The sequence below is a fragment of the Perca flavescens genome, chromosome 7 (assembly GCF_004354835.1).
Source record: "Perca flavescens isolate YP-PL-M2 chromosome 7, PFLA_1.0, whole genome shotgun sequence".
NCBI lineage: Eukaryota > Metazoa > Chordata > Actinopteri > Perciformes > Percidae > Perca > Perca flavescens.
In genome coordinates this window covers 11,704,523-11,848,104 of record NC_041337.1, presented here as the reverse complement: position 1 = coordinate 11,848,104, position 143,582 = coordinate 11,704,523, and the positions used below count along the sequence as shown (strand labels likewise).

General features: G+C 39.8%; 9 protein-coding genes and 1 long non-coding RNA gene across 22 annotated transcripts in view; 5 read left to right on the top strand and 5 right to left on the bottom strand.

Moving 5' to 3' along the window:
* The window catches only part of zgc:66479 (neurofilament medium polypeptide), a 4,514-nt gene extending 2,069 nt beyond the window's left edge, over positions 1-2,445 (top strand). Inside the window, exons 2-5 of the mRNA XM_028582563.1 lie at positions 1-471; positions 961-1,027; positions 1,579-1,761; positions 1,861-2,445. The exon at positions 1-471 is cut by the window's left edge and continues 17 nt beyond it. Of these exons, the coding sequence (XP_028438364.1) occupies positions 1-471; positions 961-1,027; positions 1,579-1,761; positions 1,861-2,445 (1,306 nt within the window). The remainder of the gene's footprint in view (positions 472-960; positions 1,028-1,578; positions 1,762-1,860) is intronic.
* A 9,463-nt stretch (positions 2,446-11,908) lies between these two features.
* On the top strand, positions 11,909-26,422 carry ppp1r12b (protein phosphatase 1, regulatory subunit 12B). Of its 4 annotated transcripts, none has more exons than XM_028582048.1 (7): positions 11,909-12,543; positions 17,611-17,627; positions 17,750-17,879; positions 19,431-19,535; positions 19,685-19,735; positions 19,950-20,000; positions 22,589-22,840. In XM_028582048.1, exons 1-7 carry the CDS (start codon positions 12,442-12,444, stop codon positions 22,721-22,723), a joined length of 591 nt encoding a protein of 196 aa, XP_028437849.1. In that variant the 5' UTR covers positions 11,909-12,441; the 3' UTR covers positions 22,724-22,840. The 4 variants fall into 4 exon arrangements, with proteins under 4 accessions (XP_028437849.1, XP_028437852.1, XP_028437850.1 ...); XM_028582051.1 differs by lacking the exon at positions 22,589-22,840 and adding an exon at positions 20,806-20,872 and having other exon boundaries at positions 11,912-12,543; XM_028582049.1 differs by lacking the exon at positions 22,589-22,840 and adding an exon at positions 23,979-26,422 and having other exon boundaries at positions 11,913-12,543.
* A 5,959-nt stretch (positions 26,423-32,381) lies between these two features.
* Positions 32,382-90,943, bottom strand: LOC114558874 (synaptotagmin-2). Of its 3 annotated transcripts, none has more exons than XM_028583152.1 (10): positions 90,888-90,943; positions 63,635-63,707; positions 41,532-41,747; positions 41,026-41,186; positions 36,812-36,949; positions 36,239-36,406; positions 35,565-35,732; positions 34,173-34,290; positions 33,666-33,799; positions 32,382-32,703 (listed from the first exon to the last, which is right to left on the bottom strand). In XM_028583152.1, the coding sequence occupies exons 3-10, from the start codon at positions 41,725-41,727 to the stop codon at positions 32,488-32,490; spliced, it is 1,299 nt and encodes a 432-aa protein (XP_028438953.1). In that variant the 5' UTR covers positions 41,728-41,747; positions 63,635-63,707; positions 90,888-90,943; the 3' UTR covers positions 32,382-32,487. The 3 variants fall into 3 exon arrangements, with proteins under 3 accessions (XP_028438953.1, XP_028438954.1, XP_028438955.1); XM_028583153.1 differs by lacking the exon at positions 90,888-90,943 and adding an exon at positions 83,359-83,423; XM_028583154.1 differs by lacking the exons at positions 63,635-63,707; positions 90,888-90,943 and adding an exon at positions 56,313-56,369.
* Positions 90,944-92,576: 1,633 nt separating this feature from the next.
* oard1 (O-acyl-ADP-ribose deacylase 1) lies at positions 92,577-94,448 on the bottom strand. 2 transcript variants are annotated; one of them, XM_028583943.1, is made up of 5 exons: positions 94,067-94,448; positions 93,748-93,913; positions 93,208-93,266; positions 92,985-93,097; positions 92,577-92,869 (listed from the first exon to the last, which is right to left on the bottom strand). In XM_028583943.1, the coding sequence occupies exons 1-5, from the start codon at positions 94,109-94,111 to the stop codon at positions 92,722-92,724; spliced, it is 531 nt and encodes a 176-aa protein (XP_028439744.1). In that variant the 5' UTR covers positions 94,112-94,448; the 3' UTR covers positions 92,577-92,721. The 2 variants fall into 2 exon arrangements, with proteins under 2 accessions (XP_028439744.1, XP_028439743.1); XM_028583942.1 differs by having other exon boundaries at positions 94,257-94,448.
* A 1,509-nt stretch (positions 94,449-95,957) lies between these two features.
* Positions 95,958-97,720, bottom strand: guca1b (guanylate cyclase activator 1B). Its single transcript, XM_028583944.1, has 4 exons — positions 97,493-97,720; positions 96,718-96,867; positions 96,471-96,585; positions 95,958-96,275 (listed from the first exon to the last, which is right to left on the bottom strand). The coding sequence occupies exons 1-4, from the start codon at positions 97,694-97,696 to the stop codon at positions 96,151-96,153; spliced, it is 594 nt and encodes a 197-aa protein (XP_028439745.1). The 5' UTR covers positions 97,697-97,720; the 3' UTR covers positions 95,958-96,150.
* Positions 97,721-100,325: 2,605 nt separating this feature from the next.
* LOC114558956 (serine/threonine-protein phosphatase 4 regulatory subunit 2-A) lies at positions 100,326-107,446 on the bottom strand. 3 transcript variants are annotated; one of them, XM_028583282.1, is made up of 9 exons: positions 107,139-107,445; positions 106,334-106,415; positions 105,965-106,135; positions 105,673-105,766; positions 105,507-105,544; positions 105,259-105,333; positions 104,492-104,641; positions 103,980-104,257; positions 100,326-101,585 (listed from the first exon to the last, which is right to left on the bottom strand). In XM_028583282.1, exons 1-9 carry the CDS (start codon positions 107,170-107,172, stop codon positions 101,269-101,271), a joined length of 1,239 nt encoding a protein of 412 aa, XP_028439083.1. In that variant the 5' UTR covers positions 107,173-107,445; the 3' UTR covers positions 100,326-101,268. The 3 variants fall into 3 exon arrangements, with proteins under 3 accessions (XP_028439083.1, XP_028439085.1, XP_028439084.1); XM_028583284.1 differs by lacking the exon at positions 107,139-107,445 and adding an exon at positions 106,497-107,108; XM_028583283.1 differs by lacking the exon at positions 105,259-105,333 and having other exon boundaries at positions 107,139-107,446.
* LOC114558957 (eukaryotic translation initiation factor 4E type 3) lies at positions 107,290-112,124 on the top strand. 2 transcript variants are annotated; one of them, XM_028583285.1, is made up of 7 exons: positions 107,290-107,837; positions 108,796-108,868; positions 109,584-109,678; positions 109,777-109,837; positions 109,925-109,991; positions 110,127-110,282; positions 110,708-112,124. In XM_028583285.1, the coding sequence occupies exons 1-7, from the start codon at positions 107,677-107,679 to the stop codon at positions 110,749-110,751; spliced, it is 657 nt and encodes a 218-aa protein (XP_028439086.1). In that variant the 5' UTR covers positions 107,290-107,676; the 3' UTR covers positions 110,752-112,124. The 2 variants fall into 2 exon arrangements, with proteins under 2 accessions (XP_028439086.1, XP_028439087.1); XM_028583286.1 differs by lacking the exon at positions 107,290-107,837 and having other exon boundaries at positions 108,797-108,868; positions 109,581-109,678.
* A 2,833-nt stretch (positions 112,125-114,957) lies between these two features.
* Positions 114,958-130,564, top strand: LOC114558680 (forkhead box protein P1-B). 2 transcript variants are annotated; one of them, XM_028582809.1, is made up of 16 exons: positions 114,958-115,071; positions 117,715-117,852; positions 121,958-122,095; positions 122,198-122,287; positions 124,023-124,143; positions 124,993-125,104; positions 125,237-125,344; positions 125,697-125,784; positions 125,954-126,031; positions 126,132-126,327; positions 126,929-127,005; positions 127,175-127,276; positions 127,458-127,585; positions 129,019-129,073; positions 129,448-129,614; positions 129,741-130,564. In XM_028582809.1, exons 2-16 carry the CDS (start codon positions 117,730-117,732, stop codon positions 129,901-129,903), a joined length of 1,746 nt encoding a protein of 581 aa, XP_028438610.1. In that variant the 5' UTR covers positions 114,958-115,071; positions 117,715-117,729; the 3' UTR covers positions 129,904-130,564. The 2 variants fall into 2 exon arrangements, with proteins under 2 accessions (XP_028438610.1, XP_028438608.1); XM_028582807.1 differs by having other exon boundaries at positions 126,132-126,333.
* A 5,119-nt stretch (positions 130,565-135,683) lies between these two features.
* The window catches only part of LOC114558093 (uncharacterized), a 13,890-nt gene continuing 5,991 nt past the window's right edge, over positions 135,684-143,582 (top strand). Inside the window, exons 1-2 of the long non-coding RNA XR_003692904.1 lie at positions 135,684-136,260; positions 136,344-136,485. This is a non-coding gene — a long non-coding RNA (uncharacterized LOC114558093). The remainder of the gene's footprint in view (positions 136,261-136,343; positions 136,486-143,582) is intronic.
* The window catches only part of LOC114558092 (microphthalmia-associated transcription factor), a 38,714-nt gene continuing 37,536 nt past the window's right edge, over positions 142,405-143,582 (bottom strand). For all 3 annotated transcript variants that reach the window (XM_028581829.1, XM_028581830.1, XM_028581831.1), the window contains exon 10: positions 142,405-143,582. This exon is cut by the window's right edge and continues 39 nt beyond it. In XM_028581829.1, coding sequence (XP_028437630.1) covers positions 143,226-143,582 — 357 coding nt within the window. In that variant the 3' untranslated portion in view covers positions 142,405-143,225.

The following is a 143,582-nucleotide window of genomic DNA, read 5'->3' as shown; positions in this document are numbered from 1 at the left end:
CCTGGAGACCCGCCTGAATGCCCTGGAGGACTCTTATGCTTTGGCCCAGAAACAGGTGGGCATGGCCTTGGCTACAGCTGAACAGCTCAAGACGTCTGACCTGCCTGCTCAGGTGCTGTCTCTCCACACGGAGATGAAAGCCCGCCTGGCAGAGATGCAGCAGGCCACGGTGTCTCTGGAGCAGCTGAGCCAGCTGCAGACCATGCTGAAGGGGAAGAGTGAGGAGTTTGAGGGTGTCAGGATTCACGTGGAGGACCTGGCCACACTGAGCGCTGAGCTTTCCCAGAAGGTTGAGGTCTTGACAGGGAGCGTGGGAGAAGTGGAATCAAAGCTGGAGGACCGAGTTGGACAGGTTGCCACGCTGAGTGCCACCCTGGACGGACAGGCCGCCGAGGTGCTCCGACTGAAGGAGCAGCTGGACACCTACCAGGCTCAGCTTGAGGCCAGCACACTGGAGATGGCTACCGTCAGGTAGGTTGTGGAAAAAGCAGCAGCTTTTTGGAGCTGTGGAGAAAATAGCTCACCTCCTCTGACCCGTAACTTTATGTTGGCTTTGTCAAAGCCCTGTTGGCTGCCACTGTCTCTGTGTTGTTCTAGGCCAGTGTCGGTAGGGCTCATATTCACATTGTAAGATTGCCCTGATCTGTTTGAAAAGTTTCTATTGATTTTTGGAGCTGAATGGTTTGCATAAAATGTCCTTTTTGTATGTAAAATGAGCGCTCTTTGAAGCTTATGTAAACATTATGTACATGTTCCATTCTTGCACATGTCACATTAGAAGAAAGCAACGTAATGGAAGGCATTTGTGTCTTCCTCTTACAACAATAAATGTTCAGGCTTCAAATAATACTTTTATTATTATTATTATTATTATTATTATTATTATATGGCAATCTGTTCCCACAGTTAATAACTGCAAATACATTGTCTGAAACAGAGATTTCCCTTCTTGTCTTTCAGAGGGCTGCTTGAGAGTGAACAGTCCCAGCGGCTCCAGCAGGCCAGTGTGGAGGAGCAGCTCAATACGGTACGTCCGAGTCTGCAGGATCAGAACTCGGCAGCCCAAAGTCTGCACTCTGAACTCGGGGCTCAACTTTACCCAGGTTACCCAGGAAATAGTCTATATTCTTGACGTTCCACTTCCGGGATTGCTCGGGTGCCACAGGAAATTCCGCCGGATGCATGTATTTTCAGTTTCCTTCTGCTTTCTTTGTGTTGGAATTTTAAACTCCAGTGGATTTTTCAGTTTTAGAAGTAATTGTGTATCATTAGTTTATACTCAAACTGTAATGGTATGTGCTGTCAGCACACATGGTCTCTTTACTATTTCTGTTTACTGTGTTCCCATTAATTTCAAGGAGCTAATTGCCTGGCATGGAGTCTCTGGTGTATTCCCATCTCCACTTACATTCGTGCAGTATAGATTCTTGTTTTGTTTGTCATTTTTCTCTCATCACATTTGCAGAGACACCTTGGTGGTCCAGATAGCAGACCTGTAAATGTTTTTCTGTCCAGTCTGCAGCCTACTACTACTGTATGAACTAATATGCATTATTCTATTGCGTTCTATTGTTGTAGCCAGTGGGACAGACAGAGAAAGAGACAGCTTCCGCAGCCGAAGAAGAGGAAGCCCCTGCAGCTGAGGAAAAGGAAGCCCCTGCAGCTGAGGAAGAGGAAGCCCCTGCAGCTGAAGAAGAAGCTGCAGCAGCAGCAGCAGACGAAGAGGAAGTTCCTGCAGCAGAAGAACAAGAAGAAGAAGCTGCAGCAGCAGCAGCAGCAGCAGCAGCAGCAGAAGAAGAAGAGGAAGCTGCAGCAGCAGCAGCAGCAGAAGAAGAGGAAGTTCCTGCAGCCGAAGAAGAGGAAGCTCCTGCAGCCGAAGAAGAGGAAGCTCCTGCAGCCGAAGACGAGGAAGCTGCAGCAGGGGAAGAAGAGGAAGCCCCTGCAGCTGAAGAAGAGGCAGCTACAACAGCTAAAGAAGAGGCAGCTCCTGCAGATGTAGAACAAGAGGCATCCAACCCAGAAGAAGAGGCAGAGGCAGATGAAGGAGCAGAGGCCAGTGAAGGAGAGGCAGCTGCGGAGGATGAAGCTGGTGTGGAGCAGGAGGACTCTGTGACAGAGGAAGGGGAGGCAGGAGAGGAGGACCAGACAGAGCAGGATGAGTCTGTTGCTTTATCAGAAAAGACAGCAGAGGGGGAACAAAGTGAAGAAGAGCCTGAAGAGGAGAACCAGGAAGCACATGAAGAGGAGAGTCACAAAGCAGAGGAAGAGGAAGAAGAAGAGGAGGAGGAGGAGGAGGCAGTGTCTGAAGGAGAGAATGGACTGGGAGGGGAGGAAGTGTCAGAAGAGGAACAGCAGCAGCAGGATATAGCAGCTGAAGAGGAGGCTGATGAAGAAGGAGAGGAGCCATTAGAAAATGATGCTTTACCAGAGGATGAATGTAAGTAAGAAGAAGGAAAAAAAAAGTGACAGTGACTTCAATAAAGCCATTTTAAATGGAAAAAAATATATACATCAGACACATTAGATATACACACATTTATATATATATATATATATATATATATACATATACATTTATATAAAAATGTATGTATATATATATATATATATATATATATATATATATATATATTTATATAAAATATATATATATATATATATATATATATATATATATATATATATATATATATATATATATATATATATATATATATATATATATATATATATACACATACATACATACATTTATATAAAAATGTATATATTGATGTCACTGCATTGGATCAAACTAAATCAAATATTTTCTTGTTTTGTTTTGCAGAGTGACCAGAAAGGGATTCTTTTCCACACCGGACATATCCACCAAGGAGAATTGAAACTTTCTCAGTCTAAAATCACAGTCTTCAATGACAAATACCGTATGAAAGCATTATTGATTGCTGTTGTTTAGGTGCAGTATTCATTATGTGGTTGCTCTTTTGAAAGGCAGACGTCAGTTAGAAGAAATCAGTCGCTACATGCTGGAGTCCAAGCTGAATCCTGTGCCTCAAAATATGACATGGCTGTTAAGTTATGTAGGAGATGAGAAATTCAGGGTTTACCTGCCAATAACAACCTCAAAAGCCTTAAGAGAACTGTCTTTCTACGGAGCATTTTCCACTCTTCATAACTCGCCCCTTTAAAAAAAAAATATATATATATATATATCAAGGTTAGGCTGTTAATGACATAACAGCAAGCAAATGCAAAACATTTTCATTAATGCACTTGAAGCCATAAGTAATGCCTGTATTGGTGACATTAAATGTCTTTTTGTCACTGCCTGAAATGTATCCTGAGAATTTTAGAAGGGAAAGAAAACTGTTGCAATAACTTGATGTATCCCAGTTGTTTACACAGCCAACTAAAGTGCTAGCAAAAAAAAGCATCTTTGATTCCTGAATGTTTTTTAAAGTATAGGACAAACTGTAGTTGATAGTTGTTGTTTTTTTTTTACTTTTAAAAGTACATACAGTATGTGTTTCAGTTCTTTAAAATTTTTTTAACTGATTACAATTCCACTCAAACCTACAGTAAACACCTGTAGCATTGTAAGATACAGTGGTCTAAAAGTCCTCTACCAAGAACTGCTTGAGCAATATCATTCTACTGCTTTAATACTTTTAATTTGATCATTTTAATTTGAATGTACACAATGTCAATGTCAGTTCAGACTTTGGATCATTTAGTGCTGCTGTGGGTCTTTAACAAATAACTATGCATATTCTATGCAATATTTAAAAATAAGTTGTTTGTAACTATCAGAAGAGTTTAGTGAAGCACCTCAGGGACAAATTGCTCTCCAGATGGATGGAAAACTATTACACTACTACAGCTAAATCATTAAAATGCCACCCTGGGAACTGATTACATCTTTAATGACAAAACCTGTCCTTTTAACTAAACCGTACCAATAATTCACTGTTGATAATCAGAAGTCTTGAATCAAAGTGCAGGTCAGTGCAAGAGTTCATAAAGGCAGTCGAACAGTAGCTGAAATACACGGGTTCAGGCTCGGCTAGGAACCAAACGGAAGGACTACTTTACACCGCAGAGTCATGTTAGGCGTTTTAGCTTTAGGGTGCGCAAAAAAGGAGTTTCCCAGCAGGACACTAACCCTAAACATGGATCGAAACTATGCCAGGACTGAAGGAGGAGCGAGGAGTGCCTGTGTTAATGGCTCCACAGTCACCTGATCTCAACCCTGCTGTACAGTACCTGCACATGTCTGGGAATATTCGAAAAGAAAGTGCAAAACATCCCAAAAATGCTCTGAAGACAACTGGAATAATGTGAAATCTCAAATAATGCAGAAACAATGTGCAAGCTGTGATTAGGGCAAATAGTAGACATAGCAGTTATTAATAATATCAAATATATTATTGTGAAAACGACCTCTTTGGAGACATGACAAATGTTTGTGTATTCATGGTGTACAGATGGCTAAATAAGTTTCTGATAAGTGGATTCAACAGAGTTCTTGGTAGTATAGTAATACTTTGGCACCACTGTTCATTTTACTAAGACTTTTCACTTGTACAAAATGCACTGTTTTTGCCAATACATTGGTTACTGTCAGTATGACATACTCACGTTGTCATGTTTTTAAAATAAACCCTGGTTCTTTCACTTTTGTATACTTGATTCTGTGCTGTTTTATATTTAATTCATATAGATCATATTACATGACCAGTGCTTGGAGCCCCCCACTGTCCCAACACAACAAAATTTCTCTCTCATCCTCTGCCATACTACAACAATCAAAAAGCAAATTATGTGACAGTATCACAGTAGCAGCTCCCCTACATCTTCTTCTTTTACAAACCGGTCAAATGGCCTCCAGATTTTCTCATACACACAATTTGCCTCTCAATATATACTGTATGTCAGTCCCTCCATGGACATACATTTCGCCATATTCTTGATCCAAGCACCACCTCCGTTTTTCTTCCATGAGAGCTGTAGTCCATTTTGCCTGTAGTATAGCACAAACAAAAAAATCTATATTCTTGGGGTTTCAGATTTGTTGGATACAGGTGTGGCAAAAATCATCGTAGGGTCAAGTGGAATGTTCACAGACAAGATGAACATAGTTTTATTGATCACCTCCCTCCAGAATGTTGTCATTTTGTCACACTCCCAGACATACATACATGTTCCTTTAGACTCACTACCAAACGGAATGTCTTAAGTGAAGTGTGTATAGACTCGCTTGCATTAGACCTTTGGTAGACAGAAAGTCTAAATTGATTGTGTGTGCATCATTAAGATAGGCCGGAAGTGACTCTCTCTCTCTCTCTCTCTCTCTCTCTCTCTCTCTCTCTCTGCATTCTAGCCTGTTAGAGTCATTTTGTTCAGCCTCTCCCACACATCACTGCTGCAGTGTCTCAGTGCCTCAGTCTCTGACCTTCCACGGGGACCATGCAAGCATTTGTTCCCAGGTAAGTTTCAGAGAGACTGACTGATGCTGTTCTATTCCTGGATTCTTATTTCACCAATTACATTTTCAGCCTGACAAGCTGTTTTGGCAAAGCTCCCAGTCCTCCTGTTTGTCATCTTAATTTGGAGTAACGATGCTCTGTACAGGTGCTGCAGGCCTCTTTGAGAACTGCTATAATTTGAGTTTGTAGTTTCTTACTTTAGGGGCTGGAAATCAGTCCCTTTCTTTGATCTACTTGATTCGCTTGTTTATGTACATTAGTAATTATTAGCTGAGGGATATTATTCTTAGCAACTATTTTAACGTATTCATTATTAACATTATTCATTATGTACCTTAAGAGGAGCATTTTTGTAAATATAGGTTGCACATTTGGGTGGATAAAACCTAAACATGATTGTAATTGTTACAGTTAATGAATATGTAAACATCTTCAGCTGGGGTAGCTGCAACTTGTTTTGTGGTTGATTATTTTACTGTGTCATTTCTCGTCTATAGTCCATAAGATCCTATGCTTTGTACATTATACAGTGTGCGGCGACCAGCCCGCTGACTCTCAGTCAGGGTTCAGGGTGACTTCACAACTGAGAGATCAATACCAGTAAAAGCGTAGCAGAGGAGGGGCAGGCAGCTCTCTGGGTAAAACATGAGCCTCTCCACTGATGCTTGCTCAGCTCTTTCTGCTGTCTGTTAAGCCTCTTGCAGAAAGAAATCGAGCTGAGGTCTTAAAGCACAATGAAAATGCATTTTCAGAGCATCTTGCCTCCTTAATCTGATGTATTTCCTGTTAAAATCATAATGGTGTAAATCAATGGGATGTTACACCTGCTGATGCAGCATGAGGCACATGCATATATACACTGCATTTACTATTAGAGACATTTTAAATGTGTCTAATTCTTCTCATTAAATCATTGCATTTCATTAATTTGCTACTGGGTATTTAGGAAAATAGCATTTGGGGGTGGGGGGGCATTAATAAGGACCTAACAGGTTGATTGAGCCATGCTGTCCACACACCAACAAAACAAGACACATCACATTCTAAACAGTGCAAATATGCATCACTTAAACTTGTTGTTGTGCTATTTAAAATATATAAAAGGCCAAAGTTCTTTCTGTATGTCTAAAAGTCAAAACACAAAAGGTTGAAGAAAAAGTTCAACACTGATACTACTCTATGCTGCTTCACACCTTTTTGGAGCACTATGTTATAATATACACAATTTACAGTATACTATGTTGGTTGGAAGGTGTTGTTGCTGTTGACCTATATTATTGATTTTGTTACTTATAATTCGACTTATAATTATGGACACATCTCCAACACAGCTGTGGATCATCATGTAATCATCACATAGTATTTGTATTTAAGTATACACTATACACCGTGTCACTTTATTACTACGTGTCTTGAGAAAGGTCCATGTGACCGAAACTTCGACCGACCAAATAAACCAAATGCAGATGTGACAAGTGTGGGCAGGAATTTTCTTTCTATTTATTACATATAATTGCCCCATTTGATTTGATTTCATATTTGATGTCATAATCAACTGAGATTTAAAAAAGTGCTCCATAGAAAAAGATTTTTCTTCTTCTTCTTCTTCTTCTTCTTCTTCTTCTTCTTCTTCTTCTTCTTCTTCTTCTTCTTTTTTTCTTCTTCTTCTTCTTCTTCTTCTTCTTATTATTATTATTATTATTATTATATAATTGCCCTGATCAGAAAGTGTATCCTTTGATGTACATATCTCTATTGTACATTTCTGGGACAGTGCCATGTAGAAGTCTTATTACTTTAAATCTTTATGTTTACTGTTTTCTTTTTCACTGACCCAGGGCGTATCTGACCCCTGTCAGGGATGAAGAAGCGGAGTCTCAGAGGAAAGCGAAGTCTCGTCATGCCAGACAGACCCGCAGGTCAACACAGGTAAAAAACAAATGGCTTACAGAAGCTGAGGTTTTATTATATTGTTTTTGACTGTTGACAGTGATAAAGCCGTATGAATGTCCTGCAGGGCGTGACTCTAACAGACCTGAAAGAGGCTCAGAAGACCAACAGCCAGCCTCCTCCAGACAGACAGACGCAGGAAGGAGGCACTCTGGATGAAAGGACCTGTCTGAGGAAAGGCATGATGGATGACAGACGAGTCAAAATCGGCCTGACAGAGTCCACGGAAACAACGGAGATCAGTCCGAAATGGAGCAAAATGGACGAGGTTAGCAGGAGAAATGTATGCAGAAAAGTGGTTTTGGCTTTCTGCTGCAGAAGTGGTTGGTTTGTAACTTTGGAGGATGTTTGTGATTTAACTGTAACTTTGGATTTTTTTTTTATTTTATGGATGTACAGCAGGGGAACATTGAACCCAGGTTAGAAACCCTCGCTGAGTCTCCGATACCAAACCTTTCACATTCATCTATTGCTGGATCCTGTGGCCTGCTTTACTGCAACAACTCCTTCAGAGGTCAGAAACGCTGTGTGTGTGTGTGTGTGTGTGTGTGTGTGTGTGTGTGTGTCACCCACATATCCCACTGCTGTATTGTTTTTCTTTTCTTGTGACCTAATTAAAATCCATAAGTAGAAAAGTATTGAAGTGGTAACCCTTCACTTTGTCTCAAACTGGGCCCTGAAGTTACACCAAATAAGTAAATATGTTTTATGCATGTACAGAATATGCCAAAAAGCCATTCACAGACAAAGAAATGTACAGTATGGTGTCATCATATTGACGTTACTTATGCTTGGGTTTTATTAGACACCAGAGAGGCCTCTACTTACTTTTTGTTTTATAAAACTCCAATGCCAGAAATCCTAATAGTCTAATCTAAAGTTTGGGAGGGGCAGTGCTGTGTAAAAACACCAATCAACACTAATCTCAGCTGGAAATTCATTGTTGTTTTTTCAGCTTTTAAGATGCCAAAACAGAAATAATGCATCACTGTCTGCAGTGGACTTTTGAATCATGTCACCAGTTCATTAGATGTGTCTAAGCCATTTTTATAATATAAGGAAAAGTAATTAATAACAAAAGGGATAAAACAATGTTGAGCTAAGAAAGAAGGCCCGGGTTCTTCCAGGACCCAAACAGAACATTCGTGTTAAATTTGTCAAAAAGTGTTTGTGTCATTGTTCATTTTCAGCAGTGATTATTAGAGAAGTATACAATCGAAATACTTGCTTTATATGTGCAGCTGGTGAGAAATGGTGGAGAGATGAAAATCAGAACCCTGTTGGAGATGCAGCACAGCTGAGCCTTTCAACAAAGCAGCAACAGAGACGACTCTGCAGTGACATCGATGGTTCAGACTTCAACACTGCAACGGTATGTGGGGAACCTTTTTACAGTCACAGAAAAAAAAAAAAAACTTGATTCGAGCTGCTCTGCTTAGTGGCTATTGAATATCATCCCAGTTGTGTTCCCTCAGTACCAACAGATGGAGCCAAAGGATTTTCATATTTTATTTTTCATGCTTAGTTTTTCTGAGGAGTATTTACAGTTCACTTGATACAAACTGTCTAATACATTGAGATCCCTTGAGAATAGGTTTCAGTGTGCTCATGACATACTTTGGCCATCCTCAACAAAGTAAAAATGATGTCTTATATTTTTAAAAGGCATCTAGATGTTTAATACTTTATAGCCGAGAATCTCACGCCAAAATAATTTTATTGTTCAATATTCATTAGTGACATCGTTTCATATTCACGTCCTGTTTCTCGCCTGAAAGTATGCCTCAAAGGCAGCCAAACTCTGGTCTCTGATGCAATATATTCAGATGTACCGCAATCGTAGATGCGAAGCATGCATTCAGAGATTGTTTTTACTAGAATTGCTGGTTAATATCTTATAGAACGACAGGGGGATCAAACACCCCCCCCCCCCCACCCACACACACACACACACACACTCCTCCTGCTCCCTCTAAGTCGCTTTGCTTCCTCACATCACATGGCTAAAGTGTCTCAGCATACCATACCATATTGGGCCAACTGAGACGCTCTCTGCTTAGTCTTAGCCTAGGATTCAAAGGGATTGACTTTCTTTTCTCTTTCACCCTCTAAACTGATACCGTGTGCCCCTCCACATGAGTGCTGCATGTGAAAAACCCTGAACCACATAACTAATTCCTCCTACTGGGTGCAAACTGGAAATCCACTTGAGTTTCAGCGAGGCTATTCTATTAATCTGTGTTTTTCTAAAAAGAGGATAGATACCAACGTGAACGGGAAGGAGAGGAGACACAGAGATGATAAGGATATAGATTATAGATGATACAGTTCCCCTGTGAGCTGACTCCAGGTCAGCGGCTCAGCTGTCCCCCTCGGTGGAATCTGAAACAGAGATCAGTTAGTAACATGAGAGTCTCGTAGCTTTACGGAGAGGACTATATCTGTCTGTGATAATCATATCGGGAGCATGACAGGCTGCCCATCACCAGAGCCGACCTCTGCATGACTCCATGATGATCCGAGCAGATTTTCCACCGTGACTTTCAGCAGCAGAGAGAAAGACAGGTGTTAGAGCAAGTCTGCGAAGAGATTCTGCTACATGTAAGATCGGTGGCGATCGTGGCTATTATGATAGAAGGAATTAGCAAGAGATAAAGCAAGCAAGACTATCTTTGCAGCCAATTATTTTACAGCACCACTTTTGGGATTGAGTAATTAGATCCCGGCTGGTAGAACATCCTGCTCTTCCACATTTACTCCAAAAATCATGTAAACTCTGGAAGCAGCCTCTGTGGCTATTTTCTGTACTCCTAAAATGCATGCGAATAATATCCCATATAAGTCCTGAAACTAAGGGTAAGGAGGATCAGACTGGGGGAACTCCAGCTGGGATTGACCCTTACAGTAATACAACTCTCCAACATCAGTGCCAGTGTAGTTCATTGCCACTATGTCATATTCTCTACAGATGGTCTCTGAAGGGAGAACATGTACTATATACCAATATACTGTACAAGATGGTTACTGTTGCCAATTTCAGTTTTTGGGTCGTATCTCAAACCATCCGTCACAAAAGCCTACACAGTGAACCCACAATGATACAATGCAGAATAGTTTAGGAACTGAAGCTTCAGCCTTTTAGGAAGAGCTTAAAGGCAAGTAAGGATACGTGGGGGTAAATTAGTACCTCTATGTTAATCTTATTTGTGTGGTTGGTTATTCACATCACATAATCACAGTCTTTTTATTAAATAATCACGTTTTTCACTTTTTTTCCTTCTCTTTCATATTCTCTCTGCCTTTCTATTTTTAATCCTTCTATGTTTTTTTGTCCTTATCTTTCCTTTGATCTATTCGCCCTGAGTATGAGGGAGGTGAGGAACAGCGAGGTGCTGCTAACCTCACTATAAAAGGAAGATAGCATGAGCCTGCTAGTGCAGAAGACTATGGGAAGAAAGTAAGGGGGGGTTGCGGCCAGGTTGTTTAAAGGAACAGTCTGACATTTTGGGAAATAAGCTTATTAGCTTTCTTGCTGAGAGTTAGATGAGAAGATTGATACCATTCTCTCATGTCTGTTTGGTAAATATGAAGTTACAGCCAGCTGCCGGTTAGCTTAGCTTAGCATAAAGACTGGAAACAGGGGGAAACAGCTAGCCTGGCTTTGTCCAAAGGTAACACAATCTGCCTTCCAGAACCCGTGAAGCTCACTAATTAACATGTTATATATTGTCTGTTTAATTCATACAAAAACCAAAGTGTAAAGAAATGTTAAAATGTTTGCACCTGACTAGCTGTTTCCATGTTTCTAGTTTTTCTAGTGCATTTTACAGACATGAGAGAAGCATACATCTCCCCATCTAACTCTGGGCAAGGAAGCGAAAAAATCCATTCCCCAAAACTATTCCTTTAATAAGATTGTAACTTTGAAGAAAGATGGAACAGTCTTGATATTTTTACAAACCTCATAAGGCCACAGGATGAAAAAAAAAAATCATCACAGCTGTAGGACAAAATCACCAATGTCATGGTAATATCACAGGGCTAAAATGAGAAATACAATAAAAGACAGATTTTGGCCACAAGTGCTCCGTGTTAACACTGTGTGACACTCACACTAACAGCATCTCACAACTGTGGGTGTAGTACAGAGTTACTTGACACTTCACGGTTGTTGATGGCTCCTGAGGTAATGCTGTGTGTTGACCTTGCAGCACACAAATGGCTGCAGCCCCCCCCCCCGCCCCTCGAACTCTGGCTTTGTGCTCCACCTCCCCTTTATCCCTCCACATCAGTGGACAATTTTAGCCCTGAGTGCAGAGTCCGGTCATAGCAGAGCCTCTGGCAGATTGCCAAAGCCGAAGAGAGAAGTAGGGGGGATGTGGTGGTGGTAGTGTTTGTGTGTGTGTGTGTGTGTGTGTGGGGGGGGACTGGGAGGGCGACCAAGCAGTGAAAGGAGAAGGAGAGAGAGAAAGCAAGGGAGGGAGGGAAATGGAGAGAGAGAGAGTGTGTGTGTATAACTTTGGGAAACATAAGAAGAGGCAGCAAAGGGAACAAACTTTTCTCTCTTGGCTGCTTCCTTTTGGACTTTTTCACATTTCATCAAAGACCTCGGTGTTGACAGAGCGGAAACATGGGAGGATAATTTGTTTGCTTTACAAGTTAAAGAGTAATTTCATGTTTTTGTGATCAGCAGAGGTTAATTTGTTTCGTTGTTCTTTGCATTTTTATCAAATTATTGCTTCACTGAGCTTTGAAGAAGGCGTGACCACCTGAAATCCCTACAAATTCAGCTCTCCCTCTCACACACACACACACACACACACACATACACATACACAAATATACATGCACACCTGTTTTTGAGGATTCCCCGGGAGCGCGGTCATGGGCATCTGCGTCACTGTTGCTTGAGGGAATCTGTGCGTCTGTGAGGCTGTTATCTGGTGGTGGTCCCGGTGAATGTTACAGTAGAAGTTGACCTGCCAGTCCAGAGAAGAGGGGGGAGATGTCAACCTACTACCCACGCACCAAGGACCTGACTCGCACCAGGAAGTCAGTGACAGATTCACCACCGTCCTCTCCGTCCCCCACAGACAAAAACTACAGAGTAAGACCAGAAACCTTTCTTATAGAGAAATGCACCTTTTGGAATTCAAACTTTATCATTTCACTAATGTAGCAGGGTGGATGTGTCAAATGTCATATCTCTGTATGTGTAACTTCTTTAATGAAGCTGTTAAAAGTATTGATATTATTGTTTATTTACCCACCATTAAGTGACTTTGTATTATATTAATCCAAAGTCGAAGAAACTTAAACAAAGTACACATGACAGCCCACGTTCTGTGTAGAGTAGATAGAAAGAAAGAAAGAAAGAAAGAAGATAGATAGATAGATAGATAGATAGATAGATAGATAGATAGATAGATAGATAGATAGACTGAACAAGGATATTGCAAGGAATTCTATCAAATTTCAAAAACACCATCAAAACACAAGAACTAATATAACAGTAAAAAGTAAACAATGGAGATATAAGGTAAATGGAAATAATTGTTAGTTGCAGTTCTTTTAAAGTATGTATGTGTTTGTTGGACATGTGCCGTTGTGATTGGTTCAGTTAAAAAAGCAACTACTTCATCATTTCATTAATAGGATAGGAGTTATTTCTTAATTTCTACAGGATTATGTTCATTTGCATGAATAATCTGCCACTCCTGATTCACCAAATGAGTTTATTCAATGATGAAATAACTTGTGAACCACTCAGCATCGCAGCATATTTGATGCCCTGTGAAAGAGACGCGAGTATTTGCTCTCAGAGTCCGACCACATTTTCTGGAAAAGACCTTTGGATTGAAACATTCCTTCTGTAATTTCCTGTTTTTTTTCTCATGGCTAAGTAGCTTATTCTCATGGGCGTTGTTTGACTGCTGTGTTTATGTCAGTGCAGCGGGCTGAGCTGTACTCTGCGTGACAGCCACATTTAAAGAGACAGGTAGAAATGCAGAAATGTGAAGCGACGTGATTCTGTCTCTTTAGAGATGCACACATTTGCTCATCTAATGTTATGTGACACTACAGACACTCTCGTTACAGCACAGTTGCTAGCAGTGAATGCTACCAGTGAATGCTGTCATTTTTCAGTCTCTGTGCTGTATCCATGGTGAAACTCAGCCATTCATTTTCCATAATGTCAGCTCAATCAGAATTGGTTTGAGTTTTCATGGGAAAGAAAATGCAATGCGGGGCTGGGATGGAATCAGATTGACGCAGTATTTTTAGCACTTGCCCAGTGTTTTTCATGAGAATTGGGTCCTATTTAGTAAAATACAATGTGTGCTGATTTCAAGCTGTGAGGGGCAGGAAGAAGTATAAACAGGGAAGAAGTACATTCACTCAAGCACTGTGAACAAATTAGTTACAAACTTAAATATTTACATTTAATTAGATTTGCTCTGGGGGAAATATTGTACTTTTTACTCTACTACATTTATTTGACAGCTATAGTTATAGTTTCTTTTCACATTAACTTTTACATTAAAGAAAACATCCAATAAGGATATGAACTATAGCACATGATTACCAGTTGTTCCAAACCCCCATTCTACAAAAAAACAGTTCAGATGGCCATGAGTTGTTGGCAGTTCCAATATTTCAACTTCTTAAATGGTTTAATATAAATAACTGTTCCGAGGACTAAAGAGGTAAAATCTTCCAATATTTTATAAAAGGCATTAGAGAAAAGGCACAACCACCCACATTTATCTTGTGACCCTTTCTACATACAGTACAGGACTTGTACTTGTATTTGAGCATTTATACTTAGGTAAAGGAACTGAGTACTTCTTCCACCACTGGATGTGAGGCATTTTGTGTCAGTGATCTTGAAAAAGAAAAAGAGGAAGATGCTCTGGTCAGACAGGCTCAGAGGTATTGTAAAGAGTTAATAGAGAAGGAAAAAAAGGTGAGTGAATATGGGAGAAACGTCTTTTATGGTTGTGTGTGCAGTGTCAGTTCCAGTGGTGGGGGTGAAGAAAGAGAGAAAGAGAGAGAGAGAGAGAGAGAGAGAGAGAGAGAGAGAGAGAGAGAGAGAGAGAGTGTGTGTGTGTGTGTGTTGCTCAGATTTTCCTACTGCAAAATCCAGTCAGCTCTGAAGGAGTGATGCTGTGACAGAATGAGGGGAAGAGGTGAGAGTGAAGAGTCTCCTGATGATGATTTCACTGATTCTTGCAAACTGCTGCTCCCATTATTGTTTATATGCTAGCCTACTGTTTCACTCTCTACGTTTCCATGCACATAATAGGCCTATTCCGGCTTTTGCCGATATCCAAGTCTTTCATTAATGTTTAAAAGTAACTGTGTTTCTTTTCTTTTGAGCATGCATCTCTACCGCAGCCAGACTCACTTAAACTGTTGTCTGCTTGGTTTTGTGTACAACAACCATAGCAATGTCACTATCCGATGTGAGTCGACTGCAGATGTGAGTTGCGCATGCGTCACTTTGCGACAGCCCCACACAGGTATTCCAGCAGATTTGTTTTGCTGTTAGCCACAGAATAATGAGATGACATAGCAGTAATTTATTATTTAGAGTAAGGCATCACATTTTCACGGCATGATCCCTGATGTCAGTTCTAGATTAGAGGCTGAAGTAGCCTACAAGAACCTGCTAACGAGAGACTTTTGTAATGTCAATACAATAAAAATGGACATACATAACGAAGTTTGTTCACTGCTGGCTACAAGTTAGCAATCAAACACAACAAAGGCTGTCACTTGAATGGCGTTTTGAGCTAACGTTAGCAATCAAACAATCATAGATAGCTAAAACGTTTGCCGGATCCGGATCCCTTGGCGTTATGCCGTAAACCGTTTAAATCTGAGCATGCGCAACTCACATCTGCACTCAACTCACATTGGGTAGTGACAGCAACACACAGAGCTGACCGTAAGCCATAAACAGGGTGTAAACTGTTGCAAACTGCGGTAAAAAACCCGATTGAGACCTAATACATCCATGATTGAGACACATATTCCGGATGCACCGTATAGGCCTACATGTCCAAAGAATGCTAAATTCAGGAAAAGGCCTGATTCGGAATATCCAACCTGAATATTCTGTTTACATGACCTGAATCAAATTCTGAATATTGCCATATTCAGAATAATAGTGGAATATTTAGTGTGCATGTAAATGTAGCCTACTCAGTGAGCTTGCGCAGGAAGCCTGCATCTGTTGGTCATGGAAAACCATAACACACAAGGCAGTTGTGTTTACAGAACACCCGTTTGGAGGCCATCAGTCTGTTGTTTTTCTCCCCCCAGTTGATTGTCTCTGCTACATCTGCTCTGCCTCACATAGTTTGCTGAGCTAGGCCTACATGTGCCACTTCTGACTCCCTCTGTTTCTCCTAACAAGGGAATCACATCGGTGCAGCTGCTATCAGAAGTAGAATTTCAAAGTATGATTGTCTGGCTCAGTTTTGACAAAAAAGTTTCATGATGCAGCTACATGTAAGAGTATGTATTATTCCTGTAAATATGCCCTCTTTTACTTAGAATCTGGCCCTGTAAACCCAACTTGGCTCACTTAAGACTTCACTGGAATTAGGTTTTTAAAAATCTCATTTCACCAATTTGCTAATCCTTTAGTGTGAAATAGGTTTGCGTACAGGAACTCATACTTTTTAAAGAGATTGGCGAAGGTCTGTATAACAGATCATGTCCCGAAAAGCAGACTTCATGATGATTTATTCATAAAACCAGGGGGCTTATCTTCCCGGTTGATTAATGAATGTTCACCAAATCTGAATGAGAAATCTCCTAAGCATTGCACGAAGAGATCGGAGTGAATGAGAGCTCTTCATGGCTCCATCCTTGGCCCTTTTTCATCTAAGGTCACGGAGGTCTGTTTTTCTCCTGGATAACTCTGCTTAAGCACATGACCACATAAGGATAGGCAGCGCTGGCTCAGTTATGTAAACACTTGCTGAGGAATAGCTCCTTTGACACTGCGTGAAATATCCCCCAACTCTGCAAATGTGAGAGCAGAATGTTCCTTTTGACATGAATTGTCCTCTTAAGCGTATGCTTTTATTGCAGTCTACATCTGCTTCTTATCTCAAACAGCCTGGACCCCCCACACAAGATGTTTATTGCAGTTAATTTCTAAACAGAGGTGTTTAAAGCCCTTTTTCCCTGACGAGAAAGAAACTCCTTTGAATTTGATTTAAGAGTAAAGTTTACAAAACTGCTTTGGATATTGTAAAGACATCATGGATCAGTCTGGACTTATATTAGGGCCTCCGCTCTCTCCCTCTCTGTCTCTCTTTTCCAGTCGCTGACTGATAGTAAACACATCCAGTCATCATCCTCTCATGTGTAATGTTTGTAAGCTGATGAGTTATCTATTTGTTCCGTTTGGGTCGGTGCAGAAACAGGTCTGGCTGAAAGTCTGGATGGATACAAATTGTGATATTGGAAAGTTATGTGCAACAGACACATAAACTACAAAACACTTTTGTGCTAACTAATTATAGGCGCATCTTTGACGTAATGTGAGTTCTGAGTGAAATTGAGCTTGAGAAAACATACAAATCCTCCGAATGCAGCACAATATCCAGACTCCTTGGTGAAGTGGAAAGAAATTCAGTATGTGATCTCATCAGGCAACTTGGCAGCCATGTGGACTGGACTAGTGTTAGCAAAACCCTGCCAGGACAGCCTGCTATCAGTCTGTTGTCTTAGGTCAGACGTCCACCCATCACACAGGAGATACTTAGCTTCTGATGTCATGATGTCATCTTTATGCTGCAGGCATTTGCGTGGCAGCCGCCTGTTCTAAAAGATTAACTGGGCTCACCAGGGAGGTTTGACCTGTACGAACCCTGTCGGTGCTGTGTTTGGGTGAATTATATCTCACTTCTGCATGCATTTCTTCCCCCTGGGACTTTGGGTCTCTGAACACGTTGTAATAATTCACTTAGAAGTTTTGTTTTTGTTCTCTGTTGTCTCAGAATGGAAAATATTTCACTGCCAAGCCTCTGTTTGGTCTTATCAAACAAATAAATCTGGATCTAACCACAACGGAACATTTTTTTTTACAATGTGTTGTTCCCATGCTGAGGTGCTGTAGTGATCCAACTAACACGGTTTGTTCTTTGTTTTTCAGCATGAAAGATTGTCAAGGTGAGGATTTATCATTGTTTTAGTTTTTTACTTCATGTAATATAGAACTGTATTTTCTGAGAAAAATCCAAAATAAATGGCCTAAATAAAGTGGCAGTGTGAACTGAATGTGTTACTTTTAGATATGACTCCAGTGGGGAGAGTGTGACAGACAAACCATTGGGCCGCACCAGCTCTTACACTCGGAGAGAGACAAGGCTGGCTGCTCTGAACAGACAGGATCAAGACTCCACTACCAAAGACTATAAGAAGGTAGTAACTTGTACCTCAGTTTAAACAAGCACAGTCTCTCCTGAATGATTCATGTGGTGCCAAAAGCTGTTGGATCTCCAGGCAGATTTATCTACCCTTCCAATAAGGAAAAGCAGATGGAGATTTAATTGAAAAAAGTAATTAAATATATCTTGTCTTAAAAATCTTTAAATAAAAATTCATAGGTAGGCTATTTTTAAATGTTGACATTACAAAATGGCTATTTATATTTTAATAAACTGACATAGAAACACAATAATGTCACCTAGCTATATATAGGCTAGGGTAACATATGAAACATGTTAACATTATACGTTCATTTTATTGATAGTACATTCTTATAGTTCCAGTCATATTCAGTTATTGTATATCATATTTAGACATTGGTCTGTTATTGATAAAAATGGATGCTCATAGAAATAACTTAAGGAAGGGAGAATATCAGGTTTTGGATAGATCGCTTTGCCAGACGCTCTTCCAAAGCGGTTTTGGATAATGTTCAAGATTTTGACATTGCATTTATTTCTTCATTATTATATTTGTTTGGCACCAAAAGTGTTCAATATTAAATAAATAAATAGCCATTTAATTGTGAAATCATGAATAAATGGAGTAGATATTTAAATGAACTAATTTAGCTTAACAAGGCTGCGGCTAGCTGGCTAACTAGTTAGTTTGGAAAAACAATGCTAACGGCAGAAGTTCACTTCTGCAGCGTTTTGATTCTGAAGAAGTTCCTCAGAGAAAGACACAACTCTGAAGAGCGTAAAGACAGGCAGTCTTTCTTGGGGACACTCTAGACAGCATGAGCTAGCTAACACTGCTAACACTGGGTCTTCATTTTGATGCAGAGTGATCGCAATTCAGCCTAGCAAGTTAACTGGCTAGCTAGATAGCTATACTGTTGAGCAGTTTTCACTGTAGCCTAAGTGCACAGATGTTCTCATTGGTTGGTTTTCATACATCAATCTTGGTAGAATATAAATCTTGGCCATGGTAGAAATCAAAACAGTGCTTTACAGATGTTAGCCCCAAGTTAGGATCAACAAAAAATACTTAGAACTTGCTTAGCTATTGCTCTAAGCTAGCTAGCAGCGGCTAGCTGGGTAAATCGGATAGCAGTTGTTGAGGTTGCTTGCTAAAAGAGGCAGCTGGCTTAAAAAAAGTGTCATTGGGAATAATAAAATTACCACATAAAAATAATTTGAAGTAAAGGAATTATATAATGAAATAAAAACAATTTCTAAAAAAAATTATATTATGGAAACAAGAACCTGAAATTACACAAGGGGCTTCTTTTTTAATTATTTCAGATTTTACGTTCATTCATATATTTTAAACACCTTATTCATTACTTATTATTACAAAATGTTGTTTTTGTTTATTTAATATGGAAAACATTGTGGTTCCATTTGTTTACTTGTTAACATGTCCTTGTTAGACTGACTAATGTGTTATTTAATAATTTAAAAAAAGGAATTGATGCATTAAAAGACCAGAATTTCTGGAATAAAGCTGGTAATCATTTATCCTCATTTTGTTCATGTTTAGATGTATGCAGAAGCTTTGCATGAGAATGAGAAGCTCAAGTCCAGGTTGCAGGACAGCAAACAGGAACTGGTCAAGATACGTTCCCAGCTGGATAAAGTCACTCAGGTACAGGAAAACTGTAACTTCAGTCGTCTTTTCTAATACCACGGGTGTACGGAAGGAAGGTCGTGGCTGATTATTTAATGAAATCATGCTCAAACTTACATATAATTCTCCCAGTACTTCACAATAACAGCCCCATTCTAACTTTCCAGAGGCACGACAGAATATCGGAGAGATCTACAGTACTTGAATCAGAGAAAAGGGTAAGTGTCTTGGCAACCTTTTGGCATTTTGGTATTTTATACGATCATGCTCTTCTGCACTATCAAGATGGATGAATGTCCATATCCTTTCTTGGCCATTTCCCCTCTAATTTTCCTGTTTACTTCAAATCATAGTCAAATGGCTTTTCACTCTTTTTTTTCCTGAGGGACCATAGGAGTATATTTATTTCAGTTGTTTCTTCTTTATTTACAGGAAAAACAAGCTCTTGAGAAAAGAGTGTCAAACATGGAAGATGAGTTAAAGGTCAGTGCATGCAAAAATAAACTGTGCATACTCACTCTGGGTTTAAATAGCAAATTTTGTCTCCAAGTTGAGTTTCATTTATATGTTTTCCCCCCAACACTATCATAACACTAACAGTACTTGAAGGTACACACCTCCAGCCAAGCCCCTCATGCTAAATCAAGCACGCTTAAGGTGTTTCTACAGAGCAAAACACACACATATAGCACACTCCAGGGTTGTTGTTAGCCAGGTGGGTTTGAAGGCAAGGGGAAGGAAGGTTAATGCTTCAGGCTCATTACCCACAGTGTTCTGCTGGGCCACTTCCTGCCAGGCTAAGGAGGAGTCTGTGCTGCTCCCCTGCTCCACTCATCCCGCTGTTGGGGTGAACATTGTGACCTAGTTCCAGCTGAATACCAAACCCCGTCCAAGAGCAAAAGACCTGCTTTTGTGAGACATTCCTGCACTGCACTGTGTGTATTCTGCTTCATTTAGAAATACAGGGCAGAGCAACAGAGAGATTTCGAGTCTAAGTAGACGTGGTCTGCACAGTATGTGTGTATTGTAGTTTGTGCAAGCAGTAACAAATGACACGAGATTATAATTTGATTGATATGGCGAATTACAGCAACATTGTTATATTTCTCAAGAGAGATAAAATAACAGCTCCGGTCTGAGAAAGTATAATATGCAGACAGTGGAGGAAGGTCTGGCAAAGTGAGGCTATGCAGACAGTGACGAGGACATTATAAATAGGACACATACAGCAGTGTGGTATGTCAGCAGTAGATGTTTGACCCCCGTGTTGTCGTGGTTCCCTCAGCAGGACGCCCCACTGCGGTTCCGCTGTGGGTACCAGCCCTGAGAGCAGGTTGTCTCAGGGGAGAGGGGATGGTGAGTGGTTGCTATGACGCAGAGGAGTCACTGACACCTGCCTGTCACCTCACACGATTCTATTCTGTCAGAGATTCGGGCATGTTTACACGTGTGGACATACATGTACATCAGTACATTAGACTGTAAATACTACAGGGGCACAGGCACACAATCTTTTTCTTTTTCTTTAGATGCAAAGCACGCCAGGGAGCTGACTTGTCACTCACTCACAAAGTCACTTGTTCACGTTTAGCAGGCTACAGATTGCTGTCAGTGTCAGATTAGTGCCAACCTGTGCCACCTACTGGAAAGGGGAGATAGCAGCAACACTTAAGACCTCAGATGCAAAAATGCCAATGTTGGCCTCGAACAACTGCTGTATTTTTAACTCTCACACCACTGTGTGCGAGTGTTACAACTGCTGCTGCTGTTTTGTTTGTAGCTATTCAAAAAACTGCAGTTGTGACACTCTCCATGTGACAGAAGCGTCAACGCTGCAAAAGATATTACACTCCTTGGCTCACATAAGCACAGCTTCATCTCCAGTAGAGGGGCGCAGGTTGGATTGGGACTACCTCCTTAGGTCTGAACCTGCTGGCAGTTGACTGGGCCTGGGATCAGGTGCTTCACATCTACAGCACTGTGTGTCCTTGTTTTCCCTCATGAAATATCAGTGTCCAATTACTTTGTGGGGTCTTACATTTAATACAGAAAAGCTGAATTGTTCTCGACAACCTCTGAAACATAATTAATAGAAAGTGCGTTAAATTATCTGCAGGATTTGAGAGTTTAGTCAGATCTAATTTAATATCAAAGAGCTCAATATTAAGAGAGTGTAATAGAGGATATTGGTCATTACGCATTCTCGCCTCACTCTGTCCTTTTTCTTCTCTCTTGCCAAGGGCGCCTCTCCAGAAATTGCGCCGTTTTATTCTAATAAAAGAACATTATATGCATGAACTGTTCAGTCCCAAACACAGGCAAGCTTCAAATTGCTTTAATAAATGTATTTTGGTGTTTTAAAAAGCAGCTGGATGTCCTCCTTAAACCTCATCCTTGGCCATATTCACTTCTACACACTTGTGTTTGGGTTGCCTGAATCACTACCAGTACCCTGTGTGTGTGTGTGTGTGTGTGTGTGTGTGTGTGTGTGTGTGTGTGTGTGTGTGTGTGTGTGTGTTACGTGGTTTGCCCTCAAGAATCGCGGCAAACCACAGATGTTTCTGTCGAACCACACTGAGGTTTACCTCAAAAAGGCAGGCCAAGAAGAAAGGGCAATGAATCATTTCTTTTCCTTTTCCTTTTGACTTGTAACTGACTAGGCTGTTGCACAAAGTGTGAAATAGCAGAATTTTAGATTATGTCAGTTAAAAAAAAAAAGAATTTCTATTCCCTCTCCTTTGCAAAGCATATACCACTTTAGCACCTCACCGCTCTCCACATACAGCACAGGTTTGATGAGCACGCACCCAAAGACAACTGGCTGCATAATTTCCTTTGCTTGTCGCAGCTTTTGCTATTTCTTCTTCAAATCTCCCTGTTGTGTGAATACATGTTCATATAAGTTTTGATGATGAGTCCCTTCAGATCTGTTGTTCTTTCCCCCCTGTCTGTGTAGGTGTGTGGCCACATGCCTGTATGAGTGGATATGTGTACAGTCTCTATATGAGTCTTTCTCTTTGCATATGCCCTGCCCTCCCTGCATGCTTTCTCTGCTGTCCTCCTCTGTGCAGGCTTTCCCTGCTCTGGCTCAGGTCCAGACCTTGCGGAGGGTGAACGAGTGTCTCCTGGCTGAGAACAGAGCCATGCTGCGCGTCCTCACCCGCCTCTCTGAGACGGCCTCCATGCCGGAGACAGAGGACCTCTGACACCATCTGTCATCCTTTCTCCCCCTCCTCTCCCTTCCTCAGCCACATAACTTCTACTCTCCCCTCTTCTTCTGGTGCCTCTACAGCCCCCCTCGTCCTCTGCTGTGTTCCTTTCAGGCAGGTCCTGCACCCTCCCGATGCTCACTCCCCCAACCCCCACACTGCAATGCATCTTCCGCCTCACTCCTTTTAACCCAATCTCCTTTATGGCCGTCAGAGGTCAACCCTGCCAACCCCTCCCCCCCAAAACATTTCTCATAAGCTTCCTTTGAAGTGTATATTTTGCTACATCCATGTTGCATGGGGCTTCACATGACACGCACACTGCATTTGTTCTTCTTTCATTATCACCTAAATTAAAGATTGACAGCAGAGGTCTGCACCATGAAGAATAAACACGTTTATAGCAGTTATTGATCGTGCAACAGTCTAATATATGGGGCTCCTGTGTAATGTGCTGTGTAATCAATGCAAAATTAGTTTGCCAAGGAAACAGCCATTGTAGCCAATCTTCCATAGGAAATGAAAGGTGTGAGATCCTCACTCTTCAAAATGAGTCCTGTGCCACTGGGTAAGACATGGGGTTTGGTCTGTATTTCCCAAAAATGTTGAACTATTGCTTTAAATACATTTAGAGCAGGACATTGCCACGATGAAGGGATTTATATACTGGAATTTTGATTATTATTCAGTATTATGAAAAACCGAGCAATTAAAACAGAAAAGGGGCTCCAACCGTGATTTGCCACACGTCATGAACATGTCGATGCCATGGGCTTTTGCCCATTCACCAGTGTCCGGTAATATGTCACAGCTTGAGAGCAGAGGGTTATTTTTTGTCTCTAATAGAGGGGAAATACTTTGGCAAAGAAGGTGGTTATTTTTAGTCATTGCTCCCTTATGAGATACATGACCTAGATTTGGGAAATGGACCCTCTCTTCGTTTCTCTCTCTTTGACTTTGTTCTCTTTTACTTTTCACATGCCGAACATATTGTCAAAGTCACTCCTCACTTGCATGATTAAGTACCGCAAAGCATGTCTTTATTGTTTGGCCTCAAACTTTACTGAAGGACAACTTTCAGTCCACTTGTTGTTAATGGTGAATGCAGAAGATGGTAACACTGGAGTCCAATGTCATCGTGCACCTGAAGCTTTAAATGACAAACTTCACAGTATCCACAAACCATTTAACATATATTCATATGATAATGATATCATTTTCTAATACCATTTATTTCCTTCTGCTGTTCCAGAGCTTAACAGAGCTCAAGTCAGACAACCAAAGGCTTAAGGATGAGAATGGGGCTCTCATCAGAGTCATCAGCAAACTGTCCAAATGAAAAGATGTCTGAAGCTCCTGTTCTGTGTCTGTGGATGCTCCAACCCTGTTATTATGGTAGTTTAAATATCCACAATGTCCCAAGTTGTGACTCCTCTGAGTTAGGTGATGGCTGCTTTGCACAAATAAATTCCTGTTGGGACTTGTGACGATCCAAAGAGAAGTGTTAAGAAGTTTCACTCAAATTTCACTGTGTGATGATAGAGTTACAAAAATTGTTTCTACGTGATTAGTAATCATAATTTTGTAATATCCAGTGATGTACATTAATAAAATAGGGACCAGCTGTACTGTTTGATAACCTTAAAAAGCCCAGTTTGAACAAATCCAGAGGTTTGCATGAAGGTACTGTTTCTAATAATATAACCACACATCATATGGAGACATCACGTTTGTTTGCTACGTCACGCACCGCAGAAAAGTATAATAATGTTGTCTTGATTGTGAAAAAAGAGAGAAGTGAAGGGCCCCAAAGGCCATTTTGGCATGGAGATATACTGTATTTTAAAAAAACGTTGTCATTTCAATGAGAATATATGACCACACGGGTAAAATAAGGCCCAGCCAAGCGACAAACAGGTGCTCTGGTTCCAGAAGCAAAAACTAGATATTAATATAAATCCACCAAGGCATCTGAGTAGCAACAACCATTGAAGCCATCTCAGAAGTGCTGTCAGATGCAGTTCTTCTAATGGCAAGTAGATGTTTGCTCCAGACCAAGAATGTATTGCAATGAAGGAGAAAATGCTTTTGATGATTTGTTTTATACAAGATCATATATAAAACAAATAATTGTGAACATTTTTACTCTAGTATAAAGACATTTAGGCTTATTAAGACACATTGTTTAGGTTTGTGTTTGAGATCAGTTTCTATTTCCAACTGGTTAGATATATTTTTTGTGACAGTGAAATCTCTATCATTTCAAAAATTCCATTTTTGTTAACCTAGCGTATGATAATGTCCCCACTGTATTTGGTATTTGAAGGGGGCTGTATGCTAGTTCTGAATAATGGATATAATGCACTTTGAGTATTTGGGCATCACAGCACTGTATTATCTTCAGACTGGTTTCACTTTCCATGATAACATAATTCAGTGTTTTCCAGATTCTGTTCATCAGTTCTTTGTGTGGTTTTAGTCGCCATTCTTCATTTTTTTACAGAGAATTTTTTATTCAATGGCTCAGCTTCAAAACAGCAGAATGGCTACACAGAGGAGACAGTCTGAGTGTGTGTAAAAGAAAGTGTCCTATGTTCTGTAATAGAGATATATTTATTTATTTATGCACTTTCTTAGTTCTAATCTTCATGCTTTGTTTACTCCATTTTCATTCAAAGAAAACACACCAATTGTTTTGGTTGACTTCTTGGCCATCCTTCTGTTAGGTGATGAAAAAACGCAAATGCCAAAATCTTGGTAGATGCGCCGTAAATCACAGCTGACATTTTAGCCTCCACAATATTGTGTGATTAATAATAATAAATAAATCTCCAAAATCCAACTTTGGAGGAACTGTTGCTTGCACTTTTCATTATATGTTGTGTAGATTACATATATTTTAAACGTTGTTGTGTGTGTTGATATTTTTTTCACGATAAATTATGTTAAATTAATTGTTGCCTAACTACACTGAGTTGCCAGTTTATAAAGTACACCTACCTGGCTACATCTAGTGCAATCACATACTACAACCTGGCAATAAATCCTGGTCATCTGGTTATGGAGGCCGAATTTACTGATGTTACTCCATTGCATTGCATTATACTAAAATGTTCTTCAATATTTGGGTTCCACAAAGTGTGTGACTTTTTTTTGAATGTTAACTAGATGGTCTACTTAACATGAGAAATACAAATAGAACTAGAAAGAGGCTGCTGCCTTGTAGTGGTTTTTAATGTGGCTTATGGGGTGCCATCACCTCATATATTCTGAAAAGAGTGAAGGTAGATAAATGTCATCTTATCATATTTAATGTATGATACTGCCAGACTCCGCTTGCATTTAATATTCTTAAGCTGTAGAGTTGCTACAAGTGATGAATGGTGTGCTGGAGACAAAAAAATGGTTTTGGTATCTGTCTTCTGTTCACTTTAATGGATGAGTTGACCAAAATCCCCAGGGTCTGATGTATTCCTCTAACAATACAATGGTTTTGGAGTCCAGTGTTATATTTGGTCACATCCGGTACTCGTGTACTCAAAACTACAAATAAGATACAGCTATTTCTACACACGCTGTACCTTTATTGAACTATGCAGTTGAACTATGTATTGAAAATGTCTGTAATGTGTTGATAGCTTAATATACGCACATTGGTTTACTCACTTTGCTTAATAAACTGTAAAGGAATGGAAATGCTTCTCTGTGTGACATTATTATATTATGCATCAGAGGCAGAGAGATTATTAGGAAGCAGCTGAGCTGAACGCTTTGCATATTAAAGACAAACAAGTCATGGTAATTAAAAGGCCTTTATTTCCTATTTGTTTTTTACAGAACTGGTAACACATATGATAAATTTGTAATAAGTTATTTGGTTCCCTTGATAACTTTATAAGGATCCCCAATGTTTTTCCACATAAGGGTCAAGAGGAGTTTGTGAGCAACGTTTGTGTCCAGTCAAGGGCTAAAGCATGCGATCCACAGTAGGCACAAGTACTGACATGAACACGCGCACCACGACACTAGACACGAAGAAACACAGCTAGAGGACACAACCTGACTGTCCTCCGACGCTTCAAAAGATGACGGAGAAGAGAAAGAGGTGAAAAAAGAAAAGAGAGTCTTGAGAACCCAGTTGCATCAGGGATGAGAGGTCGAGGACTAAGCGCTCAAGAGGGGAGTTTGGTACGGTCCTGCATGTTTGGCAGTATACGGTATGTCCATGTTGTAAACATAAAGGCCGGCATTCTTTACGCTCAGCAAAATGCAGATTCTGTGGAGAAATCAACGAGCCTGCTTCCTATTTAGCATAATGATACTGATGGTACATAGCTGGTTACACATAAACAGGACAAAGACACAAACAAAAAGCAAATGTGAGTCTGGCATTGATTCAAATACAGTCCTACACTCTACATTCTACATCACGAAAACAAATAAAGACAGAAGGTGTGATTACACATATGCACAAGAATACAAAGAAGAAATACAGCGAGTAATAGAGGAGACAAGACAACATGTTTCAAAGTGGCGTCTTTACCCGCTGAGAGGCTTTTCAACACATTTTGACAGGGTGGTAAATGATCTACTGAACTTTGGATGTTTTCCCTTTTTAAATCCCAGCGTTTGTTCAAAAACAAAAAAAGGAAAATAAAAAGACCAACTAGTTGTGTGAACGGTGCTCTAAAACTGTCTTTGCACAGCTGAAACAGCCCACAGTTTCAGATACAGTTGTGCATAAGGTATTTTACATCTACACGGCTATCAACAGAACAGAATAACCTCTATATTTCAAATAGAACTAAGGTTGTTTGAGTATTACGGTCATACACACACACACACACACACACACACACACACACACACACAAAAAGATGTACATTTAAGAATGAGTTATGTGTCCCAGGCATGCAGACCTGTACTGTATACGGTATTTATATATTGTAGTGCTGTATTTTTGCACCATGTCTGCTGAAGGGCCTACACATCCATTTATCCCACATACACAAGCACACACAGCTCCCAGTCTCTGTCCCCCATAGAACTTCGATATAATGTAACTGTGGTGACCCAAGCAGAAAAAGGAAATATATAAATAAATAAATAAATCTTTCAAATGTGCTATAAATTAACCTGTACTCACATTTGCCTCATCATCTGATGTGTTCTGTTTGCCTCTGCAAGAATTGTTATTTTGGCTTTGTAGATGCAAACAGTGTTGACGAACGCAGGCAAGGGTAGCCAGGTAATGGCAGTATTTTGTGAAACACACTGAAATCCTGTATTTGAATTGTTCTTAGTGCATCATTTGGTCACAGTCAGTAACAGTAAAGGGACAGCGAAGAAATATAATATTGCATTAGGCAAAGTGTGGGCGTTGCTCAGCACATTGAAGATTGTTGCCAGGATATAGATAAATGGCAGTTTACCGTTTACTTCAGAGAATTTTTCTGACTGAGGTAAACTTAAAAAGAACTATTTTTTTTTTGGGAAATAGGCATATTCGCTTTCTTGCCAAGAATTAGATGAGAAGACCGATGCCACTCTTATCCCCCTGTTTCCAGTCTTTATGCTAAGCTAACCGTCTCCTGGCTCCAGCACAGATATAAGATTCTTGGCAAGAAAGCCACATTTGGATATTGTGCATGACATATGTATTTCTATATTATTTTCATATACTTTCTGCCATGTGTATTGTGAAAATCATAACTCTATGCATAGTTCTATGGGAGGGATTCAGGTCTACAACGTGGATGCCACACACAAGTTTCTCTCTTTTTGCTTTCAAATGGTTAGATCTCTAACTATATTCTTTTGTTGCTCGAGCAACATGCTAAACAAACCAACAAAAACCATCAGCATGAGCCGCACATCACCAGCAGTGTGTTATTGATTGTACATGTGGTCATGAGTACATTCTGCTGCTAAACCGGAAGAAGAGAAACTGTAGAAGTGACCCAGTTAGGTTCATAAATTGCACTCAGCCCAAGACAAGAACACACTCTCATGTATATATATATATATATATATATATATATATATATATATATATATATATATGTATATATATTTATATAATTTTAGCATATAATTTTATGGAGAACCTATTGTGATATTATATCTACCGGTATTATTTATACTATCAAAACAAGGCATATACATTACTAATCACAATACTGTAAAATCAGCTACCTCTATGAAACAAGGACATCAACAGCTCTGAAAGTAGAAAAAGACACACTCACTCTACTAAACTCACAAGTGTTCTCAAAGCTCACATGTACAGAAAAGTGGATTTTGCCCTCCTGATGAACAAAGACCTCTGAACGGAATGTAAAAGAGAGAAACACTGGCCGAGGAAAATGAAGACATGTCGGATTTTTTTTTCTTCATAAATACACTCTACTCAGCTGAGCTCTAAAGAGTTAGTGCTTGAGTTTTATGGCTTTAGTTTTATCTTATTCACTTATCTTGTATACACATACTGTATTGTATAATAAACACAGTAAAAGAGACACAGCCGTGAAGGGTTTCAGGTCATTTAAGTACTGTAGAAGTGAAAAATAAAAACTTCCAAGAAGAAAGAAGGAGAGAAGAAGGGATTCCAAGTCATTGGTGTACACTGGAATGGGATTATTCATCTTTTGGCTCCTGGAAATGCATTTCATACAAAGACATGATCCAACAGACTTCCCTACTGGCACAAATAACAACTCCTACAATCCACCTACAGATTTGCAGAATGATTGGATCTTCCTCTAATGAGTTATTTCAGAATAACACAGTGCCAAATCTGTTATTAGAAAATATTCATCTTATAGACTTGGAGACCCCCCCCCCATCCCAAACATTAAACAATTGAAACATAATTTGTTTTGTTAAAAAAAAAAAGAAAAAAAAAAGAAGCAATAAGAAATAGCAATAAAATCCAGAAATGTATCAAACATTGGCCTTCAGATAAGTGCTGAAACAAAATGTATGGCAGATAAATTATATCAAATCAAATTTTGATCACAAGGAATTATATAGCAAGCATGCGGATACATTTTCATCCTACATGAACTCACACACAGTACTGGACGACACACTTGCTTAAGAGTTTCAGGCGTGGAAAGGTTCTTATTAGTAATGGTACTCTAATATTTGTATGACATTCTCTCCAATGACCCTCATGGAAAATAAATACACATTTGTTTCATTTAGAAAATATACAGTGCATCTTTTTTTTCCCCTTCGTTTGTGTTATTAAAATGACAAATGACACCCACTTACGTACACGAGATATTTTTGCTTCGTCTCTAAAACATGCTCCTATGTACAGTATTTTGTATAAACATGCAGTATCAACGTGAACTATGTATATAGGCAAAACTACACACCAATGGGTTGCTTGATTGCTTCCATGTTGCCTTTTCTTTAGCGTTGCTTCATCAACAGAGGAAAAAGATTATGTGAGATGAAAAACTGAAAACTGAACATGGTCTATGTTGGTTATAAAAAAAGAAATAAAGCGCATTTCCAACAGGGAAAGATAAAAGAGCATTCATTAAATCAAATCCCCAGAATGCTGTGGTCCTGTCTACAGCTGATTTACATTGACTTTGCATTTTATTTTTTTTTGCACACAGTCAATGGGTAGTTTTTGCTGTTGGTGCAGACAGCACTGATTTGAACTACTAACTAGACCTGCAAGCAAGTGTACCTGGGCCCAAATACCCGATGTGTATCAGGATTTGAATTAACAATTAAGCATTCACCAATTTATTCAGGGCAGAAGAGTGTTGGTCAGACAACAACAGTTTGGATTTTGTCAAAGTTCGTCCTCAAAATTCCTCTTCAACAGAATAGTAATCTACACTGAACCAGTTACATTCTGTGAAGGAGCCAGGGAGCAGCATTAGATTGTAATGTGTCTCTTTTCTTTTTAGAGGAGTCCATTTATATAAGGAGACCTGTCTGGCATGCCACATGTGCCACAGAAAAATTCAATCTCACAACATTTTATCATAAAAGAGAAAAAAAAAAAACTACACAGATCAAAGAACAGTGTCAAATCACCAGACAGCAGAACAATACCCAGTAGTGCAATTAAATTCAACAGTTTGGTAAGCTGTGTATAAAATACACACGGATCGGTGCCTTCTTCCAGACCATATCCTTGCAATCAAGTGAGAAACCTAATATTCAAACAATAAAAACACATACACAAAAAGCTGAGCGGAAACAAAGCAACGACAAATAAACTGCATACACAATGCACTCCTTTGCACCTTTTTTTTTCGTCTTAAAACCAGCAGTCATTACTAGCATAAATCATTAAAGCTCTGGTTTTCTGAGGGTACTTAAACATAACATTTGGATTTAAAGTGCTTGAGGAATAAAAGTATTTTAAGTTAAATCAAATAAATACAACTGGATAAATCAAAGTAAAAAGAGATAGAAAAAAATAATAATAAAGAAATGAAGAGAACAACACCGCTAACTGGAAGGCGTCCCTGGTAGTTGAAAATTGCTTATTTTGTTACTTTGAAGGCTTGTCTCCTTTATGACTGTAAGACGGTTATAGGGATTCCTTTGAAGTAAAACCCTTGTGTCAAGTCCATGACTAATGGCAGTAGCACTGAACAAGTGAGATACAGAATCAGAGGCGTTGGGAGGGGAGGTGGTGGACTGCAGGCAGTAATCGACACCTTGTAAATATCATGTCATTGGTGGTTGGAATCAGTCTCTGTTGTACCCACTCTGATATTTCCTTGCCTTTTGTTATTCAAATGAAAGACACGGCCCTTTTTGCACAGTCAAAAATAGACACATACCCTTTTTTTTTTTTTTTTGTTACTAAAAAATCCACCACTCCCTGTTTCCTAACTTACCATTTCATGGATAAACGAAACTATCGCTAGTCGCGAGCCTTACGTCACCGAAAAAAACAAGCGCTCAAGCTTCTGAATCCAACATTTCATTCTCATCGAGTGGAGCAATTGAATAATAAGAACCCGTTTAGAAAAAAAGGCATGGAGTTTCAGTTTCCTCTCAGTTTTCCTGAGACGATGGGTGAAAGGTTAACTAATCAAAAAAAAGGCAGTGTGTTTGTGGGCAACTGGATATGTGCCTATCCCTACTTGCTACCCAACTCTAGGAATGTACATCAAACTAACAGAATCATCTAGTATGATAACTGGCAGGTGTGGAACATGGTGCACAATACACCTAAGGAATGGACCTGCTTGTGTTATTTCTCTATCATATGGCAGTATAAAGCATTTTATTATTAAGCACTATTCTAAGCAAACTGTGTCACTAAAGGGAAGGGGTGAGAAGTACAATATGAGAGAATGTATGTTTTATATCCTCTATCACCAGATTCCCAAATAGCACTCTTACTGTTCTTCGCAGTCTACTGTGTATTCTTATTAATGGAACCACAACCCCAATACAAAAATAGATCTAAAGGAAATCAACGGAGTATCTGTCCATCCAGTAACGTGTCTTCTTTTTTCAATGACATGATTTTCATATAACATGATGCTTGCTTTTCAACTATATTTCCCATCATGTTGAATGGTATCTATGGATCTTTTGAAAGGTGGCAGCGGGAGAGGAGGAGGAGGGGGTGGGGTGTTTTTTTTTTTTTTTTTTTGAAAGGGAGCAGATGTACAGTTGGGGTGTTCTTCTGGAATATACACTGATATGTGGGACCTGGGGGGAAAGGATGGGTAATGCATGGGTAGGTATGGTGGAGGTGGGTGACGATGTGTTTACTTCTTGGCATTCAGGGCTGCGAGGGCGGCATCCACCTCCTCTTCTGGCTGCAGTGGATGCCACTGGGCGATAGGGCGGCGGGGGTTGGCCAGCATGTCGGACCAGTGTTTCAGCCCAGCCCCCGTGGACTTGCTTCCCACCAAGATCTTCCCAATGGCATCGTTCTTGCCAATCTTGTCATAATCCAGCACTGTGATCACAGCTACGATTTTCTGGGAGAGAAAGCATTACGACAAGGTTCAGAATGCCAGGATGATTACATGGATATGAGGGCTGGGAAGTGCAGAATTTTATTAAATACTTTTAAAGGGGCAAGTATTGCATTTGATGGTGATCCCATTGGTTGGCAGGTGTCAGGGGTGAGTCTGGTTGGGTGGTGGGGAATGGGACTACCATCTGTGTGGAGTCTAAAAATGTCCAGTGTCCTGCTTACTTCTATTTTCATAAACATTAAAGATGTGATTTGTTTAGGTGTTTCTTCTTGTAAAGTACACTTACTTGAATATTTTTGATAAAATATGTTTATTGCTTGTTTTGATGCGGATTTCCAACAGTGTAGGAAATCAATCAGCATAGCACAGCATTCTCCAAAGAAATGACAGTGACAGTGTTTCTCGTTTGTATGTGCTGTATGCATGGTCATGAACACAACAGTGCCAATTACTGGATGCTACAGCCATAGTTTGACATTGCTTTCTTTCCGAGAGTTAGATGAGAAGACTGAAATTATTTCATATTTCTTTTTTAATGTGTACAATAGGTCATGTGTTAGATTATCTCTTTGACTTCCTGGAGTCTCCTCTGATCTAACTCTTAGCAACAGAGTGAATAAGCATATTTCCCTAAAATGTCAAACTATTGTGTCAACAACTACACAACAATATCTATCTAAAGTTCCTTAACATTAGTCACTGTAATCTACTGGTTATACCAGACCAAATGAGGCTGTAGCAGTTGTCAGTCATGTTCAGTGTACTGGTATTGTATGTGTCCATATAATTGCTTCCCAGCAATTACTGGATTTTTCTTTGCCTGCCTGTTTGCTTGGTTGGGCACACTGATACACATTTGCCTTTAAACGATTCTTTTTTTTTTAACACCACTACTTCCTTCGGGACAGCACTTTTATTCCTGTAGGATTCGATGCTAGTCTTTCCGGAGTCCATGTCCTTACCTGCATTTGCTCGAGAGGAATCTCAAAGCTGAAGGACTCATTGTAGTACGGATTCAAAGTGTTCTTCTTCACTGTCGTCTTCTTCTTCTTCAGCCTCTTTCCATTCTGCAGCAGGTTAATTTTCACATAAGGATCTGAAAACAGAAAGAAGGCGAAATCGTGATGTAGCTGACTTAAAAAAAAAAGAAAAAAAAAAAAAGAAGCCTTGCACATTCATGTTTGGGTTGCAGTGCTGTAATGCACCAACAGATGGGGCCAATGCTGAAGCCAGGGGGAGCGAGAGCTGGTGCATGGTAAGCACTGCAGCGTCAGCACGTGAGCAGAGCAGGGCCGACCTAATGGCTGTGCACGCAGGCACGTTCCTGTATACCCCGCAGTCCCACTGCAAGCATCCAAATGTCACATTAAGATGATGTATTTTTGTCAAATTGTGAACACTTAAATAGTGTCAAGTGTGATGATGTGACAACGCAATGCAATATCTGATGCTCAGCTCTGTGAATATACCTGACAGTCCACCCACGTCCATTTTCTTCAGGTTCTTGGCCTCCAGAATACAGATGGTAAGTTTGCCAGCAGTGGGGACGTAACGCAGAGAGATGCAAATGTCACCCAGCTTCTCCGGCTGTGAGGAGGAGGGATGGGGGGAGAGAACGTTAAAGGAGGTCTGATGCAGAATGTGTGTCTTTTCTCTGAGGTACAATACACAAATACACAAACTGTTCCTTTGTTATCACATTTAAAATATACACCGTCAAATAATAATTCCTGCTGTCATTACTTTTGTTTTAGCAGCAGGAATTACAGGCATTGGTCTTCTCAGTTAATACAATATATGAGACAGCAAGCAACTGTAAAGTGATTATTTTATCTTAAGGTGGCTCTGGGGAGGTTTCATGGATTAACAGCTGTTTTTCATATTCTGGTGCAGCATAATGGTGAAGAGCACATTACAGGCTGCATGGCTACAGAGGAAGCAGTGCAGTTGCTTAGAAAAACAAGTGTGTCTTTGTCAATGTCAAAATTAATGTTGCAACCTTGTGCCTGTGGTTATTTTTGTATTATGTCATAGCTGAGTTAGCTGTTCAGGTTGCTCTACATGTAAAAAAATAAGTGTTTTGGCTGAGAGTCTAAAGAAATGTATTTCAGTATGTATGTATGTATGTATGTATGTTTGTATGTATGTATGTATGTATGTATGTATGTATGTTTTTTATGTACCTGTATGTATGCATGTATGTATGTGTGTATCTTTTACAGTTTGCAAAGAAAATTAGAAGACGTCTGTTGCAGAATATCAGCTGATATCATTGTTATTATGTACACGTCTAGCAGTTACAGGTCAACATTATCATTCATTTTGTGTCTTGTTTCTGGTGACTTGGTGAAGTCCAATGTTTACTCTCTTTTAGCTCTGTTTTGGTCTCTATCAACTCCTGAGGGAAATATCTGTCTCCTTAGCTGCTAAATGCTCCACTATGTCCCCCAGCTGGTCTCTAACTGTGTCTCTCTGCCGTTTGGTGTAGACCAGGTAGTGTACAGTGGTTTTAAAAAAATAATATTTTCTGCTTAAACATCTGGCTGAAACCCCCAATATGAGAGCGGTGTGAGTGAACCAAAACAGTGTAGTTTTTCTCCCGACAGCTAAACAATGAGCTGAAACTCACTATAAAGCTCCGGGAGCTGCAGATTCAGGTGATAATTCTCTGTAGGTTCATCACTACGAGCGAGCCCTTTTACAATGTAAAAATTCCTCTCTAAGGGATCCTTATTAACGTTAATTTTGGTATTGGGCTTAACAAATCTAGTAAAACATGCATCTCTACAACATACATCAGTGGAAGTAACGGACATAAACAGCAGCATGGTAAAAGTAATACAACGCTGCATGACTCCTACCTCTTCCTGATCTGCGCTGTCCAGGTCTCTCCACTCTTCAATTGGCTTTGCCAGGTCAAGGGTGTTCATGGGTATTTTAATCTCTCCAATGACATCATGTTTAGAGAAGCGATCAAAGTCATAGACTGACATTACCAGAGACTTCCCTCCCATCTCTTGGAATGGAATCTGGAAGACAGAAAGTAAATCCCATTTCATGTGTGTTTTTGAAAAATGCTACACTTACTGTGTAGAGCGCAAGTCAGATCAGAACTATAAGGCAATATGGAGTTGTGACTTTGGCCTGGGGCTCAAAATGGCCTGACTTAATAACATGCAGCTTCAGCAGAACTAGCCTGACTTTGACAAGGAAAAGGTGTTGGAGAATTTTTTTTTAGAGCTGTGTCAGCAGGCGAGACACACCAGAGGTGGCCCTCTCCTTTAATTTGATTCTCTACCACATTCTCCTTGTCAGACACCTCCAATATGTCTGCTGGGTTTCTTTTATCACTGCTGGCCAGAGGTGTTTGAGGAAAAGAAATCAGATTCTAAGCAGCTCTTAAGCGCTGCATGACACAGAGAAAGACAGCAGGGGCATTTTACCTCTAACAGGACCTGTCTACAAATCAAACAGCTTAGCATACACGTCGTTCTTGTTAATAAGTAAAGGGTGACCACGAGGTGTTTGAGCTCACCTTGAACGTGAAGGTCTCGTTGAAGACAGGATTGAGCGTTTTCTTGTGAACCTTTGTGTCATACTTCTTCTTCTTGTCAGGTAGGACGAAGACTTTGACGTAAGGGTCAGAGGTGCCACCGCTGTCCATGGAGAGGAGATCAGCTGCTTGCAGGATTCCCACAGTCAGCTGGGAAAGGGAGGAAGTATGGGATTAAAAGTCAGTCAGATTTTCTCCAGCTCACGCTGGACCTTCACTATTGATCCTGTTTTTCTTTTTTTGATAAAAACAGGCCAGAGATTTTTCTGCTTTGGCTGTGCAGCTGTGGCTTGGAGGTAGAGAGGTTGCCCCTCAACCACAAGATTAGCGGTTCGATCCCAGGCTTCTCCAGCCACATGTCAAACTGTCCCTGAGCAAGACACTGAACAAGAAGTTGATGCTGTATGTACAGCTGTCTACTGCTCCTAATACTTATACAGGATGGGTTAAAATGCAGTAATAGAATTTCACTACATTGCAATGTGTGTATGTGACAAATTAAGAACAAAGTTTTATTTTTAAAATACACTAACTAAAAAACACTCAGGTGCTTGCCTTGTTCTCCTGGAAGTCATAATCAATGGAGTACTGCAACTTCCCGAGCTTTTCTTTCTCCTTCACTTCTTCCTCCTTCTCGTCTCCAGTCAGTCCAGGTTCGACATCATCTTCTTCATCGTCATCATCCTGTTGTTTCTGCACAGACAGAAGGGTGGGGGCAGGCGGCAGAAGAAGAAGAGTGAGAAGGCGTTTCGGAAGGTGGCGGCCGTGCTGAACACTAAACCTCGGGCATCAGCAGTCTGGTTAGCCACAGCACCTACCTGCCACTTACCCCCGCTCACCCTGGTGTTACAAGTGCAATCTGCTCATCGATGACCACGGTTGCAACCTGACTTGATTTCACTATTTCTTGGGTGACACCATTTGCTGTTTTATTTTTTCACGAGCATTAAAGGTATGTTCAAATCTGCTAAGATCCAATGTAGGGTAATTTCTGTTCCGATTAGAAAATGTTGTAGAAATGCCATTTCAATAGAACTCTGTGTTATTGTGTGAGAGTGGCGAGAGATAGAGAGAGAAAGAGTGAGAAAAAGAGAGAAACAACAGAATAAAAACAGTAAATATACAGGGGGTGGACAAACAAAACGGGAACACCTTACAATATACTACAACCTAGCGCAAAAGCCATGCAAAAACCTGTGGAAGTTCTCCTTTTTCACCGGAAAAACCATGATCGTCGAACCTTTTCAAATCAATATAACTCACTTGTGTAGCTGCCTATAATTGTGATATCACAGAGGGTGGACAAAAAATGGGAATGTGACATGAAAAAGGACTTTAAGGGACTGCATTGCGGTTACATAGGGAGCTACACAGGCAGCTACACAAATCCCAAATATGACTCATCCTAAGTTAGTCATATTAACTTGTTAAAAAAGTATTTTAAAATTGTGACGGCATATCCTATACAGCAGAAAGCTGCATTAGCAAAGATGAGCCAGTCACAAGGAAACAGACTCAAGGACAACATGTGATATTTTCTTTAAAAAACACCACAAAGTTCAGTCTTCAGTCTACAACTCGTATTTATTACACAGCTACTGCACTGCATTGCACTAAAGTGAGAGAGGCGTTCTTGTTATATTGTCCACCCCATGTACAGCATTTCAAACACAAGCTGTCACAAGAAGCAGAGCATCCTTCCTGAGAGGAAGCCAAGGACAGAGCTATGAGGAAAAGATGTGATTTGATCTAACTCCTGACGCAGTGATTCCTGACACCTTCCTTGAAAAGCAAACTTGCTAACAGTGTAGGCGAAAATATCCTGCAACTGATAGTGTAAGCTGTTTGACAAACAGGTTAATTTCAAGCCAGACAATATTAATGTTTGCTCCTGACATGTTTAATTGAGTCTCAATGTGTTTACACTGGTATTGCTGATAGGATTTTCCTGCTATTATTGTACACTGACCTAATTATTGTAGTTAACTGAATTGCTGATATATTTCACAATTTATTCCAAACAGAGTCCAGATCCTTCCAGCTGATACTCGGTGAATTATTGTGACGCTTAATCATGTGCTAGAACAAAAATCAGCGCTTTAATTGATGAAGAAGATTAATCAATCTTGCCTCTACATCACACGCAGTGACTCTTCAGTCTTTCATCTCTTTAGAGGCAGCCGTGACTAATCGAGTTAAAGCAATTTGCTCTGACATGAATATTAAAGTAAACTTTCATTTCCGATACTGTATGAAGCTTGATAATATCTCAGTATGGCCTACTTTCCTATGGCTGTCTTCTTGAAAAAACACTGATGTCTTCGTAAGACTGGAGGGTCCAGCTACTCACTGATGAGCTGGAAGAGGAACAGGGCACACACACACACACACACACACACACACACACACACACACACACACACACACACACACACACACACACACACCAGTTGCTTACATGCAGGCTCTCATGCATGTTTAAAAACTAATTTACTCTCAAACACACACACACACACACACACACACACACACACACACACACACACACACACACACTCTCACAATATCCTTATATGTCCTTATATGTGGCATTCTCTTTCTTTATTGTGTTAAATGCTTTTCATTCACGCATGCCAGGCCACACAATGCAGGATCCGAGTTACTTTCTGATGGCAAATGTAAAATGAATTACCTTATTAATTTCTGAAGACAGATAAATGTAATGCTTTGATGTTTTTTTTTCTGTGTGTAAAACCTCTGCAACAAATTATCGTCGGGCCCAAAAATGTCTGTACATGTGTTCTGAGTGAAATGTACACATCCATGGAGGGATCATGCTACATTGAGAATTTCCAGTTGTTCTCAAACTTCCAGTGGGGGTACAAAGATAAAGACATGGTTTGTCTGAATGTATGCCCTTTGGTCAACTCAATGGGGTGAATTGCTAGCTCAGTGCGGAGGTTTTCACGAAAGATAATATGTGTTCAAACAGCTGGTTTATTGTAGCTTTAACTTTGGATCGAGTGATATCAGGCCAAGTCAGGCGCGGGCAAACATTCTGGCCCACCATTTCTCCTCGGTGAGACCCAAGTGGTTCAGGGAGAGGGGGGTCAATGACTGTCACCTAGTATGTCAGCAGCATGGGTCATCCAGGAAAGTTACTCTCAAGTCAAGTTGTGGCCATTCAATGATACCTACTGCAAGGGAATATGCTGGTCTTTGTCAAGAGATACATAACAGCTTTATCCGTCGTGGAACTCGGAGCATGTTTGCACAAGTGAGGCACAGCATGTGAATTACAGACACACTGTGATGTCAGTGTATCTCTGGAGAGAAATTGTTTGCGATATGTCAGTTTTTGGGTTGTGTTGCGCAATCAAAGGCCTGTCATGGTGGAAACATGCTCAAAGCTCTCAGTTAGGTAAAGTTCCAGCTTATTATTTGACAAATACTCAGCTTACCCCTTGCACATGCATGTTAGTGATCTCTAGTGAGTTGCTGAGTGCACTCGTCATTCAAAGGCTCAACCATAGGATGAGTTTCATGTTCATTTCAAACCATAGACACTTAAACACGTCTTTGCTCTGTTGTTTTTGCCAAAACATTGCAATCTCTGGATACTCAAGACATAGCAATTGGTGCGGCATATCAGTTCAGTGGATTTTGCGAAGCAGCTTAATTGCTCCCATAGATTCCTCAAGCACCCGCAGCACCTAAGCTTGCAAAAAACTAAGGAAGCCATAGCACTCATTGTCATCATCACTGCAATCCAACCCCTCCAAGCCCAGCCCACCCCCACCACCACTTCCCCCCACTCCCCCCCTGCCCTGGTCTGCGCTTACTCAGAGCCGCCAGAGAGGGGCGCCGCGTGCTATCAGACCTACCGTAGGCAGAGAAGTCCACCACAGTCAAGATACACGGAGCACACATGAGACACAAAGCAGGAAGGAGGAGAGCAGAGACAAAGGAAGAGATTGAACTCACAGCAGACACCAAAGATGTGTAATCACAGCAAATGTAGTCAGCTACACTGTGGGGAGCGAGGAAAATGACAGACAGAGAAGCCTCCAAATTAGCACAATCATATCTTGTGCAGCAGGGCCGTTGGGCTTTTTAAACAACTCTCTACTTTTAGATGTATTCTTATTGTACTGTGTCAAATCATCAATCATGTATGTGGAAAAATAACAATTATAGGCCCACAAACAACTGCATTGTGCTAACTACTAATTTCCATAATTACTCTTTAATGACTGGGGAAACAATGGTTGGGCTGAGTAGATAAGAGTCCTGTCATTTTCCACTCCACTCCCCAAAGCACAAGTGAGAGAAAGAGCAACAGTAACATCAATGACATCAATGACAAATACATTAAATACAGAAAAGAAAGAAAGAGAAAAATGAAAAATAATCATGGTGGATAAAGAATGTTATTAACACCTGCGGAGAATACACCGACTGGGTTAGAAGGCAATCAAAGCGTTAAAACAGCCGCTAGAAATGATATGTAATCTAATAAATTTCAAACGTGTTACTAGAATAAAATGTGTAACAAGAGACTAAGTAAGAGGACTACTGTTTGTTATATAATTAGCTGAGTCAAACTACATGCATGTTTTCACTCTATTCCAGTGCAAAGCTACACTGTAATCCCCACAGCTGTTACATAACAGGCTCATATACAGGTCGGCCGTGGTTCGCCTTGCTTCGTATACAGTGTGGGTGTAAATCCCCTCGGCCGCGATGCGACCTCCCGCGTAAGAACATACCTCTCCCCCTTTCAGGTTCTTCATTCCCATGTCACCCTTCCCCTTCTTGCCCTTCTTGTTCTTCTTCTTCTTGCAACAGCATTTCTTGATGATGCAGAAGCAGCACGTTAGAATGAGTAAAGCAGCGACCACGGCAATGGCAATGATGGCCCAGGACGGCACTGAGGAGAATATACAGACCGATGTAATGATCACACATCCACACCCAGAAAGAGAAGAAAGAAGCAAATACTTTGACATTTGACCAACCAATCATTTAGTCTACTCCATGTCATGTCCTGGGCCAAATATATTTAGTAAGAGGTGCTAGGTTAGCAACTAGATTGGGTGAAAATTAGATTTCTCAGCCATTAGGAAGGGCAGCCAGTGATCAATACTGAATAAAGACATTATGAGGCTGCCAATGCCTGCAGCTAAATAAAATAAAAATCTAATTCCAAAATCATTGCTTAGAGTCACATCAATACAAGTTGGTTGATCAGGCTTGGGTTTTGTCTGGCACTCACGTGGGATCTTGTCGATTTCATTTAGGAATTTGTTTTTGATCTCGTCAAAGGCATCGTTCTTGTTGACCGGTTCGGTGGAGTTGTCAGTAGAGACTAATGCGACAGGGGCTGGAGTCACAGTCAAGGCACTAGCCCCCGTTGGGTTAGCAGCGACCATGGGCGTTGTCTGATCCCTGAACAAGTTCCACTTCGTCATTTAGGCTGCACACACAGTCCCTGAAAAACAGCATGAAAACATTGTCATTAAGAGAAGCCAGAGTATCCGATCTTTAGATTCCACTTGGGTGTCAAAATTTGCGTGTAGATATTGACGGTTGCTCAGTGAAAGATGGAGTCATTCAGCAAATTTCGACATTTTCGAACCATTTGAAATAGAAAAATTCTAAGTTCTGAAGTTCATAATAATGTTTTAAGCCACAAGAAAACAATCAAAAGAGGGAATTATTTATGGTCTACTTCCAAAATGCCACCTGTCATAGTTTGTTTAACTTAAGTGCCTGAATAGATGAATAAGGTGTGGTGAGTTACATGTTAATAGAGCTGTTTTAAGACTCAATTAAACACCAAGCAGAGCCACTTCACTCTCAGTCTTCTGAAAATTCTCTAAATAACGAAAAAGGACCAAAAGGTGGCAGCAGCTCAGGTCTAAGAATGGGTAAGATGTTATACAATTGGCAGTTAGATCCCTGGACCTGTCTACATGTAAAAGTGTTCTTTAGCAAAACACTGAACCCCACATTACTTCTTATACTGTAAGTGTGTATGCATGAGGAAGAAATGTAGGTAACTTTTGAAACATGTGCTACTTAAATGTAATGAATTGAGACTTGGGAGCACTGGCATAACAAACAGATCTATTTTTCCTGCATCTGCTGATAGTATTGAGAGAGTATATATCTTCAAAAGGTCCACGCCTGAGCCACTAATCTTTTCTTCTACATCTGCCCCAAGAGCAAACACAGTCAGACAAACACACCAAAAATGGCTTTGCTAGATTTGCCACTGATGTTATCTCCAGTTCCATTGATGCAAATGCTGGGGACATTATCAGTCATACTGTTAGTTAGTTAAACTCCATTTATTCAGGAGGTCTAATTGAGCTCAATATATTTTCTTAAATAAGGTAAATAATAATAAAGGTAGACAATATCAAGGACAATTAATTCACACAAAGCAGTCATCACACGGTGCAGGCACACTAGTGACACACTACTTAAAATATTAAAAACATTATTAAGGATATAAAAAAGCTGCACTTGTTTATACTTGAGTACCCCAGAGGAATGAGTGTCCTAACTTCAGTTTGTTCTGCAGTCCATTCCTGTAGTGAGGTGCATAGTAAAAAAGAAAAATTATTTGTTGATCCACAAGTTCTGCTGTTACAACCAAAAAACGTTATTCAAATAACTTACATTTCAAGTTAAAATGTTTTTGTGACAGTGTAAACACACCCCTTGGTGGTCATCCAGTCCGTTAGTTAAGTACAGTATGACCAAAACAGTGTATTGTTTAAGATATCCAGATCAAATCATTTATTTGCCAAGGGCCTCTTTGTTCACCAGCTTATGTAGCCATGTCAAAAACAGAGACACAACTAAGATTAGTGCTGGGTGATTGGGAGAAAATCAGATATCACGATATTCTATTCAAATACCTCGATATCGATATTGCGGCGATATTCTAGGGTTGACAATTGGTGCTTTAACAAAATATCTTCACACTTAGATTTTAGATCAGTAATGTGGACACAATGTCTAAGTGGGGAAGAGGCAAATAATAGAACAGTCTGGTAAGTTCAGAAAGTACATCACTTTACTGTAATGCAGCCTTTAAAACCAGGAAAAGACAACACTTATGTCATATCACGATCTAATACGATATCTAGTCTCATATCACGATATCGATATATAATATCGATATATTGCCCAGCCCTAACAAAGATAGCTGGAAGCACATGGCTTGCAAAGAAATTACAGTATCCATTAAAGCTCCTGATAGACACACATCACCCTACAGTCCACTGTACTGCATACTTTAGCAAAAGTTGAACAAAAGCGAACATGCAGAAAGGCAATCACAAAGAAAAATTCCAGATTTTATCTTCAAACCACGTATAAATAAATTCCTTTTATGTTCCATGCAAAACTCATGTTGCTCAAACTTGTTGCAGGTAGCAGCATTTTGACAGAAATATAATTCTTCAATAATAATATATGTAATGATTCATATAGGAAGAAATATTATGACAGATCACAACAAGCGACAAATACACTAAAAACCGTAAGTTGATACATTGGCCATATATTCTACAGTGATAAAGTGTTACATCGATTATTCAACTCTTAATACATGACAGTACGGGAAGTGCCAAACAACTGCGTCACTTTTTTGGAAACCTATGACTCAGCCAAAGTCTGAAACCTTTGGCTTTGCAACACTTAATCAATTTCCACTGAGAAGGTTCACAAAAATGTATTTCATAAAATGATTGATGATGTCAATCTACAGCACAGTCTACAGTGTTTCTACCATACTTCACAAAGTTGTCATTGTCAGAGGAAAATTATTTGTCAGTTACTGACAGTATTTATGAGAAATAACTATCAATTCTCAATTTATCGGGCCTTTGTTTTTGTCTGGACGCTGCCCTGTACTCAAGCCAACGGTGCCTGACCAGGAAAAGTGTTTAACCGTAGCAACAACCAGAATGAACAACTACAAGTCATTGTCCAGTTTCCACGGGCCAAACAAATGTTCAATCAGAGCTCTTTTCAGTTCCAGAAATCATAGTGTGACAAGTGCAGCTGAAAGCAGCCTGGCGACAGAGTGATGAGTGATCGGGCAAGACCTCCATTCAGAAAGCAAAGAAAGATGACAAGCATAACAAGAGCAGACTTCTGCTGTTGCTTTTATTAAAGTCATGGTAATACGGGCAAAAAAGGGAGGACTTTCCTATTTCTCAAGTGCCAATTCTCCAAGTTGGTGCAGGAGATTCTGCCGCTATTTATTGCCACCTATGAATTATTTAAATAGAGGCTGACAGCGGGAAGGATGAGCTTATATTATTCAGGGGCCAGTACCAGTTTATACATCTTTAAATATATAGCTCTAAAATAACTTGTGCTGCTGTAACACTATGTAAGCAGATGTTACAAACAACCAACATCTTGCCATAGTACTGACATTAAAACTGAACTATTATACATACACTGGTTTGAGTTGTTGAGAAAATTGGGAAAATGACTCACTTTAACCCATCACACATTTGACAATGAGTGTGTTGCTCAATAAAACAGCAATCAGAAGCCTAACTGTCTCCGCTCTCTATTAAACTTTACATTACTGTAGATATTGTGACGATTTTAAAAGCATCCAATTACATCTGAGGTTTATGTGCATTTTATCCTGTTTGTCCCTCACATCAGACCAAGCCAGACCAATTAAATTAACATTCATGGATACCTGCTCTAGCATTTTATCTCATCCGCTCTGAGGACCACTCTGAGGACGGACTGAGATGACACAGACGTACGCTATTGTTTTATGACAGCCATTAGTCCTGCTTCACAGCCAGCTCTTAGTACTCACTCCAGACAAATCGACTATATAAGCTGTTTTTTTATTTAAAGAAGGAAGTCTTTTACTTTACTAGTCTTTATTTTGTGATGAATTATCTGCTCACTGAGGCTGCCGAAATTCACAGGACTTCTAGCTCCTCAAACTAAGTAGGTCACAACTGAATAGCTCAATCCTGAGATATGCATATAAACAGAGGCAAACATGCTTAATAATATATTTAGCTGTTTTAATAATTTAAATATTACAGAAACAAAATTAAGAGTCTACAGCTGTGAGACTGCACAGCTGCTATTTGAGCTAAAGGCTAATATTAGCATGCTAACATGCTCACAGTGACAATGCTAACATGCTGAGGTTTAGCAGAAATAATGTTTACCATCTTATAGCGTGTTTAAATGCTAACATTTGCTAATTAGCAGTAAACACAAAGTAGAGCTGAGGCTGATGGGAATGTCATTACAGTAGTTCTGCAGGTATTTGGGCATACACTAAAGTGTTTGACACTGACCTGATTAAATGAAAAGTTAAGGGATACCTAAATGATTACAATTAATCCTGAATCCATCAAACAATTGTTGACACATTTTACTTAAAACCATAAACGTCCACCTCATGGTGGCCCTTAAGGAAACGTCAAAGAAGTTATATGATGAATCCTCTGAGATTTCTGTATAAAATTGTGTGCCAATCCCTATAGTAGTTGTTGATATATTTCACTGGATAAGTGAAAACAGTTCACCTGCTGGTGATGCTAGAATTTATGCTAGGATTTATCCTCTGAGGAGCATGGATGTCTGTACCACATTGCTGGGCAATCCATAGTTGTTACGATATTTCAGTCTGGACCAAAGCAGTGGCTAAAAATCAGAGGGACCTGAACTATGCATAATATGAATAACAAGATATACGATAGATGAATAGATAGATAGATAGATAGATGCAACTGTTTTCACACTTCCACAACCTTGTAAAACATACTTATTACTTACATTGTATTACTTACTTATATTGTATTATTATAATTTGGAAAGTCGGTGGTTCAATGCCTAAACACAGAGATTAAATCTTGGAAAGGAAGTAATAGAGCACTGCTTGCCATTCGCTCGTTACCACTACTGAGATGCCCTTAAGCAAGGCTCTGAACCTCCACCTGCTCCAGTTGAGCTGCACGGTGACCACATCAGACTGTAGTTGTACTGGGAAGCTTCCAGGTGTAATGTGTCTAAATGTATCTAAATGTGTGTAACTGTGCGAGTGTGGAGCAGGGCGATCCCGAAGCAAGAGCATTCATGCTCAGGAAATGTTCCCTGTGATGAATAATAGTTAAAAATAGATCTTTAATCCAATATGCATTCCATATAATACTCAGTTACTGAAATGGGTGGGTGTTTTGAGCTCCGATCTCCCAACGTGCGTCTCACTCGGTGAGCGTTTGAGTCATCAGAATTTGTTAAAACAAAATGGCTCGGCTCTCCGGCCCAGAGCAGGGCAGCTACGGGCATGATCTGGCCGTTATCACTAAACACACTGCTCCGAGTTGGATGGGGATCAAGCACTTTTATCTTTGGTGCACAAACAAACAGTGTGTAGCAACGACACGTACTAACACAGTAGTTTTACTGAATAATTACTGTAACTGTGATGCATAAAGGTTTAATGTTTCCTTTGAAGTCTATCAGCCGAGACACATGAAGGTGAAGGAAGATGGCGTCAATGTTTATAAAAAAAAAATCGTAGACTTAGAGGAGAAATCAGTTGAAACTGGGAGAGGCTGTACTGTGTGCTGCTTCTTTCATTTCAAAAGAAGTGAACAACAGTTTTGCTGTTCTGGTAACATACAATAAATCTGTGCTGTTCCCAAGGAAAAACACTGAAGGTATATAACCAGAATCAGAAGTACTTTCCCCATCACAAGGTATTGGAAATTAGTCTTTGACATGGCTCACGCAGTACTCTGAGTAAAAACGCAGAGCGGTAAATTGATGCAGTAGACAAATCAAGTTTACATTAGTATTAATTACTAAAAATCATACTTTTTTTTTCTTCTGGAGTCATGTTGTCTAAAAAAAGCATGTTAAGTTAAAGCTATAGTGCGTAGTTTCTGTCTCCCCCATGAGGAATTCTAAGTAATGACAATAAAACTGTTATTGCGCGTCCACATGACACAAGCCTTCCGTGATCGCACACCCCCCCCCCACACCCCACACCCCTCCTCCACACAGTTACTAGTAGCCAAGGAGGACACAGAGGATAAAAAAAATATGATGGACTCTGCAGAAGAGGTAATTATCTTCACTCGATTTTCTGCGCACGAAAGTCACCGGACGCCACCAGTTTGTGAACATAGCCATTCTGAGAAACACAGAGAGAGTTGTGTGGAGCTGATAGTCATAATTAGCTTTGTAGCAACTCATTTGGCAACGGCTTGACTGTAACGGACGTTCATTAATATCAAAAAGTTACGCACTAAAGCTTTAACAAAGAAACATTAATTTGCTACTTGGGCGGAGTGATATTACTCCAACTCTGAGCGAACTCCGGGCGAACTCTCTGCTCCTCACCACGGGGCTTCTCAGGTGCTGCGAGCAAATCACTCCGCCCAAGTAGCAGAAGTAGCAGTGCTTCGCCTTTCTGAGAATATAGTTCCCAGTATGTATACAGTTAGAAGATGGCTGTGTCTCATGTGATCTTGTTATTTGTAGATGCTGTGACTATACAAATCACAACATGTAAATAGGAACATGTTGGCGTTATTTTGTCACTTATTGGGAGCAGTAGGCTAGATGGAACCTGTTACCTCCAGGATAAGAAGGACTTATCTAACTCTGGGGGATATGGTGAATAAGCTAAAGTCCCAATAAGTCGGCGTGTTTCTTTAACATCCCTATTTATCTCTGCTTAATATGATCTGTGGTACATGTATAGATTTAATAACAGAAATCAGTATTAGATGATGAGTATGAACATATTTTCCCTGCTCTGACGTTATTTCATTTATCTTGTAGCATTATTGAAAGTATTATTCCTGGTATTTGTGTGCTTTTACTACTGACAGTGGAGAGATGACAGGAGGGATTCAAGCCAGACTCGAATCAGGGTGTTGTGGTTTGTGGCCAGCGACTTAACCCTGACACTACAGGGATGCACCCTGCAGTATATCCTATGGGCTGAGCTGTATATATTTTATGCAATAAATAAGAGTATACGAGATATATAAGATTAGCAGGATATGTTTTAATCATTCTCATGCACACTAATGGAATAACACGTCACATGTTGTCTTCATCATCATTAGAAAAAAATATGAGTCACTTTGAAACACTCAAATATGCCTGCAGGCTAAGTGCTCTTACTTAATTACCTCCCACCTCGTCAAACTCTAACTGTAAAAACTACCGGTACATCTCCTGGATGTCCCATATAAACACATGACTAAGAAATGCTGCTACCTCATCTGATGTCATGCGTGATGGCCTACTGACCACATAGTGTGACATCCTCCCCAGTGGCAGGAAACCACAGATAGGCTAACTCCTTGTAAAGGGGGGGATGGGGTTTATGAAGGGCTTATTAGCACCCAGGTCAGATACAAGAGAAAACAACCTAAGGAGAGTGAGCTAAAGTCATGCAGCTGTTTCATTACACGACAACAAGTACCTTGAACAGCAATTAATTAAAGCCAGACATCTTTTCCCCCGGCCCTTACAACTTGCCTATACAACTTCACACAGCTGTCTGCCAGTGGCCAATCTATATGCGTATGTGTAGCTTTTTAGATTCATAAAAGAGTTTGTGTGGTTCTGTTGAATTTCATTAAAAATGCAGTGCATAGTTCAAAACCTACAAACGTGTGAGCACACACTTTCAAAATGGCTTCTGTAAAAGGAGAGAACAGCGGTCATGGGGTCATGTACAGTGAGGAAAATAAATATTTGAACAGCCTGCTATTTTGCAAGTTCTCCAACTTAGAAATCATGGAAGGGTCTGAAATTGTCATCGTAGATGCATGTCCACTGTGAGAGACTTAATCTAAAAAAAAAAAATCCAGAAATCACAATATATGATTTTTTAACTATTTATTTGTATGATGCAGCTGCAAATAAGTATTTGAACACCTGAGAAAATCAATGTTAATATTTGGTACAGTAGCTTTTGTTTGCAAGTACAGAGGTCAAACGTTTCCTGTAGTTTTTCACCAGGTTTGCACACAATGCAGGAGGGATTTTGGCCCACTCCTCCACACAGATCTTCTCTAGATCAGTTCTGGGCAGTTTCTGTCGCTGAGAAACAGAGTTTGAGCTCCCTCCAAAGATTCTCTATTGGGTTTAGGTCTGGAGACTGGCTAGGCCACGCCAGAACTTTGATATGCTTCTTACAGAACCACTCCTTGGTTATCCTGGCTCTGTGCTTCGGCTCATTGTCATGTTGGAAGACCCAGCCTCGACCCATCTTCAATGCTTTAACTGAGGGAAGGAGGTTGTTCCCCAAAATCTCGCAATACATGGCCCCGGTCATCCTCTCCTTAATACAGTGCAGTCGCCCTGTCCCATGTGCAGAAAAACACCCCCAAAGCATGATGCTACCACCCCCATGCTTCACAGTAGGGATGGTGTTCTTGGGATGGTACTCATCATTCTTCTACCTCCAAACAGTTAGTGGAATTATGACCAAAAAGTTCTATTTTGGTCTCATCTGACCACATGACTTTCTCCCATGACTCCTCTGGATCATCCAAATGGTCATTGGCAAACTTAAGACGGGCCTTGACATGTGCTGGTTTAAGCAGGGGAACCTTCCGTGCCATGCATGATTTCAAAACATGACGTCTTAGTGTATTACCAACAGTAACCTTGGAAACGGTGGTCCCAGCTCTTTTCAGGTCATTGACCAGCTCCTCCCGTGTAGTTCTGGGCTGATTTCTCACCTTTCTTAGGATCATTGAGACCCCACGAGGTGAGATCTTGCATGGAGCCCCAGTCCGAGGGAGATTGACAGTCATGTTTAGCTTCTTCCATTTTCTAATGATTGCTCCAACAGTGGACCTTTTTTCACCAAGCTGCTTGGCAATTTCCCCGTAGCCCTTTGCAGCCTCGTGGAGGTGTACAATTTTGCCTCTAGTGTCTTTGGACAGCTCTTTGGTCTTGGCCATGTTAGTAGTTGGATTCTTACTGATTGTATGGGGTGGACAGATGTCTTTATGCAGCTAACGACCTCAAACAGGTGCATCTAATTTAGGATAATAAATGGAGTGGAGGTGGACATTTTAAAGGCAGACTAACAGGTCTTTGAGGGTCAGAATTCTAGCTGATAGACAGGTGTTCAAATACTTATTTGCAGCTGTATCATACAAATAAATAGTTAAAAAATCTTATATTGTGATTTCGGGATTTTTTTTTAGATTATGTCTCTCACAGTGGACATGCACCTACGATGACAATTTCAGACCCCTCCATGATTTCCAAGTGGGAGAACTTGCACAATAGCAGGGTGTTCAAATACTTATTTTCCTCACTGTAACTGCAGCTCGGGGCAACAGTCAGGAGCAGTGGGGCGGAAAATTAAGTATTGAATATTCGTCACTGTGAAAGGTTATTGTATTCAAAGAGAAACGGCAGCAGCAATGGCTTCTCTGTTCTCGACCAGACAACCAGGATCCTCGAAATATATAAAGTAGTCTGAATAATGTGACCCCAATGAAATCATCCAGCCCCCACTGAGGCCCCTGCCATCTGTGACATTACGGGTTATGTGTGGGTGGGTGGAGTACTTGGCCTCCAGCTGTAGTAGCTGCGCAGCATCATTTCCTCCAAGTCTCACTAATGTGATTGCTACAGTAAACTGGGTTGGATTATTTTAAAATATGTACAAGAAGTTAGCAGCTCTTAATTTGATAATTTTAGATTTAGGCAAATACAACTTTAATGCAAAGAGGTTTGTCTTTTCCAGCAGGGCAGATTATCTCTTTCTGAGAAGCTATGTGTGTCTGTGCTCTTTGTATTTGCTATATATTTGCCTTTTCATCTGAATTCCACTGAGCTATTTTAGGTGCCAGCCAAGTTGTGCAAGACATCGAGGATCTCATTTAGAAAGTAATTGTTCAAAGGTGTCACGCGCATCTTGAATTTATGATAAACACACTTGAAGAAACTGGAAGAGAATATTGGCTTGACTACCGCTGAGTCACAGCTGACCTTTGGTCTGTCTGGACTCGTTTTCAGCTGAAAATGTGCATTGGAACATTTAGAGAACAGGGGGCATAGTGTATTTTATTAGATCCATCAGACAGAGCATTACTATAGTCGGAAAGCCGAGTTGAGATGGTGGAGTTGTTTCAATTAGAGAGAATGTGCAGCTTTGTTACTGAACTCTTGCTACTCTATGGTAATTCACCCCTGCTGAGATGGACTTGGGACTCCCATAGTCATAATGGTCTCATTTTGACCGAGTTTTAATAGGATTACAGGGGGGATACTGATTGCTGCATTGCTTGTTATTTACCACTGAAGGATTAGATATTGTGTGGAACTTGGCCTGAGCCGAACCTAAGTATATATGTCTAAGTATATTCAGTTGTATGAACAGAAAATTCATTTTAATGATAGAATTGCAGCAATTGTTATTTCTACCGTTGTACATTAAATGAACTCATTACTTTTACAAAACGCTCTGCATTCTTTACCTCAACGTAAATCCAAATATTGAGCTGAGTGGTGCCACTGACTCTACAGCATCAGTCCATTCACGTTTTAGTCTTCATAGCTGCTGCTAGTTGCATCTTTCTATGCTTTTTCATTTGCTGTTTTGAACCACGCTGCATAAAAGATATCTCTTCTACATATCTTGTGCACATAATGTCAGTGTACATTCCTGTACAGATCTCAGCTGGCAATGCACAGTCAGATAAACGCCAAGTGTGTGGCAGAGAAAGATCCCTGCAAGGTAGCCTACTGAAGTTGCACAATACTCCTTCCTCTGTCATTTCATGGTAGAGGGCCAAGAGACTGACAAAAGAACTGGCAAATCCAAAAACACAGCATGCAGTGCACAACATGTGCCAGAGCCAGATTCTGAAACTCTTGACCAAGAGCCTTCAAGTCTCCTGCAACAACGCATCGATGGGAAAGTGCCAAGCATCTGTCCGGATGCTGTAATGTGACAGTAACTAAGTCATTCAATTCAGCTAACAAAGCACTGACTTCAATGTTCAGCAAAATCCTGCCAGCCATCTCCCTTTTTACGGTGTGTATGTCCCCTCATTTAGGTTAATGAGGGACATATAGCCTAATGCTATAAAAAGTAGCCTATAGCTTTGACAAACCTTAACATTTTAAAGGCTTATTTCACTGGTGCCACTTGCATTCTGATTTTCAAAAACAAACCACCATCTGTTCTTGTTAAGATGAACTGAATTTTTTTGTTTTTTTTGGGCCAACACTGTGGCAATAAACTTTTTAGTAATCTCTGTGCCACATACAACAACAGACATTTGCAGACATTGGCATTTACAAATTCACTCAGCAACCGATCTGCAACACAGTCGGCCGAACTGCTCATTTAGCCGTCCAGGACAGGGCATTTACAGAGGAATCAGACCCCTGTGTTAAGCCTCAGGGCTGCACAAATGCTCAGAATGAAACCAACACAAGCATTTACAAGAACAGACCGTGACCATCAATCAGAGATGTCAACATGGCAATTTCACCTTCGTCTCAACAAAATGCAAGTGGTTTAGGAAATCCTGCCGGTGTCACTGCTGATCTGAGGGCAGCATCAGAGATAAGGATGTCAAAAAGGTGCCTTGCGCCTAATCTCACTAAAAAGAATGAGAGAAAGCCTCTCCCTCTTTATATCTCATTGTGTGCTGGCCCAAAGGGCGGTCCAGAGAGGCTCATTTACAAACCTGCTTTATGTAGATAAAACAATGCTTATTCTCACCTGCAGCTGAATGTGACTCAGCTATTATCAGGAGGGATCGTTGAGAAGGAGGTGGGAGGCGCCAGGGTTTGAATGCTGAGGACCGGCAGGGATCATTTACAGCCAGTTGCTATACATCCTCCCTCTCCCTCTCCCCCTCAGCACAACCCCTTTCCCTGTCCCCTGATAGGTCGATTAATCATTCTGTCACAGAGACAGTGACCCAATCTGCATGTAAGGCTGTGTGGAGAAAAGAGGAGAGGGCTTCTGCAGCACTACAGATAGGCCACATGTACTGACTCTCTTGTTTTGAGAAGAAACAATATGTAGACGGCGAGACTGCAAGTAAAACATCCTTTTTCAAGTTAAAGGAACATCTTGGCATTTTGGCAAATTCGCTTTCTTGTTGAGAGTTAGATAAGAAGATCAATATCACTCTCATGTCTGTCCATCAAATATCAAGCTACAACCAGCAACCAGTTTGCTTAGCTTAGTTTAGGAAACATCTAGACTGGCTCTGTACCAAGGTCAAATAATATCCACCTACCAGCGCATCTAAAGCTCATTAATTAACACTTGAAATCTTGTTTGTTTTGATGTTTAGCACAAAAATTGCATAAATGATAATTCTCCATGTTATTGGGGGTTATGTACTGGACTATTTAGCTATGAGCAGTTGCCAGACAACCAGCACACTCCAGGAAGTTGCTGGTCCCAATCAGGAAATAATCTGGCACAAAACCACTATAAAACGCATATTTGTTGTTTTAGTACCAGTTAAAGAAACTAAGAAGAGAAACTTTAAGGAAGGTAAAACTTAGTTAATAGTGAGGAATTTGTCATCATTAAACAGTGCCACGCTAACTATTTCCCCCTGCTTCCAGTCTTTGTGCTTAGCTAAGCTAACAGCTGCTGGTTGTACAGAAAAGAGTGGTATTGATCTTCTCATATACTTCTCTCTCAGAAAGCAAAAAAGCGTATTTCCCAAATGTGTCAAACTATTCCTTTAAACTAACTACTGAATATACCGTATGTGCAACTATCCATACAGAAAATCTCAGCGTAAATTCAAAGGCTTTTGCTGTAAGATTGTGTGATGTGTGATGTAGGCGTTACACAAAACATCTCCAGTATGATGAAACACACTGAAAACATTCTCACTCATTCTCTACTGCAAAGTGTTACCCTGCTCTGTAATTTGCTCCCTCTGACCATCACATATCCTATCTTCCAAGAGAGCAAGATGGTGAGAAAAAAAATGCTACTAGAGGTCTCGCAAAAAAAAAAAAAACTGCCATGTTTTTCTCCCTCTGAAGATTAAATAGTGATGAAAATGCCCCATCAGCACAGCCGGATGCTGTGAATGGTGACAGCATCTGACCATTTAACACTGAAGCTCTCTGCCATCGTCTGCCAGAAACACACCATTAAATGGGCTGGAGCCAGGACTGGGAAGGCTCAGCTCTCACCTGGAGTGAGAAGCTGACAGCGGCTGAGCAATCCCAATCATAGTTGTGCTAATGTGTCAGAGAGAAAATCACATACTCATTCTCAGAGTTCAATATGGGTGGCTTTGTCAATTTGAACATATTAATGCTTGTGGAATACTAACAAAAAATTAGTAGATGAAGAAGTATTTTAACCTAATGAAGCAGGAAGTAGGAAAACAAAGGTGATGTGGGTGAAAGAGGGCACACCCACGCAAGCAAGACACTCTAGGAGGCTGCACAGTTAGAATAAGCCTCTTTTATTTCTCTCTTCTTCTTTCAGCAGTTCTCAGCAATCGGGCACCAGCTGCCTTCTTGGAGGGAGCCAAAAGAAAAAAAAGAAATGCGATTGGTGAACTTCAAAGCATCCTCTCATTTTTCTGGTTATGTATGAGGGATTCTGAGAGTATTTCTCAGCGTGAGAGCCAATGGAAGCGGCAGGCTGAGGTACGGACTTAATGAGCCTGCCTGAATGTTTTAGAGCCTGACAAAAAAAAAAAAGAACCTGCAGAGCATGCTCAGTATCAAATAGTCTCTTGCACTCCGGATACAGGAGAAGTAAACGTGTACGCAGGTACAGTATGTACCCAGCTGCATGTATATACATATAATATGATCTCTCACATCCTCCACACTGTGTTTGTTTACTATACTCCTGAAACCTCAGTGTTCCACATACAAGCAATTGGCTGAATCTGAATTACAACGCGAAAGACTCTGGTGAGAGAATAAACCTGATTTATATTTATTTTAAGATGTTATTTCAGGATGCAAAGCACAAAATAAATTATTATTTTTGTGCATAATGTGGAAATTGTTTTATGTTTGGATTTGTTATGAAACTGCAGAGCTAAAAAAAAAAAAACACCCAATCTATTCATAGTCAGTTTGTTATAATGAATATGAATTTAATTGGATTAAATGAAAACTCTGTTGTGCTAATGATGAGCCTGATGCAGTCCTGCAAGAGTCAGCATTAGGTGGTAAGAGAAATAGCAGCCCAATATAGGTTTTGTCCTTGGTACTGTCACCTCAGTGCTGCCTGTGCTATATGTCCCATGAGAGACAGCAGAAAAAAAGAGCATCCTGCAGCACTTTATAAAATCCCCACCCTCTACTCTCTATACTCCTCAGCACAACTGCCAGCCTCTTTTTACGTCTGACCACTCACTCTCAAAAAATAAAGAGCACTGCGGCTTGGGTCTGCTTTGTTACATGGCGGATACAATACAGTAGACCTCAGGTATTTTGGTGTACTGTGCCATTTTGGCTCCAGTTGTTTGTTTCTGTATGTTCAGGGAGGTTGGGAGAGACGCCGGTGTGGCTGCAGGGATAAACAGAGCATCTGTCAGTAGGGCAGCCTCTTGGCCACTCTCCAGGAAAGAAGTACTACACCGGCCAGGCAAGCTAAATGAGGCATGATCAATGAGAATAATCTAAATCCAGAGCTACACCCCTCTATCCCTTTTCTAAAATGTGCCAGTGCCTGCACACAAAATGGGTGAAGACAAGGTCCATAGCTAGATCCTGGGGCAGATCAGGATCCAGAGGATGTTCAGTAATCCCTTAACAAAGCTTATAAATTAGCTTTGAGTAAAGTTTGGACCACATGCACCAGGAAGTAACATGCACACAGCGCCTGCGTTATGGTGAAACCAAAGAAAAGGAAACTCTAAGTTACATACAGCCTGTAAAAACTACAACAGCAACCCCCAGCCTTAAATGCCACATAACTCTATTCCAGATTCCTCAAAGGAAGTGTTCAAGCAATGTTGAGAAGAGAGTTGAAATACGCCCTTACCAGCACTACCGTAATTCCGTAATCCTGTTCTCCACAAAAGGCTAACCCATTCACCAAAGAGGCACTTAGGGTTAATGTTACAATGCCTTAATACCGTCCCTCGACCGCTCTCCCATCAGTACCAGAAACTGCAGTCTTCTTCGCACTGTTTCCACTGCAGCACTACTTGTTCTCCCATACACACACGCGCGCACACACACACACACACACGCTCACTCATTCTCTCTGTGACTACCCCCACCTCTGCTTCTCTCAATCCCCTCCTCCTCTACCTCACTCCACTCTTTCTATCTCTGTCACTGAAAGGATCCCCCTCCCCTTTCCCCTCTCCCGCTTTCTCTCCATCTTCCATCTCTCCATCCACTCCAGCTCTCACTATTCGGCCGGCTGATTTGTGATGCTGCTCACAAGGTGCTGTATGCAGCAATATGTGCCCTGGTCCAATGCATGAGGGCAATCCAAAAGCATCCACATGCTCTACTGTCCGACCCGGCATCCACACCCTCGTTCATACAGCACAACAGCTCGGGGACTCCACAGATATGTTCCTGAGCTGCAACTTCGTGAAAAGAAGAGTGGATGAAAATAAGTAAACGGGCATACTGTAGATGAGACCTCTAGATAAAAACACAAAGACAAGAAGAAGCCCGTCATTTGCTTGTGCTTACCCCAGCAATAGTCTGCTGCTGAGTCTCTTTCTGCCTTGCCATCTCTATCCATTTATCTGAATTATGTCTTTGGACTTGCTCCACTCCCACTGTCATCAAGGAAGATTTTAATCCTATGACAGCGGCACAAAGACTAGCAGGGTATGGCATATATAAGCTTATATATATATACGAAGAGTCCTTGGTATGATTTCAAAACCTTTTGCTGACATCACACTGCTTTATATAAGCAAGGGAGCTCATTAAACAGGGTTTTTAGTATGTTCCTGTGATAATAATGGCTGTGATAACAAGGCTGAAAAATGAAATAAATCATAGTGTAAATGCTGCAAAATTGTCAGCAATGCACTCTCAGACCCCTTAGCTCACACTGCTTTTTCCCCTTTACAGTGGATACTGTGTAAATCTGCTTATTTAATGACAAGATGTGACGCACCCTTTCGTTTAACACCAACGCTGAACCAGACAGTTTGGAGCCTTTCGGGCATTACTGTGTGTCACCGAGGATTATCATCGTCCCCCAGTGAATCACCCTCCTTACTGACCAGCAATGAGCATTTGAACAAGAAATCAATAAAGTTTCAATCAGAGAAAATGGAAGGTATAGAGAGAGAGACAGAGAGAGATATGCCTTTTTTAATTTCAAAACATACAAGTGGAGAGAGAGAGAGAGAGAGAGAGAGGGGAATGTAATTTATTTCCTGTCTGTGGGAATACCATTTCTCAGCGTAGGGTCTGGGCAGCAATGCATGGTTGCTGTTTTTTTTTTATTTATTAGAAGTGATGTGGTAAATATAGGGGAGGTGAAGCAGTCCCAATAAAATGCACATAGAGAAAAATGACACACGCACAGCTCTTTACATCTTGATATCTTCACCTTTGGATGTAGGTTGCTAAAGTGTACAAACTCAAAGCAGTGAGGCTGGCGTTACTCTATATTTTTCTTGTTGTCAACAAATCCCATGAAAACATGTGGCAGTCCGCCTCTCAATACTTTCCCACTCCCCTGCCCTGTGTGTTAACACTGTAGACCTAAATCTTTAAAGCAAAACTGGTCACAAATATATATTTTGCTTCATTTTTCAAAAGGCTAAATAATTTCCTGAAAAAGCTGAGCATTGTAGTTTTTGGCAAATGTTACTCAAATAGGATTTAATAGTGCATTTGTTGGGGACTATTTTCAGCTGCGGATTGATACACATTTGGTTTGTAGCAAGTGTTTCACTGCACCAGGGTGGTGTATGCAGGATTGACTCAAAATAACAGTTCATTGTAATGAAGGAACATGTCACCCAGTGCAACCGCGTGGCTCATTGATGTGTTTGGAATAGTTTTTGGACAACAATGGAGCTCTTCTAAGCTAAATCAGGCTTTGGCTACACAGACAATACTTGCTAGCATGATTCATTGCTGGTCGACAAAATAAGAAGAAATACAGAATATCGCCTTTCAGGATCACAGAAGTAAAAGAATCCTGGAGGGTGGCTGCTTCAGCTCTTCCTGCAGCTCTCCACCTCCATATTGTTTTGTGAAGGGTGAAAGTAAAATGGCAGCCTTCCAATGCGATTTGGTCTAAATAAAGCCCAACGGTTTATATTCCCTCCTCATCAACAATATGATATGACATTTAGGCCTTGCTATCGAACCTATGAAAGCTAATCAAGCCTGTATTCCTTTGTGCACTCTTTTCCACAATGTGAGAGATATCTTACAGCCCAGTGCCCTGAAACCCAGGCAGGTCTGATTCAGTGTCTGAGTGGGAGCAGGATATTGATCCAACCAAGATTCATAGCATGCTGGGTAAACCCATGGTGAGCAACACAGGCATCTGCCCCATGAGACATGACAGACATATGCATAGTGATTTTTAGTGACGGATGACAAATGCGAATACTCTCCTCGTGTTTTTTTACTGCTGACTACTGCTGCTACAGTAGACACATTAAATACAGTAACAATCTAGTAATTTCATTGAGTAAGTAGTAAGAGAGAAAAAACTCCATCAGACCTTACTTTGAACTAAACAGGCCAAGTCTCCAGAGTGATTCAGTGCAACCTTGAATACATATTTAATAAGGTATGCGTGTTGTGGAGACTAACTGCAATGAGCTTGCAGCCACGTATTAACATCGCTCAGTCAATGACTATGGGAAGCGTTTAAAATGCATCACCCTACCTAGCCTTTTGTAACAAAATCACATGTAATGCCATGTGTTTTCCTGAGCAATGAGTAAAGGCACATGGCTGTGTTTTAACAAGGTGACTTTATTTCAGAGATGTGCTCGGAGATATTCGACAGAACCTTGACAGGAAGTAGGAAAATAGGAAAGTAGGAAGGATGACGAAGAAAAAAGACTGTGATGCTTCTTTTCTATGCAGGGGATATGACAACAAAAAACAACAACAACAAAGATGTCCCGATACTGCTTAAACAACACACATGCACAAGTGATTACATCTAGTGCTTCTTTTTTATCAAGTGAAGATGATTTATGTCTCCGGCGGTCCCCCGATCTCCAAATATTTAAGTGAATGCTGCTTTCACATATGTGTGGTAAATGTACAATGCTGTGGCTGGCAGTCAGGGATTAGAATCTGGTTCTGTGTCTGTGCTGGGATGTGGTGCTGCAGATGTGAGAAGGTGCAAAAATGCAATACTGAGTGTTTCATTGGGTTGGCCCGTTTTAGATCTTGCAGAATGAGAGGGAAACCCTTCTGCTATAGCCATGTCTCCACACGGCTGTTCTGAAATTGCTACAATGTGTGTTATTGCAACTCGAGATGGCACTGGGACTGCAGGTGACAATGCCAATTTAGGAATGAAGGCACATTTTGGGATTATATCTGTTTCAATAACAACTGTAGTTTCATAGATTGCACAAATCAATACTCACAACTACTCATGGTCAAAATGATATCACCAGGTGCATGCAATCATTTTAAAAATATGAGCCTTGTGTAGAGCTGAAAGTTTCTTCCCCTCGGCAGGCAGCCTCATCAACAAGGCCCCAACCCCCACTGACAATGACTTAATCCCCCTCCCCCTCTCTCCCCAGTCACTTCACTTTGCAATAACCTTCATCCTGGACTATACATCTGCCCATTGCACATACTATATATTTTTTGCATTCTGCACTCAACCAAATCAGCCTCCTTTTTTTTTTTTTTTTAATACTAAACAGCTATTTTGAATATATTTGTTACTATTTCTGTATTTATTGTTTATTTCTTATTAATGTTTTATATGTTTGGTTTGTGCTTGTATTAGAGAGCTGATCGGGCCGCATTTTTCTGTCCGAGCCCGGCCCGCGTCTGACAGAGCAGTAACCAAACCCGACCCGAGCCCAACAGGCATTAAGATATTTATGTCCGACCCCGACCCGAGCCCGACACAGTTAAAATCAAATAGTTTTTCTCTTACTAATGACACATGTACGTTTGTTTGTGTGGAAAGCCCACTATTATTAAGCAACTGTAGGAATGCATTCACAAATTTCAACAGATGAGCGCATCAGCGCACACGGGGCAACAAGCGCACGTTAATAAGCTGTTTAATTTAAAATGTTCAACGTGTCCTGATTGTGTCGTTTCCGACCGTGGTCAGAAAACCAGGGGAGAGTCGTTAACTCCAGGGCCCACATTATAACATGAATAACGACAGGGTTAAAATTCCGTTTCTGGTGAGCAAATGAATGAACGTGGCTTTCAGTCTGGGGTTTATTTCGGACACTGCACACACTGTGTACAAAACTTAAACTTATTCCACCAACTCTGCTCCGGTTGCATCTTACACGTCTGCTTCCTCTTTCTCTATCTCTCTTCTGCCCACTTTCCACACACACACACACACACACACACACACACACACTGACCTCTCTTAAGGCTCTGACACACCAACTTGACGGCCGACCTTCGGCAGAAAAGGCAGTCGGACTGACTGCCTCCCCGAGTTGGTCAAAAACGTGCCTTGGAACACACCGCAGAGACACCCTCTTGAGCGTACGTAACAGCAGGCGGCGCTAATCTGTATTGTCGCCCAAAAAATGAAAACCGGCAGCTGATTGGACAAACGCGTCACCTGGGTCTGGCTTCTCCGGAATTTCAAAGCCAGACCATCACGGCTCGTTTGGAATACGATCTCATATTTTACAAAAATAGTTCACCGAAACGTGTTTCTGAAAACATTTTAAGTGAAAAATAGGCCATGTAGTTGCTGAGTCTGTCTTCATTTCAGATTGACAAAGGTCAGTTTAAAAGATTTTCACCAATCAGATTGGTCGTTGAGTCCGACTGCCCGCCTTCCGATCAACATGTCAAATTGGCCCAAATGAAGGCCGACGGCTCCTCCGACTGACGACGGCACGGAACACACTGAACACACCGAACAGACTCGAGTCTGAGACTGTCCGACGGCCGATAATCGGGTTGGTGTGTCAGGGCCTTTAAGGAGCCGCAGCACCATTTTACAACAAATAGGTGTAACTTACTGTGTCAATAAAGTCCTTTCTGATTCTGAAACATTTAATGGATTAATCAACCAAAATAAAGTAGTTGATAATCCATTAATTGTTTCTGTAATTCTTTCGCTTTTCAACATACCAGTTCCAGCTTTTAAAATGTGGCAATTTGCTGCTTTCCCCTGTGTTATGTTAGAGTAAAGTCTATTTTACAAGAAGTTGCAAGACGTCACCTTGGGCTCTAAGGAATTGTGATGGATGATTTTCACTATTTTGGTTGCAGAGTAAACCGTTTATTGAGGAAATAATTGGCAGATTAATTTGGCGATTTATGTCCCTACTTGGGAGCAAACCATTTTTTTTTTTTTACTTTAGTTGTGTAAAGCCATTTTTTAAACAAAATGATTTTACTGTAAAATATGTTACATAATGCAGTAATGTGCTATTTTGAGTACATTTTTCATCTTCTGGAATATCACAATATGTAAAGCTGCTATGACCAATATTTTTATGTTAACAATGGATCACTTGACAACTCAGTGACATACTGATGTACTCATAGTGACGAACCCACCAAAAATTATCACTTGACTCTGCAGCCCCACTAAGCTCTGTCAGTTTATTGTTTTTCCACCCCGCAACTTTTGGTTCACTCTTCCCGCTCATGGCGTTTTCAGCAAAAAAAGCTCTAAAGACCCACTGTACACTACATGTTCAGCACCAAATAGCAGACAGATACAGTCAGTGACTAGCTGGTAAACATAGTCAAATATTTAGCAGCTAAAGAGATATTACAGATATTTCCCTCAGGAGTTGGTGGAGACCGAAACAGAGCTAAAATAAGGGTGAATGTTAGACTTTGATTTGGTGGCCAGAAACAGGACAGCAAATGAAAGATAATTTTCAAGTGGCCAAAAAAAACAGTTGACCAGTTGAGGTTCATTAAGTTCTAATTTTAAAATCTTTGTGTTTGAGATCTTATTAATTATGTAATATTAATTATTACTGTGCTGCCTCATTCAAAACCAGAGATAAGGATGAAAATATGCGCTACTACAGTTGCTCTGTGAAAAAGAGAGAGTATCAATATGCATTTAGTAAAAGATACAACCGCTAATGGTGCTGCATTTTCAAACAATTGCGCACCACCACTTCCCGAGGTAGGAATTCTCATTCACTAGATGTTGATCAATGTTAACAGCGATGAGGCTAACACAGGGCAGTGAGGGCTGAATAATGGCAGATGGCCATGGTAACAGAGTTGGTATAAAAGCAGTGGCCAGTAACTCGTCCTTCGAGGCGTGGCTATTGTCTGATAGGGTTTATTGGCTTTCTGTAGCTTTTGAGACACCGGAGCTTCCATCACTCATGGAGATGACTCTGATTAATCAGCTGAGTGCTGGAGTGCCAACCAATCCAACAGTAAATCATGCTTGTTCACAGCGGGCTGCACCTTCATCCTCACCATGCATTGCCTGCCCACTACACACTGCAGTGGGCTCAGTCCTCCCAGGCACAAGCAGAGCTTTTCTAAGAACAGATGGTAGAGTGGGGAAAACCCAACTCACGTTTCATGCTGACATCTAGTGTCTAGAGTCCAAAACATGTGATTACGCAAGTCTATTTACATTTATTGTTGTAGTCTGGACTGGTTTCATTTTTGGATTCCATGCTTAATAATAATACAATGATTTTATATGAAGTATAAATAATTCCATTCTTCAGCAGGAAATTAATATCTACCAAGCAATTTATGATAATCGACAGCATTTTCCTTTCTGGTCAATTAGTGCTTCACCCCACAGCTCATCAGAGTGTTATATTACTGGACAGTTAAAGAAAGCATCCAGCCATAGACAGACCGCCATCTGGGCGATGCCTTCAATGGACAGTACGGACACGGAGTCGAGCTGGATTTCTCAAAGGACGAGGAATGGATGTTATTTCTGAGAGGGGAGCTGCAGAGGATGGAGGCATTGAACAATGTGCAGGGATCTGTCTCCTCTTAAAGAGGACGGTCACAGCAATGACACTGGACTGCTTTGATGGAGTGGAGAATCTCCTCCTCCTCTCTCTCTCTCTCTCTCTCTCTCTCTCTCTCTCTCTCTCTCTCTCTCTCATAACCTTTAAGTCTACAGCATTGGCTCAGAGCCTCGACTCGCACCACACACAATATCTTTGCTGGTGGGATACTTACAGCCAAATCTTGATTTCTTGAAAAGTGGCTGGATGTAGGCTAATCACTGTGAGAATCTTGTCAGTCAGAAACCCTGAAAGAGAAAGACAATGTGAACTCAGGGAGGTATAGTTAATTCTCAAAAAAAGATCTGTATTGTATTTCTTGGACAAATGTGGTGAAATGAAGTTGTTTGCAAACTTTTGCTGAAGGTAAATCCCCTCTTGATTATGTAAATGTACAGTGTATATCCTTTAAAGACAATCCATGGCATTAAATGACACACATAGTCTGATTAGCAGCCTTCAGTAAAACCATGAAAAATGAAACTTTCCATTTGCACAATACAGAACCTTATTACAGCAAAAAATTGTTTTGAGCCAAGAGAAGAATATTGATAGCTGTCTCCCTCTCACATAAACAAGCTGATATATGGCTGAAGCCAACTGTTTTTGATCCACAAAGCTGCAGGGCAAATAAATTATGACTGAAAGCTATCCATTGCATAATAAAGCTCACCAGTTATTAAGAGAGTTAAATAAAATGGAGATAGAGATAGAGATAAAGATAGATACATCGTCATGTCTGTACATTAGATATGAAGATACAGCCATGACATAGTTGGCTTAGCTTAGCATAAAGACTGACAGGGAAAAACCTGGCTCTGTCTAAAGGTATAAAAAAAAATCTGCCTTCCAGCACCGCTGTAGCTCATTAATTAACACATTTCACACATCTCATTTATTTAACACATACTGGACTTCCTGGAGTGTTGTTGTCATCGTGAGGTTAACAGGGAAGGAGGGAATATAACGTGTTAATTAGAGAGCTTAAGTCGTGCTCGGCTATAGGCTAGCTGCCCCCCTCCCCCTGTTTCAAGTGTGTTGGCTTAGCCTCTCCTGATATCACTGTTATATCTATTTTCTCATTTAACTCTGAGCAAGAAAGCGAATAACCGTTTCCCCCCAAATGTCAAACTATTCCCACCAGCTTCAAGTCACTTTCTTAGCAGCATACTGTGATCTGCTGTGCCCTTTAATATGCTTGCAAATCACAACGTGCTGACGATAGAATTGAAGAACTTTTATGATCAGTCGAAGCCTATTCGTGTTCTTATGCAGACCTTTGAGGGTATTCTATTTGTGGCCCAATTTCCTTCTCCTATTTTAGCAAAACAATCAATTTCATGATTCACTGGACTTAATTGGTTTATTGTAATTGTATCACGAAAGACATCCACAGGGAGAGATAACCAACTTCAATTTGTGCACTTCAGTGAAGTGTCACCGGCATTTATTCTGTGAATTATATGTATTATATATGGATTTAACTTTTTTTTTACACATGCTCAAAACTGTTCATTTTCCCATTTAAACTGCTATTTAAGTAACACCCTTGAGATCAATCCATCATTAGGATGATCTGATGATGCCTTAAAATCTATGATGAAATCAAACAGTGAAATAAATGGTTTTCTATACCTCGCGCTGGTGACATTTTAATTCTAGCACACATGACTCCAAGCATTTCTAGACAACAAGACGGCTGATGAATATCGTTGCACTGAAGAAAAATGTGATGGTACATGGAGGAGACTATAGACAGGGGATTCTTCAGGTTCATGCACAATGAAATACCTGCAGTCCTCGCAGAAACTCTAGGAAACTGTCAAAGTGAGTTGTTTGCAGCTAGCTGAGGGGCCACAGTGACAGGGAGGAGAAAAGCAGTGCTTTGACACTGCTTCACACTGCAGCACGCCAACAATACCAGTGGCATTTTATTTCAAACTGAAAGGTCAAACCACATGGACTGAATTCACAATCAAACTTGATTAGAATCTCAAACATAAATGTTCTTGCCTGTTATACACTTGTATTATAAGAAGATGTCACAGCAGAAATACATGTTATCAGGTAAGGGCACATTTCAGGTCAAATCTCACTCAAAAAAAGAGAAATAATTATTGAAAGATCATAAATTGGCTAGCTGGCAGGGCAACAGACAAGCCCTTATGTGCAGATTCTCAGATACAATCACGTTAAAGGGAATTGCCTCTCGGTGAACATAATTGGATCTTTTCCACACCTATTGACCACACTATACAGAGGGGAAAGGAAAGGGAGTTTAATGAAGACTTTTTTTCTTTTGGTTTTCATTTCAAGTCAATGTCAGCGAACCATCGTGAAGGTGGAGTCATATAAAAATAACCATTGATAAGCCAAATCAGTCAATGTCAGAATGTAGATGTCACCGGATGTTTGATGTCTTTTAGTGGATCTAACAGGTCTCAATAACTCTATAAAAATACCGCAGCAATTTGTCAGCACAGTTTAGGGCACGTTTTCAGGGTCTTAAGGCTGCATTACAGTTAAATTGCTGTTGAAATTCTGTCTGGCCATCACACCAATAAGCATGGCTGCTTAAAATTGTCTTTGTGTGTTATTATCTTCTGAAACCAATAATAGTCATCTCCAAAATATCATCAGAGCATTGTTATCAAAGTTTTTGTCACAAAATTCTTCTTTTTGTTTATGGTGAAAATGATTCCCAAAGCAGTGTTTTAGCTGTCTGTGCTGTCCGTTTTTATTGACTCTGTCCACAGCTGTGAGTTTGTCTCATTGATTAAACAAGTCCACAGTAAGAGACTTGAAATAAAGCTTTCTTCTAATATTCCCAGTTACTAAAATCACACTGCGGTCCACGAGACAGAACATTCTCTGATTTATGTTCCCTTTTATTCCCCAACGGATCTCAGTTTGATGAAAAGGACAATGTAGTCACAACAACTGGAAAAGTCACTCAGCAGCAAACTCCAGAGCCTTTCCATTCTTTAACGAGATTACTGTGCAGCTTCTCAGACAGCACTTGAATTGCCGAGCCCCCGAGGATCCCATGTTTTCTCTCTCTCTCTCTCTCTCTCTCTCTCTCTCAGTCTCCCCTTCTCTCTGTCTGTGTCTGTCTCCAAGACACGTGGCTCTCCATGACTGTTGCTCCCACTCAGTCAGGGGAGGGGGGACTCATGTGGGGCAAAGGGAGCCTACAGGAGACTTTTGGGGGCTCTCAGTTGCCTTGCGTTCTCTGAAGCGTAGCGTATGAACAATTCAAGATGTGCACGCGTGGTCGAGGAGCTTTCCACGCAGGAGGAGATCTGGCCCAAATTTAATCTCTCTATTGTGAGGATGGAGGGTTAGAGGGAAAAAAGGGCCGTGCCTGCTGAAATCCCACTGGCAGTGCTGCAATGCAGGGGTTTAACATAGAGCCAGAAGGCAGGCGAACCCATTAAAGAACTGGCCCTCTGACTACACACTTCACACATTTTAGCACAAACACAAATACACACAGCTGGACCAATGCATGCAAGAACACCCACAAAATCCGATTTGATCTGAGATACCTGCATAAAGAGTGTTTGACAGGTAGAAAAGAGCAATTTTGCCATCATTAAATGCAGTGACGCCTACATAGAGTTTAGTAAAGCAGCTCTGCTTAAGCTTCGTCACGTGTAATATTTGCGGCTCTGTAAAGGACAATCAACTTAACTTATGCATTTCCAAATGAGTAAAATGGTAGTTCTTAATTTGCATATTTTTGAAGCCCCTGAAAGCTTTATCTATCAAGTATTTCTCTATAATAATAAACATTTATGTCTAAATAAGCTATACTCAAAGTAAAAAATATATATACAGTACAGGCCATAAAAAGGAAATGCATTGAATGAGAAAGTGTGTCCAAACTTTTGGCCTGTACTGTATATATATTTAGTAATCATTTCTTCATCAGGAGTGTGTGGGTGTGGTTTGATGTTGCTGAATCCTGATTGGTGCATAGAGGTATGTGACATGCCCTTTTCTATCTGAGCCCAGCCCACTTCAAACCAGTGAGGAATACTGAAATGTGAAATAACCTAAAACTGCTGTAAGTGTGGCAGAAAATACTGTTTGTGTGCAATCCCATCACTGAAAACAGCGCCTTTTAAGGTTATTTAAATGATTTCTGTGTTGAAAGGGTTCACCAATGGGCACCATTTGTCTGAATATAAATCGAGGTGGAGGCTTCCGTCGGCTTTACTGTTTACTGTCCATACAGTCTCCCAGTGTGTGAGAGGTGAAGGGCGTGATGGGTGGTTGCTTACATGACAGACTGCTGACTATGGGACTCTTTAATAGTCAGCAGAAACAAGCAATTGATGACCCTTTGGCTTCTTCACGCTCCGATTCAGCCAGCACGGAGACAAGAGAGAGAAACAATGCTGTCCATCAAACTTTTTCTAACTTGAAGTGGTTCATTTGAATTTGAAACTGAAAGTCAACATTCATGTGTAAGGGAAACAGCACAATAAATTATAATGTAATGTAACTCATTTTACAGCTAGTCTAAACTTTTGTGAATCCAGTTTTCATTTTATTTTATTTTATTTGGTCTTACTCTTGTTTATAGACGCTTGTGGAAAATCGTTTTCTGATTCGTAATCACTACCCCTGGATTTGTTCCAGTACTGCCTTCACAGTTTCGCAGCTGCTTCCAGTAAAAACCTCAAAGGCCATCACCTGTCTTCAACCTTTATTGGAAGTGTGTTTAGCTCTCTGCACAGCTGTGCACCCACAGTACACACATAGTGAGGGCAGACAAAGGACAGTTACCCAACAACCTCTAGCAGAGATCTAACCCTGATGTTTCAGGACTATCTTGCATTAAGGCCAGCAGGGATCGTTTTCAATTTAAGAGCACAGCTTAAAAAATAACTGTGTTGGGCCACAGATCTATCAGCTAAATTTAAAATGTCTGCATCAAATCAATTTCAACGTCTTGCCTAGCAGCAGTTAAAAAGTTATTGCTCCATCAGCCTCATGACACAGCAAGCACCAACAAGAAAGATTTAGCCTTTGCGTCATTTTAGTTTTTTCAGTCTTCGCAACTTTTAGGAAACGATGATCTTACTTCACTGAAGCAAGTGCTATTTTTCACAAAGCTGCTGTCCATAAATCCTGGTGGAGAGCGCTTACTTCCCTCTGGCTACCTGCCTCACTGAGAGACAAGACCTGTGTTTATGTGGAGAAATAAGGCCATTCATCATCCAGTCCCAGAAAAATAGTCAACAGCAGGGATGAACCAGCGCACAATTCCAGATTAATTGCTTCCCTCCATGCCTGCCCGGTGAATGAAACATAACACTACAAACCACAACAGACAGGAAGAACTTTATTAATTACACATGTGTACCAAGTCAACCGTTCTCTGGGATATGTTTTCATGCTAATCGAATGTGTCTCTAGCTTGAAACAAGCTAGCGCAAACTGCTGATTAGCTTATAAAGCTAGTCGTTGGGGCACAGGTAAAGTAAAAATAAATTTATATTTCTACACCACTAACAAGGCTCAAAATAGCACCATACTTCCACAGCAGCATAATGAGGGTCCCTACATGTAAACCAAAGCATTGAGATTGTACAGACAGTTTATTAAAAAGATAGATTATAAAGACAGTAGCGGTAGTAGCAGTAATCAGCGGTTTGCGCTATCTTGTTTCAAGCTAGAGACATTCAACTAGCATGAAAACATATCCCAGAGAACGGTCGACGATGTGTTTATTAACCCCTAGGTTCATTTTGCGCCAGAATTGTCCTTTAAGGAAATAATGAAACGTATCAATTTACTTTCTGCTTTTGACTATTAACATTGCCTACTAAACGACTGACAAATCTGATTGTACAATGCATTGTTTGAGTTAACAACTTATTATCTTAATCACACAAAAATTGAATGACTATTATGGAAGAGGACAACCTGTGCAAAGACAAATAGATAAGGCGAGAAGCACTCAAAAGCCGTCAGACCTTAATGTCTCTGATTACATGCTTCCTGAGAGCAGTGTGGCTCTAGAAAAACAACATACTCCCCAGGGGACCAACAAACTCTCATAAATGTCAAATAGGTTTTAGTAACGTGCTTTGCAAGCAGCTGTTTTGGGACAGGGCCTCTCAACATAATAAAACCATATTACCTATCAAGGTCTATCGAGAGCTGGAGGAACAATCAATTCTCATACTGTTTAGTTAGTGGCACATTTCTGATCAAAACTAACAAAACAATTCCTCTTTTATATTATACATCCTTTATTTTAGGATTGTATTTTAGAAATTTAGAGGCCTGAAATGGCTGAGAATGACGAGTGCCGTCTTGTTATGCCAACCTTGTCAGAGGAGGGTGGATGTTCTTTTCGGCTCCTTGTAATGCGGTCAAACGTATTGTAGGACAAACGATAGACAAAGCCGCAAGTGGCAAACAGAGTGGCTGCTCATGGGGATCATTCACCTTCACATCGTCAGTGAATTTTGTTACAAGGCAGGGCCCAAATCTTGGAAACCACTGCGCCATTAGTCAAACACAGATTGGGTGTGACAGCTAACCTCTCATGGTGATCTCCTCGCACCACGTAAAAACTGACTCTCGTTGCTGCATAATCATGCTGTACTGATATCAGTCTCGCAGCACAGTTATAGCCCGTAGAACAAAGCAGAGACACATTTTTTGCATCGTTTTTATGTGGAATAACAGACAGACAGAACATTATAACCATGTAATGAACTAAGTTAACTACAAAACTCTGTCAAACATTTAAGAAAATTAAAAGGCACTTGGATAGCACTGACCTCCATCAAGGCCAGTAATCCAGTCTTTTATTGATATGCAACTCTTGTGTTTTTTTTTAAAGATTTTTTTGGGCATTTTAGTACTTTATTTATATAGGACAGCTGAAGACATGAAAGGGGAGAGAGAAGGGGAATGACATGCAGCAAAGGGCCGCAGGGCGGAGTCAAACCTGCAGCCGTCAAGGAGTAAACTTCCATATATGGGCGCCTGCTCTCCCAGGTGAGCTACTCAGGTGCACAGTGATACGCTAATCTGTAAGCGCAACCAATATAGAATACGTCTATGTCTGGATATATTTCCAAAAACTATTACAATTATGTCAATATTAGGGGTGTTACCAAAAATTCAGTAGTCAGTGCCAATACTAATAAAATGCCAGTTTCGATACCATGATAAAAAAAGGATTTTCTAAGATTCCATGTACTTGAACTTGAAATATGAACTTCTTTATTAAAATATTTGAAAAATATCAAAATGCCATAACAAGACATACAAAACATGTGCAGTAGAGCATAGAACAACATAATACAGTGCAATTAATGGTTGTAATACAACAACTAGTGTCCCTAGACACATTCCAGACTTCCAGGCATCTTTTCAAAAGGTACTGTGCAAAAACAGCAACAGTGTTTCTAACAGTTGCATGACCAGAGATTTTACAAACCCCGGGTAAGTATTGGAGATGTATTTGAAAGATGGAGACAGCTTAGAGCCCAAAAGGACGCCAAGTTGGCTAATTTCCTCCTGAACAGGTAGCTAAGCATTAGCTTCAGGCTAATTTATCACGGCTACAAGGGACGGGCATTTTATGTCATTTCAACATCCGTGTACTCACATTGAATTATATAGCTAGAGTACCCGAGTTGGTTACTCGCAAAAACAATTGAGACACAGCCAGTAAAGTGATCCCAACTGGTCCTGGCTAACGGCGCCATGCTAACCCTGCTAACTGCTAGCTAACGTTACCCGGAGGACCAGGCAAACGGCCACGGTTGTTTACAACGCGTAGCCTGTTCAGCGGCTGTAGCCGACAACGATAATGGTGCGTTCTTTTTCTCTTGTAATCACGACTAGTAGCTCGAGTGTGAAGTCACATCCGTGTCGAAAAACGAGAAACGAACTCGGGGTCCTCTGAATTCAGACGACTTGACGAGTCGTATATACGACCTCGGGGGCGTTCTTTTTGCAACTTCCGGTTCTTAACTCCGAAAAACGACTCGTAGATCGACTTCGGTGGACAAAAAGAACGCACCATAAGTTATTTGAAGCCAAGAGAGGGGCTGTAAATCAGGAAGAGAGGACCGTGAGTTTGCAGTGAACAAGCCGTTTTTTAGGTTGGGTAGAATCTATCTCCGTTGACTCTCGTTCATATTTTTTCGAAAGATATGTCCCATGGACCGGAAGTAGAAAGGCGTGACTTCGGCCACTTGACCTCCTACTTCTGAACGTAAGTATCGACTGAAACACTCAGCAGCGTATACTGCCCCCATCAGTTCCAGAAGAGGTGCAGCACCGATGCTGCTAACACTGGCATCGGCGCTCATGGTGCTTAAAAAAAATGGGCATCATCGGTGTTTTGTCATTTTAGAACTGAAAAGTATTGCAAGTATCGGTTCTCGTGACATCCCTAGTCAATACATAGTTGTGCTTTGTTGAAGCCTCAGCTTCTCAGCTATGCATTTAATATGTATCTAAATTGGAAATATTTTACATACGTATTTAGTTGTTTTACGGACAACCAGATAACACTTTATTATCATGTACAGTACATATGTACAAATATCAAATGCTTAGACTGAAATAACATCATGAACATGGCAGCTTTAGTGTACAGGAAAACCCAGCCCAGCATATAATATGACCTCTATATCATCAACCACTGCACAGCAAGCAGTTGGCAGCCACACATTACCGTCATCGCAGTCTGGCTTACCGGATGTACAGTGCTGGGATAAAGCCTGGAGCTGGATGTCGCTCCCCTTCCGCTATCTCCACTGTATGTTTTACAGCTTAGTGCTGCCCACAATGGTTGTGATTTTTTTAAAGAAATACAAACAAGCCAGTGATTTTTTCCCCCTATTATAAACCAGATAGGATGGCAATGCGAGATTACAATCATTGTGATTTAGCAGAAGAACCAGCTATGTTACATAATGCACGATTTAAGGGTGACGCTGCATAACGCTAATACTATAACAATCACACAAACAAAAAATGAAACTTGTCTCTGAGTGTTTGTCTGTGGCGTCCCGGGTCACAGCTGCAAATGTTAGCATAATGGAGAGGGCAAAAATACACAGAGCTACCTTTAAAGCAGTAGCCCCACCTAGTGGAAAAGTCACACCACACTAGGCCTGCACGATTCGAGGAAAAATATGAATCACTATTTTTTAGCTTAGAATTGATATCACGATTCTCTGCCATGAATTTTTTCTCACAAAGTGTAAGTGGCAGTACCAAACATACTTTTTTGTGGCACCTATAGCACATTGCGCATCACCACAAGCCTTTAAACATAGAGGCTTCAATGAATAAAGAAAATCAAGTACATACTGGCCATTTTAGTACACTAGGCTACCAGAAATAGTGACATATAACACACTGAACTAAATATGGCCCTGATACAGGCTCTATCTGAACTCCTTGAACATGTCTTTACATAATTAAAACATGTTAATGTCAATGTCAAATGCTTTCAATAAATTAATTGAAGGAGAAAAAAAACTATGGTTTGAACAGGGGTGAATCAAGATCGCGATTTTATAACGATTTATCATGCAGGCCTACGCCACACCATTGGTAACTAATGCCCATGAAAAATAATTTGTGTACCCTAGCAGTTTTTCTGTAATCCTGCTAAAACAAAACATGAGCTCCTCGGCGGAGCTTACAACCTGTCCTCTGTGACTGAAACCTTCAGTCAATAATCAACTGCTCTTTCTATAACACTATATACAGCTGAGCCACAACATGCTGAATTTAATTTCAAATACCTTTAATAGGCTTACTGCTGGTTGCTGCGTCCCTTTAATGTTCATGTCTTTAATCTACGGATCCTTCATGAATGACAAATTGCTGCCGGTTTAACAGTTCAATACATTCCTGCCCTCTTCTGATGATTTATTCAAATGTGTATCAACTAATTTGCTATTTACTTTTTTTTAAATTAACGTCATTACCTTTCAGCACAGCTCTTGTATATTCAAAAAGTCACTGTCTCCAGTTGAGTGATGGAAAGATGTGACCCAAAGAACATTGCGATATTTAACTGAGATCATCTGTAAAGTAGACGGAGAGTCGTTTTCAATTAAGCTCTCATTAAAATCTAAATTAGGTACTGACCTTTGAAACATACTAGCACAGGGAGGGAAGAGAAAGGTAGACATGTACGTTAAAACATCCATCTCTGATTAAAAGGAGTCCTGTCAGTGTTGTGTTTCAAGGGTCTCTAACTCATTCAGTAAAATGCTCCAAACAACAAAACGCTCTTAGTTACATCAGCCTCATCTAGACATTAGGGTCAGGGCTTTCTAAGATACAATTTAAATTGTCAACAACTGTGTATTGCAAAAATATTTACATAGTATTTTCCTTTTCATATTTGCACGCTTGCATCGAGATTGCATGGATGTCTAGTGGTTAACAATCCAATCAAGTGTTCTCAGCTGAAAGACGTGCTTCTATTACACAAATATCTGAAGTGATAAGCTGCACAATAGCTAATATTCATGAGTAGCTACTTACATTTGCATTCATTTTTGAATGAATGAATTTCTAAACAAATCTGTGAAAAAACTTTCATATACACAGACACAATCAGAAAGACAAGATGACGTACGTTAGGGATGTTCCTGCAGCCAGACAGTAGCGTATTATCACCTGCCCTCACATAGCCTTGTAATCTGAGAGCGGCATCAACAATCAATGAAAGGAGGGAAAGAGAAGACAAGACCAATCGATGCCTGTTAGAACGTTACGGTAATTGTGCACTTATCAGTTTGGAGCAGCTACCTGCTATGAATTTGAAAGAGCCTGAACTAGGTAACCATTCCTATGATGACACTTTTTTTTTTTTTGAATTGCAACAAATTTAATAAAACATTTGTGGAATCACAGTATGTTGTCCCAATTTTGATGGTAACATGAATTTCTGTACACTGAATTTCATGAAAAACCATTCAATAGTTGTCAAACATGTAACTAAAAGCCTAAAAAAGTCAACCTGCTTGTGGCTCAAGAGGAAAAAAGAAAGGAATGACCAAAGTATTTTGGCATTATCCTCTGAGGACCACAAATGGAAGAAAACTGGTAGAACAACCAACAGATCGACTAATGAAAACTCACCACTAGAATGACTAAAAAAAAACTAACATATAACAGCATTTCTTTGTTCACTGCTGTAATTGAAAAAGTTGGACAAAAATGCAGGGACCCAAATATTGGGTTACAATGAAGCCATCAGACATTGTTGGCAGTCAGTGTCAGCTGGCTACAAAACAGTTTTGGGGTCTGGCTGGTAAACGTTACCACAACCTGCTTTATGTTTTGGCCAAAATGTATATAACAAATTATCCAAAAGGGCCATACTCCCTAACATGGTTCTGTTTTATGAGCCCATCAAATAATCCAATCAGGATGTTGCACTGGTAATATGGAAAGCAATAGCAGGTTTTATGGGAGGACAGGATGGACAGCCGACCAAGGGCCCAAACTCCCCAAGGGGCCCCCATTTAGGGGCCCATAAGATCACGCCCTACTTTTGTACCATTTCATTTTACTTTTTTACTTCCTGACTTAAAGCACTCACTACTTTATTCTGCACAGCAGAAGAAGAACAAATGGATTTAATATCATGCAGTGGGCATGCTTTCCTGTACCTTCCTATTATGGTGCCATTGTGGTATTCCTTGAATGGGCCCAATGACTTTGGTTTTGCTTTGCTGCTTTGGTGGACTTAGTAGTCTTTTCAATTCATTTTTAAATCACAGTATCAAAAAAACTTAATTTTATAATGAATCTAGTTTGCTAAATCATTCAGTTAATGAGTCACGGAGGTTAACTATAGAAGTGTAGTTATATTATAGTAGTCGGTTACATCAGACTGAGTGTGGTATTGTGATATGGGTGTTTTATGAATATTCTGCCTATACTGCAGACTGCAGAAGCCAAAGCTGTCACCTAACTCCATTTAAACAAGTTACATCTTTTATTTGTCCATCCTTGTTTACAGGTAGCCGTGGGATAACTAGATTGCATTAAATCAGGTTTCGCCATAAAGGTAATCATCATTTCTACTTCTTACTGCATCCTAACAGATGCAAGTGAATGCCCTAACAATTAAAAACCATAAAGCCTTGAAGAAACACATAGCACGCCAAATATTTCCACTCAATTGACAATATGTGAAATCCTACACAGCCAACTGACAGTATTCCATCAATTATTCAGGAGGACAAAGGCTCACAAAAAGTACTGCACCCCCGGCTATGCAGCAGTAAATCACTGTATAGCACACCATCTGCTGCTTGTCAGAGCCAACGGTTGCTGTGTGGCACAGGAGTGTTGAACAACATTGATCTGGAAGTCTGGGTTGATTTCCATTGTGAATCATAGATCAGACAGCGCAAGTAAAATGTCTGGGTCAAAATGTAGACACTGAGGAAAACATGCATTATATTGAGACATCTATAGTACCAATGTCCCATTTTTAAAGCCATAAGTGAAAAGGTAACTTGACAATGTGCACACTGTGAGCAGTGTGATACTTCTGTATCCATCTTGTGTGAGTCACCTGGGCTAAAGGATGTTACTGTAAAAAGAATATTTAAAAAAAAATCCCTCATTAAATATTGAGCATCCACATGATGGGATGTAAGAATGATTCTTCCCCTCGGTCTTTGGGTCCTTCACCCTTTTTGGCGTTTCAAAGTGTAACCTGCTCCAGAGACAAAATGTCCCATATTTGGACTTCAATAATGCAACGCCTTTGTTCTTAAAGCTAAGGGTAGGCTCATCTGACATCTGACTAATCGCTGACAAAGCCACGGGTTCAGTTAGCAGACTTACTGTGCACTGGCTATTTCTGGGCATATAAACAACAGAATTCCCCACAATATTCAGTAGCATCAGTTTAAAAACATCTGGCAACCATTTTACAACAGTAGAAGTGGATATCTTTTAGTACAAACTGAACCTTTCAAATTGAACTTCTCCAGGTTCCTGTTTTTGTGACAGTTTTGACTAATTGACTGCATAGTGCATTTAGTAAAATAAGCATTTGGTATCTGTCAAAGGACTAATGGCATCGTCCAATCGTCCATTCAAGAACTCATTGGGTGTTCGAAAATACGCAACAGTCACAACAATATTCAGGAAACTGCAGATATGTCAGGAGAACAAAGTCACTGTGGCTTCTCATTATGTTGATTATCAGTTATTCTGCACGTCAAAGTCTATATTGTGTCTTGTCAGCAACCCAGTCAAATAATGACCTGTCTAATTATTCGCTTCGACTGACATCTGCTGTGAAATGGTAAATGAAGCAAAACAGTCCAAATAAGCATCCTACAACTTTACAACTTCATACAATTTAACGTGTTAAAAATGGGTCACACAATAATGTTTCCGTCCTTTAGTCAAATTAACTGATTAATCTTTGCTCTTCAGTTGCTTAGACCAAAGGAATAATTTCAGTCTTTAGAGCAATTTGAAAGCACTGCCTCTTTAAACAGTGCCTTCAAACAGCAGCACTTGATTATGTCTCTGCACCAAATTCAAAACATTGCATCATTTCAACCAGCACCCCTGGCGCTGGCAGGGTTTAATGTCACCCAATATTGTCATTAAATAAATACTGACATATCTGTAAAGGATTTTAGCTTCACAGAGTCGGAGTAGACATAATCCCAGCCAGTATACGCTCTGTGTTTCATAACTGCCTGGTTTGTGGGTGGTGCTGCCGGTGTCTAAAAGTAACAACAGCAGCCATTTTAAAAAGCTCAATTAAAAGGGATTTTTAGTAGAACATAAAAAAGTCATATTGAACTACATTCTACATTTGTCATTTTGCAGAAATTATGCAAACTCTACACAGGGGCTCAGTTTTGCATCTACTAAACGCTCCAACATTATGTCTGAAAAAACCCCACAAGGAGTGGCAGCTTAGCTGGCAGTTTAAAATGTGCACAAACACATAATGCACCATTGATTTCATTTCTAATGCAGCTTAACTTTCCAATTTGGATTCATTTCTTCATTTTATAATATGAAAAGGGTGAGGCTGCAAAAAAAATGAAAAGAACATTTGTAAAGAGATTTTTAAACTTTTCAGCCGCATGCCAGGAACTAGATAAGGAGAAAATTACAATTTCAATGTGTAAATGACTCTGTAATGGCACAAGGCAGGTTTAATGCGTTTTCAGACTCAGAGCAGCACAATCAGCTAGTCCCGAACGTCCATTCATTTCTCATAGAGCCTAGCCACCAGGGAAACCCGACCAACGTGATGTCGGACAACAAGCACGCAAGCTGAGATAGACCCAAGCTGAGAAGTTGTTGCCCTTTTTCACATACAGTTCCTTGTTCTCTAACCCATTTCCTTTTTATTTTATAAATAATACTTCAGTCTGGAAAGTGCAAAACAGGGACAACGTTATTTTAAGCAGGTTCAAAGAGTCTCATCCTAAAAATGTGGAAGTAGTGTGAATGTTAAAGTGGTAAATGATGCAGTTACATTGTGGGACTTTGTGGTAAGCTTTCTTTCTCTCCTTAATTGATTTTACAAAGAACTAATAAGTTAACTTTTAATTAGCATGTTAGCATTTGAATTTAACTTGAATCACAAAATATTCTAGTTCATTAATTTAATGATTGTGTTCTGTCAGAATGAAAAGTATCATTGCAACAAGTAAATTACCCATGTTAGATAGCATAGATTGTAGAGAAGGTGTAATATAATTCAGTCCCGTCGAATCCCAAAACAATGTCAACTGATCCAAGCACTCGGTGGCATCACACACTCAAACTCATCTCAAGGGTAAAAACTTCATAGCGCAGATTTAAAATGCAAACTGATGCGTGCACAGTGATCAAAGGGCATGACAAACAGAGAAAATTAAGCTGGGTGTAAGAAGGCTAGCAATACCAAGTGCCTATTTCTGCAGATAACTTTTCAAGAAGACGTCAAGGAAACGTGATGAGGATAGTTGTGGTGAGTCTCATCAGTCTTATCTCTATCAATATACATGCCAATCAAACATGTACAGGTCCATAACTACCACTGATGGATCCAGTCAATTTCAGAGGTAACTATTTTACTTTTCACTCCACCACATTTAGTTGACATCTTTAGGTACTAGTTACATTCCAGATTACGATTTTATATAAAATGCAATGCATTGATATATAGATTAAACTACCAAATGGTATAAAACGTATTAACTTCATCTCAACCAGCAACATGAAATGCTACTCATGCATTGATGCATCAGTATTTAAAATCTAATAATGTAACTCAGAGAGCCCATTATTCTTTTACTTTAATATTTTAAAGTAATAATCAAAGATTCTCATTTAAATAATTGTCTGTTATGTCATTATCCCCGAATAAGCTAACACAATGGTAGTCTCGCATTGCCAGAACTTCCTCTGTTTTTTTTAAGATAATTTTTTGGGGGCTTTTCCCTTTATTTTTTGAAAGTGGATAGATATAGATATAAAAGGTGGAGAGAGATGGGGGATGACACGCAGCAAAGGGCAGCAGGTCGGATTCAAACCCTGCGCCGCTGCAGGACTCAGCCAACATGGGGCGAACGCTCTTACTGGGTGAGCTAGAGGCTGCCCCAACATGCTCTGGTTTATTGGCATTTCTGTAAACCAATCACAATCGTCTTGGGCGGCGCTAAGCGAGCAACGGTGCCTCTGCAAAATAGCCTCGGGAAGGAACTTGTTTTTGGTGGAACACGTGTGCGTTCAAAAGTTGTTTTAGTCGTGCAAGAGAAAACGAAAGAAAGATTGGACAGACAGTCTAGCTAGCTGTCTGGATTTACCCTGCAGAGATCTGAGGAGCAGTTAACCATAGTCCTCATAAATCCACCGGAGTTTAAAATGCCAAGACAAAGGAAGCCCAAAGCAACGGATATCCGGCCTAAATGAGTGAAATCCGGCGGAACTTTCGTCGGCAACGGAGTAATCCCGGAAGTGGAACATCGAGGATATAGACTTACACAATGGTGATTGAGCCTGTGGCCCACTGATGAAAGCCCTTTCATTTGCAGTATTACGAACTGTGTCTGTGGCGACAGTACCGGGAAAAATCACAAGCGGCGCACAGTTAGTGACGCGTTTTCCATCACCCAGCAGTGGTTGGTCAGCCAAGGAAGGGTAGGCGGAGCTAACGCAACAGACTCGCTCTTCTTAGTGTGTGAAGGTTCAATGTTATTCACCAGATCCCACCACGCTTGAAGCAGGCACCCCAACTAACCAGTAGAAGGACATTATCCCTCACCGGCTTCCCACCTACCAACATGACCAACTGTGTTTGTTGACATGTATGAACAGGCTGGTGCTGTACCCAGGTCTCTGCAGTGGTAGGTGAGTGTTTTGCCCCTGCACCAGCCGGGGATTTCTGAAGGCAGAAGAGCTAACTGAATTATTGCCCACCGTGTCAAGGACATTCTCCAAAGAAAGTCTGAAAGAGAGAAAAAAAAAAACTCAATATCAAGCTCACTGTCACAGCCCCTTTGACGCATTTCAGTGAGGGGGCACAAACCAGCCATGCCCTAGATAAACGGTACCCTGCACTGCACTGAAAGACTCTTGACAGCAGTCAGGTTTACATAACAGACAGTACACGGGGATGCACATCACTTCCAGTTCCATACAAAGAAAAAAAAATACAGCTTGCCTGTTCATCAGTTTAAAAACCACTGAGGATTTTCTCCCTGGGTTTTAAGATGACTCACATATTAGGAATCATTTTGTAGAAAAGGCATAGTTTACTTTGCTGGATTTTAACTATCTGGTGAGGGCGATGGTATTGCAATTCATTTCTGCTTGCTTAGTTTCCCAAAGGAGATCAGGTGAGATACAAATGTGAACGTAATACACCTAAAATAGGACATACAAACTCAGGATTGGGAATGGTTTGTAGGTTTAGAATATGCATATTTATTCAACAAAATGCTGGTTCTCTTCTCATAAATACCGTTACGTTCTGACTGCTGGCTAAAGCTGCTTAGTCCTGTGTGTCAAGTAGTAACGAGTCAAGTAGGACAGACCACTGCTCGTAACTGGCAGACACAAGAGGAGAATCTGTGAGAGAGTCAGGCCTAAAATAAGAAAAGAAAATATAAATCATGGAGACCACTGACAGCAGTGAAAAAGGGGGGAAACACTGGTTTGGGCTTTTTGCAGTGGAGATGGACGAAGGATTCTTAAGTGACACAGAGATTGTGTGTTCGGGAAAATGCTAACCAAATTTAATTTATCATTATGTCAGTGAAGTCTATGAACAGCACCAGCAAAGACTGCACGTTGTTGACTCACTAAAACACCATGGAGAGCAAAATTAGACTCTGCAACAGTCGTGATTCACCAACGCTTCGAATTAGTGCACAGTTCCCTCCAGCATAGAGCAGAATACAAGACCACTACAGCGACATCTTGATGCTCCCTCCCCCCTTTTGTTTACCTTTTTCTCCTCCCGAGCTGATATTATACAGCCACTCTCATGCAAGCTCTTGGCAATTCACACAGCCATACTATAATTCAAAAAGCATTCTTATTTAACCAAAAGACACACTGTGGGTATTGCAAGGCTTTGTGTACTGATTCAGGAAAACTCTCCAGATGAGAATAAAGATTGCAAAAAATGTATTTACGAACAGCTCTCCAGATAACAATGCTGTGAGTGGGGGTATATAACTAGACAAAAGGATGGGAGCAATTATTTTGATCAATATAGTACAATGAATGCCGTGTCCATCCCGCTAGTTCCAACTATTACCAGCCTTATCATGGGAGGAAATAGATTTTGCAACCCTCCATCATGCTCTTGGAGATGCCAACCAATTTGCTGTCAAGTCAATAATCTCTTTGGGAGAGATTGAATCTGCAAGATTTGTCCAAGTTTGGCTGGTACACACTGCCGAAACACAAAACAAAACACATTCAGTCATTATACTTCACTCTTTTTTTAAATCCCAGAAAAGTAGGATTAGTCTACGTTTGTTTCGTTTTTGTTATTGACACTTTTTTACAATGCAGTCTGATTCAAAACAGGTTTGCTGAATACAAATGAAATCTTTTATTCTAGGGATGGCAGCAGCACAATGACCCGAGTAGAGAATAAGTGAAGAGGGTGGATCAACACTCTGCGAAGCACCTTCAGCTTTACAAAGCACCGTAAGTGACCTGCCACTCACACAACTTGAGTTGTTCATTCAAGTTGCAAAAGAATGTGGTAACAAACGGGAGGTTGAAGCTTTGTGATGAATGCCAATGACTGAGTCATGACTGATTTGTTAGTACTGAGTCATTGTTTTTCAAAAAGAACTATCTTGATAAAAATTTTTTAAAAAGATGCATTTGTTATACAGAGATCATCCTTAAATGATATGTCAAAGTTACAAACACTAAAGCATGCTCTACAACAAGTGAAATGCATATTTAAATGTATCCATGCCTGGCAGCACAACACAAATCAGCATTTGAATTTGACTTTGATTTTACTGTACATTATCTCCAGTCTTGTATAAAGTACTTGAAAGCAATACTTGAGTAAAAGTAAAAGTATCTGACCAGAAAATGACTTTGGTAGAAGTTAAAGTCTCCTTTTAGAATATTACTTGAGTAAAAGTCTTAAAGTATCTGATATTTACTGTACTTAAGTATCAAAAGTCATTTTGTGATATTGTGGTATTAGAAGTAAAAGTAAAAAAAAAAACCTTTGATTATGAACTTTACGGCCTAAGGTGTGTAACGTTTTCTTCATCACCACTGTGGTCGGGGAGGTCATCGTCTGTTACCATGGCGGCATAGCCGGCACCAGGTGCTTCCATGACACTATCGGTCATTATGCTTCCTCATCCTCTTCTTTAGTTTTGGCCTATGTTTTTTTTTAGGCATTAGGTCACCAACTGGAATGGAGGGTGCATAATCTTGGCAATCTAGAAGCAATGATTCACCAAACCTGCTTTATTCCAGTGTAACAAATAGGGCTGTGTATTGGCAAGAATCTGGCGATAACGATATGTATCACGATACATCGGTCACGATTCAATATATTGCAATATATTTCGATACTGTGTGTTGTCGGATGTATTGGGATTTTTAGTATAACTTTAGAAAAACTAAGATTTAAAAAAAGACATGATGTGCATAAAAGTCAAATAAGTTTACTTTAGGTAAACAATTCAGTACACAGAAAATCAAACTGCCAGTTTGGGATTGTGGTTCACAGGTTCTTAGTGAGCTAATGTTTATATGCTAAAGTAGGCCAAAGTTCAGTCATAGCTACATTGTTAGCTTCTAGCAAAAAGTCAGGCACTGCTAGGCACTGTTAGGCAAAGACACTAGTGGTGCGTCTCAGCATAGCCATCTAGAGGTAGGGGGTGTAAACACAACATAAACATGAACAACTGTCTTACATGAATATTTTTGCACGTAAACTAAAAAAGAAAATAATAATTACCAAAAAAAAAAAAAAATCTATACAGTATTGCAAAATAAAATATTGCAATACTCAAGTGTATAGATTTTTTCTTCCACCCCTAGTAACAAATTTCTGATTTTATTTTGTAGCAACGAGTAACTAAGATGCTTAGAGGAAATGTAGTGGAGTAAAAGTAAAAGTTTCCGGATATATAAATAACTAAGTAAATTACAGATATGTGAAAATTCTACTTAAGTACAGCAGCGAAGTATTTGTACTTTGTTACATTACAACACTGGTTATCTCTTAGTCCTACCACAGGTAACAGTGCTTTTAGAACTCACAGGGGTTTTTCATTCTGTATGCTGTGTCCTTTGCCTGCACACTGGCCTCAAAAAGCTCAAAGAGAAAAGAAGCAGCCTTCATGCTGAGCACCTACTCACACAGCTAAAGTATACTCCTTCCTCCTCTGTTTCCCTTCTCCTTGTTTCTCTCTCTAGCTGATGATCACATTGCACAGCATTCCTGTAATGAAAAAAACACAAATTCTTGTATACCTCTGATTTATAAACTAAACAAAAGAGGCACAGATCACAGAAGCTTGCAGGTTGAATGGAACAACAAAAATTATACAAATCCTCACAACTGCAGCCTGCAGATCAAACTAATTTCAAAACATTTCATAGCTTGATACACACACACACACACACACACACAATTTCAAAGCCTGGGTTTATTTTAAAGCAGAAAAAGCTTCTTTTTTTGTCCATGTTTCTGTTGATGTTTGCACCGCTCCAAGTGTTCTGAATGTCAGATGGGCATATTGTCACTTGGCAATGCTAAGAAATGGCAACTCAGCTCTCCCACTGCAAGACCCCGTGGGACTGGAGAGAGAAATAAAAGAGAAAATGTCTCCTTGTTTCTAAGATTTCAGGGGACAGAAATAATATATTTAATAAAGCTGTGTGGTTTCTCTAAGCAGAAAAAAAAAACCTTCAGATTCTGCTGCCAGATGCCTTTTGGGATAGGCTAAGAAGAAGAAAAATAGAGAGGAAAATATATACAAAACCCTTGAACTAAATCTTAAACACACTGAGACCCTGAAGGCGTGATTCTTAAGACGACTGTTGGCAGGCTATCATAAAGTCCATCATGGTTATTTAGACAGATTAAATCACTGCTCCTAACAAGCTTGATATTACAGCTACAGGATGCACCTTGCACCTTTCTGGGGCTTCTATCTTCGAAGTTCAATTGTATCGGCCTGTACTTGCACCTGATAATGTCGAGGTTGTAATTTAAGTGTGATTTTGTGGCTCTTCGGGAACTGGAATTAAACTGCCGTCATTACCAGCTTCCTCGCTGTGTACAGAGAGGCTTGGAGCCGACACAGGGTGCATATCAAATGCCTCTGTGCAATCCCTCAGCCCTTTTGACAGGGACAGATCCCCACAGTACTGTAGCTTTTGGCAGACACTTCTCAACAAAAAGAGGAACTGCTTTGAGTTAAGAATAAAAAGCAAAGTATTCAAGAAACATATTCAATACGACATATGGAGAGCACTGAAAAGCACTTTGGTTTCACAAGCATGGGAAGCTTTACTGTAAATCAGAAAGGACATGAAGGCTGGGCATGTTGCAGCAGAATAGATGTCAAGAACTCAGAGCAGCTACAGTGATGATGAGGTTAGGTGACAGGGGTGCAAGCAATGCAGCGTGATATAGATTGGATCACCGGCCAGGCAATATCACCCTGGAGACGGAGGAGCTAAACAGGTTCCTGAGCTTTGACAGTGCCAAAGACCAACACGCTCATACATACTAACGCCTGGATGCATTTAATACACGCCTGCATAAACATTTATTCATATCCAAGAGTGATCCCGGCATATCCTGACTGCATCTTTGTCAAACACATGTGCATGCATTTGCATAACTACAGCACATTGCTTGTAAGTGTGAGCTGACTGGACGTCTGAACAGGCAGATGTGCAGTAAATGTATTTAAAAATAAAGAATGAGAATAATAGTGATTGTCTCAGGAGACAAAAGCCTAAAAACTCCTCTCTCCTGTAAGAATGTGTGCCCTTTTATAAGCAGTCAGCACAATCTCACCGTGTAGACAACACTGAACAACAACCTAGAATCTGTGAAGGAGATGTCTAAATATAACACCATCTTGCAGGATGAAGCCACTCCTCCTCCAATTCAGACAGACCAGATGAGAGCTACACCAGATGTGTCATATAGGAAGCTGCTTTGCTACAAATTGGATGATTAACAGAGCCGTGCAGCCAGCAGGGAGGCATTTGGCTGTGGTATGCAGCACGGTGGAGAGTGATTGGCTTTGAGAGCTGAGGGAGCAGATGGGACGGGGACACAGAGCTGGACCAAACAACAGAGGGTGCCTCCATGGTTTTGCATCAAAAAATCACTTCTATCCTCGTCTGTACTTAAGAGTGATTCAACACACGCATAAAGAGGTAGCTCTGTTTATAGCAGTATTGCAAGCGGCTTGTTCTTCATGGCAAGTTAGCTCAGCCTTTAGCTCCGCCCCCTTTCATTAATTATGCAGCTCAATGCAGCACTCCGAATCCCCACTGCAGCTCACCCACACTACAATACTCTGCCGCGTTCTCCAACTCTCTCGGTCTCTGTCACACACACACACAAACCACAGTGTTTCTCTTTTTTTCCCTCCTTGACTACATTCTCAACTATCCGTGGTCAAAGACAACATTTTTCTCCATGCGTTAACTTGTGAATAGAGTGCTCTTGCAAGGACCAAATCACTGTAGCAATTCTTTTTTTCAATAGATTTTGCAAGATAAGAAAAGAACAGATATACTTTACTGCCCCAAAGGGGACATTTTGCCGGGGCAATAGTTCTACACACAGCTGCTATCAATTTAAAGCAATAGCCAACAAGGCGCTACAGTGGTACATTAAAACTCAGTAATAAATGACATACAATAATCCATAAAACAATAGCACATAATGCATAAAAACGTAATGCAAGAGTGCCTTTTTTTGAGTAGCGTCTTAGACGTTGAGTAGTGTTATAGACGTTGATGGTCTCTCATTTTTTATCACTACACATGTGAAACATAGGTATAAAATTATCAAATAGTGTTTTCCAGCAACATTATAAACACAATAATTCAGAACATCTGATACATTTGATGTGAATGAATACATTTACAATAATAACAAGTTGGATTACTATATTTGGTTGCAGCGTGACTCACTACAAGCACACATTTCTTTGCCTTATCATTTTCAAAGCCCGGTGCTGATTTCTGTGCAAATCAGAAGCAAACAGAGTCTGATGTGCCGAGGCAAACACACTTAACAGCTCAAACACCTGTCTGCCAAGGTGTAATTGACTCAACTACTCCTGAACACAGCAAGAGACACAATCAGACCTTCTCACAGGAAGCAGAGAGAGAGAGAGAGAGAGAGAGAGAGAGAGAGAGAGAGAGAGAGAGAGTCCACACTATGCAATGTGAGTCAGCTACATCAGAAAAGTAGAGGGAGAACATACAAAGAGGGAAGCTCTCGCGCTTCAGCCGTCCACCCCCTGGGCAGGCAGCGGGAAGGAAACGTAGCAACTGTTTATGGAAGCAGAAACAAGCTTCTCCTTCGTTTCCTAGAGCTTTCACATGATTAAGATTCATTTCACATCTGCATGCATGTGTTTGTGTACTTGCATGTATAGTGTGTTTGTGTGTGAGAGTATAGCTAGCGGACCAAAAGCTGTAAAATGAATCCTAAGTGTGAGGTTACCCTGTGTGAATCATTCATGCATAATATGCACTGCCTTACTTTAAACTGAATTAGGGTTTTTTTTTAAGTTGAGAAGCCACATCAGATGAAGGTCCTAGCAGTTATTCATGGGATGATTATTTGTTATTCGCCACACAGGGCATCATCAACAAAATGTCAAACCAAAGGCAAAAAAACGCCAGCTATTTATGGGTACATGTTGTTTGTCTCCCTTTTGTTGCCATTTCAATAAGCTCAATAAAGTGTCTGTCTATGTTTGCAAAGATGCTACCCTTTTGGAACAAAAGCAAACAGCGAGGCAGATGTTCCTAATGAGGAGAGCATGGCCAGGGAATACGGGATCATTCAGCTGGTACTGGGTGAAGTGAACGTGTTATATGCTTACATAATCCAGGGAGAGCGCGAATCGGCTACTCCCTCTTCTCTACATGACAATGCGCTGGCAGGCGCAGGTCGGCTGTTTTTGTCATGAACACCGTGTTTCCATCACTCCTTAAAATAAACTCGGTGCATCTTGAGATGTCCAGAATACACGACGGCGGGTCAACAGCTCTTTGTGAGGTTGCTGTTCATCAGGAGGCAGCCTTGCGTGCCGTGCAGCTCTGCTGCTGCAGGGGTCTTTTCAGTGCATGGAACCGGATGGTGAGCAGAGAACACAGCGGGGGCTGGGCACTGCAATGTACTGCAGTGCTCGTGGCTCTGCTATGCACACCCACTCTCTTCCATTCTTGCTCTGCCTCTGACAATCTCTCAATCTCGCGCTCCAGCTCTCGCCCATAATTGTATCGTTTGTCATACATTCCCCACTTCACTTTCTTCTCATTGCTTTTGTTCTTTTCAAGCCCATTTTACTCCACACTATTAACGCTGTCTGTAACCCACGTGTCACTCACATGCACATTGACATGCACATTTAGAAACGCATTTACACAAAACAACATCCTGTAACCTTTTCCTGGAGAGTATGATAACAGCGCCCTTCTCCCTTATGGAGAAGCCACACACACACACACACACACACACACACACACACACACACACACACACACACATTGTCCTTCTGCAACTTCACTGTATTCATCACAGTGTCATTCTAGTATCCCCAAGAGGGTCTGCTCACCTTAAACATGTGCCCTGTTTCATCTGCACAACAACATCGGTGTAACACTATTTCTGCTTTTTTGGTGAGTTTTCACAGTACCACTTCTCATCCTGATATAGGATTTGGGGATTGTTGCTAACTGAAGTATGTCACAGTGACAGCCGTTGTTGCTCCGCTATGATGCCTACACCATCAATTACAGGGGCACACTAAACGCCCAAGTTGCACAGTCTGGGACAGAGGGTGTCATACACACAGGCCCAACAGCTGCTCCCTTTTTCCTAAACCCCCACATGTCTTAGAAAGTTACAGTACATAACTTATATACATACATAAGGATAGACAAAAGATAAACCTTGAAAGGCAACTTGATTATCCCACCAGCAATCCTCCATTCAGCATACGCTGGGGTAAATTCTCGCACATGGCCAGGAGGGTTTATGTTGGGATGCTGAAAACCCTGCTTCAAGACGCTGCACTGAATTTGACTTTAGTTTAGGCAGATCACAGGATGCAGGTCTGTGTGTTTAAACTAGCCGCCCTATCTGATCAGAAGTGGTTAAATCTCCTTCATCTCTGACACTCGCTTCTATCTTAAGGAGAGGTATTGGCTCTTTCTTAGGAACAATGGGGGTTCTCGTTCCTGTTTGCCATTAAAGAGCACAGGCTTCTAATCATTGCTATCCGAATGACTTTCTCAGTATGCTTGCAGCATCCTGCAGAGACACTTTCCTGCTCGCTCTCAACCATGATATGAAACAAAGCCTGGTGTGACAGCAGGTGTCAAGAAAATACGGGCTGCAGCCATCACATGTTTTACATTCCTTTTTTATGATTTAACATAATACCGCTGTCTTTTAGTACTTCCTCAATTGTTTTAAAATTAATTTCTGGTTAGCATTTTCCATATTTTATCGTGTCATGCAGTGTGGGACTCAAACTGGTCTGGTCTGGGTCTCAACCCCTCAACGTCTTGGTCTTGTCTCGGTCTCGGTGCACTCTGGTCTTGGTGATGACTTGGTTTTGACTGTCTTGGTTTAGGTGGTCTTGACTACAACACTGCTATCAGCAGATACCATGTATAATGTCTGCTTCTTTTAATAATATCATCCTTTTGATTTTGTGTTATGACCTAAACAGATCAGTGTAATAAGCAGGTTTCAAACCTGAGTGATTGTTGCTGATGTAGACAATTTCATCCTACAGTTTAATAATATATATATATATATATATATATATATATATATATATATATATATATATATATATATATATATATATTTTTTATTTGTCAAGTACATTTGCACAATTGAGGAATGTATCCTCTGCATTTAACCCATCCTAACTAATTGGGAGCAGCAGTGGGCAGCCAGTCATGTGTCACTCTAAGCTTTGCAATGAAAAGGAAGGTAGAACAAAACAACAGCACTACCTCTCCCACCTGGACTATACAGTGATAATAAAGGAAACATTTTAGCACCTCTGCAAAAACATGGTTCTCTTTAAGATGGGCTGTGTTCTAGAAAAGGAGAGTTGCATGAATAATGAAAAATGTTTTCAACTGAAAAGGCATACGAAGAGATGAGCACAGCCAACTGCTCTATCAAAAAGCCAGACAATTTATCAGCTCATCCAAATACATACTGATAGAAGAATGAGCTTTGTTTTAAACTGTCATCCAACCCTCAATACGCTACACTGGTTTGATTCAAACTATTTGAGGGAAGCACTTATCAAAGGTCTTTGCTCTGGGCTCTGTCCATGGTGCTGAAATTACTTACATTTCCTTCCCAGCCCTCTCCCCGCATATAACTCGGTGTTGAATAATTTAAACATCATTTAAAACCAGTAGCTAGGATCAGCGAGCGCTGTCAGGTTCATGATTGTCTTGCACTTATATCGACCATCTAAGGGTGAAAGGCATTAGCCTTACATCTGAGTAAAATAAACACACCAGTACATACTGTACTCTTCATCCTCTCTAACAACGCTTTCCAGCGTGCCCACACAAAATGCACTAAGTCCATCCATTATTTCCTCCCATTCTGCAGCAGGCCAGTGCTCACAGACATTTTCTACAGAGAAAACACACACTGCCCACTGCTGGACAGTATCATATCTTCATTCCCAAATGATGAAGGTCAGACATCCCAGAAAAGACACTGGGGTGTAATAAATAAACTGTAAAAGTGATTAAAGAAAGCGGATAATGAATGCATACTAAAAATGTGTTAGTATGGGTGATTCACACTAAAACATTTTTACTGTAAACCAACCAACTTCACTTTCCTTAATTTGAGCTTATTTTAAAATACTGATGAACCATATGCTCTGTGTATAAAAACTCCAGCTAACGTAGACGAACATACTATATACCAGCTTTTTTGGTACACTGTAGTCTACCCTAGTTCCCCCAATCAGAGAGCCTACTTTTGCTGCAGGCTCAGACTGAAGGAAGTCCCAGAACACCGGATAAACAAAACAAAAACTCACCACCAGGCTCAAACACTATCAGAGCCAATTCAATCTGTTATTTAAGCAACCCCAATGATACCCATAATATATAATGAGTGCACGACAACACTCAAATGGGCTGCAGCAGCCTCTTTGGCACACTGAGCTTATCGGTGTGCACTGAATTTACAGTATAAGGGACTAAACTTTACTCTCATCCCATCCATAGAAGACACATAAGTTAACGGTCGGTTTTTAGAAAGATTGTAGCTGGTTTGAATCATTCTGCCTCACACTGGCTGGATGCTGAGGCAGCTCCGCTCAGGGATGTAATGGGATACTGCAGCACTAGAGAACCGTGTGCACAGAAACTTGCCTAGAAGCATCAGGGAGTCCCGCACTAACCTTCCCCCTCCCTCTCTCTCTGACTCCCCCTCTGCTTTTCTGTCAAGTCTTTATAATGTAAAAGAAAAAAAAAAATCATTAAAGTATTCTGTATATATCTGAATGTAATTACACATGAAAGATTGAAAGAGAGCAAAAAAGCCAGAACATACACTGACAAATGACAACTTCAGAAGTGTACAAAATCCAGCGTGCCTGTAGTAGAAGGAGAACGTAGCTGCTTACCTTTTGTGCAGGTTGCTCTCCTCAGGACACCAAGCTCTTCCCCTTCTCCACAGGCGCCGAGACACTTTGAGATAGAGAGAAAAAGAATCAATCTTCTCTTACTTTCTCTTATTTCCAGTTTCAGAATGAATAAGTCAGGAGTCTAACACAGCCCTCTAGACACACCTTTACTCTGTCCTCCTGTAAACTCTGCCACATATACACACACACACACACACACATTCAAATGCACCCCAAGACAGGAGTACACAAATTGATAAAGATCTGCTCAGGGGAGGGATACAAACTACACACACTGCAGTTTTTTTTTTTTCTTCCTCTTGCCCACTCGCTCTGCTTTTTTCCTGCCGTCTTTGCCTGCACTGCCTCCTGATTGGCTAAGCTGCTCTTCAATAACATAAGCTCTCTTCTTTAATTGGAACGGGGCCAGTTGTGTGGTGCACCAGAAACACTCCCGCCCAGCCCATCTCTCGTCCCCCCGCCCTAAGTGCCTGTGGAGAAGAATGCTGAGCTCTGCAATTTCATACGCAGCGAGCAAAGAAAAAAAGGAATGGAGGACAGAGGGGGTGGGGGAGTATGTGGGAGAGAAAAGGAGTGAGAGTGGGAATGGGACAGAGCGTTGGCGGCGGATCAGTGGAACGCAGTGGGACAAGCAGAAGATGCGTGGGAACAAAGAGCAAGGGGCTATTAGGTTGGTCGAGGGCAGATTTGGATGTACCGTGGGACAGCAGGTCACATGAAGGGAGATTTCCCTGCACTCACTGCAGCGCGAAGGTGGCTCTGCTGCAGTGTGGAGTCTAATTGCCAGGCAAGAAGGGGGATGGGATGGGAAGGGAGGAGGAGGAGAAGGAGGAGGAGAGGGGGTTGGTTGCAGTGATGCCGAAGTACAGTCTTCCAGCCAACCATGGATATATGGGGGAAATGGGCAGGCAGCCGCAGTGTACAGCGGCTAATGCCTTTTACCTCATGAATTATTGAAGGTGCCCCAAAGGAGAGTGGGAGGGTCACAGACAGCAAACTACTGAGCCCGTTCAGACAGTCTCACTGCTTACTGAGGTTTATGATAAGTACTCATTCCTGAAGTAATGTCGTCAAATTATTAAATGAGTCTTTAAGTTACATTATTTGATCCAACTAATGAAATACTGCTTTGAATGGAGATTGTGTAGTTTTATCTCTCCGCTTCCCATCCTGAAGAAAACAAATGTGTGGAATTGACTTTGTGGTGTCAGGTTCTCTGCCACTTTTTCTTTGACTCACATCTGGTACCTCCAATGTGTCCCAGCTGCTTTGAAGAACAATACCCAAGTCAATAATGGATCACCCAATACCTCAACCAGAGGCTACAATGAGCACTCTAGAAGTTATATGGTGCCCACAGAGAAAAGCAAATACAATGTTTGCTCAATCAACAACATAATTGCCTGGTAGATGAATGCGTAAAGAAAGAGATGCTTGATATTTTAGGCTCAATGTCCTTGTGTAAAATACAATGTGACCAGAAGGGACAGGTGAACAAATCCCAGCATCATCTAGATTTATCGACACATCTAGATTAGTGTGTTTCAGAAGCAGCCCTCATCTTGTCAAATGGCTGAAAGCTGGTGACTGCAGAAGTGACTGTAGATACAGATATTAGACGATTAGGAAAAATGTCTCATCTATTTGCAGAAGTTCATGAAAGTTTGGTTGATTTTGATGTGGAAAAAAGAAAATTTATTTTGAAGTTATCTATACATTCCCCCCCCCACATGAAAATAGTGGCCACATACTGTGGGAATGATACCAAAAAGTACATACACTTATAATTACAATAAATCAACTTTTCTATCAATCATCTGCGCTTGTTTTCCTTCATCACTGTGGTCTCTGCTTTCTCAGGGAGGCTGTAGACTGTGATGGAGATGTCTGTGTGTTTGAAGCAGTGTTCCAGTATCTCTGACACTTTGCACCACTGCAGTCGATCCAGGCCACAACCAATACTGTCAGTAAGAGTAAGAGAAACTTGTCACATTTAAAATGCATTCATTGAGCAGAAGAATTTCTCTCGAACCTGATTTGATTAAGTATCACTAAATAACTGAAAATGATACAAACCGAGGCATTGATATTCTTGTTACTCTGTTGGCTACACAGTGTGACTTCATGTCCTCCAGGCTCTGTCTCAGGCTGTCATAGGTGGGCTTTTGGCTGGCCTTTTTCTTTGTGATCTGCAATGTAATAACAGGAAAGCAACAATAATAATATGAACTAAAAAAAAAAAGAATGTTACAATGAGAATTTGCAGGGGAACAATTCTAATTATCTGCTACATATTTACCAGATAGTAGATATAACGTCCGTCTCTTTCTAGTACAGCACATTCCCCTGTCAGTTTTTCTGTTTGGAGATAAAAATATAATATCCACATCAATATCCACAACACAAACTCCAGGCATTATGTTTTTAAACCCCTTAAGCTGGTAAGCACTGGTGAAGAAGCCATTACAAAAACATGTTACAACCCACAGGGGTTTATTTAAAATTTTAGTGGTGATCCTCAAGTTTCCAAAGAGACCAAATATATCAGGATGGATTTTGGATAAGGGTGTACAAAATGATGCATAAGACATCAAGAATATTTGTGATGTGATGCTGAAGCCATAAAAGCAGCCAACTTCTCTATCAATTGATACATAATATAGATGTGTTGTTTAGAATAAGATGTTTTTACAACTGTAAAGCTAGGATTTTTATTAGACTTGTGCTAAACACAAAACCAGATTTCTCTGTGCTGAACAAAATGATCGCCTGGGAAACAATACCCCGAAATAAGACATTTTCACTCTTGATGAATTATTAATAAAAAGGGCTGACTCACTCTGTTCCTTTAACTCCTCTACCCCTTTGAACTCCTTCTTGAACATCACTGCTATGCCTGCCCCCATGCGGCAGTCCTCACTGATGCAGTGGGCCAGAGCCTCATCTTTGGGGCAGGAGAACAGGCTCCCAGTGACATAATTCAGTCTCCAGCTGTCTTCTGCAGCCTAGCCAGGAGGGGGCAGCGTTGTACCGTGTGATGAAGCATAATGACAAGAAATAAACATTAGGGTGAACGGAAACTATGGCAGAAACACCCCCTTTTAGCGCACGTGAAACCAAGACAGATACCATTGTTTCCCTACAAATGTAAGCTTTACCTTAACGTTGTCAGTGTTGACTGGTTTCTCAAGTTCAGACGACATTGACAACAGTGATTGGAGCACTTGAGCGCTGAGTTTATTTAGTGTGTTCAGTCTTCGGTGTGTTCAACGCACATCAAAACAACTGCTAGAAGACTTGTAAGCTAGGTTATCATGCGACAGAAAAAAACAACTTCGTATAACTTACAAACAGTTGACTGCAGGTGACCGTTTTTAATCCTAAATAAAAGTAGTTTCGGGATGTTTTTTGATAGCTCAGTAGACTAGTCACTCTGAAGCAGGTAGGAAGCATTGACATATATACAAGGTAGGAAGCAGCCTCGACATTTGTCTTTCTTCTCGCGAGAAAACAAGAGACTTTGTGGAGGGGTGGTACCTCCTGAAAAAAATCAAGGTTTCTGGATGATATTCTGCAGTAACTACATATATATATATATCACCAGAATCCATGATTTGACTACATATTTGAACAAACCTTTTTTTTACAAGAATATTAACAAAAAAAACTGAAACCTACTACCAACATTTGTTTTGTTGAAAATCGTGAAATTGTCTTTACTAATCCTAGTCAATAAATGAAATTGTATTGTTCTCAATTCTCAAATTAGTGCATTGTTTACCTCATTGAATACATCAAATGTCTATCAAACAAAACAGGCCATGTGAAATTGGCATTATTTTTATTTTTTTACAGACACTGCAAACCTTACTCACCAAACTGAGTAAATCAATGAAAATAATAGTTATAAATTGTCCCGCCCTAACAGGTGTAACAAAATGAATTAGGAACATGTCAATCAATTACTCTGTACACACCCACACAGTCCTGAGAAGAGGTCTAATCAACTTGAAACACTTGTCAATGACAGATCACAGTTGTGTAGGGGCTTTAATTATTTTTATTAAATCACTTTTATGCTCATTTTATGACATAACAAAAAAAGAAAATACAGGAAGCACCTTGTGTCTGCAACATCTGTAAAATACAGACATACTGTATAGACACACCTACAAGACCATAGCAGCCATAGTTTTACAAGCAAAGTACAGTATTGTTGTGGACATACACTACTGGTCAAAAGTTTGGGGTCACTTATAAATTTCCATTCCACTCCATTCCAGACAGAATACCAGCTGAGATCAGTTGCTTTGTTTTTTTAATCAGGGCAGCAGTTTTCAGATTACATTATGTGCTTACATAATTGCAAAACGGTTCTCGACTGTTGTAGACAGAAGTGGCTGAAGAAACACTTGAACTCCATGCTTTTTGGTCTAAACGTCATACCCAAATTAAAAGTGGTACAGCTCCCAAATACTTTGACACTCTGGGGTGTGCCTGATATCATTGGAAAGGTGATTGATATGGGTGTGTTTGTGTATTTGAGAAGTGTTGTATTTTGTAGTTTTTTGGCTTCTTTGCACTTTTCAAATGGAAATAAAAAAAACACACAGACATATCTGTAGAAAAAAAAATCATATAAAATCCATTTTTGAGTCTTTTGGCTTCTGTAATTTTTCTATAGTAAGCTAAGACATAGCCATGTGTTGTCTGTCACCTGTCAGATGTGTTTACCTCCATTCTAGCCTCTGTAACTCTGTCAGTAAGGCCAAGAATCACCCTGACACTTGTAACAAAAACCTGAGAGTGTTTCCTTTCCAATGATATCAGGCACACCCCAGAGTGTCAAAGCATATGGGAGCTGTACCACTTTTAATTTGGGTATGACGTTTAGACCAAAAAGCATGGAGTTCAAGCGTTTCTTCAGCCACTTCTGTCTACAACAGTCGAGAACCCTTTTGCAATTATGTAAGCACATATTGTAATCTGAAAACTGCTGCCCTGATTAAAAGAAACAATGCAACTGATCTCAACTGGTATTTTGTCTGGAATGGACATTTCTAAGTGACCCCAAACTTTTGACCGGTACTGTACATCTATTTCTTACAGCATACAGAACAATACCAGGATGACTATGGTGTTGTCTTTTATAACTGCAATAGATACAAAATCACAACATGATTGGTCCCACATAAAGGATGTGTGTACAGTATGTGACAGACTGATAGTCCATGTTCCAGCCTTAGGAGTCAGAACTGCGCCTTCGCTCGTTGAGCCAGTCCCCGGGGTTGACGTCCATCTGCAGCATCTTCATCACCCACTTGTCCCTCCGTGCTCCATCAATAAACTCATCCAGCGAGAGCTCCCCTAAGTGACGAGGGACAGCCATTATTTCACTCTACATTTCTCCCTTCCTTTAATTCATTCATTTGATAAGGAGAGGACCATTGTACAACTGAGTCACACTTTCCCCTTTTAATATACACAAGCAGCCTGACACAGACCTTTTGAATCATTCATGAAGCATTTTGAGCTGTCAAAAACTGACTGATTGACACTCACCATCTCCATTTTCATCCACCAGCTCAAATATCCGGTCAACCACTTGGTCTGGGGTCAGCAGAAGGCAATCTTTATCCAGCTCTCCATGGCAGGCTTTCTTCAGTCGATAAATAGACTGAGAGTGACAGGAAAGTAAGTTACAACAGCTCTTGCACTGACTACATGCTTTATCTTGAAATATTCTTTAAAAATGTTTTGAAAGCTTTAACAGATCAATATTTGCATATAGTATAATACTAAACATTACCTCCACAATTTCAAGAAGCTCTGTTTTATCAATGCATCCACTTCCGTCTTTGTCATACATTTTGAATGTCCATTTAAGCTTATGCTCCAGTTTACCCCTCAGGACCAGGTTTAAGGCTGCCACGTACTCCAGAAAATCAATAGTGTTGTCCTGTGCACATGAAGAGTCAGCGTTAAAATGTTATGAAGCAAAATGTTTCTTTACTTTGACCGGAAAATGTTTTTCTGTAGTGCAGCATACTTGACACAATATAAAGAGTCTTCCTACTGGAAACAACAATTAAAAGAATATGTAGGGGTCCAACCAATGATTATATTTTAGTTTATCTGAAGATTATTTCCCCAATTAATTGTTTCGACTACAACCTGCCAGAAAATATCATGATTTCCCAAGGCCAAAAGTTGACATTTCCAAATTGCAAATTTCAATTGCTTGTTTTGCCTTATATTCACATTAAGACATTTTGTGTACTTTCATAGAGGACTATGAAAATCAGCAAACCAGAAGCTGAAAATTGCACATTTATGCCTTCCAACTATCAAAATCGTTCAAATTAAATGAAAATGTTTAATTTTCTGTCAAGTGACTAAGTAATGACCATAGTGTTTCAGCTTTAAACAATGAGCATTAACAGCAATTTTCACAAATGCTTCCAATCAACAAATATTCACTATTTCTGTGGCAAATGTAGTGCCAATACCAAAATGAGACAAAGGACTACAGCGACCTGTATGTACAAGGCTTACTTTTCCACACAACAGACGTTTGTACTTACGCCGTTCTTGTCAAAGGCTCGAAACATGTTTTCAATGTAATCTCCGGCCGCCTTGTTATCAGCAACGCCAAAAAATCCCTTGAACTCATGCATGAAGAGAGTTCCACTTGGGCACTCCACAACAAATTTTTTGTACCATTCCTGCAGCTCTGCCACATCGATTTCCTTGTCTGGGTCACTCTCCTCGCTTAGGTGCTGACCCATTGTGGAATTTTTTTCTTCAACTCCCTAAAGACTGAAATTATTTCTTACATTACATGAAACTGTTGTGAGCTGAGTAACTGTTTTTTTAAAGCTTCCCTCCACATTACCGAATCCACAAATTTGAGTCCTCCGTTAGCCAATTACTGCGAAAGATCAGCAAAAGATCAAATCGATTGAAATGACATGAAAGTCCATACAAACTGAATTGTTATTAGACTCTCTATTGTGGCAAATCCCCTCTCAGAGTCAGACACAGACACAGGCTATTATGGACCACACGATAAGGGATTAGTAATGGATACTTGTCAAAATCAATTAGTTCACAAAAAGATCATGAGAGGATTTTCTTGTAGCCTGGCTTCTACCTATCGTGGAAAGTACATCTGTTAGCTTTGTAGAAACACACTTCCTAATAGGTTTTTAAGAACCTCTATGGTATAATGGACCTTGTATTACCAATGTAATTAGTATAGGCTTATTGTATGAATAAAGTTTTGCTTTTAGTTTGCATGGTATGAATAAAATGTCTTATATGTGTGTAAAGGTAAAACATGCTAAGGTAAACATAGGATTAAGGTCCTTGTGTGATATGATAATGTCAAATGGGAAGTGTCCTAATTTTACACATGAGTCAGTTTACAATCACAGGGTCATATGAAAAGATGCTATTAGTTGCATTATGGGAAATGTAGGATTTAGCATTTCTGGAAGAGCTTGATCCACTTTTAGCTAGTAAAAATCAGGATATCTCATGCACTGCTGTTTAGATTTTGACAATTCTTTGTTAATCTGTCTCTGGTGAATCTATAAAAGTCTGTGGTAGTGGAATAATAAATCGCTGATGTACACCTTTAAGTAATCTTTCCCGGTATTGTAAGTTCCTGACCAGGCTGATGAGTGTGTTTAGTTATCCCAGACAGCTCTGACTTTCAGAAGCCATGTTATTTACTGCTACCCTGATTACTGTTTACATGCCTGCTTCAGTCTCACTAAAGCCTATAATAAGTGTGTTGTAGCTAAATTCTCTAATGACGGACATTACAACTTAGGCGTGAAGCGAAAATATATTTAGGAAATGGGTGGAAACATCTAACAAGCTTTTGGCCTTCTTTGAGTATTGGGCATTGGAGTAGTCCATGGCAATTTGGAAATACGGTTAGTGTTAACCATAGCCATTGTCTGCAGACGAAAGCTTGGTCTGGCCCAACACCTCGCTATGCAGACGACAGGGATAGTGATAATCATAGCTTAGAAATGTCAAGGCCAGGAGGTGTTACTGGATGTTATCCTCACATGATGAAAACGATTCACAGCATCTGTTCTTATACAAGAGATATTTAAAGTTCCACCCATATTTTCCTTCATCCAATCATCCTACATAAGTTGTACTCCTGTACCCGGGACGGGTCTAGTTAAGACTCAAAATTTCTATACCCATAACTGGTTTGCATTGACATATACTTCCTGTACTGTTTTGGCTTATAGAATAACTAGCTAATGGCTAGCAGCTCTGTGACTTGTACTGTACTTGAGCTAAATGCTCACATCAGCACGCTAACATGCTTACAGTGGCGATGGTAGCATGTTGATGCTTAGCAGGTTTAATTTGACCATGTTCACCGACCGTGTTGGTTTAACGTGTTAGCAAGCAAACATTTGCCATCAAACATTACGTTCAGCTGAGGCTGATGGGAATGTCGTGAATTTTGCAGGCATTTTGAAATATTGAAAATTTGACCATATGATGGCACTAGATGAGAAGTCAGGAGATCAAATATATTACAAATCATCCTCAGCCCAAGAATGTGTGTATGTTAAGCATGTTAGTTTGCTAAGTTTAAATACAAAATGGCTCATAATGCAGCATGTTTGGCTAATGACAGTGACAAGCAGCAAAACCCTAGACAGGCTCCAGTATGTCCAAAACTGCCGCCAAGACGTGGCAGCAGATCACCCCAACCCTCATCCACCTTCACTGGCTCCCAATTAAGTCCCGCATCACATTTAAATCCCTCCATGCCCTGACCCCACTCTCCTCCGACCTCCTCCATCCATACACACCCCACCCCGAAACCTGCGGCCCACAGACTCTGGCCTGCTCTCCAATCCCCACACCAGACTCTGTACCTTCAGAGACCGAGCCGTTAGTGTTGCAGCCCCATCCCTCTGGAACACCCTCCCTACAGATGTCCGAAATGCTACATCCCTGGACAAACTTCTGAAACCCCACCTGTTTACCACAGACCTACAACCTCTTTTAGCTTAGCCACAGTAATTCTGTAACATGTCCTTGGGTTTCATGAAAGGCGCAATATAAATAAGTTATTTATGTTGGTATGTTAAAGTGAAGGTTATGGTGTACAATTGGCATGCTAGCATATTATGCCAGCATTAAGTCAAAGTACAGTGGAAGACAGAAATTGGGTTTGAGAGAGGAGCTTTTGTGCAGTGTGGAGTCACTTGTGTAGCTATTGATGGCTGGCTATTCCAAGGGTGACCCCCCAACCCCCCAGTGTGGCTAAAAGGTAATCCCCCATAATTCAGTCAGTGCCCCTCGCTGTTCTGCAGATATGAAACATAACTGGATTTGCAATAAAAAAAAACTCCCTTAATATTAAACTGAGCATACTACAGTTTACATTTTTTGTATTTATTGCTTTCCATGAATACTATGATACAAGCTCAGGCATTCATCTTCCAGCGATTATCAGTTTTACGAAGGCAGTGGACATGTATTACAAGTCTACAAAAACGGATTTACAGATGCATACTGTAAAAATCCAAGCTATCAAAAGGGAAATTTGTATAACTAATGTATAACAAGTGTAAAACTATCTTGTGCCCATTTAACAGATTTTGATGCAGAAATGGCTTCACTTAAGCCAAAAACCAATATTCTATCAAACCCAACTGGTTAACTTCTGGCAAATTGTGTGTTTGTATTGTCTTCATACAGTGACAAAGCAAAACTTTGACATTTTTCACATTCTTCAAGAAAACAAGTGCAATATAATGTTAATAAGAAATACATTTGTATGCTGTGTGCTTAACAGAAAAAGCACAGAAGTTTGTGAAGTGTTGCTTCACATTCTTAATGGCATGTGTTCCGATTCAACACAGGCGAGACACATATTCATCAGAAAAATAGTCAAAACAACTATACTATAGGCCAAAACACAACTCAAACTGTCAAATATATCATTTTGGAAATGCATGACAAATGACTTAAGAATAATGAAATTACTGAATACATCAGTTATCAGGGTTAAATTATAACGCTCATATAAAAATCAGGAAAAAAAAAAAAAAAGATTAGAAAATTGTTTAGTCAACAGTGGAAAAAAAAAAAAAAAAAAAAAAAAGTCTCCATAATCTTTAAATCATGTCCTTCCAGTTTAAAGACCAGGTGATGTGTGGACTTGTGTGGAGTATTTGAAATTGAAGTAGACAAAAAGATCCCTGTGTAGAATCTCAAGGTTCACATCGCTCCTGGTCCACAGGTCCACAGTGCTACAGATATACCCCTTGGCGTGGTATCATACAGTGTAAAAATTGGCAGGCTGGGTTTCAATTTAGTCATGTTCCCCAGGCTCTATTGCAGTCTTTGCGCTGTTTGAACTGTCGGCGTTGCCCTCTGTTGACAAGTCAGGTGAACTACTAGAAGAGGGGACCTGCTTGTCGCTGGCTAGGCCTTCTCCATCACTACTACTGCTACTACTACTGCTACTACTGCTCTCCCCATGTTCCTGCTCAAAGCTTGTACCCTTCTCTGATGGAGCAGGCTGCTCAGGGTGACCCACAGTGCTGTCCTTCTCCAGACGGTGGACATCCCCCCTCTCAGATGAGTTTTCTTCCCTTTCAGAAGGTTCTGCCTGTGTGCTGCTGGGCTCTAAGGACCAAATGGACAAAATTAGGGATGCAACCAACGATCATTTTCATTATTAATCAATCACCATGTTGTGTGCCAACAGTCCAAAACCCAAACCTTTTGAGTTTACTTTCATAGAAGACCAAGGAGACTTTTTTCTAATCGATCAAACATTCAACCATTAATCCACCATTCCTTGCAGCTGTAAACATTTTACTGTTACACTCAGAATAACAAAAATCTGTGGTTGTTAACTAATAAATAAAGATGCACCGATTACAGCTTTCTAGGCAGATTCCGATTTTTCTTTGAGTTAGGCCAGCCAATACCGATTTTAGCCGATTCCGATTTCATTTTTTCTAACCACTTTACAGCACACAAATATTTATTTTCTATCTTTTCTTTAATAGAACATTTTGCACAGAACATAGAAAAAAAAAAATTTAACACATAATGGATCACTATAAAATAGAACTATATAAATTACTCCCGGTGTGGGAAATTCACACACATCTAAAGTGATGCAATGTTAGAACCATTTCCTTCTTTTCACATCAAACAAAAAAAAATTTGATTTTGGTTTATGGTATCGTACCTCCACGCCTTTTTCTTGTTGCCTTTTTCCTTGCAGGTGTTGCATATTGCAAACTTATTATCTTCTGCACACATGCTGAAGAATGTCCAAACTGCTGACATGTTGCGGGTTAATTCACGAGGTTCCCACATGTGCAAGAATAGCGCGGACACGCGCTTCACACCGCGAGCGGGTACACGCGACACATGGTGGAAAAGTTGTGAGAAAGAAAAAAAAAAAAAAAAAGACTGTGCTGTGGCGTGCGTGCGTCCTTGAGAACTGTAACTCTTATAACTTATGTTGTCAGTTAATTTTTGCATTGACCGGCGTGACATCGGCATATATCAGACTGACCTGCCGGTCGCCGGTCATGGCCGAGCACCTGAAAACCGGCCAATTCCGGTCACCGGCCGGTCTATCGGTGCATCTCTACTAATAAATGTATTACTTACAATATATTTAGCACTGCACTTCTATAACATTGTCAGACTGATGATGCACAGTTAAAAAAAATAAAAAAGATCAAAATTGATGCAGCGTAATCTGATATTAGATATTTATTGTCCCATGAGGGAGATTTGTTTTCACAGTCTGTTTCCTGCACATGGCAATATACACGGACAAATACATCAACAGATAACATAAAAGACAAATATATAGACACATAGAAAACAACCACGTTTACGACAACGACACCGGATCTATACAAAGTCAGCGAGATAGTTTGTTCAGCAGTGCTATGGCAGAAGCGACAGAACTTCTGCTAAAGCGAGTGCTTCTACACCTCAGTGTCCTGTATGGCAGCAGTGTAAAGTGTGGATATAGAGGGTGATTGGTGTCATTTACAATGGCGAGGGCAAGGCGTGTGATGGCCACATCGTTCAGGTCGGAGATGCTGGGTGTACGGGAGCGGATCATTTTGGAGGCGACGTGTGTGTGATCTTGGGGAGTTTGTTTTTGTTAGAAATGGCCATGCATTCTTCCTCCTGGTCCCTAGTGCATACATTACCCACAATACAGCATAACCGCAAAAACAGACAACACTGTTGTGCAGTCATTCTAATACCCGCAGATTAATGTTAAGACTCTCTCAAATTCACTTTGTGATAACAACAGCAGCCAAGAGTTTTGCACTAGAAAGATCCATTTTGTTTCTTTTTGTGTCCATGCAGAGAGTTTGAAAAGGTTCACCTAAGCTATGGTATAACTGCCATACTACTATATTATTTCCGTTATAATTTAACATGTTTTCTTTTTGGTTTTGTTTTTTTTAATCTATTTATGAATATTGAGTGTCGATGTTAATTAGGAACTAAATTATGGACATGGACACTTTAAGGTGCAACAGGAGAAACACACACACACACACACACACACACACACACACAGGGTGAGAAGTTATTCACCATGTGTGGATGACAAGAGTTACTCGTGTTTCGAGCGAAGAAGTAAAGAAGATGTTTTTCATTTTGGTTTTTTGAACCGGGTATTTTCAAGTGAACTCATTCCCTCTTGGTTATATGCAGCCAGCAAGATATGTGTATTATGTTTGTATTTCCCGAGTGTATCTATATTTACTTTTTTATAGTGTATGTGAACGTGTTTATCTTTGACACTGTCATACTGTAGTTTGACGGTGGATTGCCAATGACGGTGGATGTGATGGCAGTGAAAAGGATGACAAGTGCAATAAATCCATCAGTAACCAGAACCATGGTGACGTTTATTTCCCAGAGGGAGTGGTATATGGCATAGCCCTCTGTCCACAAAGACACCACAAATACCTAGTGTTGTTATTGAAACACTTAAATATACATACGTCAGCCTAAGTGAACACTTACCACAATCCTCTGAAATAGCAGGTGTGTCACTAGATGTTCCACTTTTGAACTCTTGACCACATGGTTCTTCTGAAGACTCTGGTTCTTCCGACGAGCTCTCTGACTCTTTACAACAAGACGAATTGTTTTCTTCACTTTCTGTTCCATCCTCCTCTTTTTCATCAAACTTGAGCCTCTTGACCTCATGTTTACCAGCATCAGAATCCTCCTCCTCCTCGGGGTGCTTGTTTTTTATCCCACTGTTTGGCGTAATTTCACCCTCTGATGGTGAGAAATCACTGCAACAATGACAGAAACACAGGGGATCAGTTCATTAAATGATATACGATTAAAAAAAATGGAGTAGCACATATATATTCCTTTTAAAGATGGGGTCTTTGTGCATAAAATATCAGGTCTTGACAAATATTAGTGTCCCTACATTTTAAATAACACATACTGAGTAGACTAACTCAGTATACTACACCATCACTCACAGTGGCACACAGGTACATACTTCTTATTTCACTTACCCGATACGGTGCTCCTCCACCTCCTCTGTGGTTGGCTCTGGCTCTTTACTGACTGCACAGTCAGGCAGCCCGTTGGTGGAAAGCGAAGCCGACAATGACAATTTTGGTCTGGTGAGAGGTTTTGGTGTGTCTGGTCCATTTACATTTCGACTGCAAAAAAAGAAAATGACCATTTCTTATGCGAGTCATATCACAAGATGGCAAATCTGCAGAACTACTGAGACCCAAACTGACAGGCAATATATAACTGCCCTTACTATTAGGGCTGCACAACATATCTTTTTTTTTTTTTATCGTCATTGCAATATCAACTGTGCAACAAACACATTGCGAAAGGCTGCGACATATCGCAAACAACACTCAAGAGATTTTTTGTGTTAGTTGAAAGAAAATATCAGCAGAAAACTTTTTTTTTTTTTTAGTGGTGCCAATTTTATATTCAATTCATTGTTCAATAAAAGAATATTTTATGCTTTCCTTTCATTTGTTTTAAATTCAATTTGTTGTACTTTAGCAGAACACTGAAAGCAGCAGAAATGCAGAACTGAGAACACTTTAATATCTGTTTATTTATCGCAAATAATATCGTTATCGCGATATTCAACAACGTTATCACATATTTTCCTCATATCATGCAGCCCTACTGACTATGGCCTTGTTGGATTTTTGGATGTTTGACTTTAAACTAATTCAACTTTCCACTTTGGTGGTGTATGAGGCAAATTTGATTTGTGGAAGTCAATAATTGACAAGTATGTGGCTCCCACCTGTCTGAATATAGAGAAGAGTTACCAGGAAACATCACTCCATTCATTCTGTTTACACTGGATGCCCCATTTTTCCTTCAAAAAAAGTAGAAAGGCACAAAAACAACTGGCTGTTAACTGTAACTTTGTAAGTGTGACTTAAATTAGTAAATTCAAGGGAGCTGTCAGTGTGCATCAGAAGCAGCTTCACATAAATACTGCAGCCAGCAGAGCAGGGGGAGCAAAAGCTTAACAGCTAATGTACTTACTCTGATGTGGGGTACACACAGCTGACTACCATTACATTCTGCAATACAGAAACAACAGTATATATTAGAATTCAATTTAAAGCCATGGAAAGTATGCTTAAAACAATATTCAACAATAATATTTATCATTAGTGAAAATATTTAACATTACAGTTTGTGTGCTCACCTTCTCTAAACCCATGAGAAACTTCTCTGTTCCTGTATAGTTGTGCTTGGGGTCTGTAAGGAGTTCACATAGACGCTGGATGGTGAATGGAATTCTGGAAAAGTGATCAAGAGATATATTTAGGATTAGTCACACATAGCCCTTTCACAGCCATATGTTTTTTGTGAGAGGTCACATGCCAAATATTAAGTTGAGTAACCCTAACTGAACATGACACTGAACTGCCACATTATTTAGTTTTGTATGGGGTTGTTTGCAGTATGTTAAGTGTCTTATTATCAGCTGTACTCACCCATTGTAACCATTCACTATTTTTAAGATCCTCGTCTTCATCTCTTCGAAGGGAATATAATCTACATTGGGATTATGTGGTGCTCTCTGTTCTGGTGTTGAAGCGTGGAAATCATCCATGACTTTTTCCAACTTAAACACAAAGTATGTTTTGAACTGTGACCACGAGATCCTGAAAGATATTGGAAATGCGAGTTTGCATGTCATACACACAAAAGAATAAAAAGTATTGGAACACATTTTTACTAAAAGACTGATAAGAGAAACCGTTCACCACGTAGGCTTCATTTACAGGAAAACTGATGTAATTGCTGTGTGTGAAGATTTGTAGAACTTGTAATGATTTGTGTGAGCCCTATAGACTACTCACATTGGCTGCCCCGTTTTGGCAACATGACACAGGAATTGCTCTAGTTCTGGACAGGTCTCTTTCTTGCCTTTCTTTTCAAAATCTGTAAACGCCCACATTAAAAGCAGAACATTAGTTTGTTGGTAATAACGTTAATCCAAACTGAACCAAACAATGTTTGTACCTGCATTGAGCTTAATCTAAAGATTTCAAAACAATCCAGAAGCATACAACCATTAGAGAATATTCTGTAAATTATTCCGGAAAGTTGTTAAATTTCGTTTTAGGCTAACGTAACTTCTGTCACATCAAGTGCAACCTGGCAATGATCAAATGATTGTAAAATGTCAATTATAAACTGTATCAAGTGGAAATATGCTCAACAGGAAAGAAAACAAGTTAAACACCACATCATAAAATCGTCAAACACCAATGTCAGTGAACTAGCTAGCTAGCTAGCTAGCGAACTAGAAAGTTTTTGTAAAAGTTAGTAAATTAGCGTTTTTGTTGTGATGCTAACGTTACCCAGCTAGCGTTAGCTGTTTACAGTATCAGTAGCTAAATGTGTCCGACGTATACAATGTGATGAACTTCTTTCTTGAAGAAGATTGAACTAGCTAGGACAGGTCAGATTGTCCCTAGGTGCCTCTTCTAAACGCTTACGTTAACGTTAATCGTTGTTAGTAAGGTAGATTACGGTTGGCACGTAACGTTAGCGTAGTTAGCTAGCTAGCTAACATTATAGATTTTTACCGGGGGCGTCAAAACAAACGTCAAGACCATTTACTCATAACGAATCACTTATTTTAATAACTGTAAACATTGCCTTGAAACGCCTCCAATAACGCGTCGATGTCCATAGCTGTGTCCAGTCACAGGCAGGAAATCTTACTTGCTAGTTAGCAGTAGCATGTAGCTAGCAACCAGCAGCCCAACAAAGCTGGTGGCAGTGAAGAGTGCGCATGTCTACAATTACGTATTTGCGGAAGATGCGTCCACGTTCATAAAAATCTCTTAATACCAATACATCCATGATAGAAATATGTTCCAGTTCAACCTGATATTAACAAAGCATTTTGCATGCCCTTGTCGTAGCAACGCTTTTATTTTCAGTTAAAGTATGTGCAGACTTTAGTGACAGAAACTTCTGGATCGCTCTGCTGCGCTCTAGATGCCGCAAGCAGTCAGCGGGCGTCACCGTTTGTTGTGACGGCGCAAACCGGTGAAGCGACCAATGAGTCAGCAGCTGATCGGGGCTAATTTTACCTAACGAACCTATATATAACGACAGCAGCCCTGGTGAACACATCTGCACAAGAGACCTGCTAGTTTTTTACCAAGTCGTTCGGTTTTTAGAGCTAACAATGTCAGTTCCAGTAGCTGCATTACAACTGAGCACATCATCCAGCCCGGGTCTGCTGGAGCACAACATTCACATCAGCGACATAGATTTGGAAAGGATTTCCAGTGACAATGAAAACGACACTCTGCCTTTACATTCTCCGTGGACTTTCTGGCTTGATAGGTAACGTTTATACACAGTTTTTTTTTTAACCTCCATTGTTGTATTATTAATCTAGTGTCAAGTAGGTGAATTCTTTGTAGGTGACCTTTTAATGAGAACAAAGAAGGGAGATGACGAATTTATCAGGCCTGCTATAAAACAGCTTTTGAAACCCAGATAACATAGGCGTGTTTAACAGCGACATAGGGATTGTCTGTCTTAATAAATCACTTTATAATAAATTAAAACAAACAATGGTGTTGATGCAGCTTTTCTGCCAACTTGTTTTCTCTCTGACCTACATATGCAAGTCATTCAATTGAAAGGATCTTAAAATAAACAAAAGGGCGTGCTTTTTGTAGCCTTTTGTCTAACGAACCTATATAGAGGTCAATTTGAGTTCATCCTAAGCCTTTATACTTGTAATTTTTTGTTAAAATTTTTGGGGTTTATTGTTAACAAATGTGTCACTCCTTATGTGTCTGTTGCCATTGTTTAGTGAAGTATACTTTTTTCTGTTTAATTACAACTTAAGTAGCACAAATTTTCCAATGCTTAATTCAGAGTTCCCAATTTAGAATGCCTACGTTTTTATATCTAAGTGATTTCAGAATTAATGTTAAGTAATCACAACAGAGTTGGACATAGGTGAAGGTGGGGTTACACAAACCTCATCATCCACACCGTGTACAAATCAGAGGGTGCTGTGTTCAAATGGGGTCACTGTTGTTTACTGTTTACTGGCTTATTTGTCATATGATCACCCCCCCACCCCCAACCCCCCAACCTGTCTGCTCAGAGGGCAGCTCACTGAAACATGTCTGAGTAATGTAGCACTGAAATAAATGTATTTATAACATGACAAGTTAGAGGACCTAAGATCTTCACAAGTTTGTAATTTGTAAAGAAGCAAGTAAAACAACAGTGTTTGAAAAAAAAATAAAAAATTAAGTGTAACCTATGTATCTGTTTTTGTCAGATCTCTACCAGGAGCAACAGCAGCTGAATGTGAGTCAAACCTGAAGAAAATCTACACCGTGGAGACCGTCCAGGTAAGATGCTTTACGAGCACAGCTCCAGCAGGCACAGTGTACATTCTGCCACACTGGGAGTGGATGTGAGGACACATTTCACTAGCAAAAGTTTCCTTATTGACACAAGATGATATGCTGATTTCTTTCCACACGGCTGTTGGGAGTTTCTCTTTCTCTTTCTCACACTTAAATGAAGACACATATATGGAGAAACGGAATGATTTGTTCCTCAGTGATGTCTGTTTACTCAAAGTAAACAGTACCTATGCAGGACATACATACAGGTTAAACCACATAATCAACCTGAGGTTCAATGGCATTACACATTTCTTCCAATGATCTGCCAGTTTGTTGACGTGGAAACACCTGCTATTTAACATGTTAATCAGTATAATTACTGAATTACTGACCTAATTAGCGTGGCAGATTATTTTTAATGTATCATTGTAATTACGGCAGAATTTTAAATAGGTCACGTACCACTTTATGAATTACCAACCACAACTACGTTGGATAATAATAAGATTAAAGTTAAGTTAAAGTTTAATAATAAGTAAAAATACGTTTTTTTTATGTGTGTGGTTAGGAGCAATGAGGAAAAGACCTTTGGCAGAGATTTTCTACATCGTAACAAATGTGAAATATTAACAAAGCCAGCTATCTGCACTCCCTGTGCCAGTAAATGGTTCACTAAAATAACCTGTTTCCTCTCTTCACCTTGGCACTGGAGTAGAACTTTTGGAGAGTTTACAACAACATACCCATTGTCTCCAGCTTGCCATTGAGATGTAGCTATCATCTGATGAGAGGAGAAAGAAAACCACTCTGGTAAGTTTTATATTTAAGATAAATGCATGAATGTGTTTGTAGTATTTGAAGCTGTGTGAAATTGGTAAGTGTAACGTTGCCTGCTGGTTTGCATCCAGGGAAGAAGAAAGCAATGCTAAAGGTGGTGTTTGGAAGATGAAAGTACCCAAAGAATGCACCGTAAGTGATGTAATCAATATATCAATATTATATACCATTTTCTTCTCATTTATTGACTATTTAACAGATTTGTCTTCACATTTACAGTCTGTTGTCTGGAAGGAGTTGCTATTGGCTACTATTGGAGAACAGTTCATTGATTTTTGTGCCTCAGGTATTATTTTTTATTGAGTTATACCAAAAATGCAGGGTGTTTACAGTATGTCTGGAAATGAATAATTGCATTTCATGTACACAATACTGCGAGTCTGAAATTGATATTACATATTCTCTGCTGCTGTTCTTGCAGATGATGAAGTAGTCGGGGTCAGCGTCAGTGTAAGAGACAGAGAAGATGTGTTTCAGGTCTGGAATGGAAACGCTTCTTGTGCTAACGAGTCCAACATCTTAGGAAGGATCAATGAGCTCCTTCCACAAATACCTTTTAAAGCAGTGTTTTACAAACGTGAGTATTTTCTTGGAATATTAACCAGGACATAATGTTTGTTTTAGCTACAGAGTGAGACATCTCACTTCTGTTCAATCTTTGTTGGGAGTCACACATGCGCAGTAAGTACTGCTAGCTTGTCAGTTGCAGAGTATGAGGACGTGCCACGCTAGCAGCTAGGCTAGCATTAGAACGTGTGTTACAAAGTGACACACGTCACAGAAGTAAAAGCTGGACTACAATAGAGCTGTTTGGAGCAGTTTGTGAACAGTGTTTTCTTTGGGGTGCACTTTGGGCTTTTTCACTTTGTAAATCTATAATGTGCACAAAAAGATATATAACAAAATAATGGAAAGGGGAGAAGCCAAAAAGCACAATATGAGCACTTAAAACTTTATGACACCATAAAATGTGAGTAATTGTTCTTTCTGCTAATATTTCAGCACATGAGGAGCACCACGCTTTTGAAGGAGGTCGAAGACATTAGCACATATTGCACATCAGGAGTCTTGAGATATATATGTTTTTTTTTTTACTTTTGAACATGTTTTGGATAATATTTGGGCACATTTTGAAGCAATTGAGTTCATAGTTGCTTAATGTATTATCTTAAAACTAGGGTAGGCATTTTTCTTTTGGTGTCATTAAATACAAAGTAATAACCTTTCAGCATATTGTAATTCAAGTGGTCTGAGAGAAAACCAGACTTCTGCACCTCCTCTTGGCTCTGTTTTTCGGTCTTTAGAAAATCTTGCCCGTGATGGGAGAATTTGGCCAATCACAGGTCATTTCAGATAAAGTGCATTCCTATTGGCTGGTTTACAAAAGTAGATGCATGTGTACGTTCCTTCAGATGGTGAAAGCCTGATTCAATGCTGGATAATACGGCAGAAAAAGTTGCTATTACAGCATTGGCAGAAACTGCCTATGGTGCAAAGCAACGCAAAAAAATGGAAGACAGGCAATAAAGGCAATAAAACGTGCGTCAATATCGGCGAAGCATTTCAGAGATGGAGAGAAAATGTTGCTAATAGTTTAGCCTTCTGCAGTCACAGTCACAATGAAGATGATATGCCGGTGCTCGTCTGGTGGGAGGGGCTTAGGACAGAGAGGGAGAGCTGCAGAAGGAGGGCTGTTTTGGTTGTTGTTGCCTTTTTCAGAAAACTGCCTACACCGGCTTTAATTACAGTACATTAAATGTAGCCCATGTATTATGATTCTCAATCAATGGAATTTCCCATCTTCTGAGCACATTCATAATTTTTTTTTAGTCGTAAACAAAAAAACATTTCAGTTTGATTTTATCTGTGGCAGTGTTTGTGTGTTTTTATACTTCCACATTTTGCAACCAAAACAGCAGATCATGTACATGTCAGGATTATTTAGATGTATTATAGCATATTGTGTGCAGTTTGCTGAGCACAGACACAGCTAGGTCTTTGAATTAAATCTCATTTTTAGATCTAAGAGGAGCCCTAGTTTCACAAAGCAAACCTTTATCTTAACAATGCGTTGCAAGGCTTTTCTAGGGAGCTCTTTTCTCCGTTTTGTATGTTACAGCCAAATACTGTTGCCTAACATAAATCTTTAGAGATGAAAATTGCACATTCGTTTTTTCTTTTATTTTTTAGGATATCAGCGGATTGTAAAAGAAAATATGTTCTTGTTACAATAAAATGACCTCAGCGCACAAAAGTAGATGCTGAGAAATATATGCAATCATTTCTATTCTGTAGAATTTGAAGCAAATTGGCAGTGTTGTGGTTGTCATTTTGTTTAAGCATCTGTCCCAAATCAAGCACTTTGTGTGTGTGTGTGTGTGTGTGTGTGTGTGTGTGTGTGTGTGTGTGTGTGTGTGTGTGTGTGTGTGTGTGTGTGTGTGTGTGTGTGTGTGTGTGTGTGTGTGTGTGTGTGTGTGTGTGTGTGTGTGTGTGTGTGTGTCTGTGTGTGTGTGTGTGTGTGTGTGTGTGTGTGTGTGTGTGTGTGTGTGTGTGTGTGTGTGTGTGTGTGTGTGTGTGTGTGTGTGTGTGTGTGTGTGTGTGTGTGTGTGGAGACCAAATCTACCTTGGTTTTGTGTAACCTTTTCTGATTTGGGTTTTTGTTGTTATTATTATTTTTCTGCTTTTAATAGTAACTTGAGATGTGTAGATGATAACGTTGAAATTGTGTTTTTTATGTATTCATATGACCTGTGTAAAATCAAATTTGTGAAGCCTACTATTTGGAGATACTATTGGCCCCAGGATGAATGATAAACACAACACATGACACCAGAAGATGTAGATCTAAGTCTCACTTAGATCTCCTTGAGCGACTGTTCAGGGCCTATTTTAGTGTATTTGCACAAATCGTGGGTGTTTGGTGAAGTGATGCAACCCCTGCAGCAGGGTCAAATCTGTAAGTTATTAAGAGATGGTTTACTGCTGCACCAAAACAAAGTTCAGTGTCTCTCAAATCCATAGCTATTAGGATTTCTTTTCTGTGGTAATGTAAAAGGCTGTATTTGTATTATTGAAATAAAATGAAAAAAAATTAGGAAGCTGAACCATATATACATCTCACCGAAGGCACCTTTTCCCTGTGTTTGTGTGTGACAAAGTGTATGACAGGGAGTTAGATTGACTATTCTAGGCTGCATAGATCAGAGCAGATTTTTTTGAGAACTCCTACTATAATACTTAGACATTTGAGGTCATTTCTACGTCACTATGGAGTACGCATTGAAACCCACAGCAAGACTGCTGCTATGATTTCCCTAAGTTAAATGTTTCAGGATGTCTGTTGTATTGGCTCGGATTCTCTGCTGAAGAATATTCACAGGAGGAGATAGTTTTCCGACCAACACTTTGCCAAACTTGCTTCATGTTTTCTTGTATTCTTCTGTTGTTGTATCTTACATCATGTAAGATAAGCACATACTGTAGGATAGGAAAATACTGTACCCTTGCACATATACAGTTGACCGCTCAGTTCAGATCTCAGACTTTGTAACTGGTTGTTGATCTTGGATGGTGCCTTGTGTTTACCAGCAATTTAGAATGTCATCTGTGTTCAGCATGTTGCAATTGTATAAAGTAATGTTTCTCTGCTAGTTTTTCACATGTTTGAGAAATAAAGACGCCTAAACTTCCAACATGTTCGGTTTGGAATACTTACTGTATGTGTGATGAAAATAGAAATATTGCATTGAATAAAAAATTGGCAAGGTCTGTTGTCAGATTCCAAGATGTGTGCATGAATTTGGTAGTTTTTCCATTTCTACTATGTCTAGATTTTTGCATTGAATCCAATATAAAAAAAAATTTAAGATTATTTTTTTGAGGCTTTTCCGCCTTTATTTGACAGGACAGCTAGATGAGAAAGGGGGAAGACATGCAGGAACTTGTCATAGATCGGATTTGAACCCTGGACCTGTGCGTCGAGGCATCAACCTCAAGTATATGTGCGCCTGATCTACCCACTGAACCAACCTGGCCACAATCAAATATAAAATTAAATGAAACTTTATTTATCCATAGGGAAATTATTGTGCAGCAGATATTAGAAATATTGTAATAATAAACGGGTTTTCATGGGAACTACATTGACTGGATTTTAAACTGAGGCACAAAAAGTCCTCACGGACTCATGCCCCAAGTTTAGCTCAGGAATAAACCCTTGGAAAATGTCACCCTCTTGTGGTTGCATCAATGCATGGACATACAAAATTGCTTACAAAAAGGTTTCATTTATCTCCACGTGAAGGCAGTCTTGTCCTTACAATGACTGTAATTGCACGTAGCAACATAATAACATAAAGATGAGTCATTTTTGCAGTGTATATGGAGCACCAATGCGCCATGGGTCTGCTCTGATCATGTTCACAAGCTGTGGTTTTATAGGCTAAATTACATGAAGTAACACAAAGTTGTTGTTTTTTAATTGATGCATAACATCACATCTTCTAGGAGGATAATGTTACTTTTTACTCCAGACCAAACCAGAAATGATATGGATATAAGGATTACAAGATTAAATGTTTGTTTTCCAGGTTGGACTGAGCTCAACAAAACAAATTTAAAACATTTTTTTCAATTGTTGATGGAACTTTGTAACTATCATTGTCAAGTTTCTTTGAGCCTTTACTTTTTTCAGGAGCAAATTAATAATTTGTTTTTTTCTCTCCCTGTTCTTGCCATACATTGTGCCCTTGATCTAAAAAAGAGACCTTGTATTTTCCAATTCTGTCATTGAGTAAAAAAATACATATAAAGCAAATAATACATGAACAAGTACATTAAATATAAAACATAAGGTATCTTAACTAAATAAATAAACAATGACATCAATAAGTAGCCTAAATAATCATGGGGTACAGAAAATACAACAATGTGCGTTCACTTTTTGTCATGAGGTAACGTTATCGATGTTCATCACACAAAATGAATTCAACCAGAAAAAGTTGGGAAGGACTAAGATCCTGTCTTATGTAGGCTGTTATGTGAAATTTCGTATAATATATAAAACACTATTATATAACACTGTTTTATATAATAATAATAATTATTATTATTACTAATTATTATTAATATTAGTATTATTGTTTCTATTTATTATTAATTATTATTAATATTATTATTAACATACACATTTTATAAAAATAAAAAAAATCTGAAACTGTCTCGCGCGTTGCGTCACCAATGTTTACTTTTCCTAAGCCACGCCCTCTGTTAGCAACTTGTGGCTAGCTCGCTACCAAGGAAGGCAGAGTGCTCCGAGATCTGTTCCTCAGACACCACCCCGAGACTGTCCGCCCGTACATAATTCGGTGAGTAAACGTTAATTCAACAGCACGCTGACAATCACTGGACGATTGGATTAACGTTATTAAGATACTGCCGGGTGTCAAAACGAAGACGAGGAGAGAGAAACGTTTTTTACTTGCTAACGTGAGCAAAGGCTGCTAGCTTTTGTTGTGCTGTTAACGCAAACGACTCCCGCAAGGTTGGTCAAAAACAGTTTTCCAGTCTAGCTAACATATGTTCTTAAACACAGCGCATATACAACCCTAGGTTATTAATATAGATTAACATACTCACTTTAAAACCTCCTGTTTTCTCCGTATAAATACCTAGTTAAAGGCTCAAGTCCTCAACGCAAACCAGACTGCAATGGTTGGTGTTAAGGACGGATATCGATTCCATTCATATTAAGCTAACGTTAACTTAGTAATAAACCGCATTGACATAATCAACGTTACTAACGTTACATCAGATAACGTTTATTCAGAATTTGTGTTTGTCACGTTTTAGGTCTTATTTTCGGGTGGAGGTTCTGGAGGAAGGTGTAGCTAAGTAAACTTGGGACAATGTGAACCAAGCTTTTCTAAATGTGATTTTGTTATTGAGAAAAATTGAACGAGGACAATTACTTTCTACAGCATCAACGTGAAATCTTACTTACACAGGCGTAACCTTAGTCAACCCAGGACTGTGAATGATCGCACTGACCGATCAATCGGACACAGAAGAAACAATGTAGACTGAAACCTAGACCAAGTAGCCTAACCGAATTGAGTGCATCGTGAACTAAAATAGCGATTAAATAGGAAAGGGCTTTGATCCCTACAAGTTGTTGTTGTAGCTTAATATACTTATTATAGTTATATTACCAACCGTGGCCTGATAATGAGAAAGGCAATGAGGGTGAACTTAATTGGTTGTGATAAGTCTTTACCTTTATAAAATGCTAATATTATAATTCACTGAATGCAGCAAAAACTGTATGTACTACTGGATTATCATAGACACATTGTGTTTTTGGGTCTGCAGTATCAGCAGTTAACTTGCCAAAACATTATTCCCATAAATTGTGGAGAATCTTGTGGATTTATGTCCACGTATCAATCATCTCCAATTGTTATACACATATGTAAGCATCAATGAATTTTTCAAGGGGACTTCATTTTGTAAGCTTCTTCATTTTGGGTAGCCATAGCCATTTTGATGGTACCGACTAATAGCATGTGTGAAATCAGTTGTCAAAAACTATATTCTTAGCCAGACCCATATCAAGATGTTGTTATTTATATAAATTACATTTGCGTCTAGATTTCTAGGCTACCTCTTTGCAGTGTTTCCTTTACATTCTTTGAAGAATGGTGGCCCCCACTTCTGGAGGGTTGCCCTTGTTGTGAGAACCCTTTAAATAAGGTTCAAATGTATCATGGGCTTATTACACATTCCATCCCGGAAATGGTTGCACTGCAGCATGACATGTTCAATTATCATAATCCTACAGTATCCAGATAATATGTGTTTTTGAAACAATGCATATTGGAACTACCGGTAATGAGGAATTGACCCAGTACTCATCCTGGTTCACAACCAAAATCACCCCTGACATCTTTAAAAATGTCTACAGGAAACACTGCCCTTTGTCTTCAGAACTAATCCTGATCCTGAAAACAAAAGTAAACAGTGGAAACCTCACCAACAATTGCCTGTTTTATTAGATAGATTTTAGATTGCAGGAATGACCTCAGTTCTTCTAACCATCTACAGTGAGTTATGACGCATTGCTGCTGCTTGGCATAACTTTACTATTCACTAGTCATCTACAGTATTAGTCATTTTTAAATGCAGGAAACCCCGTGCTGTCTTTCTTTATTGGTTTGTAGCTAACTGTTAGTACAGGTTTGGTCATGAGTTTATCTGGGATAATCTGTCAGATGTTGCCTAGCCTATATGTTGATGTTGGCTCTCAGTGGTGCATATCTAAATGATTGATTAGCAGATTGATTTCAATGTGTGAATTTAATAGTTGGGCAGCCCTGAAAATAACAACATTATCCTTGAGGCTATGTGGTCTGTTTCATTTGAGGCCTTCTGTTTAGGTTTCTTTCCATCTGCTCACATTATTTGTTTGCCTGCTTTATTTACCTTTGTTTATGCTGCTTAGCTTTATACTCGAGCACGTCCAAGCTGTATACATAAAAGAATACTTGTGCATTGTACTACCTGCCACAGCCGTTTATCGCACCACCTGGTTAATGGTAAATTGTTTCAAAGGGAAGATATGTTTGCACATAAACACGGACCCAGGGCCCCTGTGTTTACAGAAGTCATGGTAGCACTCGGTTATTCAACAAACAGACCTAGCATGTTCCTCTCTCACTTGTAGAAGAGAGTATTTGTCTTGGTTGTGGGTAGAGCTAAAACACTATAGTGCTTAACTTTGAGTGCTGTCCCTTTATACATTCAACACATGACTACATTATTGGCTCATTTGGCGATTTTTGTGCATTGTTAAATGTTTTTTTTTTTTAGAGAATGGACCTTATCACCTTGTGAAGTAAAAGGCTTGTCAAACACATCCAGAAAGAGGTATCGTGTTGGTCTGCTCCCTGTATGTCATTATATTGTACTGCTTTATCCAGTTGTTATTCATTTATATGTATTTTCTTTCTCAGGTCTTTGAAGTCCAGATGCATGAGTCTGGGTCAGAACCAACACACACCATTCCAGCAAGTCAGACAGAGAACGGGAATACTAGTGAGAATGAGAGTCGAGTGAGGAGCAGCCAGACTCCTCCTCCAGAGGCACCCAGGGTTAGTCATCCCCAGCTGCATCCGTTCAACACATTTTTATATATGCACAGCTATTCCACTGAAATATGACAAAATGATGATGCTGTACAAATTTATGTATCAGCTAAAATGGTCTGTCAATTAATTGATAGTTCCATAGTTCAACGGAAATTTAAGCCACGGCTATTTTGAAAGTTGTTTAGTTGTTTGAGTCCTCTTTCAAGCCAAAAATGTGTGTGCAATTGTGAAGATTTGCTGCGTTTTTTTTTATGTCTTACATGATAGTAAACGTGATAGCTTTGCACTTTGGACTGTTGGAGACAAAACAAGTCATTTGAAGATGTCACCTAGGACTTTGTGATGGGCATTATTTTATGTTTTTACTGTTCACTCGCATATTATTGACAAGATGAATGATTGATTGATTAAGAAAACAATATGCAGATGAATCAATAATGAAAATAACCTTTACTGTAGTTGCGTCACTATTTAAACATATTTGTTTTGGGAGTTTCGCTGCTCTCGATGTAGTGGTATCTATTACATCATAATAGCATATTGCTGATAATATTATAGAAACACTTGCTCAAAACGGTCAAGATTTGAACAAATGTGTGGTGACATTAAAAAAAGGAAGTGGGTGGTGGTCAGGATCTTGGACAGCTAAGTCTTGATTTCTGATTGTGTTTTGAGTCATTAGAGACAACCAGCTTCTCAATTGTGAGGATTTTTTTGTGTGATAGTAAACGGAAAATTCGTGCTGGGCTTTTTATAGACCAAACTATTAATCAAAGACATGATTGACTGATTCATACGTAATGAATATGTTGAATGTGCATATGTGAATATGATTAATACATATGAATAGTTGCAGCCCTGAAGCAAATGTTGTTGTGTTCAGAACTGCATTTTTGTTTTGTTGATATAACACCATACAGCTGCACAGGGGAATGTGTAAATGTTTTTTCCCCAACACTAAACCTATGTGTTGCAGCTGGTTTTCCTTCATTAAAGTGTGGAACACAATTAGTTATGCTACATTTGAATTTATGTCCAGCTTGTCTGGTATCCAAACATATCGTTTCTTGTCAGTATTTATACACATATGGCAGAGAGCATACTGTTACATGACAATGTGGGGTACTTGGTTTGTTTTGTTTCACGGGTAAAGGTATCGCTGAATATCTCACTTTGAACATCTGAGTGTCTCCAAACTGCAGTGTTTTATATTCATGCTGATGGGGAGCACAGGGATGGGGGGAGGTTCTACTGAGGCTGAGAAGGGGAGGGGGGGAACACAGCTCCTGCTGGGTGGAGGCATCAGGGTTATATTGTGAGTTGTCTCACATCATGTAGGTTAGCAAAGCTCTGTTAGATTGTCAGGCAGAACGTTACTCCTAAACACTGAGCAGCATTTGTGTTTTCAGTGCCATGGTTTGTCCCACTCATTCTATATTTGTTTTATTGGATAACCTATAATTAATCAGTTTTGCTTATTTAAAATGTGTCTGTCAATTTCTGTGGTTATTCTATTTTGTAATTTTGCGATTTTTAAATCTGCTCTTATTCAGTCTTCTGTTGAGTTCATTACCAAATATGTATGTATATATTTTTGCAAATGTCACTCCTTCTGGGGCCACACCCATTGGGGGATATTACTTAATATTAAATTGCATAAGGGAAAGCAGATTGGGTTTGTTTTTCAGCAAGTTTTCAGCGTTCCCTCTTGCTGTCAGTCATCTCAGAGTTCACAAGACCAGTCTTGCAGGACCAGATCTATGTTTACACTCAATTGCTCACTGGTATGACTTTCAACAATAACAACAACAGAAGATGTTTGGACTTGCTGCTGGCTACCATGGCAACAGGGATTAAGCAAAGGCTGTTGTTGTGTTGATGGTGTCCACAGAAAAATAGAGGGGCCAACTGCCTCTGTTTGTGGGATAGACCTGTTTTTCATCGCTCCGGTGGCCACCTCTGGAGCATTGAATTTCATAAGAAAAGACAAAGTAGAAGGCAGCCGTCTGTTATTGTTAGCCAAAAGCCTGTGTGAAATTCACCGTCAGTTTGTTTACGCACCCGATTCAAAACAGACTCTGCCTCGGAGAGAAATGTTTGTTTGTGGTTCAGACCTAAATTAAAATACGAATCTCAAGTTCTGCTTTCATAAACAGGCTCTGTATGCTTTTATTTTTATTCATTATTTATATGTCTGTGCAATTTTGATTACTCTGTTTATGTTTACTGTAGACATCCCTTGAGCTGTGTGGCTCGACAGTGAGGGGGATGGTGTGGTAATTGCTGCATGCCTAGCAGAGGATGTTGTTGTTTTTGTGGTACTCTTTGTTGTTGTTGTTGTTGTTGTTTTGATCAAGTTCTAACTCCCCGAAGACATCCAATGTTGTTGTTGTTGTTTTTGTTTGCTTCATCTTTAGCAGAAATAGCAGAAGAGCCGAGTTCCGCTTGCTAGATTGACCAGTGAACAGAGAATAATATCATAAGGGAGGACTGTGAGTGACTATAAGTTCTTTTTTTGAATTTGAACAAGAAGCATATGAGTAGAGCTGCATAACGAATTGTCGATTATTGATTAGTCAGCCAACAGAACATTAAGTGTCAGTTATTTTATTATTATGATTATGCTTTAATCATTTGTTAAACCACAATGTCAAACATTTGCTGGCTCCAGCTTCTCAGATGTGAGGATTTGATTCTTGGCGTTGTCATGCATGATGGTAAACTGAATCTCTTTGGGTTTGGGGCTGTTGCTCAGAATAAACAAGACATCTGAAGGCGTCCCTTTGGGCTGTGGAAAATGAACATCAGATCAATCGATAATGAAAATACTTTTTAGTTCCAGCTCTATATAGGAGAAGGTTTGACAGTTTGACGTTACGTGTGTGTGTGTGTGTGTGTGTGTGTGTATTGGCATCACTTCTTTTGTATGTTCATAAAGGCTGTTGAGACTATGCAGTTTAAAAGTGGAGTCTGCGATTCAGCAAATATCTCCTCAAGGTCCACAAGCTGTCCATTCAGTGTGTGCGCTGTGTTCTTACACAGCCCTGGCTCTGTAAATGGGAGAAAAAACAAAGTGTAACTATTCTGTTTGTGCTTGTGCACAGGACAGGGAAGGCCATGGATGTATAAAAAGCAAGGTGGTGGGAGCGGGAGGGACAGTAAATCGGGCACATGCTAACATTCTGAAGCAGCACCGACGGGAGTGGTGTATTTGTTTGGGTGTTGAGTTCAAACATCAACAAATATCAATCTTTCTGCAGAATCGCAGACTCCACCTTTAAAGTAAACTACCTTCTTAGTCTACCTACTACCATAGTAACCAAGGCTGGCATATATTAGGTGTAAAAAATAAGTTTTTGTCTTTAACATCACAGCACTTGGACCGACAGTGCCGTTGAGTGAGAGAACACTGTAGTGAGACTCTGTGTATGTGTTTTGAATTGTACAAATAACCTACTGTCCAGCTGCAGAAACGTATTAAGACCTGTTTGTTACAGTTTTGGTTGAACTTTGGATTTAATTATTTCGGATGCACAAATGCACCCCTACAAGTTGTTCATTTTATCCTGCCACACTGCTGTCACAGTGAAACTTTTCCTTTCCGAGCTCTTTGTCTTGCACATGTGCTCTTGTTAAAATCTCTGTTAGAAACTCCGTAAACATACACGACCAAGAAATCAGGTTACTATGGCAGAAATGTAGCTGTGCGTCCTAATCCTTTACCCTGATTAAAGAGATACGGTTTCTTCTCGTTGACATGTAAACACACTGATTGTCTGCACTAGAATGTAGTCCAAATAGATTGAATGAGCGTAGCTTGCACCAGTGTTGTAGTCAAGACCCCCTAAACCGAGTAGTTAACACATTCCAAACTAGAAATGAGTCAAGTTATTGGTTGCATTTGAAGCAGGAAGTTTTGAGACCTGAATCTTGAGACCAAGACCGGTCTCGAGTACTACAACACTGGCCTGCACACAAATACACACACACCCAGTACAGCCTATGTTGTATATATTTGTGTCTATTAAATTTTAAATTTTAAATTTTTTTTTTGGTAGTATGGATTTTGAATTACCATTCTGTTTTTTTTTTTTCTCGATTTATGCAGGTTCCAGTGTCATTATCTATGATGACCCCACCAGCAGAAGCCCCACAGCAGTTGCAACAGACACCGCAGCAGCAGGTCCTCAGTCCTCAGCAGCTCCAAGCGCTGCTCCAGCAGCAGAAAGCACTCATGTTACACCAGGTAATGGGCTGTATCTTTACAATAGTTATGCGTTGGTCGTAGCCCACTTCAAACCCGATGCTTATATTTCTCTTAACTCAATTGTCGTCAACATTTCTGCAGCAACAAATTCAAGAGGTCTTCAAGAATCAGCAAGAGCAGCTAAATATTCAGCTGCTGCAACAGAAAAATGCTGGGATTGTCAGTCAAGAGGTAACTGCTTCATTATAGCATTATTTTTTTTATCAGTTTGTGAATATGTGTTTAAATATTTGGTCATTGTAGTAATATTAATCAAAGATAATTTATTCCCGTGGCGCACATATAATGAGAGGTTTATGCTTCGATGCAGAGGTCAAGGGTTCGAATCCGACCTGTGGCGATTTCCTGCATGTCTTCCCCCTCTCTCTCCCCTTTCTCACCTAGCTGTCCTGCGAAATAAAGGCGGAAAAGCCCAAAAAAGTATCTTTAAAAAAAGATAATTAATTCCTGAATTAGGGACAAGTCTGAATCAGTTCAGTTGTACTAAAGGTTAAATGACTGAGTATTTAATACTAAAGTTATTTTCCCTCATTTACTCACTCACTATTCCCTATAGTGTTAAGTCCCTATAGTACTAAGTAGTGGACTATATAGGGAATGACCAAATGAGATTTCGGACACTCACTGAAAACACATTATTGTGTGACTTGCGTCAGTAGATGCGCCGGTTGTTTGTGTGACGGATGGCGCGCGCCCAGCATCATGTAAACAACCCGAAACAAAAATATTTCTAATACGTCCCTGAAACAAACTCAGGAGGAGAGTAAAAGGTTGTATATATGTTGCACTTTACATTTCCAATGTTTAGAAACGAAAGTCCGCTCCATTTTTCCTTTTCAGTTTTCGCGGTTGCTTTTGCTTCTTCTTCCCCTCCGGGAAAACACCACCGCGTTGCATTGTGGCATACAGGAGGAAAATGTAGGGTACATTGTATATATACACTCAAATTAGCTGTGCATTGTGGGTATTTTATAGTGGACTATATAGTGAATGAAATTAACCACAGAGAATTCTTACACCACTAAGGAGTAACGAGGTCCGGGCTCTACATAGTGTGTAAATAATAATAATAATAATAAAAAAACGCTTTAGGCTGATGCTTGTATGTAATGATTTCCAATTAGTTTAAAGGCAGTGGCGTGCAATGTTTCCACTTCAAGGGCTGTAAGTTTATCCATTTAGGGTGCATCACATGTTCAGAAACTGCATGTTGCTCTGTCCCAGTCCACATTCAAGTGCCAACGAATGTGTGTGTGTGTGTGTGTGTGTGTACGAAACGCAGTGCTCTCACTTCAGCTTGTGTGCATGTATTTGCGTGACATCATCAGATAACAGAAATTCACAACACAAAGTAGGCACTTGGCCGAGTGCACAAGGCAGCAGGTGTTGGAGACCAAGAAAATAATTGGATGTGCTCTAAGCAGAAATGTGCTCAACATAGCTTTTATCTAATTATATGAAAACATTAGTGGGCATTTCTTCCTAGGTCTCCTGGACACAACAAAAATAGCGGAAATAATTGCGAGCGTTTGTTTATGCTCACATTGTTTTACCAACAGAGAATATTATGATTAAAAATAAGCAGCATCAGACTTGATCGCCGCTCAAATAGTTTGTTTCTTCTTTAAATAGGTAATGACGTTAGCTGATTTCATTACCTTTGTAAGCTATGTGACTGTCACTGGTTGCCCAGTGAGACAGAGCTTTGTGTGTGTCACGTTTTCGAACCTACAAAATATGTCCAGTGTGATGTCTCGTGGTCCTACACACTCTCCATTATATTGTCATAGAGTTCAATTATCTTAGATAAAGATCTCCTTCCTAAATCTGTAGACAAATCCGAGATCAAGCTGTATTCAGTATGAAGGCATTTACTGACCGATGCTGTGTCATCTCCCTGTCACAGCTGACAGCCCAGCAGATTGCCATCCAGCAGCAGCTCCTCCAGGTGCAGCAGCAACATCTCCTCAACCTGCAGAGACAAGGCCTGCTGTCTGTCCTTCCTTCCAGCCCCATTGCACTCACAGGTATGTTGTGTGACAGCCCTTACTGCATTGCTGTGTAAGGACTTAAACGCTTACGTCAAATACTTTCAGGTAACAACACTGAGGCAAGGGTAAATGCAAATTTTCAAACATTGAGCCTTGTATGCGTTATGCTGACCCGTTTATATCAATGAACGTAAGCTAAATAACAGAAACACCTCTCGGTTCAACAGCACCACAAACTGAATCCTCCAAAATGATCATAAAATTGCTTTAACCCCTCTCTAACCTTCATCACGATAGGACTTATGCAATGGCTGTTGTATTGGACTGCATTAGCTAGGTGTACCTAATAAACTGAATGAATGAATGAATGAATGAATGAATGAATGAAGAAATTTATTTCAGACATATCAAAATAATCCAAATAAAACATTACACAAAAATATATTTAAAAAAATACCCAACATAGACATGTCTGAAAAGAGTAGGAGGAAGTATACACTTATTTAATCCTACCCCTTTTCCATAACTCAGTAAATTATTGTAATTATTATTTCATTTAACACATATTTACGTCGTATTCACAATTATCTTATTATATATAGCCTATATATCTAGTATACATATAAACACACATATACATCCAAATACACACACACACACACACACACACACACACACACACACACACACACACACACACACACGTCAACAAACATATATATTGCAGCTGTTAATGCCTTCCTTTCATATAATTTTTGAAAATCATTGCTTTGTACCTTTTTTTGAACTGGATTATGTGTATACACAGATCTTATGAGCTTAAGCTCATGCAAACGTAGTGGTACCCCAGTGCATTTTAACAAAACAATTTGTTTACATATGCAGTTTCAGGCTGTGAGAATGGTAGCATCCTGTCCGCTGGGGGAGACACCAGAGAGTCTTCAAGTCAACGATCTACCAGCAACGGTCATCACACTCTTCTGAAGAGGAAAGAAAGGTGCTTTACCTATCTATACTGTCCTGTCAGAGCTTTAGTTTGTGTATATCCTGTTTTTATTGTGCTTGGGCAGTACCAACATGTTTACTCTGAGGTGTGCCATTTAATGGTTGATTTGTGTCCTTGTTGCAGTGGGTCACTGGATGAAAACACACAGAATAGCCATGCACTGTATGGAAATGGCATGTGTAAATGGCCTGGCTGTGAGACTGTCTTTGGAGACTTTCAGGCATTTCTCAAGTGAGTGGTGAAACTTTGCACACCTCTAAAGCTGGCGTAATGTTTATTTACATCCATCATGACGTAGTATTTATATAGGTAAGAAATATATGTATGTTCTATAATTTATATGTACACCGATGCTGCAAATGTCACATATTAATCAGAGCTGAGCAGAGAGTCATCTAAAACATTCTTTCCTTCAATTTATTTTACTATTATGTATTTCCTATTTTTGTGGCGTCAAGCCCTGTGTGGAATCTTAATGTTTTTCCAGTTGAAATGAAAGTATTCTATTTAGCATTTTTTGCTCTCAGCCTGTGCAGCAAATGGTTCTCCCCTAAAGAATGTCATGGTTTTGAATTTGTTGCAGACATTTGAACAACGAGCATACACTGGATGACAAGAGCACAGCACAGTGTCGTGTGCAGATGCAAGTGGTTCAGCAGTTGGAACTGCAGGTACGCATGGTGTGTTTTCACACCCGGGCTGGAAACAGAAGTGATGTCCCTAGATCATTACACTTTTCAGGATGCCAGCAACTCACACCAAATGTCATTTCATCAGTTTAACGCAAGCCGTGAATTCACCAACTCTCAACTTCTATTTCTGTCTTCTCATCTAACATAGTTGAAAAAGGACAAAGAGCGACTGCAAGCAATGATGGCTCATCTGAAGTCCTCTGAACCCAAACCCGCAGCGCAGCCTGTAAGTACCTGTCATGACTGTTTCCTTCAATTAAAATAAATATTGTTTTGCTTGTAGTTGCACTGACGTTTTTGCTGACTCAACTGCTTTGTTGTTTTAGGTGAATCTGGTGTCTAATGTATCCTTCTCCCAGGCAACACTGCCCAAAGGCCCTCCTCCTATGAGTTTGTCTCAGAGTGCCACGGCACCATCCACACCCCTGACGCCGCTCTCTGAATCTCCCTCAGTCCTCACTCCCAATAGCATGTTCACTGGAACTCCTGTACGGAGGCGATATAGCCGCTCTGTGAGCCAAGGTAACGGTGAGATCAGGAATCAAAACTCCATAAACGTTTTCTTGTTGGTTTCAAGCTGAAACATGCTTCTGCTGAGATGCACATAAAGAAGATAGATTCATAGGGACACAGAGCAGGTGCTTATTTTCGTTTTCACAGTTATTTTCATGTTCTTATTTATTGTATATTACTTCTGTTTTCCATGAATGGAAATATTTTTGTCTTTGTTTCATGTTCATTCTGTATCTGTTTATGTATAAATATTGCTTGTTATTGTTTTGATTTTTTTTGTTATTTATTTTTTATTTCTATGTCACACAAAGTGCCCAGCCCTCATGGGTTTATAAGACACCAACATTTCAGTTGCAGTGTTCAAACATTTCACAAAACTATAGGTTATTTTAAAGCTTGTTCTTAGACAAAGTATTATGTCTTCTCTTGTAAGCTTGACAAATATAATCTGCTATAAAAAAAAGGTTTATTTCTTGAAGCACAACTCAAATTTTTCATGACCATCCAGCCAGAAGAAATCATTATAGAGTTCATTTTAGTAAAAAATTACATCCCATATGTCCTTGTAAACAGGACAATAAAACAACAAATTGTGATTGTCTTTCCACAGATATAGTTGATAATAAGGAGTTCTACTTGAGCACAGAAGTTAGACCTCCATTTACATATGCGTCTCTCATAAGACAGGTAACGTGTACTTTACTCATTTTACACGGTAACAAAAATAAAAACACTGTTGAAAATAGCAATAGGAAGTTTTGCACAGCCATATTGGCCTCCCGCACCGAAATGTAGCAAATTCACATTTTTTATTGTCTAACTTCCAGACAACATATGCTTTCTCTCTCTCTTTCAGGCTATATTTGAATCACCTCGCAATCAGCTGACATTAAATGAAATCTACAACTGGTTCACAAGAAACTTTGCATATTTCAGGCGCAATGCAGCTACCTGGAAGGTATGAACTGCATTACATATTAAATGTCTTTGGATATTAATATATGAAATGGGAAAAGTCTACGGAGACATTTTGGTTGCATTTACATTTACGTTTTCATGTAACTAGATACATGCAAATTCAATACTTAAGGCATGTAAGATTAGAAGTCCTAATTCTATTCTTTTCTTTAATCTTTCAGAATGCCGTCAGACATAATCTCAGCCTCCATAAATGCTTTGTACGTTTGGAAAATGTGAAGGGAGCTGTGTGGACAGTAGATGAGATTGAGTTCCACAGGAGAAGGCCCCAGAAGGCTGCTGGTAATGGGTAGGTGTTGGACATGGAGCCAGAGTCCTGTGTGTTTTCAGATATAACAGACATTTTTGACCTTCTAGCTCAACCTTATAAGTACACAAACTATTTATTGTAAGCAAGTTTCAAAGGCTAAGTCCAAAGGCTGATTTATAATTGTACCTTGAGCCTACGGCGTGGCCTTGTGGCCGTTGAATTTTCTGTGCTTGTCCGGCCACTGAAAGACATGGACAAGGAAATGCATGCAGTTTTATGGTATAGTGGTAAATTTATGTGGCTTGTCACGTCTTGCCACTGTGACTCAAACTCTTAACTCATGTGGATTTTATTAAACAAACAGATCTGGAAGCGCATTGCGTATGTTGGCAGTTGCTCATAGTGTCAGCAGTTTGAGGATATTGGACTAAGCCTCGCCCTGTTGCTATTTTAGCACGGCACATATGCATTCTGTAATGATAACCGTGGCAGTGAAATTAATATTCTTTTTAAGATATTTTTTTGGGCATTTTAGGCCTTCTAAGACATGAAAGGGGAGAGAGAGGGGGGAATGACATGCAGCAAAGGGCCACAGGTCGGAATCGAACACGGGCCTGCTGCGTCAAGGAGTAAACCTCTATATATGGGCGCCCGCTCTACCAACTGAGCTATCTGGGCGCCCATTCATATTCATTTTTAAAACAACAGGTCTCTGATTTCAGATAATGTTAACTCCACGAGTTGGTTAAAATGCAATCTCTTGCGGGCTTTTTGCAACTGACCTGTTGTAAAACAAGAACCCTGTAAAGCGGTTTTAAATATGCATGTAATGGCTAAATGCATGATACCGTGTTAAAAGGCTAACAGTCATCTTCACCAGATGATGAACCATGTAAAAGAAATAGTGTTCTTGTACAGTGTAGAGTTTGGTAATATTTTAAGTATGAAAAGGAAAAATGTAAGATCCAACTGATCACTCTATAACATAACCCTGTTTGGCTGCTTGGCTTACATGCATGGAAAAGCAACACAGAGGTTAGATTTATGCTGATTTATGTTCGTATTTTCAATAGATTTCATTTTTAAGGTTACAAGAGAAAAGGCAACCAGTTTGGCTGTGGTTGCTCCAGTGTTAGCGGGGCATGGTAATGTTTGCAGCTTACTTTAGAGAAGATAAACACATTTTCCTTTCGATACTGAGTACCACTTTATACTATAGTTATTCAAGCCCAATCAACACAACATCATTGTGTTAAGAAATCCAAAGCTTGACAGGCCCGTCACGCCTGGTGATGGTTGGTGATTGGACAATCACTGTTCGGCGGAAGGGTTTAGAGAACGGTCAGTTGCGAGTGCACCAAATGTTGTTCCTATTATCATGCTAGCCCCAGACTATAATGCTTATCTCCAGTCCTTTAGGTGTTGATACTAAATTATATATATACCTTTTTGTTGCTTTTCTGTACCAATAGGTCTATGCTAAAGAACTCACAGAACCACCACAGCTCAGCTGGCTCTGCTCATCAGGTAAGAGACATCCCATATTTTAAGCTCTATTTTCAATATGTATATAACATGAGGCTGTTGCAGTGTACATAGAAAGCTGAACGGATGCGACATGTCACACTGCACTTAGTCTATATCCATGACGTTCCTCTTCCGGGATCGCTCCGTTGGATTTTGCACCGCGGCTTTTCCAGGTGCTTAAAAGAAAAGGTGGTTTAAAGAAAAGCCAATAAACCAGAGCAGGTTTTTCTCCCATCCCGGAATGTTGCGCAGCGCTGTGCGAGACTACATTGCATTATACCCGCATACTATATATCGCAGTGGTCTGAGAATTGTCACAGCTATGTCTGTTATGTGTTGATGCAGTGTTATAATGAGAATGTTTACTTTTTCAGAGCGGCGGTTTCGATGGCAACAGCTCTCTCTACAACCCAGCCTCTATGGGCAGCATACCATTTCACTCCCTGTCTCATGTTCTCCAAGAGCAGATGAATGGAGTCCTTGCAAATGGATCTGGATACCAAAGTGACAGCAGCGCAACGCAGTCGCCTCCACAAGCTTTGTAAGTGTGAGCTCCAGAGCTACGTTCCCTGACTCCTAAGTGGATTTGACTCGGTTGTGATTTAATGTAATTGTGTGATCACAAGTCCTGATTAGATTATGTTTTTTTTCACGTTTATCAAACCAGCATTAAAGAGGAGCAGGAGGATGAGGAGATATGTGAAGCGTATCCCTATGAATCCCCAGAGAGCACAGACGAGCACGGCCCCAGCCCAGAGATGCACCTCGATGAAGACAACGGCAGCCCGGAGAGGCCCAATCTTCATTTTGATCGCGTACCTTCTCTCTGACTACGAAGTCCAAATTCTCCACTGCAAGGCAGCCTCACTCACAGCCTGTGTGACTTTGTATTCCAAAAGTTTCCAAAAACAACTGCTTCATCTACATAACCAAGCAGTGCAAGCACTCTTTTACGTGGGGAAATTTTGTATCAGCATTTGTTATTTTTTTGTTCTTAATCTAACTCAATTATCTCTGTAGAGTGAGATCACAAAAACACATCTGTTTATGATTTTTCTCATTTTATATATGTGTACACATAAAGACCACGATGAGCAGAGAAGCCAAAGGAAAGGGAACATTAATAGTTAGCACTTCACAATGAAAAATGTCCCACCTCTGTATAGCCACTTTATGCCACGTGGGGGGCCTCACTACCTGATTTTATTTTAGTAGTCATAATATATAAAACATTTTGTAGAGGTAAAAAAAAATGTTGCTTTAAAAAATTGTAATGTTCACTGCCAACATGATCTGATATATTTGTATCTAAGGTATAATCAATTGATCAAAAGAATACATAGCTTCTTTATACTTGTTGGTCTTTTTCACCCCTTCCACGAACATTGCTAAATTTGCTCTAATTGAGCTTGTGAGAGTAGATAATATAGATTTACCATTATTGTAAACCAATGCATCTCTATGAATAATAAATCCCTCATGAAAAATGTGTACACTGTATTTGTCTTTGATATAGTTTTATGATTGCCTTGGTGGTAAGTGGTGTTTCACATAATGAAATTATGGCTTGGTGCAGTGATGACATGATAACAGCCTCACGTCTCTCAGTCAACGGTAATGACTTCCTAATGGAAGGTAATGGAAAAAAGCAAATGGTCTGACTGGCAAACCTTCCACTGTGGTATTGCGGTATGTCCATTCTATAGATGTCATAAATTGTGTGCTGTCAGCAGATGTGGTCTACAAACCATCTTGGTGTCGGAAGCACGGGCTGTGGCAAGATAATAAATTGTGGTAAGATAATTTTATGTAAATGTTATTGTTAGGGGGTGTGCAAAAAACTTGATTCATATTCGAATCGCGATTCAAGCTCTACCGATTCAAAATGGGTTCATAGAATTCCAAAAAATATATATATTTTATTTTTATAAAAAAAAAAAAAATGATTTTATGTCTACTCGAGAATCGTTTTTGAGTTGAAAATCGATTTTGAATTGAATCTTGAGCCTCAAAATCTATTGAATCGAATCGTGACATTTTCTCTAGTTATTGTATTATTATTGTTATTAATCATTACTTGCTGTATCCAGGTGTTTGATAAGTGACTCAGCTTGACTTTCTATTGACATATTGCCATAATTGAATGGACCACCATGCATTATGTATGACAGATTTGTACTTGTGGCTCCTGATTGGCGAGTATTGACTGATGTGTATTGATTGATGTGGAGTGTTGCTCACAATGTGGGTGTGTGTGCATGATGATGGGAGGTGCTCGAGCTCACAACGGGTTCACAGTTGCAGATGCTACCGATCACACTGTTGGATATTTAACCAGTACAGACAGGTAATCTTAAAAAAGTAAACTATTTGGCAGAATGAATTAAGTAGTATATGTTTTGTTCATTTTCAACTTCAGTGTACAGGCGCGTTTCTTGCATGATTCTTTAACTTAACATGGAAATGTGATGTTCCAAGAATGATTTATTGCTGTCTTTCTTCAGTCAAGTTTTTGAGGGTATTATAATACCATTATTCAGGAGGTGCTTTGCATGTGTATCTCATGCTGTGTATTCTCTTCACTTTGCTCTGCATAAGATGACAGCTCCTTTAAAGCTTCCTGTGAATGATCAGGATGGTATCGAGCTTGAGAAAATAGAGGACCATGTGTCTGATGGTATGGTTCTTGTTGTTTACTCCATGTCAGATCAGGCTAAATACTGCTTGGATGATGTTATTGTTAGTCACAACTGGAATAGAACTAGTGTGATTGATAGATGTGGTGCATGACCAATGTTAGTGGAGGAGTATATTTTCACACGGTATATATTTTCCTCCTGCCTGATTCAATCCAGGAAACTAGATCCAAATAAAAGCTTGCAAATCAATAATCTCTCCTCGCTGAAGTTTTATTGAGCAAGCCTCCTCCATTATACATTCAAGTCTCACCTCCCTGACATACTGCATGTTAACAGTGCTCTGAATTATTAAAACTGCCTCATAGAGGATCTGAGGAACCCATCAGAGACTGGACTGGGTGCTGAACTGTACGGAATTTGGATTTCTTGTATCATTCTTTCAAAGGCAGCATCCCCAGGCCTGTGATGGACAAACCACCTAGAAAGATGACGGGCAAGTTGGCAAGTGAGGTATGCAGACTGAGCACCATCTCAGAGCAAGAACCAAACACAAATCCCAGTTCCCATGATCCCATGGGTGACAGTGAAGTGGGTGGATCCAGCTTCTCCCTGTGTTCTGACAAGTTTAAGAACAGCAGCAGTCATTTTTCCTCTGATGATTCATACCAGCCTGGCAGTGGAGGTATTGTTTAACTCCTTAAGTACAACGATTGATGAAATTGAGAAGTCCTGAAACTAGTGTTATTAACAAGATTATGAATGGTGTAGTTGATATCTGGTCAGAGGTGCACTGGATGACACTTTAAGAGAGTGTAATTTCTTATTATGTATTTTTTGCTAAAGCATTTCCATTCCTTTTGCCTCTTTTTGATCTTATCTTCTTCTATTCTACCTTGTAACTGCCACCAGATGACTGTGCAACACTTCTCCTCGCCTGTCTGCATTGTCGTTTCCATGAGTTTATGGTCCTCCTACCGGATACGTGTGAGAGGGCTGTGAGTCGCTGTTTTCCCTCATACAAATATATCGCAGCGTCCAGTGAGAGAGACCAGGGAGGAAAGGACTGCTGCAACTACCACCTGGAACTGGACTGTAACTGCTGTGGCTCCTGTCAGGATGCAGGAGAACTTATAGAGCTGGCCATGGAGATATCAGAGGTGTGCTATCGCTGATACATTCCTCACCTCTGGCCCGCAAACACAATGGATTCCCTTCAAAAACATAAATCTTAAACACTTGAATGCTCAACAAAAATAATTACTATCTCATCTTATTCACATATATGTAATAAATTGCCTGCATTACAAAGTTTTTTTTTTTTATATTGCATGCATGTGGAAATTCACATGATCTATAGCTTGTGTGCCTCAACATTATTCAAGCAGGTAACTACTGCCACCCTGTGAAACAGTGTAGAGTTGTTTGTTATAATAGAAGACACAAATAGCTCATTTTAGTTACTGCCACAATCGCACTACTGCGCAAAGTAATTCCAACACCCTGTCCTGTCAGAGTGGAAGGGAGGACAGAAGTGCAGTATGTTGAGTCATTGCCATGTCCTCTTCACTGACATCCTGTATGTTTCCGGTGTCAGTCCATAAAGCATGACAGAGTGGGTGAAGACATTTAGGAAGCCGGGGATCTGGGAGCATGCTTTCAAATAAAAAATCCAGCCATTCACAACAAACTGAGTTTAATCTGGTCCAAGTGAAAGGAACATGGATTCAACAAACTGAGCTGTGTCAGATGGCAGAGGGGACGTTATCAGATGCTAAAATGTAAGTATAGAACGAAAATTTATTGATATTATGTTTATATTAATATGCATTAAATGGATTTTATTTGTAATGTCATGCCTCTTTATAAATATTGTATCCCTTTTTCTCAAAATGAATTTTCATTTATAACTAGAATTGCAAGAAGTTATAACGTTATCAAGAACAAAAACACTTAAAAACACGTTTAAGGCCATTGTAGCGCCACCTAGTGGTCCAAATGTGTTAATTGTTGGTATGCGAGGTCCATGTTCCATTGTACATCTGCCATGTTGATAGCAATTACTACGGCAGAGAAATTGCAATTGCAAATGTTCCATTTACGTGCATTGAGTTAACCCATAAACGTTTATTATAGCGCCCCCTAATGGCCGATCTTCACCATATTTGGTACAGAGCATTGTAGTGGGATATTGAACAACAATGTCAATGTTTTTTCCTGATAGCATTTAATTTGGCCGAGATATGCTAAGGTTTGTGTTTGGTAGCTAGCTACGAAAATTAGTTTGGTTGTAAATTGTGCATAGTTTAACGATGCAAAATTCTTTTGATAACTTTTCATCAAGTCCCTCCGGAGATGCTATGTGCCAAGTTTCGTGCAGTTGGTTTTACACATTGCGCAATATTGCGAAAACACTTTTTAGCAGAAATGGGCGTGGCAGATTCAGCTTGATTCAAGCAACACATGCATGTAAAGTTTTTTAATGTGCGATTTGTAATGTGGGAGTTATAAGCAAAAACACCTTTGACGTCATTATAGCGCCACATAGTGGTCCATGTGTGTAATTTTTGGCATCTGAGGTTCCCGACCCATTGTACATCTGCACTGTAAATTTGAAGTTGCTCACATTAGTGTAAGTGGTGAAACCAAACGGGGGTCCCGTAGGCCACGCCTCGTTTGACGAATCAGTACACCACTATAGGCTTGGCCTCAAGAGTGGCCCTAGATGGTACCATCCATTTATTAAAATTGGATGAGCAGTTAATGAGATATAAACTTTTCATACTTGTAGCCCCCCCTGGTGGCCAATCTTTCGGAAAAATTGTTCGTTGGGGGACTCAGAAGGTCATAACAAACAACAATCTACAGTTTTTCATTGATGGCATTTAATTTGGCCGAGACATGACAAAGTTGGTGTTTTCGTAGCTAGCTACATACATTTGTTTGTGTGTAATTTGCACAATTTTTAACCAATAATTGATAGGTTTTTGTCAGGTTGGTCTGGCAATGCTACGTACCAAATTTCGTGCAGATCGGTCGCATGGTCTAAGAGGAGTTCGAAAAAGTAGGCTTAGGATAAATCACAATTTTTTTCCCGACCGAATGGCTTCGCTCGCATCTTTCTCCGCCGCCATTACGGAACTACAACTCAAACAAGCGCACAACCTCAATGTCATTGTTCTCAGCCACTCCCTCTGTTCGCTGATTGGACCACCAAATATTTGGCTGGAGAAAACCCAAGAATATACTGCAAATCCACACGGTGTACTGAAGGAAAATGAAAATTGAGGGGGAAGTATGTAGGAGGGCAGAGCCAGGCTACCAGTGGTGGAAGTGGGTGACTTTTGTGTCTGGTCCGAGGTCCTTGCAGGGTTCTGGACCAGTCCTGAAAACGGCACCGCCCCACCATGCATGGGTTAGGCTGTAGAAACGGTTTTAGAGGCGGAAAAATAAGAAAAATCATAATCCTTAGGAAAACAATAGGGTTCCACAGCTCCGCTGGATCTGTGAACCGCGTTCCCAGACCCCTAGGCCTTGGACCCCTAAATATCCACGTTCATAGGTTGTTTGGTATGTTCACTACACTCTGTGGTTATATGCATTAGTGTGCTCCACCGACTGAGGGAGGTGAAATTCCTTTCTATTTTAGGCTATGGTCACTCACGTGTGAACATGCACAGCTGTGGTGGATATAGTATTCAGATCCTATACTCAGGTAAAAGTTGAATAAAAGTTCTCCAAGTAAAACTGCTGCATGCACATTTTTACTTATAAGAGTACTTCACAGATTTGCATTGCAATCCTATAACATTGTCAGACTCATGAGGGCAAAGTATACAAGGTCAGTAAAATATACAAGGGATCAAAAGTAAAAGGAGCACGGCAGAGACGTTTAAGGTCTATAATTGATCAAGAAAGTGATTTTCCTGATGATCCTCCATCCGGTAGCCCTTGAACACCAAAAAGTGTATATAATTTACTTTACCAACCATTTTTTTGAAAGCACAACGGAAGTGTTCTGCATATTATTTTTACTGTAAATAGTCTCGATTGTGGTGTTTTTCTTTGGGTTGTTGTGTTTCCTCTGCTTGCCTGGCACGAGGACACCCTCCAAACGCACCTGAGGCGCATCTCCTAATTAGGAAAGAAACGTTGGATTGGCACGAGGACACTCTCCAAACACACGTGAAGCGCATTCCCTAATCAGGAGAGAGAAGTGAGATCGACAGCTACTGATTAAAAGAAAGTCTTCTGTTGGGGCGACCTCAGTTCTTGACAACAAAGGCTAAATTAAGCTAGTTAGCATATTTCTGTGAATATATTTTCATTGATTTCAAAGTTTGACAATTTCAGCTTGTTAACAATCATAGTGTATATATCTATGGTTAACAATGCAAATGGGTCTTGTTGTTAAAGCGTCTACAGTAGCCTAGTTACCAAACAGTGTGTAGAAGCCAGAATGCATGTTGTGACAAAACCCTTTTTGCTAAAGCTCAACTGAGCTAACTCTTTTCAAGCTGCACCTTTCTAAAGAAGATGATTTACAGAGTGGTAAGCCCTTAAGCTTCTGAGTAGATTAATACATTCTGAGAAATGAATTAATAACATTATACTTTTCCATGTTTTCTGCACAGAAGGTGTTGCCAGCGTTGCTTCATGGGGAGGTGGTGTATGTTGTCCACCAGAGGGGACTGCTGCAGAAATCGCTGAAGGAGTGTCTCAAGAACTGTGCTGGCCCTCTGAGGATGCCTCTACCCACAGGACTGGAAGGTGCAGGTATAATAATAGACTATAAAACCTGTCTGTCAACAATGTTTTGCCCTTTGAGCTTAGTAAAAACACAATTAGCGGTTTCTGTTCTTTTTTTTCCCCCACCAGTTATAAGCTGTATATAAACATTTAATATATGGTTCATAACACACATAATGTAGTTGTTGTTAACATCAACTATTTTGCAGGCACCTATGTCAAATTTCTCAAGCTTAACAATAGATGGAAAACAGCTGGAAAACAATCACACATAAAACAAACCTTCCATGTGCCAAGAAGCATAGCAAGGCGGAACAGGTTCTAGATCATAAATCACTCCACGTTCTCTACTGGTTTCACCTTATTTGTGCAGAGGCTTTAATAATTACAAAAGTGCATTACATTCACTATTCATTTTCCAGAATAGAGCAACACTGATCGTTTTACAATGCTGGGTATAGGGATTCACTCCAGTTAGAAGTAATGTTGGCAGACCTGGTTAAATTTCAAAGAGCAATTAATGTTTAAAGCAAAAATAATCAACTACCGATAGAAAAATGTGCACTCAAAGAGATTTATAGTTTAAGGGGATTTTTTTAATTTAAAAACTGTAAAAGTGCGTACGACCAAACGTCTGTGGTGTACAATTATGGAACAGCTAGAATGAGGAACTGAAGCAATGTCAAAACATGAAACAGTTCAAAAATAAATATCTTCCCACTCCTTTCAAAAAAAAAATACTGGATACGCTTTCTATTATGTGTAATGTTATTTTCTGTATGACCCTTTCTGTTTTCTATTACATGTACAAAATTAATTTCAATCAAACTATTAATGGAGGCTGGGGTATAAACAGATAATGAATCATAGTCTTGTAAATCAGCGTTGTAATAATGTAGAATATATCTTCATAGGAGAAGTTATACTTGTTAACAAATACATTAATGTAATATGTCTGCTTATGACTATATGATAGGGTCTTATAAACCCTTTATGATTAAATGTTTGTTCACTGCTTATTAATGTTAAAAAGGGGGACTTAAAGGTCCCATGACATGGTGCTCTTTGGATGCTTTTATATAGACCTTAGTGGCCCCATAATACTGTATCTGAAGTCTCTTTTATATAGACCTTAGTGGCCCCATAATACTGTATCTGAAGTCTCTTTTATATAGACCTTAGTGCTCCCCTAATACTGTATCTGAAGTCTCTTTTATATAGACCTTAGTGGTCCCCTAATAATGTATCTGAAGTCTCTTTCATGAAATTCAGCCTTGGTGCAGAATTACAGCCACTAGAGCCAGTCCCACAATGAGCTTTCCTTAGTATGTGCCATTTCTGTGTCTGTAGCTATTGCATAAGGAGCAATATTCCAGATCTGAGCTTTCATTTTCTCAAAGGCAGAGCAGGATACCCAGGGCTCGGTTTTATTGAGCTCCTTATTACCTCATAAGGAGAAGATTCCAGATTGGCCCATCTGAGCTTTCATTTTCTCAAAGGCAGAGCAGGATACCCAGGGCTCGGTTTACACCTATCACCATTTCTAGCCACTGGGGGACCATAGGCAGGCTGGGGGAACGCATATTAATGTTAAAGCTCATAAAGTGAAATTTTCATGCCATGGGACCTTAAATGTACAATATGTAATTTTCTGCCGCTAGGGGTCTCTCAATCAAAACAATGGATGTAAACACGAACTTTTGATGACGTTGTGTAGTGGCATTATGGGAGTTGTAGTTTAATACAATTGCTGATTAAAATGCATCTGTTCACGGATAGGTTTATCCATTAGTTTTATCCTTGTTACGTCTATTCATGTCATTCTGATAAAATAGCTGCAGTTCCCCCTAACGTTACTTGTCAACGTAGCACATTAAGTTAAGCTGGATCAATCGATATTGAAATGTATCAATAAATGAGATTGAAATGTATCAATAAATGAGATTGAAATGTATCAATAAATAAGATCTCTGCTATATTACTGTGTTGTAAGTGGCATGTAATCAATGACAAAATGATTCTGTGTGGCAGAAAGCAAGCTATATAACAGTTACTAAGTGTTATTCTTTCTCTGAGATTGTATGATTTATGATTACTCAGAACGTATCATCTGAAATCATTAAAATAAAGTAACAGATTTCTCTGGGTTTGAACGTTGTTGGAAACATTTAGGATAGTGTAAGTACACAACTCAACAAAATATATAACATAGGTATAGTCATTTTTAGACATTTTAATGCAGAAATGTTACATATTGTACCTTTTTAAAGTAAACCTTCACACAAAAATGTAAGCATAGGCAGATTTAGATTGCATCTAAAATCATAATTTTTAGATTTTGTGAAAGTAAAACACAAGCTCTACAGACATTCAAATATAACTTTTAATATTTCTGACACGATAGTTTTCACATTGAGTACCAGCAAGTTCAACTTCACTAATCTAAAACAGGTGCATACAGGAACTATTGCTACATTCATCTCATATATAAACTGTAAGAATCAGAACAGTGGCCACATCAGCAGAGGCCTTGTCTGTATGAACCACAGGGATGAGAGTGGGCAGAAGAGATCTAAATTGAGCTAACATGGTTCTTCATTAGTGGTTTACCCTTAATGTGCCATAATAATAAACAGCTGGAAGATTAATTATGAAATATCAGGCATAGTGATGACACAAACCTTGTTCCAGTGTTCAGCCAATAATGGACAATAAGGATTTTGGGGGAGGGATTAGTGCACTGAAGCACAGAAGGGAGGGAACAGGATGAGGAGGAGGGAGGAGCGAGCTAGTCTTCGTTTGGTTTGAAAGTACTTTGAACGTCAACAAGAAGTAACGTCGCCCAACATCGCTTAGAGCACCTTTAAGTGCCACCACCTGTGAAGCTGATGTTCATTCTAACCTGTCACATGTTAGGGTTTAGATTATTTATCTGTTCCTTTTTTAAAAAAAAAAAAAAAAAAAAAAAAAAAAAAAAATCTGGTTTCAGTCAACAGGCAATGTTACAGGCCTGTTTGTATTGCACTATTAAGGCTTAGTAGCTGGGATTGGTGTCACCATAAAGACCGTTCTGCCCTGCAATCCACTAAACTGTAATTCATATGACAAAAAAAAACTTAACTTAAGGTTCACTTAGCCTGTTCCAGGCTTTTAACCACATCTCGTTGTCTTAAAGACAGAAGCTCCATACTACTTTACTGCCACGTGACGACAGCTCAGCTATCTCCATCTGCTGATTAAGACTGTGAGATGCAGTTCAACGCTCCAGAAAAGTTATTATTAAGTCGATCTTCAGTTAATTTTTCCGTCAAATTACTGATTGCCATCATGTATTAGGTACTGTGTGTAACTGCAGAAGCGATACACCACTAACAGGTGCATTAGCTAAGCTGTTAAAAATTCAAAAATGTTGATACCTTTTTTATATATTTTTTTTATATTTTTTATATAAACATATTGTATATTTCATTTTGGCAGTTATCACTTTGAACTACATTCATACTAGTCTCAAAAGGAGGATGAATATTCAGTACAACTTTGGAAACATCGCTTTCAGTGTAGAATTTAACCTTAATTAAGATAAAACCCTCTCCAATGTGTTCAATATTACATAAATAAATAAGACTAAAACTTAACATTTTCAAATAAATCATATGAGTCTCTATGAGTGCTGGTTAGCAAGAAGTACAGTTGAGGCTGATGGGAATGTCATTAGCTTTGCAGGTATTTGGTCATAAATCAAGTTTTGGACAAAGTTAAGGGATCGCCATAGTCATTGGTTGACATGAATGTCTTAACCAAATGTCATGGAAATAGTTTAGTCAAGTTAAGGCATTTCACTAAAAGCCAAAAATGTCAACCTGCTGGTGGTGCTACTTGAAAAGTCAGGGGACCCCTAAAAACTAATTGATATAAATAATTATATATTTCAGTGTGGACAAAAGTGGGCAGCTGAGCGACATTGCCATCTCTTATTACTATTAATTGTTGTTTTATCATTTTTATTTCTATAACATTGCACTTTCCCCAGTGAGACTTTTCTAATTCAAAATGTTACTTTTCATGAAAGTGTAGTTTCAGCCAACAGTCTGAAATAAAGGGGGGTGAACATTTTGAAATTAGTTTCTTTGGGGAACAATTAAGTTAAAAACAGACTTTTGAAAAAGGGCACCTTAAAATAAAAGATTCTGTACAGAATTAAAAAACAATAAGTAAACACTGTAAATATGGAAATAATAATGATGAAATAACTTTTAATGACTTTTAATAATTTATTAAATTATTTCAGAATTCATTGGTTTACTTACACATTTAACTCTATTTACTTTATGATCATTTATTAATGCCTTATTTATTAAGTACTGAACACTTGGGGGTTCCATCATAACAAACCATGTCTTAAGTCTGAGAGAGTTATAGTGTTATCTTGTACTGACAGACGGCCCTTTCCTACTGCTTTCCTTGAAGCACCAAACACCAGTATAAGCATCAACAAAATTTTGCATCACTGTCTACAACTCCTCTTACATCACCAGGGTAACAGAAACGACTTTAAGGCACTTAAATCAATCAAAAAGATAAATACTTTGACACTGTTTCAGACTAATTCATAAGGAGATCACATTATCTAGCGACGATGCTGCTGTGCTGGCACAACTTCAACCATTGCATAGTTTAACAAAATGGAGGCTGTGCTGTAACAGGGCTCTCAAAGTATGGCAGGTAGTTATTAACAAAGGCATACGTATGCAATGTGCTACAACTGTTGAAACAAACTGCTGAAATAATATACAACAGTACACCATGAAGAATCTACAATCGCATACAATATGTTGTATGCATTTGAAAAGCCAAATACAATAGTTAGTTTATGCTTAGATAAAAAAAAGGCAAACAAACCACGTTTAAAATTACAGAGGTCATTCCAGTGTTTTGACATGACATGCATTTCATACAAAATCCCAAAGCAGTCTCCTTATACTCCTTGGCAATATAAATGTTCACATAATGAAAAGAAAAAAAAATTTATCCTGAATGTGAAATGTCACCTAAGTGGTGTAAAAACAACAACAATAATTTAGGAAATGGATGGACATTTATAAAAACTCAGCACTTGCATCAACACATGTCCAAGGTATTACACTGTGTGTGCTAAAATAGTAGCAGTATTACCAGTTCTGTTAGTCTGATCACTGCAGACAAGAATACAATAAAACATAAGTGGTTCATCTTGCATTAATCTTCTATGAAAGATTTCTAGAATTATGCAACAATTAGATCTTTCAAGTGAAATCAGATTCTTGTGCTTGAGTGGGGGCTACAACAGGCATTTTTAATTTGAGCTACGATTTTACTAGTTTTGAGACTGCATTATGAAAAATATAATTGGTTTTGGCAGTGAGGAATGTATATAATGGTACACATGCTGAGCAGTCAGAACTGGATGGTTACAGGATGCAACAGTGCGGTCAAACTTGACTTTTCTTTTTGTTTCTGGATTGTTGTGCTGCTTCTTGCTCATTATGACACTGAGTAAAAGACTACAATTAGCCATTATCAATGGTGATTTTTTTTTTTTTTTTTAATTACAGTGGGGGAAATAAGTATTTGACCCCTTGCTGATTTTGCAGGTTTGCCCACTTACAAAGAATGCAAAAATCTACAATTTTAATCATATGTACATTCTAACAGTGAAAGACAGAATCCCAAAGAAAATTCCAGAAAATCACATCATATGAATTTATTAAAATTGATAACCATCTGATGAGGAAAAACAAGTATTTGACCCCCTTTTATATATGTCTTTTATACAGGTAACGAGGTGAGGCAGGTGTATTTGATGTAGTTAATTGGTTCGGATTGGGGCTGTGTCTTAAAGAAAGACTAACTGGCTTGTAGGAGCCAGAATACTTGCTGTTTGTCCAGGGGTACTTATTTCCCCCACTGTAACTTGAAGGAGACATTTTAGCTTCCTATATTTGATGTGCTTTTTATTATTATGTCAGTTAGTTATTTAAAAAATAAAAATTGAAATGCCTTGTTAAAAATATTTTTTTTAAAAGGGAAATGCGTACATAAAGTCCTGTTAACAGATGCATAAATAAGATCAAATCTACAAATGATTATTTGTCGAGGAAGAAATTTCAACTGGAAGCCTGACAAAGACTCAGCTAACAGCCAAAAAATGTGCATAGCAATACAACATTGATGTATACACATCTTAATAAGGCATTGGCACATTCAAGTTCAATCTAAGACACAAGTGTAAAGCACTATAGTAATAAATAGATTTTATTTCTTCTATTATTGCTAGTGATTTAAAAAGCAGTGTTCATCTCAACCCAAAAATCTACATTTCTGACCATGATTCATAACTTCCCTAGATTCTTTGGAATCAATAGAAATAAACACAATTTAGCCTCTATTCAAAGATAAATGCATTTCTTTTAAATAAAAAAACGTCTATGTTTGCAACTCATTGTCAAAGTATTGATTAAAGCAAACCTATTTTATAATCAGTCCTTGAAATCATGGTTGAGGGTTTAAAAAGACCAAAGAAATCGCATAAAAACTAGCAAAAACATGAATGGAAACTAATCAATACATGTAAACACGGGTGGGGAAGAGAAAAAACGACACAAAAAATAAATGACGCAAACAGGAAAAAAAAAGGCCTCTCCAGCAGCTGGGAGTGTGTTAGCTACTGACGGGAACACTTGCAGCAGGAAGGTTGGGGATGCAGACGAGGTGTTTTCCAGTAGGGGGTGCTAACAGGCCTGATCATTCTCATCCATGCTTACGCTGCTCTTACGACTGCTGTCCTTTGAGGTGTCTGGGGAGACGGACGAGAGCAAAGGGTCCCCCCCTCTCACCGGTGATAAGGTGTCTTCCATGAGGATGTCATTGAGTTTGGAGCCTGGCTTCCCGTGAATGCTGTAGTGACCCTCTGGGAAGTTGGAGTGGCCTTCGTTTAGCTCCAAGGTGCCGAGTGGTTCTGGAGTGCAGGACGTGTGGTGTTGGTGATGGGGGTGGAGCGTGTACAGGTCCTGGCGACAGTCCTCCAGAGCCGTCTCCTGCTTAATGGAGCGGGCCGCAAGTTCAGCAGAGCAGAGTGCTGAAGACGT

Coding starts and splice junctions, on each gene's coding strand:
- oard1 (XM_028583942.1), bottom strand. CDS start 94,367: ATGTCAATGCTTCCTACCTGCTTCAGAGTGACTAGTCTACTGAGCTAT. Junction 93,914..94,256: donor TCACCTGCAGTCAACTGTTT/GTAAGTTATACG, acceptor CCTCCTGGCTAG/GCTGCAGAAGACAGCTGGAG. Junction 93,098..93,207: donor GACGTTATATCTACTATCTG/GTAAATATGTAG, acceptor ATTACATTGCAG/ATCACAAAGAAAAAGGCCAG.
- LOC114558874 (XM_028583152.1), bottom strand. CDS start 41,727: ATGACGAAGTGGAACTTGTTCAGGGATCAGACAACGCCCATGGTCGCT. Junction 33,800..34,172: donor GGACGTGGGTGGACTGTCAG/GTATATTCACAG, acceptor TTCTGTTTTCAG/ATCCTTATGTGAAAATTAAC. Junction 32,704..33,665: donor TTCCTCTCGAGCAAATGCAG/GTAAGGACATGG, acceptor TTTCTCTCCCAG/AAAATCGTAGCTGTGATCAC.
- LOC114558956 (XM_028583282.1), bottom strand. CDS start 107,172: ATGGACATCGACGCGTTATTGGAGGCGTTTCAAG. Junction 104,258..104,491: donor GTGGAGGAGCACCGTATCGG/GTAAGTGAAATA, acceptor TCATTGTTGCAG/TGATTTCTCACCATCAGAGG. Junction 101,586..103,979: donor TGCTATTTCAGAGGATTGTG/GTAAGTGTTCAC, acceptor TTTGGTCCTTAG/AGCCCAGCAGCACACAGGCA.
- ppp1r12b (XM_028582048.1), top strand. CDS start 12,442: ATGTCAACCTACTACCCACGCACCAAGGACCTGACTCGCACCAGGAAG. Junction 17,880..19,430: donor CTACCAAAGACTATAAGAAG/GTAGTAACTTGT, acceptor GTTCATGTTTAG/ATGTATGCAGAAGCTTTGCA. Junction 20,001..22,588: donor ACATGGAAGATGAGTTAAAG/GTCAGTGCATGC, acceptor TCCTCTGTGCAG/GCTTTCCCTGCTCTGGCTCA.
- LOC114558680 (XM_028582807.1), top strand. CDS start 117,730: ATGCATGAGTCTGGGTCAGAACCAACACACACCATTCCAGCAAGTCAG. Junction 126,334..126,928: donor CTCTGTGAGCCAAGGTAACG/GTGAGATCAGGA, acceptor GTCTTTCCACAG/ATATAGTTGATAATAAGGAG. Junction 127,586..129,018: donor CAGAAGGCTGCTGGTAATGG/GTAGGTGTTGGA, acceptor CTGTACCAATAG/GTCTATGCTAAAGAACTCAC.
- LOC114558957 (XM_028583285.1), top strand. CDS start 107,677: ATGTCAGTTCCAGTAGCTGCATTACAACTGAGCACATCATCCAGCCCG. Junction 109,992..110,126: donor CATTGATTTTTGTGCCTCAG/GTATTATTTTTT, acceptor CTGTTCTTGCAG/ATGATGAAGTAGTCGGGGTC. Junction 110,283..110,707: donor TAAAGCAGTGTTTTACAAAC/GTGAGTATTTTC, acceptor CTAATATTTCAG/CACATGAGGAGCACCACGCT.
- guca1b (XM_028583944.1), bottom strand. CDS start 97,696: ATGGGTCAGCACCTAAGCGAGGAGAGTGACCCAGACAAGGAAATCGAT. Junction 96,868..97,492: donor GAGCCTTTGACAAGAACGGC/GTAAGTACAAAC, acceptor TCATGTGCACAG/GACAACACTATTGATTTTCT. Junction 96,586..96,717: donor AGCTTCTTGAAATTGTGGAG/GTAATGTTTAGT, acceptor TGTCACTCTCAG/TCTATTTATCGACTGAAGAA.